General features: G+C 47.3%; 2 pseudogenes; one reads left to right on the top strand and one right to left on the bottom strand.

Moving 5' to 3' along the window:
* Positions 1–27,818: 27,818 nt before the first annotated feature.
* LOC134378055 (chloride intracellular channel protein 4-like) lies at positions 27,819–28,571 on the bottom strand (annotated as a pseudogene).
* A 15,899-nt stretch (positions 28,572–44,470) lies between these two features.
* LOC134378056 (GDNF family receptor alpha-2-like) lies at positions 44,471–60,362 on the top strand (annotated as a pseudogene).
* Positions 60,363–144,179: the final 83,817 nt, after the last annotated feature.

Below are 144,179 nucleotides of genomic sequence, written 5' to 3' on the forward strand. Positions count from 1 at the left end.
TAGTATGGGGTAAATTATTTGCAATATAATCACAGGCTAAAAGTTAAAATACTCATAAAATTTACTTATAGCATGATTGTGGGTTTGTCAAACAGATTAAAAGAAAGCAAAAAAGGGTATAAAATTTAAAATTAAAGGAGAAATGGAGGAGTCAAAGAGAGGTAAAATTATACTATGGTAAAAGTCTTATTTTCCAAATTTTCTATAATGAGCACATGATACTTTTATAATATGGAAAAAACTTCATTTAAATGCACACTTTTTTATCTACTCTTAGATTTTAAATATCTATTAACATAATTTGAGGCCTAGGCATAGAGTACAGTACATTCTCAATGAACAATGATAGAAACTCATTCTGGATGGTACATTTTTATCTTGACAGAGGCAGAGGTTTTCGAACCCTGAGTTTAAATAAAAAAAATTTCAGGCATCAGCAAGTTAGTTCAAGAAAGGTAAGAATGGAAGCGATGGGGCATATTATTGATGCTTTTTGGGTCCCTGGGACTTGTAGCCTGTCAGTCTCACTCACTTTTCTCTTGCTTAAGGCTCCTTACACGCCTTCATTGTGGATTCCTTTCCTATTCCTTTCCTAATGTACTCTGGGCTTGGCTTGAAATTATTCAACTGTGAAGACACAGAATTTCAAATCAGGCTGCCCAGTTCAGTATGCACAAATGCCTCCACAACAGGGACACTTCTCTGGGGAAATTTTTAAAGCGAGTAGAGATGCTGGAGGAGTTTGGAGAAGATTCTTTTCTGCATGGACAGTTCTGGCTGCAATTATGCTCTTCCCAAAATTGGATAGGCTAGAAAGTATTTGGGGGGAAATGTGGTTCCCCCGACACAAAAAACAGTGTTTAATTTCTGAATGGAGGAAAATTACCACCAAATTACAAAATCAATAGAGGCAGAAGGCACCTGAGATACTGACCACCATGTAGAAATATCCCCATGGCTGTGTTCACCTGTAGCCTTTGTCCATGTCAGCCCTTCGGGTGGTCCAGGATACGAACTAGACAGCCGTATTCAGGAATGCTGCTGAATCCAGTCGTTGTCACCACAGCCCTCCCCCACGTACAGAGGTACAATCCTCTTACAGGGGAGGAAAGCAAAGCCTAGAGAGGGGAAGGAAGTTGTCTAAAGCCACACAGCTAACCACAGAACCAGACTAAATTCCAAATTCTTGAATTTTAGAAAAAGAGTCTTTTTTTCTCTACAATGCTGACTGAAGGAAATGTTTTCACTCCAAAAAAAAAAAAAAAAAGGTGGGAGTTTGTTCTTAAAAGTGTTTGTTTCCAATCTACATGGCTGTAATCAAAACCAGGACTGTTTTCAGGGAACAAGTTCCAAATGGAGTGCAGACTCTAAGTGCAGTTTTCTCACATATGAAATGGATAATAACAGCATTTACCTCTTAGGGTTCTTGTGGGGATAAATGTATTTATATTTGTAGAACATTTAGAACAGTTCCTGTCATATAGAAAGTACAGTCGTCCCTTGTTATCCACGGGGGATTTGTTCCATGCTCCCACCCCAACCCCAGGATACCAAAATCAGTGGATAGCCAAATCCCTTATATAAAATATCGTCTGCATATAAACTGCACACATTCTCCCATATACTCTAAATCATCTCTAGATTACTTATAGCACCTAATACAATGTAAATGCTATGTAAGTAGTCATTATACTGCATTGTTTAGGGATTAATAACAAGAACACAGTCTGTACACATTCAATACAGACCCAGCCATCGTAGCCCTAACTATAATTTCGATCTGCAGTTGGTTGAATTTGTGGATGTGGAATGCACAGATATGAGGGCTGACTGTACTATATAAATATTGGGTATTTTTATTATTATTACCACTACTACTATTAGCATGTATTTCCCCATCATTAAAATGTGGGCCCTTCAGAGAACAAATACTTTTTATCTCTGTTTCCACAGGACCTGGTATAGTTTTGAAAAGTGCTCTGTTAATGTTTGATGATGGGTGGCTGGATGGATGGTTGGATGGATGGATGGATGGATGGATCGATGATTTAATTCAAACTCACATGATTAAGCAACCTGTTAACCCCAGAAGATGAATCTCTCTTGCTGGATACTTTTTTCATTGAGAATGAAGAGATGAGACATATATCACAGGCGATATGTTAGCACTTTGATATCACTGAATTCTAGAACTATCAGGGCCTTTGGCAACTCATCTTACCCAAATTTTGACCCACTGAAGGAGATCACAGTATTAGTAGCCTGACCACGCAGCTGTCATTTGAAAGCTGTGGAAAAGTGAGAGCTCATTCCCTGGGAGGCTGATAGTTCTGTGACTTACTGCAGTAATTATTAGCGAAATCTTCCTAGGTCCATTTTATTACTTCTACTTACCTGGGCCTCATGGTGGCAGTAAGGATGAGTCTAATTTTCCTCCCACCAGGTTTTTTTGTTCATTCACTTGATGAATATTTAGTGAGCTAAATGACTGAAAAATAGACGTGGTTCCTGCTCTCCTGGAGACTACTTTGCCAGGGAAGAGGAAGAGGAAGAAATTAGCTGAACATAGAAGGACGTGTTGTGGAAAGTGCTACAGGGGGAAAGCTCAGGGACAGCTGTTTTAATGGTGGCATCGCTGTCTGCCCCCAGATGCATGAGAGAGAAGTCTGTGGAAGAGGCTGCTGTTTTTCAGTGCCACAGAGTCCGCTAATATTGCAGACAGAGAAGTATCAGGACCACACATTAACTCTATGATTGTTTAAAGCTCCACTCAGTGAGATAAGAAAGACTGTGTCAGCCAGGTGTCGGCTTACAGATGCTGAGACATTCCTAGAGAAGCACCCCAAAATTAAATGGGCAGATGAACCATATCGTGGGTCATCCAAGCTGGAGCAGACCTTACAGACCCGTACTGCTTTTTCCCTAGCACATGGTCTGCATGCAAACAGCCACACACCCAAACTAAGGCTTAACGTGAGAAAAAGAATGCACTTCAGGAATTGTCTTAGTCTGTTTTTCATGCTACAAGAGAATACCACAGACTAGGTAATTTACAACTGTAATTTATAATGAACAGAAATTTATTTTTCACAGTTCTGGATGCTGGGAAGTCCAAAACCAAAGTACCAGCATCTGGTGAGGGCTTTCCTGTTGTGTCATCCCATGGCAGAAAGCCAGAGGGTGAGAGACAGAGAGAGAAAAGGGGGCCGAACTCATCCTTTTAAAAAAAAAAATTCACTCCCATGATGCTGGCATAATTCCACTCGTGAGAGCAGAGACCTCATGGCCTCATCACCTCTTAACACTGGTGCAGCACATGAACTGTGGGGAACACATTCAAACCATAGTGGGAGTGCTGACTCCAGCCATCTCCTCTGGCCATGGGCACGTGTTCCTCTCTTATGCTAACTTCTACTCAGTGTGGTCCTTAGCATTTCCTTAATGAGCTTGGGAATGTCCCCCTGTGCCATTTTACTAATTTATTCATTTATTCACTCACGTGGCAGAATGGAAGCAGCGGTGTTTTAAAAAGCACTGTCTGTTTCTGGGAAGAGCCCTGCCCTTTCCTTCCAAATCACCTGCCAAAGTCTTAAACCCAAATGTGTCTAAAGGACCAATCCCAAGAAAGATGCTATGTTAGAATCAATTACATGAGTACCCCTATCTCTAAGAGGCCAGTGTCATTAGGATCAATGTCACTGTGACTTAATTTTCTGTATACTTTGGCACTAGAAGAAGCCAAGATATCCATGTCAATGTCAGCAGCAGACTCGTCTCTTTATGTGATGCAGACCCCTATATTTTCTTAACCTCCCAAACACTCCCACTGTTTCCTCTGAAATTTATGGCATGCCATCAGCCAAAACTCCTTTCTATTCTGCTCTTTTCCCAATGCTCTCTTCAGCTCTTGCTCTCACTGACTTGGAACTGCCCCTTAATGGAAGCCCGTGCAACCCTATCAAACAACAATGCTAACTTCCTGCCCAGCTTCCTTCCTATTCATTATCACTGCTTCCAGGCTTGTCCTTCTACCCTCTCCCCAGCTCCTCTGCACAAGACCATCCCACCCTCTCCTCTTCTTTCTTGCAACCATCTGCAGGGCTGCAGGCTTCTCTTCTTCTTTCGTGGAAGATTTTTGCTCCTGGTTCAACACCTTTTTCTCCACCAATATTCTCATGATACTTTTGGTCATTTCTGCAACTATGCAAATGATCTTTCTAATAATTTGACCTGACTGTTCCTTGGTCTTCTTATCTCTAATGGTTGTCCTTGACCCACCTCAGCTACTCATAGCCTCAGCCATGTCCGAGACATTGTCATTGTCCCTAACTGTAGTTCTCCAACATCTTGGTTTCAAACTTCTTGCCGTCTGACCACATTTCATCTTTCTGCTCCATCCCCTCTAATACCATCTTCCCAAGAGAGTCTTTTTACCCCACCCAGACATCCGACCCCTAATCCTCATACCCGTACCACCCTCCTTGTGTCCTCTGGCCCATCAATAGAGGCACTCCTTTGCAGGAGCCCTCGACTCCCAGCCCCACATTCTCCACCTTCTTGCTCCCTTTCCTTCATCAGACTTGTCTAGCAAAACACCAAGCCCGATGAAAATCCATCTCTGCATGCTCCACTCTTGCCCTGAGCAGCTTAATGTGGAAAGAAAAAAAAAAAAAACACTGTCTTACTAGTTGGTCTCACTTTAAATTAAGGACCACCAAAGTGGGTCCTCAGCACTGCTTACCAGTTCCACAACAATCCACTCATTGGTTCCCTGCTCCGCACTTTAATTCCTCCAAACTCTGACACCCCTTTCTCCCTCTTCACATCAACCCAGGGGTCCTCTGACTTGAGCACGCATCAGCACCACCTGGAAGGATCGTGCAACACTGACTGCTAGGCTCCAACCCCACGTTCTGCCTTAGTAGGCCTGCGGTTGGGCCCAAGAATTTGCATTTCTAACAAATTCCCAGACGATGCTGGCGCTGCTGGTCTGAGGACCACCACACTAACCTCACCTCATATTTCACTGAGGAATTAGCAGCAAACCAAAAAGAACCACTTCATCTTGCTACTTCCCAGTCTGCTAATTCTTTGCATGTGGGCTCACCTTCCCTCCTGTTACAATCAATGACCTGTCTCTGCTCCAATCCAAGGCCAGCCTTCCAGGGCTCTGGTCTCACCTCTTCCTGCCTACAAGATAAAAACTTTGCCCTTGCACTTGAGTTTTTGTTTTCTTCCAAACATGCAAATATGCTGGAATAGTTCCCATTTGGGGAAGCCCCTCGCTTGATCTCACATATTCTTTAAGCAACCAGCTCATTTCTCTGCTTTTCCTTTGCAGCAAAATCCTCAATAACTTTCTAGACTTTCAATTCCTCTCCTTAGAGTCTCTCTTGGGCCCCTGCACTCAGACTTTCTTCCCGACAAGTGAACTGAAACTCCCATTGTCGAGGCCAATAATGGCCTCCGTGTTGCTAAATGTGACATGATTCTCAGTTCTCATCTCACTCAATCTATTAGCAATATTTGAGACAGTGGATCCCACTCTCCTTCTTGGAAGACTTTCTTCCCTTGGATTCTATGATACTACTCCCTCTTGGTTCTCCTCCTGCCTAACTCAGGGACTCCTCCTTTGCAGATCCTTCTGGTTTTCCTGATTTTTGAACATTGTAGTGCCTGGGGCTCAGTCCTCACCTGTCTCTCTCCTCTGCCCTCACTTCCTCTTAGGAGACCTCAATTATCCTAAGGCTTTAAATGCCATACATACATTGATGTATATGTCAGGATTCTCAATGCCTGACTTCAACCTAGCCTCTCCCCTACACTCCAGCAGTTTAGTCACCATTACCATTTAAATTAATAGGGGTCTCATGTCAAAAGTAAATTCTCAATTTTTCTTCCCAAACTTACCTCCTGCCCCAGTCTACCCCATCTCAGGCAATAGTACCTCCAGTTCAGGTCAATAACCCCAGAAATGTCCTTGATTTCTTTCTCTCACTCTGTGTAACTAATGCATTAGCAAAATCCTGCCTACTCTACATGCAAAATATATCTAGAGTCCAACAACTTCTCCCTGGTCTACCGCAGCCATGCTAGACCAAGCTGTCAGCATCTCTCTTACTTCACCTTCCTGCTTTTTCTCCTGTCTTTCTATAGTCCATCTCCTTACGGCACGATCTGGTCACAGCTACCCCCTAATCTCATCCCTCACCACTGTCCTTCCTTCTCACTCTGGTCCAGAAGCTTCCATCTCTCCCATCAGCCTTTGCACTTGCTGATCTCTCTACCTGAAATGTCCCAGTTTCAGATGATCACTCTGCTTTTGTGGTTTCCCTCAGCAGGTATAACTGAGATAAGGAAGTCAATGAGAGGACGCTGTTGGGGCTCTCTTTCCTCCAGAGATCAGGAGGGTGCTATAGACTGGATGTTTGCATCCCCTCAAAATTCATTTGTTAAAAGCTAATTTCCAAGGTGATGGTATATGGAGGTGGGGCCTTTGGGAGGTGATCAGGTAATGAGGGTAGAACCCTCGTGAATGAGATTAGTGCCCTTATAAAAGAGGCCCTAGACTCAAAAAATGATTACATTGTGTATTGGTGAATATACTAATTATCGTGACTTGAGTGTGACATTTTACACATACGGGTATTGATATTCAATGCTGTACCACACAGATATGTACAATCAATTACGTTCCAATAGAAAATCAACAACTAAGTTACTTAAAAACAGCAGAGATCACTTACTAAAAGTCATGAAGAAACATGACACCGAATTGAAAAATGCTGAAGACATCTCCACTGAAGAAACCAGTAAGACAGGTGCCAGGATCACCATTACTTGGCACCGTATTGACAGCTTTCACTACTGCAGTAAAATAAAAAGATGAAATAAATAGAAAAATAAAATAAAATAAATTTTTTTAAAAAGAGAGGCCCCAGGGTGCTTTGTCACCCCTTCTGCACAGCAAAAAGACGGCTGTCTGTGAACCAGGAGATGGCACTCAGCAGACATCAGATCTGCCTTCACCTTGGTCTTGGACTTTCAGTCTCCAGCACTATGAACAATCGCTGCCTGTTGTTTATGAGCCACCCAGTCTCCGGTCCTTTGTTGTAACAGCCCAGATGAAATAGATGAGGGTGATGGTGAAAGGCAGCCCCGTTTGGGAATGTTCCAGCATGAGATGAGGACCGCGTCACTATTAGTTCAGGTGTCCAGGCCTAGAGGTCACGGAAGACTGTTTTGTTATGAAGAATTCTGAGATATCATCTCTCAGTGGTGCAAAAACTTACCAAACTTCTTATCTCCCACATGCTAGTTGCTTCTGTCTTTTGAGCTCTGAATCCCAAGCTGGTGAGTCAATTCTCATTTATTTATTATTTTTATAGTTATTTGCAGACAAACTTTATTTTAGGTTTTGGACTGTAAGCATCTCAAAGCTGGGATTTTATGGCTTATAATCTCTCCTATTTCTACTACAGAACAGGATCCAGAATGGGTGCATGCTCATACATTTCATTCATGGAGCACTTCACATGTGCTAACGAGCAGGTTGTTTGCAAAAATGGCTGCGATCTACTCCCTACCTGTGTGCACCTCCCTCTGCAGTGTGAACCTGCAACTCTTCCTTCATGGGACGGAGTTAGTTTCCCTAACCATTGAATTGGGGCTGGCCTCGTGGCTTACTTTGACCAATGGAATGTGGCAAAGCAATGGTTAGGGGCTCACGTCAGTGGACCAGATATCTGCGACAGCAGCTTGATTAACCCCTGTGCCCCCAGCTTGCTGCTGGAGGATGAGAGACCACATGGAGCAGAGTCATGCCATCCCAGGTGATGCCATCCTAGATCAGATAGTCCCAGCTGACCTGGCGGCTGACTTCAGACCCATGAGTAAGCCTAGCCAAGGCAGGAAAACCATACAACTGATCAGCCACAAAACTGTAGGCAAATAAGTAGTTGGTATTTTAAATCAGGAGTTGGCAAACTATGGCCTTTGGACCAAATCTGGCTCAGGTCCTATTTTTGGAAATATAATTTTATTGGAACACAGCCTCACTCATTTCTTTATTCCAATAGACAGCTGTTTTGTCTATAGCTGCTTTCACATTTCAACAGCAGAGTGGAGTAGTTACAACAGACGCTGTATGGCCTACAAAGCTTAAAATATTTACTTTCTGTCTTTTTATGGAAAAAGTTTGCAAGCCCTGTTTTAATTCAATAAGTTTGGGAGTGGTTTTTTATCTCCAAGAACTAAGCCAAGCCCTTAAAATTGTTACATGTTTTAATTTTCATTTTAACCAGTGAGGGCTTATCATGCCCATTTTACAGATGAGGAAATTGAGGCATGGTAAGGAAGAGTAATTTGTACATGGTAGAGTAGGGAGAAAACCCAAATAATCTGGCCTTACAGCCTTATGACATTGATGTACTGCCTCAACAAATAATATTAAATAGATGGATGCCTGCCTGAGAGAAAAAATAGTTCAGGTCAGTTCTGAAAAGGGAGGAATGTAGACAAAAACAATCTTCGGGTCAGTGGTGTTTTCCTCTGGACACAAATGAATTCCTCACGGAAAGGATTAGAAATGTCTGCATGTAGACTTTGAGGGTTCCTGACAAGTCTTACACATGTGTCCCTAGTGGTGGCTCAGAAGAATCACTAAATTTATCATGTGTGGGAGGGAGGAGGAAGGGAAATGAGTAAGGTGCAGGGGGTGGGGGAGAGGGAAGGGCAGAGGTGAGGGAAGGAGGAAGAGAAGGTTAGCACAGGAAGGAAAGTGATCCAAATTCTACTGGGGCCAGTTTTCCAGTTGTCTCTGGTAACCACTGAAGCAGAAATTAACCTGTCATTGGGGAGGTTTGGAGGCTCATCGGGGTCAGCACTGAACAGGGTAAGGAGATGCTGGCCTGCCTTGTATCTAAGCTCTGGTCTGTACTGGCCTGGCAACCTCTGGGGTGGGTGTGGGGACTTGGAGGTAGGACCCTCACAGGACAGTGGAGAAGCACCATCATCTGAAACATTTCTCAAGAAGAGGAGCATGTAGACAGCACCTCACCACATCCCAGAAAGAAGAGAAATCCCCCCCAGCTTTCTCAGCACCTGCCTGCCACCCCAATGACGCGGATACTATTCAACAACCCACAGTGATGTTGAGAGAGGAGGAAAAAATGTAATTGTTAAAGTGTAAATCCCTTTAAATGCTAAGATCAAAAGGAAAGTTTCCATCCAATGACACGTAATTAAACATGCAGACGTGCCCAACTTTGATTCATGAACACTTATGCACGTCTAAATTATTGCCAGGGAGATCAGGGCCTGAGAAAATTAAAACCATTAAGCCTCAAAGGATACGTGACTTTTGCAGCCTTCTAACATGATTTCCTGTGGTGCAGAACTTTGTCATCCCATTCTCCCCTCCCGCCTTTGTCACCATGTTCAGGGCTGAAGGCAAGCTGCTTTGCAAACATCCTCCAGTTGAAAATTCCCACAGGCCCAGCGTGATGTGAGCACAGAACCAGACAGCAAGGCCCGTGTTTTCCTGTTGCTTTATGTTGCACCAGAGTGCAAATCCTTGCTCAGGCAAGTGCCCAGAGGGTGGGCTCAGGTGCTTGGTCTAATGGGATGGCGTCATAAGTAAAGCCTGCAAACTTATGGGTGTCTCCATTTACATCACGGGGATCTGAACAATTCACTTACTTGTCTGTGCCTGAATGTCTTATGCTAGGTTCCCCGAGACGTAGACATGGAGACAAGTATTTGAGCTCAGATAAATACAGAAAACCAGTAGAGCACTGGGGAATTGGAACTGGACCCTGCCAGGGGAGGCTTGGAATCAGTGGGAGACATGGGCTTCAAAGCTTTCCCTCCCAAGAAGCAAGGAAGCTGGGATATTTATCCAACTCCCATCAGACACTGGCTGAGGCTACTCGCAGGGGATGGTAAGACTTCCCTTCGCCTTGACACCAGATTGAGAAGAGCTAGCAGGCTTCAGAAAGGGCCTCCAGGAAAAGAGATGCAATTGAAAGCCAGCCCTTCAAAGTGGTGAGATCTGAGGGATGTGTCTGCCACTGTGGTCTGTGCCACACCTAGTGTCTTAATCTGTAAAATGGGAGTATAGCTGTCCCCACCTCATGAGGCTGCTGCAGGCACTCATGAAGTTACTAACACTCAAAAGCAAGCTGGGGACATGAGCAGTGCTGTGCTGCATTAGTGTCATGATCGTCATTGTTTCTATTGGTGCTGTGCTTTGTGACCTCTCTGAAATGAAAGTCTGCCATCAGGGAGAAGTGAGGGGAAAAGGCATCAGGCCCGGCGTGGGTCTTCAGTTCACTGGTCCCAGGTTCTTCCTCTGCAGTGTCCAGTTTGCAGGACCCAGCTGGTTGGAGCGCTTCAGACATTGAATAAATGCCATGAAGTGCCTGGTGCTGACTGAGCAATCTTCAAAGGGCCATTGACCCTCAGAGCCAGAAGGTCATCCACTGGGTGTTCCACCATGCCGGGATCTGCCACGTCATATCTACATGAAAGTTTGTCCTCTTAGGGAACTGAAATCTTCTTCCTGGGAACTTCCGCTCAGTTGATTCTATTCTACTCCCTGTGCTATGTGGAATGAGTCTAATTCACATACATATACACACACATATATGAGTCTAACTATATATAGAGAGACATATATGTGTATACACACACACATACATCTTAGTATCTCTGTTTCTCTGGAGAACACCGACTAACACACTACATACATCTGTGTACACGGTCAAAGCTCTGTGAAGATATACACAAACTGGGAAGTGGTGAGCTCTGGAGAGGTGAGGCTGGGACTGCAATTGGGTGGGGAAAGCAGGAGAGTAGGTCCAGGGACATTTTAGACTTATCTGTAATATTTTCATTTTTTAACAAAGAAAACTTATTCAAGTATCAATTCTGTAGTTAAAATGAATCAGAAAATGCTGCTGCAGGCTCTGGCTGACACCCCGGTGAAACGCTACTGTCTGCTGCCTGCACTGCTGCTGCCGTTGCTTCTCCAGTCTCCCGTCCCACCGTTTGCAGTCTGCAGTGGTTCGGCTCTCATCCAGCCCTTTGAGTTGGTCGTTTTGTTTGCTGTGCATCCAGGTCCTGGCCATCCAGTCTGATCTACTGCAAAAAGGCTGCTTCCTCTTTGCATGGCAGGCCAGCCCTGGGCCTTCTGTCGTCTTTCACTGGCATAAGGAAGGAGAGATGCTTCTGGGCCTTTCAAGCATGAAGAGCTGAGTGGAGTGTGTGGAACCCTTGTCTTGGCATAAGCAGGTAAAGAAATGGAAGACTCTGTGTCTGAAGATGTGACTCAAAGGGACAGAATGGCAGTCTTTGGAAATTTTAAGAGCCTCCATCAGGAAGAAGAAATAGGCTCACTCCATATGGCACAGGGAGTACAACAGAAGCAATGGGCAAAAGTTCCCAGGAAGATTTCAGCTCCTTGAGAGGAAAAACTTTCTGGTATGTGGAATAATGCGACAATGGAACTTTCTGACAGGTGTAGTAGCTTCACAGTGGCTGATAGGAGGTGTTCAAACCAGATTAGAAGTGCCATGCTGAGGTTTCTACTCTGAGTGTGAACTGAAATTAGATAGCCTCTAAGGACATGCTAATGCTATGATTCTCAGAAAACACTAGTCCCATAGTGTGGATCATAGCAAGAGAACAAACTTTTATCTTGTGTTTGCCTGCCATTAGGCAAGGGACCAAGACATCCAGTTTCCAGAGTGAAACTAAAGGCTTGAAGCCCCATGTGGGCTGTGTCTACACCACACTGAATTGGATTAGTCATTGGGGCATTGCTATAGCTTGAAGGTCCCCTCCAAGGCTCATGTTGAAACTTGGTTCCTATTGTGGCAATATTAAGTGGTGGTTAATTTGACATGGTATTTGGAAGGTGGGGCCTTTAAGAGGTGATTAATAGATTAACTCCATTAATTCATTCATGGAGTAATAGGTTAATGGATGAGTGGGTTATCATAGGAGGGGCCCTGGTGGCTTTATAAGGAGAGCTTTGTTTTTACATAAGTTTATTTATTTATTTTGTGTGTGCAAATGTATATAATTAAAATAGTATCTAAAATACATCAGAATGAGCCAATAGGAAATTCATTTACATGTACATGTCTATAAATTAAAATTTTATTACTATAATATATTCAGTCTCACTAGTAATCAATGAAAGGGAAATAAATACAAAGAGTTGGCATTTCTCCAAAAAAAAAAAGGCAAGCAAGTGAGCACATTAACACACTCTTGCTTTCTCACCATATGATGTTCTGTTCCACCTCAGCACTCTGCAGAGTCCCCACCAAGAAGAAGGCCTTTACCACATGTGCCCCACAGCCTAGGACTTCCCAGACTCCAAAACCGTAAGAAATAAATTTATTTTATCAATCACCCAGTTTCAGGTATTCTGTAATAAGCAACAGAAAACCGAGTAACACAGGCACTATGCAAATTGTTTTCTCTTGATAGAAATAGCTTAGATCCAAAGTCATCCACAGTGAAAGGAATCACCTGGTAGAATTAGCAAAACTTCCAACTGCCTTGCTGGTTTTCCGAGAAGCGCCTTGAACATGTAGCTCTTTGGAGTGTCCGTGGAATCCACTCCTCTGCTTTGACAGACACTCCTGTTGAATTTGGAGAGCTCTGGCTGAGACTGAAGGTGAGAGGAGGGGCAATGACTGTAGCTGGCTGAAATCAAGAGAGAAGGCTGGAGTGCCTGAGTGCCCTCAGCATTATCCACCGGTTTACGGCTTTTTCATGGACACTGTGCTGTGAATGTGGGGACCTTGGCAGCCTCATCACAGCACCCCTCCCAGGTAGCCTGGTATAGAGTAAGTGTGATTACTGCTCCTATTTGAATAAACTAGAGAAATGGAGCCCGAGGAACATGAGATAGGCAGGGGTTTGCAAGAGCATCTCCCAGCCCATCACTTCCTGCTGCTCATTATGAGAGCGATCCAAATGGAAACTCCCTGGTAATGGCCAACTGCATTCCAGCCCTTTCCCTGCCCAGAATAAAGTGGGAACATCCCCGTATTCCACATGGGTAGGAACCAACTAGTCTTGCCCTTCAGGTAAAGCCCCAAACTGGAGCCAGCGGTCTTGTGCAACACCACAGACTCTGCCATCACGCCAGCCCACCTGGATACTGTGGTTACGCATCTTTTTCTGGGAACAAGTAAAATGGTGGGAAGGTGCCCAGATTGAAAGAGCCCCCCGGGAGAAAGTAGCAGGCAGCGTCAGAGTGTTCTCTGCTCACTTCGTGACTTTCAAAGGTACTTCAAGCAGGCAGTCACGCTATAGTGGCATTGCGGGGTGAAGGCACATGGAGGACTCAGGAGCTCTTACAGTGAGCATTCTGGAACCCTGCGGCTCAGCTGCTGCACTGGGAGGAAGGCAGGACTCAGCAGCTGGTACATGGAGATCACAGGTTCAACAAGCTCAGGTGTGGTTCAGGTGGGTGTCCCCAACCAGGAGAGAGATGACACTCAAAATCATGATTGCCACATGTAGGCTGGGGGCAGAGTCCAGGTACCTGGGCAAGAGGTCAGACTGTGTAGAACAGACCTCACCAAGCAGGTTGCCATCCAGGCTGAGCATATACACCTGTAGGGTGGAGCAGGAAAGCTGAGCTGGAGGCCAGGTACCCTGTCTGCTCAGGTGAGATCCACTGAGCATGGGGATAATAGGGGCTCACATCAGCAGACCAGACACTGGTGACAATAGCTTGGCTAATACTGGTGACAATAGCTTGGCTAACCCCTCTGCCCCCAGCTGCAGGGCTCAGGCAGTAGATACCTTCCTGCCTTGTTCAGAATCATCTTAGGGCCCCACCAAGGCCGAGACTCTAGGGAGGGACCAAGGACTCTGGTGGGAGGGGCTCAGGATTATGAGATTGTAGTGAAGTCTGGGAAAATTGGGTTATCCTCTAACAGGGCACATCTTTGCCAAAAATGTGCAGCAAAGCCAATGACATTGACACAAAATGTTATCTTAGAAGCGTGACTGTGCCTACTTTCCATCCTGGGCCTGTGGGATGAACTATTAAATGAACACGTTGCCAAATAATGATTTCGTTGTAGCATTTTATCAATAACTAGGAAAGACCAGCTCCTGGATTCTCTATGCTGATCCGGCAGACAGCCCAGCCCCCACTTCCCACAGGTACTTACCTGCTCCTAGTTGGGTCTGAAAGCAGTGCGTTTGTATTTAAAGGTAAGAGTACAGGACACTTTGTATTTTTCCAGAGATCGCATGGAGGGGAGTTTAGCCCTCTGTGTTACTGTGGCTTCAACAGCCCGATGACTTCTCCATGAAACCCAAGTCCTTCATTTAAAGCTCTGTGTCCTTGGGCAAAACATATCACTTCTCAGAGCCTATATTTCTTAATTTATAAATAGTAAAAGAATGATGTGATGTTTAAATGAGGGGTACAACAGCAACTGTCCCACACAGGTTGCTCAGGGATCGCTAATTGACCCTGGACAGAAATGATTCTTAAACTACCCCTTGTAACTCTGGTGTGTGTTGTAAAAATTCTCATTGTTATTGCTACCTCTACACAACACTTCAGAGTTTATTATTTTGTATATTATCTCACTAGATTTTCAATACAGCTGTCAGTTCATCAGGACAGGCAAAATTATTCTCAGTTTACAGGTGGGAAGGTTGAGGTTGGCAGAGAGGAAGTGGCCTGTCAAAAGTCAGGACCCTCTGCTAGATGATAATGTCAGGGTTTGTCACCACAGGGACTAAGAGGAATATGGAGCCGCAGGGAAGGGGAGTTGGAGAGAAGCTGACATGGGTGCTACGAAGAAGGAAAGCGACAGCCAGGAAGGAGCCAGCCAGGGGTGCAGTCCTCAGCCATCCCTGGAAGAGGTTAAGGAGCAGCAGGAGCAAACTCCAGCTCCCAGGAAGCGGGATGCCACAGCAAAGAGAACCTAGGCTGGATGGGTGCAGCACAGGGCTCCCCTCCCAAGAGACTGTTGCTCTGGGGGAAACCCCAAAACTCAAAGGCCCAACTAGAAGTGGGGGCAGGTACAGAGAAGCCAGTGACTGGCATTAACTTCAGACCCCTGATCTACGGATGAGCTTCAGGGAAGGGGGCAGACTCCACCCGCTTATTGCTGCAGGCTCTTCCTAACAGCAGAGTTGGGACTACGATGGGGCAAAGGCTCTGGCTGAGCCTGTGCCGTGTGCGTCCCTTTCATTCACCTGCCACATCCCTGAAAGTTTGCTCATGCATGACCTAAGAGGCTCCTGGGGGTGCCTGCCCTGACCCAGGGACTTCTTCCTGGCTGCCTCCCATCCACTGCCCCAGCTTCTCTGGTCTCCTGCCCTACTTTGCTGCTTGATCGTAACTCCCCGTTTCTAGGAAGTTCTTACATAATGCTGGGATAGTTTTAGAATAAGCACTGCTTCTGTCCCAACCTCAAAATGGAGATATGTTTTTTACATACCTCACTTCCCTGCTGGAGTTTTAGTACCCCCAGGGCTGGGCCTTTCTCTCCTTTGAATCCCTGGGACCTGCTGCTGTACCTGAACCACAGCAGATGATTGTCGAATGAATAGATGAGTGAATGAATGAGTGAACGTATGAGGCTGACATCTCCCAAATCACTAGAATTTAAGCTTTACAAGGACAAGAAGTGTTGTCTGTTTTGTTCATTGCTGAATTCCATTCCTGGTACATGATGGGCCTTCGCTGAATATTGCTGATTGAATGAAAGATTACTCTCTATCTTAGCAGCATCAACCTTCACATTTCCCACTGATTTCTACAGTGTTGGAGCTGGGAGAGGCTTTCCCACGGCCCAGAGAAGGGAAAGGACGTGCTCAGGCACACACTGCTGGGTGGGGCCTGGAGTGCAGTGGTTCTGGCTCTTAGTCCTCACCACCTGCCCTGTCTTCATGAAGCTCACAGTCTATTGACAGTGGATCAGACATCCAGCCTCACATTGGCTCACAGCCCTGCCCATGCCAGGACAGTGAACGTGAGTATTCAGAGAATGTCTGACTACTACCTGGGGCTGATCTGTTTCACAACCAGTGGGACACTCAGGCCACGCCGCATGTGGGAGCAGGCCATAGCATGAGCAGGAACTGGAGATCAGAAAGCCTTTCTCTCTGAGCAGTCCTACTGCAATGACAGTCGGCTCATACTGCCGGGGGTCCCTGGAGCCTCTGGCTCGCTTGTTCTGCCCTCAGGGTCTGCCTCTTCTTGAGCTCCCGAGGCACACGCTCTTCACACCCCACACAAGCTGCTGCTGAAGAAGCAGGAAACATGTGTACCATTTCTCTGCCTCCCTGAACAAGAGAGCTTGGCACAGCAGCACCAGGTCATGCCTGGACTGGAAGGTTGGTGCTGCCCTTCCTAGCAATGAAATTGTGGGCAAGTTACTGATCTCCAGGCCTCAGTTTCCTCATCTGTCATGACACCTACAGTAAAAAGCTTTGGGGGAATAAAGAAAATCAAACACTGGAACGTGCCAAGCACAGGGCCTGGTGTGTGGTAAGCATCTGAGTAGGTGACACTCAGAAGGAGGGATGGCTCAGCATGGTGCTTAGAGCCTCTGTATCAGACTGCCTGGGTACAAATCCCAGCTCTGCTACTTAGCAGCTGTGTGCCCTCGAGCAGGTTTTTCAGCCTCTCTGTGCCTTTATATCCTTATCCATAAGATGAGGATAATAGTCGGGGCCATTTCATTGGGTTTATGTCAGACTTAAATGAGGCAATTCACAGAAAGCACTTAAGATCGTTTTAGGAATGTGAGAAGTACTAAATAAAAACATCAGCAATTCCCCTCTTCTTATTATCTGTTTTCAAAATGAATTTAGGAGAGCCAGATTCTCTCTACTGAAAGCCTATGCATTGAAGAGATTAATACAGGCACCAAGACAGTGGTGCCCAAACCGAGATTATTGGCTGGTAATCTCATTTGCTTTTCCTTGCTGTTTTCAAGCATAACCCACAGCAAGCACAGCAATATGCTTGCATGATGCTCACGGGCTGGGCTTGCTGGGCAGTGACTTCTCCACTGCATGCTATAAATGGCTGCCAGCCACGAAATTACATTTGTATTGATCTAAAGAACATTTTATTGATTAAACACAGGAAAAGAAACCTTTGAAACATAAACCCATTATCTTAACAATCTGTTGCTGGGACTAGGCAAAGGCTGCTTTTATATTCCTTTTTGGTGAGTTGGCTTTCCCAGGACAGCTTCTGGGACATGTAGAGGGTCTGGAGGCCCAGCCCCCAGGAGTGGTTTATCAATGACCACCCCTATATCTCTCACCCCCTCTGCCCCCTCCATGTTTCTGTCCCTGGAGGTCTATCTGCAGGCAGGCCTTCTGCCACTAAAAATCTTTTCTCCCTTTGCCTTGCCTGGATCCCCCTTGCACAGCCTTTAAAAGTCCTCTCCTTCTTGACCTCACCTGCTGGGTTAGAGGACCTATCCCTCTGTGTATTCCTGGATCATGCTAGGAATTGGAGGTGATTGTGAAGGCACCAGCTTGCCAGGACCTCCCCATGAAGCACTCACAGGCTGTCACAGCAGGTCTTGAATGTAAAGGCATCTGAAGCCATTATTCCTCTGGCTCCTGAATCTGGTTTCATTAAACTTCATTAAGCTAAATTAACATTGGTGCACACTATACAAGAAACTTAAGCTCTCTAGGTGAAAAATACTCACAAGGGGGTAGTAGCTCTGTAGCAACTTACAGAATGATTTAATTAATCTGTACCTTCAGAGTCTTTGAATGACCCTGTGCCCAGCCTCTTTGGAGGAGCCAAAGATTGATCTTGGTCTCTGCCCCCAGTGGGCTGGCAATCTAGCTTGAGAGAGGAGAAACACATACAAAGGAGTGAATCATGGGAGAAAGCTTTTTACTAGGAGTTGTAAGAGCCGCACAACAATTCATTGGGGAAAGAACAGTCTCTTCAACCAATGGTGCTGAGACAACTGAATATCCACATGCAAAAGAATGAAGTTGGCTCCCTTCCTCACACCACATACAACAATCAGCTCAGAACAGATTGAATACCTGAATGTAACAGCTAAAACTATAAAAGAAAAAAGATAAGGAAAGTCTTTACGACTTTGGATTAGGCAAAGTTTCTTAGATATGACACCTAAAGCTTAAGTAACCAAAGGAAAAAAAAATAGATAAATTGGACTTGATCAAGATTAAAACCTTTTCTGCTTCAAAAGATAGCTACAGAATAGGAGAAAATATGTGCAAATCATATACCTGATGAAAGTCTAGAATCCATAATATGTAAAGAACTCTTATGGTTCAATAATGAAAAGAAAAATAACTCAATTAAAAAATGGGAAAAGGATTAGAGTAGACATTTCTCCCCAAAAATATATTCAAATGGCAAATAAACACATGAAAAAATACTCAAAATCATTAGTCATTACGGAAGTGCAAATCAAAACCACAATAAGATACCAGTTCATATCTGTTAGAATGGCTATAATCAAAAAGGCAGAAATAACAATGTTGGTGAAGATGTGGAAAAACTTGATTCCATATTGCTTATGGGAATGTAAAATGGTGCAGCCATGTTGGAAATAGCAATCCCAAGAGAACTGAAATATGTTCACGCATAAGCTTGTACACAAATTTTTATATAAACATTATTTATATAGCCAAAGGGTTAAAACAACTCGAATGTTCATCAACTGGTGAAGAGATAAATAAAACATAGTATATCCATGCAATAGAATATTATGGAGTCATAAAAAATGAAGTACTTACACTTTCTGTAATGTAGGTGAACCTTGAAATGTTATGCGCAGTGAAAGAAGCCAGACATAAAGGCCATGCATTCTATGGTTCCATTTATACGAGACATGCAGAACAAGCAAATCCATAAAGACAGAAAGTAGATAAGTGCTGCCCAAGGGGTGGGAGAAGCAGAGAATGCAGAATGGCCACCAACAGGCATGGGGTTTGGAGGAGATGAAAACGTTCCAGAATTAGATAGTGATGATAGTTGTGCAATCGTGAAAGTACACTAAAAATAAATTGTACACCTTAAAAGGGTGAATTTTATGGTATATGAATTATATTTCAATTAAAAAAGATTAGTCGTACAGACCCAGAGTGCTTTGGATGGTCACTTGAAGGAGACATGGTTAGTCCAGGACACGGCTGGAGCTGGGCTGGAGACAGGGGTCCATTCCTGTTTCCTGCAACCTCACCCTGGGGACCGCAGTCCCCGAGAAGGACTTTGTGACAAACAGCACAATGAAACCATCACTTTGGGCAAATAGGAGTCCCACAGACCAGGATGCTGATTTCTCCATGCAGTTTAAAGGGAATTTACCTTTTGTTTTTGAGTTTCCATTTCTTCTCTGAGAAGAGAGACAGAAACTGTTGACAAGTCTGGAAACTGAAAATGTAAATGGAAAAGGGAGTCCCCAGGCGAGAGCCTGGATATGCAGCCTTCCCAACTCAGTCACCTTGCACCACAGAGGCTCCGGGCTCAGGCACTTGGCAGCTGAACCAGTGGCCACAGCTTGCCATCCATCTCCCAGACAAGGCAGGCAACCTGGGCTGCTAGGCCAGAAGGAAGCAGAACAGGCTGTCTCATTGTGTGCAGCACCAGGCATACTAGCAGCAGAGTCCTAGCCTCTATTACCTCTGCATACAGCACAGCAGCATTCTGGGCTGTGTTTCTGAACCTGACCGGGAGGTCATTACGGTATTGTGTGGACACCACTCAGGAATCAATGGGATGGGCTGGCTGTATTACTGGAGGAGTTGGACAAATCCTTTGTGTATCCTCCGGTCAGCGGCACACAGGCTGGACATGTTCCTGGACAGCATGTAGCAGGCACTTTTACAATATGAGTGTTCAGAGAGGCTGAGTGACTTGGCTAAGATGACAGAGCTTATTTCTAGCAGACCAAGGGCTATGAGAATTACCTATTTCCAGATTTATCATTTACCCCCTTGCTTCACCTTTCCTCTCAAACAACAGATACAATGACCTCAAACTCAACCTCTGGCAAACAATTTCCAGAAAATGAAATTCTGTAGACAAACATGACGACGACCATCACTGGGACTTACTGAACACTCGCTAAGTGTCAGGTGCGCTAACCCCACAGTCAGGAGGACTTTCTAATCCCAAGTCGTCGCACTGCACGTTCAACTCCTGGACAGTAAGAAACAAACCCCATGGCTTCTCACTGCTTAGAGCAGGACTGGCGGGTGACAGAGGCTGGAGATATTGAGGAATAGAAATGATGTCATTGTCACCTGCTGGCCTGCTCAGCCACAGTTCTGGGAGCTTTTATAAAGATTTTTGCTTACTTGTTTCCAAAGTTTCCGTAGAAACCCAGAATCCTGGACCTCCATGTCTGGATAGGACTCTAGACATTGTGTCATCTTCCATCTCTCTGTAACCTCCACTTTTCTCCTGGTCTCGTGCTACAGTCCAGCCTTCCGGCCCCTTTCTGAAACCCTGGAGGGAGACGGGATCACCCCTCTTCTGGGTCCCCACTGCAGAGCTCTTTTGTGGCATGTGCCGAGGACAAAGCGAGCGAGCCCCACATCTTACAGGGTTCTCAGAGACGTAGCGCAGTCCTCTTCCTTGAGAGCACGGAAAACGAGGCCCAGCAGGCACATGAGGATGGAAGTTAAGACAAGAGGAGCAGGCGGCACTCCGGGAAGTTTTCAGTGCAGCAAGTTTTGTTTTCAGGGCAGCTGAGGTCTCTTTGGGAGGTCAGTGGGTAGTGAGACCACCCTGCCGAAGGGAGCACATGAGGCAGGGGGACATGGGAGTGGCTGTCTGAGGGTCAGGAAGGGCTGGAGAAGGGGAGGGGTGGCAGCAGCCACTGCACCAGTCCATCCGCTGTTCCCAACGGTGACATCTTGTTTCAAGACCCAGACTATTAGCAAGTCCCAGGTGGAGATAGGGCCTGGAGCAAGTGAGTTAGATATGCCCTGCTGTGACAAGCCAGTTTTCTGCAACTGTGCTTAGGAGGCCCAAAACACTCGTGTAGGAACCCGGATCCCATCAGACCTGGGAAAACCAAGTCTTGGTCTGTACTGGGCCAGGGCTTGTTGCAAGCTTTTTCTCCAGCCCCTTTTCCAGAAATCCAGGAGTCATTCTAGACTCCTCCTCTCCTTTTGGTTTATACACAATCAACCATGACAACAGAATACAAACCACTCATATTATGTAGCAGGGCCTCACAAAAGAGTCCTGTGTCTCACCTCTGTCTACCCATTTATATTAGGGTGTTTTCTGTTGCTTATAACAGAATACCCAACACTAGGCAATTTATAAGAAAATGAAATTTATTTCCTATGGTTTTGGAGGTTGGGAAGTCCAGGTTTGAGGGGTACATCTGCTGAGGGCCTTCTTCTTGGCTGGGACTCTTCAGAGTCCTGTGGTGAGCCAGGGTCTCACACAGTGAGAGGTGATCAAAAGCTCATTTCCGTGTTTTCTACCTCTCCTTATAGAGCACTCCTCCCTGATAACCCGCAAAACCATTAACCCATTTGATAGAGTTCGGATGTGTTGTTCCCACCAAAAGTCATGTGGAAATTTGATCCCCAGTGTGGCAGTGCTGGGAGCTGTTTGAGTCATGGGGGCGGATCCCTCATGAATGGATTAATGCTCTCCCTGGGGGAGGGGGATTAATAGGTGAGTTCTCGCTCTATTAGTTCCCATGACAGTTGGTTGTTTAAAAGACCCTGGCACCTCCTCTCTCTCTCTCTCTCTCTCTCTGTCTCTTGCTTCCTCTCACCATGTGATCTGCTTGTACCCACCGGCTGCCTGCTGTTTTCTGCCATGAGTAGAAGCAGCCTGAGGCCCATGCCAGATGCAGCTGTCCCAGAATCATAAGCCAAATAAACCTCAGTTGATTCTAAATTACCCAGTCTCAAGTATTTCTGTTATAGTAACACAAAATGGACTAGTACACCTTACTAATTTCTTTTGAAGTTCAAGGTCATAATATCAGTGAAAGCTGTAAATGCTACCGTAATGTAAAAAGATTTTATTGGTTTTAGAAAGGAAGGACTTAAAAAATCAAAATTAAATGTTACTCAAAATTGCTCATTTATCCTTCAAACAATACGATCGTGGATGTGCTATAAAGGGAAATAACCACATACTTTAATTTACCAAAACTTCATTTAAGGTATGTATTTGGGTCTTGTTCACTGTTTGTTTTTTAGAGTTGGTTTGGTTTTAGTTGAAAATTGTTTTAGTCCTTCAGTATGCCAGACACTAAGTGCACTATAACATTGACTCCAGACCACTGCTCTGTTGGTGGTAACATCATAAGATCAATGTCAAAGGGCTTCTTGGGATGACTGTTTCATAGTGGAGATAACAGAGGCACAGGGAGGTCAGGTAACTGCTGTCACACTGCTAAGCAGGTTTGGGAACCAGAATTCAAATCAGATTGTAAGGCTCGCACTCAACCACCATTCAAACATGTCTGGGCCTTCAGAATTAATTTTTTATATTTAAATATCCAAGAAGAACCTTTCTATGACAGCATTTCAAAAGATTTTATTAGAAATTAAAATGAATTTTATTTCCTTTGTCCAAAGAAAAAGCAACATCTAGTGACAAATAAGTAAAAATCAGATATTCTTCAAACTAAGAGACTAGTAACTGCACACTCAGTGTGAGTCTGTTATCTGGAAGCCTGTGTTGTCACATTCTGTTCTCTGAGGTCCCTATTCCTGCAGCTTCTTTGCTATGGAGTGTGCTTTTCCGTATCATTCATATTATGGCATATGTTTAAACTTGCCATAATTTAGTGTAAGCAAAATCACTTTTTGCTTTTAAAATAGTATTCATAAAATTTCATCATTTACACACTGATGCATGATCCAAAAGCACATGTACTTATCAAATAAAATGGGGTTAAGAACCATCAAAATCAAGTGATTTTCTTTTTCCTTTGGCTCACACAGACACTCAATCTAAGATATGGTTTTATTTTCTTTTTGGTATGGGGTAATGTGAAAAATGAAATATGTAAACCTAAATGGAAGGAAACCATGGTCTTAATGGAATCATTAAAGAAATTGTTCCAGAATGCTACATCCTTCCAGAAATAATAACCCTATAATGTCAGCAAATTTGGAGTCAGCATGGGTTACCTGCTCCATATGGAGGGGCCTGGTCATGTTCATTAGGTCTGCCTGAAGCTTACCCTTTAAGAATTTTTAAAAATTCATTAATCAATGTTCTTTGCCTGAATTTTGCTGCTTTTGCTTCTTTAACCTATTATTTGTATCCTTTTTCTAAGTTGGCCAATCTCTGTACCCAATGAAATGAGAATTGCAAGCATAACAGTTCTAGCTAATAATTAACAGAAAGTGCTTTCAGCTCAGATACCATTGCCAAAGTTCAGTAATGATATTTTAAAATGTCACCCCAAAAGATGGCAATGCGAGATAATCAGCAACAGGAAAATCGTCATCACAATTTTTAATTTGTATCTAGCTTTACATGCTTTGAAATTACTTTAAAACATTTTCTCTTTCAATCTTCTATACAGCCCTAAAATTTCTGGATTTATTTACTCACATTAATTTATTAGAAATCAAGCACTAATGAAGAAATAGTGAAATCTCTCACCAAACTTCTAAAGGATCTGTACAATTTTCCTATAATAATATTTTTGTAACTTAGTGTTTTCTTTTACTAATGTTTTCTATCACTTTTCATCTTGCTAATTATCAACAAGATGGATTTGCACTTGCACACATATATGAATGGTTTAAGCCAGTGGTTCCCAAAGTGTGGTATGTATGTCTTATGAAAAGTAAAGATGCCCTAGCCCCAACCCTTGACTTTGAGTTAATTAGTTGAGTTTTTATGAAGCTAATTAGTTGGAGATATAATCATTTAATTATAAAAATTATATGATCATTTGTTCTTTCTTTGGCTATTCAAATGTTCTTAATTGCCTAATATTTTCTTAAAATTGGATAAAAAGACATATTGTGTATTTAATATTCTTTTGTAAAATTATAAAACAATTCAAAAATGGAATTTATAAAAAATACAGATGTCATAGTTATTGCATTCTTCCTTGATCTTAAAAGATATTCGCTATTAATTCCCTTAGCAAGGTTCTGCTAAGGGTGTATTTGTTGTGGGTTGAATTGTGTCCCCCAATAGAATATATGATGAAATCCTAACCCCCAGTACCTCAGAATGTGACCTTACTGGGAAATAGGCTTTGTTTTTTAAGATTATTGTTTTGGATTGTGAAAATATACTTTATTTTTTTAATACAATAGCTGCCAGCAATATACTGGTACTGATGTTCCAGAGAGAGAAAAGAAAATACAAGTACTCTAAGCTTTCATTTGCCTGCTGAAGAAAATTCTAGAGAAAATATTCCAATTCTGTTCAACATTATGGCTGGAGGAGTTGAAAATTTTTTTTCCTGATAAAAATATAATTTTGGTGGCCCCAACCGCAATAAATCGTAAAGGAAGGAGTTTAAAAAGCCATGTATATCATAATGAATGCTTCCCTCTCTTTGAATTAAATATTGATTATAACCAGTGTAAGAAATTGATAAATCAATAAACTTCATGAAATGTGTATCAAAATGTTCTTGAAAAAAATACATTTCTATTTCCTCTCATTTTTACTTTGTAGATATTTTCTAAATGGGGTTTGTAAATGCACAGAAATAAAAGCTGTCTCCATGCAACTCTGGAGAGAATCGAAACACAATAGAAGTAAAGTGAAAATGCCTAAATTCTAGAGTTTATCCACTTAGTATAAGAATAAATGTCAGAAATCTCTTAATTGTACACATGTTGCTCAAGCGTTTAAAGATAAGTTGTGAAAGCCAGTTACCAAGAAATAAAATCTTATTTGAATTCTATCACAAAAGTTAATAATCCTAGCACAAGAAGAGAACAGAACCGTATAGAAAACCTGCATCTGTATCAAAAAAGGGAAGTTACATTAAGTGGAATAGCAGAGAGCTTTCCAAAGGTTGAATACAATGATTTTTCAAAATCCCTTGGAAAATAATGAGACTTTCCATCCAGATCTCCTCGCTGAAGTGAAACACGAAAGGGGAAATGATTCCTTAGTTGCAGAAAGTAAAACCAGATGATTTCCATGTTAATACATATGCTACACCAACTGCCAAGAAAACTTTAATGTCCCAAATATCTCAAGATTTTAAGCCATGATCTTTCCACAAATATACAATGGGGTAAAAGCATGTTGTAGGATCATCCTTCTTACTAGCTTTCGTCCATTTGCCAAACTCAATTTCACATGAATAACTTCCCTCGTAAAGTAATAAAATCTGTCTTTCTACAGAGAAAAATAATTCTGCCTTCATCAAAATCATAATAGACCTGACTTCCTTGGACATCCAGAGGGACAGCCAACTGTAATCAGTGGATAAATAAAAAACAATAGAATAAATACCCAAAGTGAAAACACTTCACAACTGAGGCTCAGAATGTACTGTTTGTCACTCTGTTTTGAGAACTGGAGCTCCTTCCTCTGTCAGCCCTCTGTCCTGCACCACTCAGCCCACCATTCATTAGGAAAAAGACACCCTCCGCTTGAGTCTTTCTTGTACTTTAAGCTATGAGGCAAGGTTCAATATCACCTGAAGGCCAAGTTGCCACGATTTAAAAGTAGGTGAAGAGTGAGAAGCTTGTCCGCGCACCAGTGCAGACAGGACACTTGCACCCCCTGAAGCTACTGCAACACAATCTGTCAGTAGATAACTAGCGGGTGCTTCTTCCTGGAACCAGACACATCACCACCCAACATTTAATTACAAAAACATGGGTGCTCAAACTCTAGATCAGCAATAAGGAGTTCTAGAAAAGGTAAGGGAAAGGAATCTCCCTGAGCCAAATGGATACAACATAGAGTTTTTCTTATGTTTCTATCCTAAGCTAGTTACTGATAGGTAAAAAATGCAGTATGCTGATAAAAGTCAGGCTGCTTCCACAAAGCCAGTGCTTACTAAATGCTACCATATCAAAGGGGGGAAAATACTGCCATTTTAAAGCAATATACTTAAACTTTCAAAAAACAGCCTAATCAGCCTATGAGAAACAACACTTCTTAAACGAGTTACGTATAAAAAATTACCCAAAATGTATTAGAGTCACAACCACAGTTCTTTTAGTACTTAGAAAGTCCATTTTTTCGTCTTTTAAAAATGAATTACATACATAGAAAACTTTTATTTTATTATTTTTTATTTTATTTTATTTTATTTTATTTTTATTTTTTTGCTTTCCTGACAGCTGCAGATAATCTCCAGCTGGAATCACTGTTTTTTTTGTTTGTTTTGTTTGTTTGTTTGTTTGTTTTTTTAATTTTATTTTATTTTATTTATTTTATTTTTTCTTAAATTTTATTTTGTCGATATACATTGTAGCTGATTATTGCTCCCCATCTCAAAACTTTTATTTTTTAATCACCAAGTTCATTCTCCCCTGTTAGAGCACAAATAATTCCTGGTTTGGGACTTTGATTTCAAAAACAAAACAAAACAAAAAAAACATGCAGGGTTATATTCTCCAATGTGGCTGTAGAAAATTTAACTTGACGAAGCGCAGTAATTGAGATCAGGCAAAACTGTTAATATGCACTCACCATAACACAACTATAATTTACTCTACAAGGAGTGAACAATCCTCTACACAAAGTCTTAACAGTAAATGGTGATGGAATGGGAAAGTTGGCCACCTGGACAATGTATTCTTTGGGTCATCTACATTAAACATGCTTTAGAAACAAAATTTTACTTGATATTTTGAGAAACCCACCCTACATTCCATAGGTTAATTTCTGTATGTGTTAACTTCTACATTACTAAACACTGTACTGCTAGAGCTAAATCAAGTAAATATCAGTTTATGTAGTGTTGCTCCAAAGATGTATAAACAGCAAGGTGTATGCTTACCTAAAAAGGAGCTTTTTAAAATGAGGAAAGAAAGCAATAATGTTCCAAATGAATGGCACTGGGCAAAATACACGTAACACGCAATACATTTAGACAGAGTATCAGGTACCTATCAGTTTCTCTTGTAAGGATAAAATGCTTGAGGAAGAACTTGAGAATACACCCCTCCCTCTAAACTTTTAGCTTCTACATAGTGTCAGGTGTTACAATTGGTGTGGATAAATGCTTTTAGGCAAAAGTAAAAATCTATCTACAAAGCAAAATAGCGAAATCTGTAGTGACTTTTTGTAGAAGGCTCTTCTCTGGTGGTAATATCCCTTAGTATACACCCAGGATAGACTATTTCTGATACAGTAGCAATCCTTTCATATACTCTTACTAAATATTACAAAATTTCAAAAAAAAAAACCATAAGTATTCCTTGTACCATGCATTATGCACCAGTTTGGGGGTGACTGATGAAGTCATGGCTACTATTTTAACAGTTAAACATTGCACCTCAAAAGTTCTGCCTTCTATACACAGTGAATGCACACAAGGGCGAGGTCTCCAGAGAGATGGCAAACTACCTCTGCAGTGAAGTTTGTGTTGGAGGGTCTCCAAATGAGAGGGGGGAGGATATGGGAGGTAGGCAGGGTAAAAGGATTTTACAATAATACTGCTTAGGAGTGTACATTTTAAGTTAACTGCTATACCTTGCCTATCCTTGGCCCGAATCTTGAATAACTGCATGTTCATGCAAAATACAATTTCTCCTTTATAGGAATAAGAGCAGTCTGTTAGGAAAAGCATATTCTTAGGGGAAGACAGAAAGATAGCTCTCTCGTAAGTGCTATTTTACTTGGTAAGTCTTTTGGCTACATCACTATATGCTATTTCAACCTCCTGACCACTGGGACAGGTATTGGTGAACTCATCCCTACTATAAGCCTTAGTTAAGTATCTCCAGATGCCAGTCATTCCTTTTGGGATATCAAAGTTGCGATATTTTTTGGCCACCACCTTGACAATGTGCAGTTTGGGCAGCAGGTTGCCATCAGCTAATGTCATTTCATTGCCGTCCAGAAATTTACGTGTAGAAAACTTAATGTCCTCCATACTAGTCTCATCAAGTTCATCAGGTGGGGAGAATTCAGATATTCATCCAGTTTCCGCAGTGTTTTCAAGAGACCCCTCTCCAGTGCTTCGTTAGCCTCTGGCCTTGAATTCCTGATAGATGCAGAGAATTTGGCAAAGATGTCCATTCCAGCAGTGTTTGATGCGGGCTGTTCTGGTGAAAGCGTTAAGTACTTGGGAGGGCATGAGACATCTTCAAGAAATTCCTCGATCTTATTGACATCCGTTTTGACTTCATTGTTAAAAGTTATAAATGGCGGGTGGGTCCCAGGAGCCGAGTTCTGCAGGTCTGCAGGCTTCCTTTTCAGGTCAAAGGTTGCCGCACTAAATACAACTCCTTTGAGCCAAAGAATCATGAAGAGCCTCTGGGAAAAGGGGCGTTTTCCTACGCTTTCCCCATCACTGCCAGCCTTGACGAAGAGCTCGAGGAGGGGCTCTTTGTCCTCCTCCTTCTGTCCGTTCAGCGGCATCGACAACGCCTTGGCCGGCTCGGCTGTGCTCCGCGGGCGGCGGCGGCGGCGGCGGCTGCTTCTGCTCCGGGGTCGCTGCTGCTGCTGCTGCTTCTGCTCCTGGGTCGCTGCGGCGGCGGCTGCTGCTCCGGGGTCGCTGTGGCGGCTGCTGCTGCTCCGGGGTCGCTGTGGCGGCTGCTGCTGCTCCGGGGTCGCTGCGGCGGCTGCTTCTGCTCCGGGGTCGCTGGGACGGCTGCTGCTGCTCCGGGGTCGCTGTGGCTGCTGCTGCTGCTCCGGGGTCGCTGTGGCTGCTGCTGCTGCTGCTTCTGCTCCGGGGTCGCTGTGGCTGCTGCTGCTGCTGTTGCTCCGGGGTCGTGTGGCGGCTGCTGCTGCTCCGTGGTCGCTGTGGCTGCTACTGCTTCTGCTCCGGGGTCGTTGTGGCTGCTGCTGCTACTCCGGGGTCCCTGTGGCTGCTGCTGCTGCTCCGGGGTCGCTGGGACTGCTGGCTGCCGCCGCGCTGCACTCGTTGCACAGTCGCGGCATCGAGCTGGCCGCGGCCTCGGCTGCACAGCACCGCCCCAAGCCCCGCGCGCGACCTTTGTTTTTTTTTTTTTTTTTTTTTTTTTTTAGATTTAACTAAATTAAGATGAGGTTATCAGTATGGGCCCTAATCCAGTATGACCAGTGTTTGGAAATTTGGAGACAGAGACAGACACACACAGAGGGAAGGTGACATGAAGACACACAAGAAGAACACCACGTGGAGATGAGGATTGGAGGGACGCGTGTACAGGACAAGGAACCCCTGGCGCTACCGGAAGCCGGGAGAAAGGCACAGACCCCCGCACCGTCAGAGGGAGCCTGGTGCCCCAACACCTCGATTTGGACCTTCCCGCCCCTAGAACTGAGACCACAAATTTCTGTTGTTTTAAGCCACTATGTTTGTGGTACTTTCTTATGGAAGTCCTAGGAAACTAATAACAATATTCTTAGTCAAATAATGTTTCTATTCAATTGCAACACCCCAGCCCCAACTCTTGAATGATAGATTGGTTGAGTAATATGTTTTATTAATTTTCTCTCAGAATTTTGAATGTGTTGTTCAATTGTCTTCAGTCCTCTGCTGACTCTGTCTGCAGTAGCATTATACTGTGTCCACGTGCATTAGTCTAACTTTGTTCTGCTCAGAATTTCTGTTCCCTTAATCTGAGCGTTCACATCTTCCAATGCGTCTGAGAGATTCATAGCTGTTATCTCTTCACGTAATGTCTTTCTCTCCTTCCCTCTATTCTGCACTTCTGGAAATTGTATAAGAGGTGTGTTAGAACTCCTCTTCTATGTCTGTTCAAGTCACTTCACTTTTTCCATCTTTTTATCTATTAGTGCTGCAGTCTAAGAAGTTTCCTCAGATCTGGCTTCTAGTTCATTAGTTTTCTACTCAGAGGGTCTAATCTTTGTGTAATATGCCTTTTGAATTTTTAATTTCAACTACTATACATTTTTTTCCATCATAGGAATTCTATTGAAGATTTTTAGGAGAATTACAATTTTGAACAGAATTTGGAGGAAGATAAATTTCTTATTAGTTCTCTAATAGAGATTTTTATCTCCATCTTTTATCTTTATCTAATGGACAGATTTTTTTGTGTGTAGTCTATGCCTTTTAGACACACTTTGAGTATCCTACATTTATGCAGGAGACTGTCTTTCAACACTCTATACCTGCTGGTCCCAAGGCCTCATTCATATCCTGAATGGCCACTAAAAATCCAAACCTTTAGATCAATGAGATTGAGAGTCTGTTCTCCCCTCTCCTTGGTAGCCACAGCCTCAGGTTACCCACTTCCCTCTCTGGTTTCTAATCTTGTCTTTATTTCTGGTACTCAAGAAGATGCCTTTTGTTCTTGAGTGTTTATGCATGGAAACACCTTTTGCTCATATCTTACCTAGATTCCCAGGTGTCTATAGAACAAATTCTAAAAATAAAATATGCCTTTGACTCCTGGTTCTGGCAGGATGGTGGAGTGAGATAACACGAACTCTTAACTTAGTTCATCACCTGCCAGAACCATGAGTCAAAAGGCATATTTTTTGGCACATTTTTTACAAAGAATTAAGCCTATTGGCTATTGCTGAATACTATCAACAAAGGAGGCAATGTTTTCCATCTGAAATATTTCCAGGATAAATGTCAGAAATCAATATGTTCCAAATGCCTTTACCAAGGAATTACTCAAAATCTTTTAAAAAGATGCTCAAAAGTTATGAGCCTAAGTCTTGAGTCCATAATTGAATTTGCCTTAACAAGATTCTCACAGTGACCCAAACAAGGGAATTATTACTACCTTATTTTCCATGAGGGGACTGAGCCTTAGACTTGTCAGTTAACTCATTGTGTCTGACCCCCTTCACCTTACAGTTGAGAAAAACCGATGTCAAGATGGGGAATTCTTTGGAGCAAGATCTAAGGGATAGTATCTGGAAATGGTACTGCGACATCTGGAGTGATACACCTTTGGCCCTACTCCCTCAGGAGACTTCTCAAACACCTATAAGCAACTCTTTCACCTTAACCTTCAGGAGTTTGTCTCCTGGCCCAGCCTGATGTCAAAGGTAAGCCACCCTTGATGCTATAACATTGTGCCCTCATTCAGAAATCTGTTAGCAGCGTAGGCTTACAGATGTGTAAAGTGGGCATTTCCTCTGCAGACTTGGGGCTTCTCAATGAATGGGGCCTTGTATGACTTTCAGTTCTTTTTGTACAGGAGTAGATGACTGTCTTAGTCTGTTTCTGTTGCTTATAACATAAATACTTGAAACTGGGTGATTTATAAAGAAAACAGAATTTATTGCTTATTCTTCAGAGGCTGGGACGTCTGAAGTCCAAGGAATACAAGTGGTGACAGTGACCCAGGGGTCTCACATTGCAAGATGGTGGAGGCAGAGAAACAGAGGGAGACTAACCTCCTCATTCACTCTCCTTTTAAAGCCCTCCGAGACATGCCCATGACCACCATTTTTAATCCATTCACTATGGCATGGTCCTGCAATCTAGTCACGTCTTCAAGGCCCCACCTTTCAATGACCATAATAGGATTTCCTAACTTCTTCAACACTGTCACAGTGGTGGTCAAGTTTTGGGGAGACACCCAGTCCAAGGCAATGATCATCTCTCTCTTTTTTATGGAAGCCAACTTCTCCCACTCACAGTGTAAGTATAGAGATGCACCTATGTTAGACTTGTATTGTAAATGGAATGAAATAAATATCTTAAATGTCCCCATATCAATTACATACACAATGCACATTTATGTGAGTTTTTGTGAGTGTATTTTTTTATTACAGAATTGCATTGCTTGAAAATTTGCTTTTTTACCTGTCAGTCTCCCGCTAACTGCCAGGAGAGTGACCGGCAGCAGAATTGTGTGCTTAGTGGGAAAGCTTGATGCTACTGGGTAGCGCCCAGTGGAATGAGCAGACTTTGAGCAACAGCATTTTTATTCTGAAAGCAAAACACCTCAGATGACTTCTCTTTCCTGTCAAGTTTTCTATATTTTGGTGCTTTTCTTGTTTTTGTTTTCATCCTAAATTTTGTACTTTTCTTATATTCACTGAATACGAAATAGCCTAGCATATTCCTTTGGGGAGCCAGAATTTTGCTAGGTGAAAGCAAGGGACGGATGTAATTCAGTGACATTTTGTCAAGCTGCGAAAGAGTAAATTTTCCTTGACTGTGGCAGGAGGTAATTATTTTTTGTTCATTTGTTTCTGACACAGGGGAAGAAAATTTGGGGTTGCTATATCAACTAGTCCAAGATACTTTTGGTTCTGTTTGGCAGGAACAAAAACACATTTTATCATTGGAGCTATCGCCAGCCTTTGCCTTTCCCGACAGACTTGATGCAGTTTTTAACACTATGTATATTTTTGTGACCTCATCTCTTAGTGGTTCTCTTCCCTCTCCCTGAAAATGTCCTTGATGTACTTCTTCATCCTCTGACATTTTGTATTTTAGATTCATCTCTTGTAGTAATTTTGGAAATGTCATACACACAAAGATTTTGTCATTTACCAATGGAATTACTATGCTTGGCCGCTTAGCCATCTCTTCGCTGGCTCTTGTGGTTGTTTCAGCAAGCCATAAAAAATCTTTCTCTCTCTGAAACACAGCAATTTGGAAGATAATCGAATGGTGACTAGGGGCAGAAATGCCAGTCTGAGGAAGTATACCACAGTCTCTCTTGCATTTACAACCTTCCTCAAAGCGAGTGTCAGACAAGTAGGAAAAGAAGATAGATTCATCCCATCTCAAGCCTGGTCTCATTTGCACGGTGCAGGCTGCCTCATTGTCTGCTGGGGACTGAGACTGGTCCTGCTGACACTCTGTTTTGAGAAATTCCAGCAGCTTTGCATTGAGAGTCTTTAACCATACTATTTTGGCATTGGATTCTCGACAGAATTATTTATTAAGACCCGCTAAAACTGTTTCTCTCAAGAGTCCCACAGGAGAAAAAGCCCACCTGACAAGTGGGTCAATACAATTGATGTCATCATTTAACATTTTACATCAGAGGAGACGCCAGATGCAAGAGCCTTACCTTGCAGCAAGATCCTGCTGCTCCCTTCAAGTCCTTAGTTACTTCTGTGGGTACCAGGCTTGGCTCTGTTGTCCTTTTTACAGACATTTAGGTCTGCAATGAAGTGCTGACTTAGAGCTCTACAGCACTCACGAGAATGAGGGAAGATAAAAGAGAAATTGACAACAAGGTATAATGAAAAGGTTTGCCTTTGGAACCACAACACAATTTGATGTTTTCCTTAAACATTTTGTCAGATTAACTAGGAGTTAGATGGACACCATATTACAGATGCTCTGGCTGTTTAAATTCACAGAGGTGAGTGGCTTTTGAAGTGTGGCCCCATAAAATACAACTCACTATATGAGCTACTGATCTCCCAACAATTAAAATGTCACTTGTTTCAGAAATGACCAGATCAAACATGTGATAAGACTTTTTGCCACTTCATTTTCTATCACCACCCCAGCTTCTATATTATAAATTGGTAGAGAAACTTTGAGAAAAAAAAAATTCATTTAAATAGATGGATAGCTGATATGGCATAAACGTTCTTATTTTTTAATGCAATGACCAGAGATCAAGATCTATTTCTACCCTCAAAATGCTCCCCAGACTCTTTTCTTCCTTTTAACTTGCTGACTTCATTGGAGGTTCCTTTTTATTGTTGACTCTTTTTTTTTTTCCAACTTCTCAAATCTTGACAGCATTCGCCTGCTTTTCCATATTCATTTAAGTTAAGAAGAATCTTGAATCTCACTTGTCCTGACTTAATTCCATCAGCCAGGTCATCTGTGACAATGACTGTATCCCCACCAGAGGAAGTGCCTTTTGGGGTCTCACTGCTGATTTAGTTTCCTGTGATACAAATGATGTCTCTTAATTTGGTTAGAGCTTATGTTGACACAAGTGTTCATTAGGACACCCGTTTGCTGGCAATTCAATTTTAAATTAAATACACTTTGTTTTAAATTTTATTACTTTTAAACGACTGTATCTATTGTCTTTAATGACCCTATTATACAGTTATGAAGGTAAACAGATTTCTTTAGTAAATATCAAACATTTTATGTTAACCACAGTGGCAGAAACCAGACCGGTCAGTCGTATTCCATGCTACCTTCCACACCATCATGGATTTTTATCTCTAGTTTTGTTCGTTACCTACATGTGACACCGGTCATAGGTTTCAGGGATGTTTGCTCACACATCCCTGATGACATCCTTAGGAAGGAGATGCTAGAATGATCACGACTGTGCCGAAGGGGAGACTGGGGAGGTCCTGAGAATCACCGTGGCTTGTCCAGGGTCACATAAGTGATAAGAAGGAGGTGCTGGGGCTGAACCTACATGTATCTCCTCCAAGCTGTGATGCTGGCTGCACCCAGGCCTTGCACAGGGGTGCGATCAGGCAGTGTTGGTGGAAATGTGGGCAATAGAGAGAGGTCATGGGGAAGGAGGGTCAGCAGTCAGGTACCCAGAGGGGCACTTGCCGTCTTGTGCACAGAGGAGGGGTTCAGGAAATGAGGTACCAGGAAGTGACCTCACTTCCTTGATGACAGACCCCAACAGAACTCGGAACTCGGTAACCTGGCACCCACATTCTATACAAAGCCCCTTCCCCAGCTCACTTGGCCACAGGCAGAGTGAGATGTTCTGCTGTATCCCGAGGTCCCGGGGCGGTAGCCCCAGGCAGCCCTGTGCTGAGAGGCTTGTCCGCTGCTTCCGGCGCTGGGTCAGCCCTTGCCCTGGACTCCGGTGGCCGTTTGGCAGGAGGTCCCCGAAGGTAATTTCAGGTGTCCCAGGGGAGGGCGGGCCAGGCTAGGCCAGCACTGTGAGCCTCCCTGGGTGACCGCACACCCTCCTCCTGAGTGTGGGGGAATGGGGACATGGGACAACCTCCCTGGGCAGAGGCAGAGGGTGGGGTGTTTATAAACCTGCTGGTCCTGGTGCGTTCACACCTCATGTCCTGGCTAGAGGGTGAAAGGGGACCGCCGGAGTGGCAACCACCACCCTGTACATTAACCCTGGGCCCTCAGGCTCACTTCTCATGTCCTCCCTGGGGTTAAGACTGGCCTCCGGCCCCTTCCGTCCAGGGTGTTCACGGTGCCGTCACTGTGCATCTCTTCCCTGTCCTGACATAGAGTGAAGAGAAGTCTTCCCGGAGCCCAGATGCCACCCACATGTTATGGCCTGTCCCAGCAGGCACCCTGCAAAAGTGGGTGGAGTACCTGGTGCCCACTGTCATGCGTGGCAATGACTCCTATGTGCACACGTTTCTGCTAAACTACAGAAACTTCGCCACTCCCCAGCAGGCGCTGGATCTGCTTTTCCTCAGGTGAGCACTCTGTCCCTCGATCACACAGTGTCACTCAGCCGCCTCCCAGCTGTGAGTCTTGGGACTGTCACCACACCCCTCTGAGCCTCAGTTTCCACCTGTGTTCAGTGAGTGGTAACAGGAACAAACTTCAGTGGGTCCCCCATGGAAAGTGCTGCTCCTGAGTCCAGCCCTGTGGAAAGGTCTGCTGGAGGGGCCACGGTCGTCCTCATTCAGGATTCCTGCCCCCTCACGAGGAAGTCTCTGTCACACCCTCACTGACCTCGTTGACTTGGGCTTCACAGTTTTCACATTTGAAATCCTATCTGTAGGCTTCTGGGTGTATTCAAAGCAGGGAGACCGGGGGCTGGCAGAGGGGCTTCAGGTGCACCCAGATATCTTGGGAGGAGTCGGATGGGGTTCATTCCTTCAACAAACATATTTGAAGTCACACTATGTGCAGTGACTTTCTGGGCACTGACTATATTCCAAAGAACCGAGGACACTATATTCCCTGCCCTCCTGGGTTTCCATTCTAGTCAGAGGTCAGACAACCACAATATACGTGAGGAGCAGGTAGTGCCACCATATGGTAGATGTGACACTGCCCTGGTCTCCTCTAGATACAAAAGCATCATTTCGGCTTATCACGGGGATGGCGGACCCCTGGAGCAGCTAAAATGGTAAGTGGGGTTTGGGTGCTGATGGAAGGGCTCCCATCTCCACAGAACTGTGTGTGGTGTATGGGAGCCTGTAGATGGGGGAGCTGGCAGATCTCTGGCTCCCACACATCTTATGATTCCTGCTACAGGGCTGAGGGTTCAGGATTTCCCTGCAAGGAAATTGAAGGCTCCCCCCACGGAGGCTTTTGCCAGCCCCTCCTTGGTTGCCAGGCCCATCTCTGCCAGGGCTGTCATACTGGACATTGGAGGGGCTGGTCTATGGACAGGCAGGGGCAGAGGGTACAAGACGGCAGCTCACTCAGGGGAGCCCTGGGAGGGCAGCATAGAGGGATAGGCCAGGCCTCTGATTCTGCAGCCCGCCTGTCTCCCCCCAGCGCCATGTCTTCCATCCTAACGATCTGGCTGGAATTTTATTCCATTGACTTCTACGAGGCTCCTGATTTTCCTTCTTTGAAGTTTCTGTTGGCATATGTAAACATCAATCTGCCAGGCTCAGAGGTGGAGCGCAAGGCTGATCTTCTTCTGGCCCAGCTGGAGAAGCTGGAGCACCTGGAGCCCAGTGAGGCGGAGACTGAGGGTGAGGAGGAAGAGGGTGGGTGCCTGTGAGGGTTTGGGGAGGGGGCTGGGCCAGGCCACACAGAGGAGAGTTTCTAGAAGCAGGCTGGGGACAGGGGCACTGAGTAATCAGAACAATCATTCAGTGTTCTGCAGTATGGGAAGACTTCCTGAGGCTGGGTCTCTGGACTTGGGCTTCTCAGAAAGACAGTGTCATTGGAAGAGACATAGAAACTCATGTTGATATTTTCAATTGATGTCCCTCCAGTCCCAGCTTCTGCCCAGGCTGAACAACTGTCCCAAGGGCTAAAGACATCTTCAGCTCCAGCTCCAGCTCCACCTCCACTACCAGAGCCAGAGCCTGAGCAAGATCCAGAGCCCAAGCCAGAGCCAGAGCAAAAGCTAAATCTAGATACAGAGCAAGAGCCAGAATCTAACTCAAAGCAAGAGCCAGAGCCCAAGCCAGAGAAAGAGCAAGAGCTAGATCCAGATACAGAGCAAGAGCCAGAGTCTAACTCAGAGCAAGAGCCAGAGCCCAAGCCAGAGAAAGAGCAGGAGAAAGATCCAGAGGACAATCCAGAGCTAGAACTGGAGCACGAGCAAGATCCTGAGCTAGAGCCAGAGCCCAAGGAAGAGCCAGAGCCTGAGCAAGATCCAGAGCCCAAGCCAGAGTAGAAGAAACACCAGCATCCAGGCGAGCCCTGGCTCCAGAGCTCCCACAAACACCCTCACCAGTCCCCACTCCAGAGCTGTCCTTCCCCTTCCCTGCCACTGTGCTTGTCCTCATTTTTGTCTTTGTCCTGCCTCTCCTCAAATTTTATCATCTTTCCTCTTCACTTATATCCCTTGTATAAAATAAAGTGTTTTAATATTTTTAAAATTACCATTCAGTGGCATGAAGTACATTTCTCATGTGGTGCAACCCTCACCTCTGTCTAGTGACAGGACAGCTTCATCAACTCTGCAGCCATTAAGCTGTCACTCCCCATCCTGCCTCTCCTAGTCCCTGACAACCACTCCATTTTCTCTGTGTGTGAATTTACCTATCGTGGATTGTCCCTATCAGTACAGTTATATGTTATGTGGCCTTTTCTGTCTGGCCACATAATATGAGAAGGAACTGATAAATTTTTATTTTATGTTTTTAGTAAGAGGAAAATTACAGAAAAAATCAAAGACTATATATAGAAAACAGAGCCCTGATAGATATTATTCTCATAATCTTGAAATAGGAACTACTTTTGAATGACTGGAGAGCCAGACACCACAGAGGAAAAGACTGACATTTCCTGGTCAAAACAAAACAAGAATAATATCAAAAGCTTAAAAGACAAATCCCAGATTGGAAAATTCTTCATGGGCAGAGAAAGGGTAATATGCATCCTAGTGGTACAAAGAGTTTTCATTTATCCATGTTTTTAAGGGGACAAAGGATATATTCCTGCAGTTCCAAAGGGAAGCAATTCATATGGCCAGTAAATGTCAGACATCCACGACATCGCTTATGATGACACACAACAATTTACACATTATCGAGATGTCATTGCCCCATCAGATGGGCAGGTCTTTATGTCTGGTGATGACCAGCTCTGGTGAGAATGTGGGAGAAGAGGTCCCAGCGGATGTCCTGGGAGACATGTGCGCAGATACCCCATCTCAGGAACCACTCAGCAACTTCTATCAAAGTGAACACACGTGTCCATCTGCCAAGTTGCTGTAATCTGGGGAGGTTATTCCACAACCACAACGGCCCAGGTTTTCAAGATTTCTGTTGAAGTGTCTTCATCACAGCACTGGTGGAGGTAGGAAGGGGCTGGCCACATCTCTAACATCTTGTAGAGGGGCTCGGTGTTAAATTGAGCAGCTGCTGAGCTGCACACAGAAATTGTCATGTAAACATGTCATGAAGGTCAGTCTGTATTGAGGGTCTCATGTTGAAAAACATCTATGTGTTGTCAATATGCATACACACCTGTATGTAAATGACTGTTTAGGTGAGACAGTGAGACAGACAGACACAGGACAGAGGAAGTCAAATGGGAGAGACAGGCTGGGAGATGTGACCAAGCCATGAATGAGGAGCAGCTCTGCTGGGTGGGACTTTCAAAACCTTTTATTCTCCTTTACGTGATATGTGAATATTTTTAATATGCACATTAGTTTGTTTATATAAACATTAACATCACATTAAATACTATCCACTAAACACTCACCTACTAAGTAAAGTACATTGCCCAGTTTCAATTTTTGTAGGCACATATTACAAAGACAATAATGATTATAAGTAAATCAGTAGTTCAATATGAATGAAGAATAACATTAAAAACACAGTCCTTCCACCCAGATGCCCAGTGGGTGTCCACTGTGGTGTTCCTCTTTCCTGTTCTTTCCCTGTGTGCAGGCACGTGTGTGTGTGTGTGCACATGTGTGTGTGCAGGCGTGTGCCTGCAGGTGTGAGTGTGTGGAGGCATGTGGAGGTTTGTGTCTTTAGGTGTCTGTGTGTGTGCAGGGTTGTGTGTTTGTAGGTGTTAACTTCAGTGGTGTGGGTATGCACATAGGTGTGGGTGTGCAGAGATGTGTGTGTATGTATGTATGTGTGTGTGTGTGTGTGTGTGTGTGCACCTGTCTGGGGAGAAGGTGCTGTAGGCCTGCAGAGGACCTGCTGCCCCAGTGTCAGGTGAACTCAGGCATGCTGAGCGCACATGCCTGTGCCATCAGCAGTTTCACCACCATGGTGTCCTGTATCCAAGGCCAGGACCCTTTGCACCACTTGCCAGGCCAACTTCTTCAGTCAATGTACTGCTTCCTCTGCACAGTCCTTGGTAGCTCCCAGCCTGCTCTGCACCATGTGATCACACTCAGACCAGCCTGGGAGGAGGTGGCCATCACTGGGTGTCCCCAGCATTATAAACAAGGAGACCTAAGATCACACTGAGGAAGGACTTCTCCACAGTGACAGGGCTGCAGTGACACAGCATCGTTCCAGTACAGCTCCTGCTGCCTCCAGGTGTGGCTGCCCCATGCTGCCACCTGCATTGAAGTAAAAAATGCCCAGCACAGTGGGGGGCTGCCACTTGTGCTGCCCTGGACGCTTGTCCCCATGTGAAACACAGGGGAGGGTCGAGTAGGGCCTGAGGGCTGCAGCTCCAGGGAGCTGGAAGGTAAAGAGGAGTAGCCACATCCAGATGTTCAGTCCGGGAAGAGAGAAGTCTGTCAAAATGCAGAGCTCTGGCCAGTAATTACCTCGTGTCTTTGTGAAGTGTATTGCTGCACATCCCTGCTCAGCAAGAACTGCTTCTCCCCAGCCTGGACATCTGGGAAGGGAAGGGCTTGGAGCCCTGGAGAGAGGGGCCTGTTGGGCCGGAGCTGGACTCGTGCAGAAGACAACATTCTACCTCCTGAGCACAAGGGGCCGGGGTGGGTGTCTAAGAACAATGCTTCCCTGAGATCCTCTCTGTTCTATCATTTATCTTTCTCTTCCTGAAGAATATACTTTCCATTTTAAGATAAGACAGGGTTTGCCAAGATTGCAAACCACACTGAGGAGTCGATTCTGCCTTTGGCAACCCAAGTATCTAGGACCTACTTGTCTAAGCTCTTTGTTCTGTTGTCTGGCAGCTGTGGTAAGACTGGAATAAGAAACATCTGCAGTGAGCAAATAGCCTGTGGAGAGGAGGGATGGGGGCCTTTCGCCTTGGTTGACACTTGAAAATTGCAGATGAGGGTTCTTGGAAGACATAATCTTTTTAATTTAAAAAGATTAAAATTCAGTGCCTGCCCCCTAATGATGGGCATCCTATCCTAGCACTGAACTGCTGTTCACTCCACTATGAGCCAGTTCACCACTTTCCAGTGGTCCGTGACCACAGCCTGTCGTAGCAGGTCCTACATGGTCCATGGTGTCCGTCTGGCTATGGAAGCAAAGTACTTGCCATGAGGCCAAACACATGAAGCCCTGGAGTACGGGATGCCCTCAACCTGAGAGAGCCTCAAGGACACCCTCCGAGCACACACCAGGGAGACAGCCATTTTCTACTCAGAATCATTCCAGAACCTTCCCCAATATTGTTGACATTTTCCTTGATGCCTAAAACAGGAAGCAAAGAACTCTCTGGATGCGTCCAGAAGACACTGCACTTCCAAACGAGCCCCAGACTTGACTCACGGCAATAAAAGAGGCTTCAGTCTCCTCGTCCACACCAACTCTTAAAGGCACCAGAACCATCTCTAGGAGCCACAATCAATGTTCTCAACTTTCACAAGACGGACAGCGTGATTCTTGTGTCGATGACTGTTCTCAGGAGAGGGCTGGAAAATCTCAGTAACTGTCAGGATTTTCTCAGTAAAACCAGCGAACGTCCGTGGATCTAGTGACAACCAGCAAAGAGGAGGAGGTGATGAGCTTCCTCACGCTGGATGAGGAGTGACAGGAGGTCAGCACGTTTACCAGCCGTGGTCAGCTCTGATGACTTTCCAGGGAGATGTCTTGAGTGGCTGTGTCATTACACTCTTTAATGAATTGGAAATGGAGCCTAACTTTAAACAAGAATGGAACCAAGAAGGGAAAGTCAAGCCCAATAACGAGCTCACCTTCAGCAGAGGAAAGTGGGGTACAGCTGTGCAGAAGGACTGAGGGTTCTCAACCCAGCCCGGGACAGGACAACCCACCTCTTACTCCTAGTCAGGTGCTGGGGAGGGTGCGATGTTGGACTTGTGTTGACAGATGTTCCATGAGGCCTACTCAACACTTGGGAAAATCACAGCAGAATTCCAAACTAACTGGGAAACAGACTCAGCTGATAAAATAAATAGAGCCCAATGTGAACATTCAGAGACAACCCCTTCATACCAGACCTCCACCCTTGAAGTCCTCTGATTGCTAAGAGATCTTCTCTACAACACCTGGACTCTGCTTCCACTTGAGGCCACACCCCCCAGCCCCTATCTGTCCCCCACCCCTTTCATCCAGCTCCTGACTCTACCAAAGTTGGGCTTCTCCTTCTGAAAATAGGTTGGAGACTCGATTTGTCCACAGTAGTCACTCTATACACTTCAGGAACAACCTACTTATCGGCTGCACCTCTGGTCTGAGCAGCTCTCACCTAACATCACAAAAAGAAAACCAACCCCTGCATCAGGGGAATCGATGTTTGAAATGTAACAGACATAGGCAGGAAAGAAGCAGAGCTAAGTGGTTCCATTTAATCTGCCCCAGTCTTTGGTGCTAGGTGTCACAATCCAGCCACACCCAGATCTTAACAAAAGGGACTATGAGCTTCAACCACAGCAGTCCCACATTCTTTCCACCTGGAGCCTGTACAGCTTTACAGATACTAACTTTACATGTACACCCCTGATGAGTTTAGTCCACCGCTTTATAGCTTTCAGCATATAAAGTGGGACACTAGATGCAAAGACTTGGAGGATGAGGGGTAGACATGGAGGGAACAGGAGGCTGTTGGTAGCAGAAGAAATGAAGTCATAACAATGGACAGAGGAAAAGAAACCTAGAAACTCAACATTCTATTGTCACAAAGTACCATGATGGCTGTGTGTAAAATTTTTATGTCAAAAAATAGTTAATTTGCTTCTGTACACTCTAATTAAGAAAGTACCAAGCTATGAAAATAAATGCTTCACTGCCTTTCTGGATAAAGAGGGTGAGGTATGAAGAAGAAAAGAGTAAGTGTCAGGATGTCAGCAAAGGGGCTTAGTACTAGGACGTTTAAACAACTTTCCCTTCATTTGCCAAATCCATTTCAGTTTTAGGGGCTTCCTGGAGCACTGTGTTGCTAAGGAGTGTGGAGCTGTAGCCAGCAGGAGAGAGGGCCGAGGCTGACAAGTGTCTCCCATGGCTTTGGAGGTGGGCTTGGGGGTAGGTGCAGAATGGAGGGTTTGGAGGAGAGCTTGGTTCTGTGTTTTCCATCCTAGACAAGAAAAGTGGTGCTGCAGGTAAAGGTAGTGGAGAGACGCTATTGGCATTTACAAAACGTATTCAGATCACTTCTAACATTTTGTGGATATTACTGAATAAGGACATGCCCACTGTTGTTATAGACTGAGCTTCTTAGGACTTTAGTTATAGTCATAAAAATTAGACAACATCATATGATAAGAGAGTCAATTAACAGGCATCCAGTCAGAATATTTTGATGGTGGTATGACATATTGTTTAAGCAAGGCAGACATTTACATCTATATTTTATTCCTGATGCTAATGGTGAATTTACAAAAGCAAAGAAACTTTCTGTTCTGTCAGACATGTTGGCCTTTAGAGGAACACTTGGTCAGGAATCAAGACTCCTGGGAACATGTCTTGCTGCAGGCCATTAATTAGCTGTGTGACCCAGCACAAATCACACGTTCTTCAGTTCAATTTCAGTAAATGACATGTTCTCTACCAACTGAGAAACTATAAAATCATTGCAAGCCTAGGGAAATTTATATTTTACAAACAAATGCACAATTCTCACAGGTGTAGTGGCATCGATATGAGGTTATATCTATAATGTTTTCTAACCTTACTTCACTAGCCATATGCTCTGCTTATAATCTTTTTGGGGGAGAACAAAACCCAGGTTCTTAGTAGGTGAAAGAGAGGTATGATCTTTTCTGGCCAGCAAAAACAAAACTACAAACAAACATTTCTTAGCCATTTATTTTCATTAGCAAGACTGTCAGGACATTTAACATTTCTGAATTGAGTTAATAAAAAAAAATCTGATTTTAACAAAAAGTCATCAAATGGAACCATTTTTTAGGGCAATTCTTTTGGGGTAATTTACTAGCAAATGTCTGGATCCTGTCTCAGAGCAGGTGAACTTTCAGCATCATCCTGGTCAGGAAGAAATCCAGACAACCTATGATGAAATCTGTTGCTTCGAAGTCCTGTTCTTCACCACATGGTCAAAGCCAAAGCAAAAAAGAAGAGGGACGATCATGTGATCTGCTCAGTGTATTTACCACCAGACCCACAAGGCACTTTAGGCATGGTAAATTCACCTGATTGTTTCTGGCACCTTCTTACCTCTGATTTTCTGTTCCAACTTCCTAGATAACAAACAACCCCTGTCACCCCCAGCATGTTACTGGGGGCAGCTTCCTCTCCCATTCCTTTCCCAAGCAATATGTTCTTTTTCAGAATTGCTTCCATTGCTTTCTACCTCTCAGATCCTCAGTGCTTGTCCTCGGTTAGGGGTTAAAATGAGAATAATTTGGATAAAGGAAAAAATAATGCTATTAGACCATTACATTTGTGTTAAATAATTTTCATGAGGGGAGCTCCAAGTAGCCTCCTCCCTTAAACGTCCGTGTTCTAATGTCTCACACTTTTCTTACTTTTACTGTTTTCTGTTCTTTTTCACAGCATCTTACCAGCTATGGGCTCTGCAGAGTGACTTCCTTCAAAAGAGGACAGTGTGGAAAGTAGGCAGTGGGGGGAGGACCTTTAAGTGGAGAAAGTGGACAAACACTGCCAGGTTGATACAGGAGGTGCTCGGTTTCCCGGGGCTCAGGTTTCAGGACAGGCCTCTGCGTTTCCAGCCACTCCCTGAGGTCTCAGGCCCCCTCCTCTGAGCTCTCCCCTGCAGGAAAGTAACTGTTGCCAGTTAGACCTATTTTTAGCACCAACGGGAAAATGAGACCACAGGGGCCTGGCTTGTGCAATCCGGTGGCTGGGCGTGCTCAAGAGAGAGCACAGAACATTCTGATTATCACTGCTTGGCTGTTTCTACTATTGTTGTTATTTTTTTTACCCAAGGGAGAAAGACAAAAAATCTGTGGGATTTATTTAACATGATCTTGGCAAAGGCCTTCTGCCTCCTTTTTAGGTGAGTACCTGCGGGCGTAGAGAAGCGGGGTCGGTGCGGGGCGACGGCGGGGGACCGGCGGGGACCGCGCGCCGCGGAGCGAGCGGGGCCGGGCGGCGAGGACGCGGGCGGAGCGACGGGAGTCGCGTCTGGCTGGCTGCGCGGGGGCCTGGGAAGGAGACTTCAACGTCCAACCATCCCCGCGCACAGACAGCCTGGCTCGCTCACACGCCGCGATCGCACATATTTCCCCCGAATTAATGGGTTCACATTGCGGCAACTTAAGAAAAAAAATCCAACTCTTGATCTGGAACAGGGGAAGGAGAGGAGGGGCTCAGAGACTGGCAGGGAAAAGTCGTGCCAGGCCCACCGGTCGCGGTCGGCTCCCGGTCGCGGTCGGTCGCGGTGCAGGGCATGGGTTTGTCCAGGAGCTCCTGGTTGGACATCAGCGGGGGAGCGCGGGCAGTCACCTGCCAATCAACCTCTGGAAAATGCACCCCGTTTCCTCCCTCCCGGAGCCCCTTCCCAGCGGCTCCACCCCCTTGAACACTTTTCAAGTGTCTCCCCGCCGTTTCCCTCCCTCCCACCCACCGCGACCGGAGCCAGATGGGTGGGCGGGAGTGGAGCGCTGCGAGCAGCGGTACCGGCCTTCCCTCGCCCACCTCTGGGGACCGGCGACCCGTAGTTCGTGGGAAGAAGAGGCAGGGAGGCCAAAGTTTGCTTCCTAGAGTGAAGAAGGTGGGGGGGAAACGGATCCGAGCAAAGACCGCTGCCCCTTCTGTAAAGCCCCCTTCCTCCAGGGCAGGGAGGAGGGGCTGCCCGGTGCCCCCGATCCCCACAGCAGCTTCTTTCCCACACGGAACTCTCAGGCCCTCGCCCCCTATTATCCTGTGTGCAATAGCTGCTTAGGAAGAGGGGTCTAGAGAAAGCAGTCGCCCAGCTGAGTGCGGAAGAGTGTGTGCCAGGCTGTGTGCTGACAGGAGTCCCAGGCACGCTGCTGCCACCGGGTAGGTGCCCCATAAGGGGAGCCCGGGCACTACTCGGTGTGTGTCAAAGAGGCACATGTGCTTCAGTGCCGGTGCTGCCCCAGCCGCCCTGCCTGGCTGTGTGGCCCGCTGTGAGCCCGCTGTGAGCCCGGCACCATTTCTTTCCTGCAGGAGGGGCCCTGGGAAGGCAGGGGTGGGCGGCGGTAGGTGCTGGTTACAGGAAGAGGTATGCCGTCTAAGAAGAACTCTCCAGACTGGACAGGGGATTCGGAGTCAGCGAGGGTGGACTTTGGTCAGGCCCCAGGCCCTTGGCATGAGTTCCCAGGGGGCATGGCCGGGCTCTGGGGTGTGGCCTTTCCCACCTCCCAGGCGGCAGGCAGCTTCTCTCTGGGGTGGGAGGGTGAGTAGGGAAGCTGGAAGATGCTCTGGGCCCACTGTGATCCCCCAGCCCTTCCAAGCAGCCCTGGGGAAGTGGCCTCGCATTCTGAAGGGGCTATTATAAAACCTGACCTTTTCTCCCACTGCTGATTTGAAAACCCAGCTTTCTGGGTCTGAGAATGATCAGGGCCAATAAGAAAAGAAAATCTTATTTCAGGAAAAGCGGCCAGATTGCCCGATGCTGAGCTGCACACCCCCCCACCCCCTTGCCTGCAGGGCTCCCTGGTGTGGCGCCTTCTGAGGGCTGGGGCTGGAGGAGAGCAGTGTGGGCCCCTTAGCCCCCTCCAGACCAGACCCCCATGCTGTAGTCAGGCTTTCCCCAGCTGAGGAGTCGACTCTCCTGTCTTTCCCAGAAGTGGCATTGGGGATCCTGCTCACGGTGGGTGTGTATGTTTGTGTGTGGAAGTGTGTGCATGGGGGGTTGGTCGGAGGCTCCCACCTGGTGTCTGTGACTTGAGTGCTGAGTAGTGGTGGTGGCGGGAGCAGGAGAGGCGCAGGGGCAGCATCCCCTCGGGGCACAGCCCTTTAGTTCTCTTTCCTTTGAGAAGTCCTTTTCCAAAGCCGGGCTGAGGGCTTAGCTGAGTGGCTGCAGGATCTTGAGAGGCTCTGGGTCAGGCCAGCCAAAAGAAAGGGATAGGTTGGTGGCAACTTTAGCCTTAAGGCCTTTTTCCTGGCAAGGAGCCCATAGTTGGGAGTTGGTTGGAAATTCCACGTGCGGGAGAGGTTTTCCTGGAGTTTTGCTAGGCAGTCTTGGCTGGGGGAATGGTGAAGTGTCTTTCCAGGAGCAAGGGCCTTTGATGTGGCCTTCCCAAGGCTCTGAGTGAGGTCTGTGGGTGGAGGACCGTTGGTGGAGAGAAGGGCCTTCCTTGCCCAGCCCGCTGACCTGCAGCGTTGGCATACCCAAAGAGAGAATGAGCTGGGAAGGTGGCTTGGAGCAGCGGAGCTGGTCAGAGGGCCCACTTCCGACTGGCATTCTAGCTGTTGTGGGGACCTCAGGAGGGCAGGTGTAGTTCTGTGTCGTCTCAGTTGACCCATGTCTCTGGAAGCTGCTCCACGTGACTGTTCCTGGTGGATCTGAGTTTCCTCCTGACCTAGGATTAGGAAACATCACCAGGATACCCTCTGCCCTTCACTCTCGTAGGATTCTGCTGAGGCCTGCGGGTTGCCGCGATTCCTTTCTCTGGCTGGGCATGATTGGTTCTGGGGTCACAGTGTGGTGAAAGGATGCCTGGACCTTTGCAGAGCGTGTCCCTGCCCTGGGCACACGTGCCAATTGGCAGGATGGGGAAGCCTTCTTTTGGTTCGGGAGCCTACCTAAGCTTGTGTGAGGATCATCCCTTGGGGTCCTAGGCCCCACCAGCAGGGCAAGCAGAGTAAGTAAGCATCCTTATTGTCCAACCCCCCCTAGGCTAATACCCTGACCTTTAAGGGTGCTTTGAATTCTGAGCCTACAGAAGGCCGAGGATGAGAGGATGTCCCATTCCCAGACCTCCTCTGGCTGTGCAGGCTTTGACTCAGTCAAGGCGGGAGGGGAGAAGCCTGCAGGGACACTGGGCCGGGGTAGCAGGTGCCAGTGGCCGTGTCGGCTCAGCTGCTCCTGAGTGGCCCAGATGCACCCAGGTCCTGCTCAGGGATGTTGGAATCTGCTGAAGCCAAGAAAGAAAGATGCTGCCTCAGCTTGTTGCAGGACACCTCTCCAGCCCGCGCTTGGGCAGATGCCCCGCTGCCCTGCCTGGGCCTCACACTCCACTCTCTGCGATTTTTTCTCTGGTCCAGTTCAGTATGGCCACTGCCTTTAGCTCTTCTTGTTCTGGGGCAGAGGTATGGTCACTGAGAGGAGGAAAGGTCTTTTGCTGTGGCGCTGAGGTCTTCTCCACCCCAGGCCCACCCCAGCACTCTCTCCATGTGGTCTCCTTGTGGCGTGGGTTCCTTTTCCCTCGGGGCTGTGTACAAAGCTGCCTCCTTCAGGCCATCTCAGCCTCCCTCCATCTCCTGCATTTTCCCTCCTCTACCTGTTCATTTCTCAAATGGGACAAAGTTCTGGTGGAGAACTGGGGGAGCTAAATTTGGGGTGACCTTGGCGATGGCTTTGTGAGGTACCTCACTGAGGTTCTGGGTTGACCTGTGTTCGGGTCCTTCCTGTAGCTAGCTCATTGAGCTGCCGTAGAATTCTAACTGAGCACATGGTTACTGAGGTCTTACTATCTGCCCATCTTGGGGACAATGCCAGTGAGCTTGGAGCTGCCATGAGATGCAGATGATGCGAGACCTGCGGGTCTGTGGCAAAGGGCACTCACCTGTGAGAGCTGCCTATGTCTGTTAGACACGGTGGGGAGGAAAGCATCCTCCCCCGGCCCAGGCTGATGGTGACAATCCATGGCCAGGTCACCATGGCAGGAGGAAAAAGGCATGGGGATTGTCATGCACGTTGGACTTGGGGGCTCTGCACTCCACATAACCCACTACATCCATGCCTGGTGCTGGGGACGTGGGGCAGACCCAGGTCAGACAGTGGCTGTCTTCATGTGTCTGATGGCCAAGTGTGGAGCACAGAGTGTGCACAAGCAGTTATGATGCAGTGTCCTAGGTGGCGACAGAGCAGAACAGGTGACGGGATGCTACGGTCACCAGGGGGCTGATCTGCCTGGTGGGATTGCGGAAGGGCATGGAGGGATGGCAGGGGAGCCTTTGCTCTGACTTGATGTAAAAGAGACCAGCTGGTAATGCCCATGGGATATCTCCCCCTAAAGAGGCCTCCAGGGGCTGGCTCCTTTGACTCTCTGATGGATCTGATGAGGTAGCTGGGGCAGAGATTATTGTACCCATTTTGCAGGTGGGAAGAGTGACATGTTGAAGGACTGGGGCAAGATCATCCAGGAGTGTGGCTGAGCCGAGAGCAGAGCCCTGCTTTCCTGCCTCTGTCCCAGGCATTCTTCACAAACCCACCCCGGGTCCTGTCTGTGTTCCTCTACCCAAAAGCCGTGCAGAGCAGGCTGTGTCTGTACCTTTTGAAGTCAGTCCTTTTCATCAGTCGGCCACTGAGTTTTCAAGCTGCATCATGTGCCTAGCTCTCCAGGAAGTTTTTGTCCTCAAGGAGCTCACAGTTTGGGGTACCCCAAGACTTGGTTCTCCCCACTTTCCTCCCCTCCCTCTTCCTGGTCTCCTCCAGCCCTGGGAGCTGCAGGGAGGAGGTGCTCTGCCACAGGCTGGGCAGAGGAGACTAGAAGGCAGCTGGACTGAACTCCTGTTTTCTCTGTTGGGTCTTCTCCCCGCCACCAGGTCCCGGCTGGCAGACTTCCACGCCAGTTGTCGAGCTTCCTACCAGATGCTTACCAGCTGCCCTGCGGACAATTACTAGGCGTGCCTGGGCTCCTATGCCGGCATGATTGGTAACCTCTCCCTGTGTGTCTGGGCTCACAGTGGATCCTTGCTGCCACTGGGCTGGGCCACAGCCCTGACTTGCTGTGGTTGGGGACAGACTGAGGCTCAGCCTTCTCTGCAGCAGATTCAGATGGAGCTGCACTAGGAAACCAGAGGGAGGCCAGTTGTTTGTCAAGGAGGAGGGTCCCAGCTCCTAAATCACAGGGGAGGAGGGTGGGGGAGAGCTCTAGGAGCCTTGTAAGGCTTTTGAAATAGGAGGAAAAGGTGACATTATTGCATGGTTCTGACGTTCCAGGTGCTGCGCTGAGCAGTTGACACAGCTGTCTTATTGAATCTTCCCAACAGCTCTTACAAAGAAGGGGTTGATGTCTGCATTTTGCACATGAGGAAACTGAGGTATAGAGCAGTTGAGTAACTTGTGCAGGCTCCCCTAGCTGGTCCTTGTTGGCACTGGCATCCAGCACAGTGTGAGCCTTAGTCTCCCTGATTGTAGAACACGCACGCTGTTTGTTGGTGAAGGAGAAAGCAATGCCCCCATTTGGGGCAGGGGCTTCTGGGCATCTGCTCAGCCTTCCTGGTGATGAGGAGCCCAGGATCCTCCGTGCCTATGGCCCCCACGCCCTGCCGACCTCCACGGTCATTGGGATAGTAATGCTCAGAGTTAGCACTGTGAGTTGGGGTGTATGTGTGTTTGGGGCAGGTGGGTAACACAGCTCTGCCCTGCTGTGCCTGGGGTCTGCAAGCCCAAAGGGAAGGCCCTACTGCACCTGTCTCCTTTCCCTCCTCTTTCTCCCTGCCCAGGGTTTGATATGACACCCAACTGCGTGGACTCCAGCCCCATTGGCATTGTGGTGTCCCCCTGGTGTAGCTGTCGTGGCAGTGGGAACATGGAGGAAGAGTGTGAGAAGTTCCTCAGGGACTTCACTGAGAACCCGTGCCTCTGTAAGTTCTGGAATGTTCTCCCCATCCCCAGAAACTCTTCCACCCCTGGGGCTCTGGAGTCTGCCCTGGCCATTCCCTTCTTCCTCAGTTGGGATAGCCAGTAATATATATGGGAGTTTTTCACCATGGGTGTTGCCTGCGGGGTCCGTGATTTTTGTGCTCTCAGAGATTCACACCAGAACTGTCAGCAGACCAGCCTCAGTTTACCACCGGAGGCCCCGAACTTATTGCAAGTCAAGGTCAAAGCTTTCTGGTCTGTTATTCTGACAGTTTCAGTCAGGCTCCTTTGGAGACTGAGCTGTCTCATGAGGAGCTCAGGCATCTCTCCATTATGCCTTTAATGAGTCTATTTCCCCTTGGAATCAGTGCTTTCTTTTCAAGTCATCAAACTCCTAATCATATCTTTACAGCCTGAAATCCACTGCTACCCACATCCACCCAAAAATCTCTCCCCTCTGTCCTTCTCTCCTTTCTTCTTTCTGTCAGTCTGTCCATCCATCCCTCTTTCCTTCCTTTTTGCACGGCACAAGGGATTCAGAGAGACGAGTTATGGTGCCTGTCACTGAGGAGTATGCAGCCTGGTGGAGATAAACTGAGAGGTCACCTGTGATCTCAGTAGGAGGCAAATGATCCTTAGGTGGAAGTCTACACAGGGTTCTTCAGGAGCCCAGGGTGGGGATGCCCACGTTGGCCAGGAGGAGGGAGGCTCTGATGGCTAGCTGGGCATCGGTCAGTTGGAAGAGGCAGGGAGGAGGGCCTGCCTGTCCACTCTGGGCAGAGGGCCAGGGCTCCACAGAGACCGTGGTGGGTTGAGGGAACTGTACACCACTTAGTCTTGCTCCATGGCATTGAAGATGACTGGAGTGACAGTTATCTGAACAGGTTGAGCTCATCCTCCTCAAAAAGGCCTTGCACACCTGAAGGCATTTGGATTTTATTGTCCTGTAGGTGGCGGTGATGGTGGTGAGGGGTCTCTGAAAGCATATCAGCAGGTGGAGTCATGATATCGGTGGTTCAGAAAGCACAACTGCTTGTGTTGTGCAGGCGGTGGGGTTAGGGATCTGATTCTCACGGGTGGCCCACACGGAGGGTCCCATCAGAAGGCTGTAGTTGCTGCTCATGAGAGAGGACAGTGACAACAGGAAGGGCTCCAGCAGGTCCTGAGCCTAGGGAGCTGGGGGTTTGCACAGGAGTGGTCTGCAGCCCTGACACTGCCCTTGGCATGGCCATTCCTGCCCTAGACTCCCCATGCCTCCCACTTCATCTCTTCCTCCTTTCCTCTTCTACATTCCTCATCAGGAGTATTCTTTCTGTTCTGGTTTCTCTGTCTTTCAGCCTCTCTCTTGCTATTCTCTTATCTAAATGTGAGATCTTTGTAGCTATCTGAAAAGGAGCTTCAGCACTGTCCCAAGTCCCTGGGCTGTTCCAGGGAAGGTGGTGGTCAAGGTGGGGCAGGGGTGGAAGTGATGGAGGTAGGTCCTGATTTCTCTGCATTTACCTGTCCCTCTCCCCCAGGGAATGCCATCCAGGCCTTTGGCAATGGCACAGATGTGAACGTGTCCCCTAAAGGCCCCTCGTTCCAGGCCACCCAGACTCCACAGGTGGAGAAGAATCCTTCTTTGCCAGATGACCTCAGTGATAGCACCAGACTGGGGACCAGTGTCATGGCCACCTGCACGTCTGTACAGGTGAGGGGTTGGGGCTGAGGGTCTGGGGAAGCACCACGATACTGGAGGTGGGGTGGGACATGGGTAAACTGGGGCCAGGGAGGGAGCACTGAAGGTCATCTCTTCATATCAGGGGCCCAAGAGGCAAGGAGGAGCTGGTGGAAGTAGTTTTTCACCTATTCATGTATTTAGGCATGCATCTTGCAAGTATTAAACATATGTTACATCACAGTATTGTATTAAATACCATTTCTCCATCCATGCACTCATCTGTCTGTCCACCCAGCATCAATTCATCCATCCATCCATCTGTCCATCCATCCACCCATCTTCCCATCTGTCCATCCATCCGTCTATCCATCACTTCATCTGTCCATCTAAAGTGTACTGCATATGTAAGCTGCCAGGGATACATTGGTGAATGAGGCTGACACAGTCCCAGGTTTTGTGGCCTTTCTGGTCCTGTTGAGGGTTAAACAATTAAGTAAGCATTAGATGTGGACTGCAGTCAGTGCCATGACAGGGGACACAGGTGGCACTGTGTAGTCACAGTCTAGGGCTCCCCTTGGCCTCTCTCTCTGCTGAGCTACCTGCATACCATCTCACCATTCACTACAATAGGATCTCTGCTTCTAGGCAGGGAACACACACACACACACACACACACACACACACAAGGAATTCAGAAGAGAGCCAAATGCAGAATTCCAGGGAGAGCAGAGGAGGGAGGGAGCAGTGAGGTCATGGTCAGCGGGCACAGGGAGTGTTTCAGGAAGGAGTTGGGACTTGAATTGCCATGCGGGTTGGTGGAGTCTGAGGAGCAGTTGGTGGGGCCCCGCCTATGCAAAGGTGTGGGGGAACAAGACTGGTTGTGTTTGAGGCAGGCTTGTGCGATCAACAGCAGGCAGTCATGGTGCCAGGGGAGGATGTGTGCAGGGACTGGGCCTGGAGGAGGTGCTCTGGTCCCTCCTGGCACCCAGTGCACCAATAGCTTGTGTCCTGATGCCTGTGCCAGTTAGGAGGCCCTCTTCTCACCTCCCCTTCACCTCCTGGTTGGGGTCCCATGCTCGGTGACAGCTGACCTCCACATGTCCTCCTGTTGGGCTCAGCATGGACCCTTCCATGTCCCAGTCCCTCCATTATGCCACCCCTCCCGATTGGGCTGAGGTGCCCGTGTCACCCTTGGGCAGCTCCTAATTACACTGGGCATGCTTGAGTGGCTGCTGGCGGGGGGCTCAGGGTCCTGCTGCACAGACAACTGCCAGCTCAATTTCATGCTAGAGAGGTGGGCAGCTTGGTTGGTCAGGGCTGTGCCACCTGTCAGGTGACCATGTGCTGGCATGGTCCACATGTCCCTCTGGACCTGATCAGCCTCCCATATGGCACCCACTCTCCGTCCATGAGGTCACCTGGGTCCACTCACCTGGAGAGATACTGACTACTTAGCACATGGCTGCTGACCTTTCCCAAGGCTCTCAATGTGGTTCGTCGTGGGCGTAGAGAAGTTCAAAGCCGTGGCTTCACGCACCGCACCCCAGCCCCCTTCAGGGCCTGATGATTCTGACTCCTATTTTTTTCCCCCTGTTTTCTCTCAGCAATTTGCTAAGTCATCTGTCACTTGGTTTCTTTTAGCCCCAGCCTGGTTTTCTGCAGAATCACTGTCTGGGGGCTTGTCTTAATCTTGGCTTGATTCCAGTGGAGACAGTGGACGATCCATATGTATGTGGAAGTGCTTTGTAAGCTGAGGAAGGAGTGCTACACAAATGTTAGGTGCCATCAGTCCCAGGCTGGGGGAGCTGCCTTGCCCCAGTGACTGTCCACTCGGGACCTATTGACTACGTCACTCTGGGCAGGACAGCAAGGGACAGCCATCCCAGGCAGAAAGGAAGAGAATCAGATCCTCCTGAGGTGCCCACCCACCATCACTCCCCAGATTCCCTTCCAGAGAAATGGGAGGGGCAGGCTGCTGATTCTGTTTTAATTATATTCTTTTTGATGAGCATGCCAGGCACTGGCAGTGCGGAGCAAAGAAGTCCTTGTCCCTGACCTCGGCTCTCCTGGAGGCTGGTGCAGGTGTGGTTCCTTCTCCCCAGATGCACCCTCTCCTGTCCCTCAGCTCCATGAGCCCCCTCCTTCCTGTTGGTCTCTGATTGATTGGCTCTGTGGTGGCCCTTGTGAGCTCAGATGATGGTGAGGGACAGGATGTGAGCTCAGGTGACGGTGAGGGACAGGATGCGCGCTCGGATGATTGTGAGGACTGATGAAGCGTGATGCAATCAGAGGAGAGCAGGACTGCTTTGACTGGGAGAGGAAGCCGAGGACTCACAGGCAAGGTGGAGCCTGCTGCCAGGCCTGGAAGAACAGGGAGAATTGGATACATGGGATGCAGAGCTGGGGTCAGAGCAGGCAGGGCGTCCCTGGTGGGGGATTAAGGAGGAGCTGAGGTGTGGGGTCAGGACAGCATAGAGGGTGTCGAGTAGGGGTCTGTTCTGGCTGTTTGTGTGAAGTATGTTTTATTGGGACAGGATCACACCCTTCTGTGTGTGTATTGTCTGTGCTACAGTCAGAGTTGAGTCATTGTGACAGACTGTGTGTCCCGCAAAGACTAACATAGTTGCCCTTTGGCCCTTCACAGCCCCTGATCTGGAGGAAACGTGGGAAGGGGGGTGGGTGTAATGTGAAGAACAGTTGAAGTGGTGAGTGGTGAGGGGTCCCTTGGAAGGCTTTGGAACAGGGGAGCACTGAGTTGCGATCGGGACGGTGATTGAGGGAGATTAATCTGACAGCAGGTGGAGATTGGTTGGCAGGAGAGAGGCTGGAGAGACAGGAGGGCCTGTTAGGAGATCTTTGTGGTGATAGTCGGGTAAGAAAGGAGGGGCTGAGCTAGGGTGGGCAGGGATGGAGGGGGAGGAGGGCTGTGAGTTGCTGGGGTGGGCGTGTGCAGGAGCAGGAGCGAGGGCCAGGTACTGGCCAGCGGGGCAGAGGGAGGGAGGGGGACAAGGGCACTGAAGTTTGGGGACAGAGCCAGGAACAGGAGCAGGGAACAGCAGAGGGCCGCCAGCTCCGGCCAGCAGGACAGTGCTGGACCTAGTTAATAGCATCTGGGCCAGACCAGTCCCAGTGAGGCTGTGGGACGGCCAGGCTGGGCTTGGCTGGTGGGTACGGACAGAGGTGGCCAAGGAAGAGGAGGAGGAAGACAATAATTTCCTTCCAACTCTTTGGGCAAAGGGGCCTCTCTGGGAGAAAGTCCTAGAAGGACGAAGCTTGCCTTTGCTGCCATCCTCCCTGCCTGTTTGCGTCCCTCCCCCTGTGCCACCTGCAGGGGCCAGTTCTTTCGTGCATCAGCGCTTCCCACGAAGTTCCTCTGCTCGCCTCCATGTCAGAAGGATTTGCTGTTAGAAGCTCCGAGTCAGGCCATCCTAGCAGCCCAGGCCTGTGTCCTTTGGGACACTGTGCACACAGGCCCTGAACTTGCCTCCAGGGGATGAGAAGCTCAGAGTAGGGATGGGGCAGGGACTGCTCTGTGATTCTTTCCACTAGAGTCCAGCACATTCAGGGAGAGCTGGGCACGAGGTGGGCATGGCCTCAGGGAAACAGCCACAGCTGGAGGCGTCTGGGTGAGGGGGCAGCCTGCTCTCCTCATCCCACTCATTTGACTGGTGTGGACGTTTATTTCTCTGTCAGGGTGTGAGCCTTGGAGGGTGGAGCTGTGACTAATTTGGGGGAGGGGGAGAGGCACATTCGTGGCGGGGGGGCAGTGAGTTTGGGCCACTTTCTCTCTGTCACCACCACCCCCACCCCCCGTATGCTGCATTTAGGAAAGATCAGCTTTTAGGAAAGGTCAACTGTCTGTGTGCCCAGGACTGGGCGAGGGGACTCACATTGGCCATCTGGGAGGCTCCTGTGGCCTGAGCTGTCTGCTCTGTGTCTGTTTTCTGGAAATCGGCCGGGCGGAGGCGGGAGGCGTGCCTCCTGCACTTTGCATCCAGACCTGTCATCACAGGACGTGGCCGGGGGAGCAGGAGGCTGCCTCAGTGCCCCCCCCTCGGCCCAGGCCACCAGCTTGCCCCGGGGGTCTCCTCACAGCCCCCTGGCCATCCCTTCACTGTCTCGCTCCTGCGCCCTGCTCAGCGTCGTGCCCGGGGGAACTGACTGAGCCTTTAGTCGGGGAGTGCTTCTGTGCCATGTGGTGTCTCAGCTAATCATTGCGGTAGCTCCACCAGGTGAGCTTGTCTGTTCCTGCTTTATAGACGAGGACACCCAGGCTCCAGCAGACTTGCCCTGGGTCACTGGGGGGACCGGGACTTGAGTCCAGGCTGTGGTCTCTCAGGCCTTGAACACGGCTTCTTGTTCTATTTTGGGGATTAAGGGGCTGTGCAGACAGACAACAAGGAAATTAGGACTCTTCAGTCTAAAAAATGAAGGACTAGGATGTGTCTGTGTGGACAGAAATCTAGAAACTAAATCTCGCAGCGCTTGCAGGGAGTAGTTCAGGGCGGCGAGGGGAAGCTGATTAGCTGGCCGCACTGGGCAGGCGTGGCCAGCCAGACCCGGAGGCCTGCCCCACCGAGGTGTCCATCGCTTCCCGCCAACTCAGATGTGCACACGATGGGTCCGTTATCCCTTATCTTCGTGGAGGCCAGTCCTGATCTCCCACCAAAGGCCCTGTGGCCCCTGTCAAAGATCACACACTGGGTTGGATGTCCCTTGGGGCTGGCCCAGGGAGGTGCTTGCACTGTCTCCTGATACTGGGGGTCAGATCGAGGATGAAATGGTCCTCTGCTGCCCCTTGCCTCCGCCTCGTTCCCTCCCCCTCCCCTTCCTCCCCTCCCCTCCCATCTCTTTCTCCCTCCCCCTCCATTTCCCCCCTCCCCCTCTGCTCCCTCCCCTCCCCTCCCCCCTTCCTTCCCCCTCTGCTCCCCCTGCCAGCTGTTGCCTTTTTCTTTCTCTGCTTTCCCCTTGTTTCCTCTTACTTTTCTCCCTCTCTCCTCGTTCTCTCTTCCCTCTCATTTTTCCTGAGTAATATTTACCAACACCCTTCTGCGCTCTCCCTTCATGAAGAGGAACCTGACAAGTCTTGCTCACTCTGAAGAGCAAAAGCCAGTCCCAGGCCAGGTGTGCTCCAGAGAGGCTCCACCTGCAGATTTAGGCCCCTCATACCTGCTGAGCCACAGGAGAAAGGGACTCTGGTCCTGGTGCTTTGCCAGCTGCTCTGCACAGGCTGACCTTGGCATGGAACCAGGTCTGGCCAGGACACTGGGCTTCCCTGAGAGCTGCTATCCCAGTCACAGAATGTCACATGGCCTCTCCTTAGAGGCCATCTAGTTTAGATGAAACTATTATTGAAACCTTATTGTTTTTTAAGCAGTGGAGTATTTAAAAAAAAAATTATGCATAACTCGAATATATAAAACAAATAAAAATGGAGCTTTTTTTGTTGAAAAGGGGTGAGAACCTTGAGTCCCATTGGGCTGTCTGTTGCTGTGGTTCTGCGTGGGCTGTGGGGGTGGGACACAAATAAGACAGGGACCTCCAAAGGGGGATGAGACAGGTCTACCATACCTAAAACTATCAGAGCAGTAACTAATGTGGGGTATAAATAGTTGCTATTTATAAATAGGTGCTATTTATACCCTGCAGACCCGACAGGCCACAGGAAGTCACAGGTGGGGACTGAGGTGACTGGGTGAGGATTAGCAAAGGGGCGAGGGAGGGCAAGTGGAAGGTGGGGATGACAGCAAACCTCTGAACTAGGGGGCCGTGTTCTGTCTCCACAGTGGCCTCACACAGCTCTGGCTGGAGTGGCGCCAAGTCCTGGGGTATAGAGTCCAATCCTTGGGGTTGGAAGGGTCTCAGAGCACACGGCCTTTGCAGAGGGCAGCGGTTGGTGGGTGGCTGGACCATGTCTGGGCACCTGAAGTCACTGATGCTATGGTCTTGAATAGGACCCACCTGGGTCAGGTCCCTGGCTCTGTGCCTGATGTACTAATCATCACTGTGGTCCTGTCTCCACCACTGGCAGTGACTCCACTCTTGGCTGGGGTGTCTGTGTGACAGCTGGGTCCTCGTGGGACTGACTGGTAGCCCTGGGTGGTAGATTGCCTGTGATGTCTGAGGGATTATCGATACTTCTGGCCAAGAGCAATGATTTAGGCATAACTTCCTGGGCTTTCCAGTTACTTCTGGTGGTCAGTGCTTCCCTGCCGTTGCCCGGGGAACAAGCCATTCAAAGCCAGGATCGAAAAATACCATGTCCCCAGCTGGTTCGCATGGATCACGATTAGGAGGACCATAACAGAGGACTGTTCTTCGTGTGTGCCCTCAGGTCTTGCATCCAGGTGGTGAGGCCAGGGTGGAGAATCTTGGAGTCATCAGCACACCAGCTTTCCCATTCCTCACCTGTCCTAGAGCTCCCAGTTGCTGCATGTCTGTTTCTGGTGGAAATGGCCTGGCACAGTGGCCAGCTGTCTGCCCCACATGTGCCAGTGGCAGACATCACTAATCAATTATAGCTCTCATCCCTCTGAGCCCAGAAGAGAGCTCATGATCTCTCTCTATGGAGCCCTCCAGCAGCCTTCACAAATTACCAGGAGCTGGTACGCGGATGCCATTTCTGATCTGTGTCATTCATTCATTCATTCCTTCATGCATGCATGCATCTAGTAAATTATTGAGCTGCTGTTATGAGCCAAACACTGCTCAACGTGAGGAAAAGAAGACGTGGTCCCTGCTGTTGAGGAGCTCGGAGCATGTAGACAGACATGTAAATGACTAATTACTACCTATACCATAGTTGCAGAACAGAGTTTAGATCTCTTCTCTAGGAGCCTGGAGGAGCCAGGACTAAATTGCAGAGGGTATCAGAACGGGGCAGGGACTTTTGTGCTGTGTGGATTGGGCACTCTTCACTGTGTACTCTGAGCTTGACGCCAGTGGTGGATGGCAGGGCATTGTGTAGCTTACCGGACAAAGCCCAGGCAGAAAAAGCCTGGTGACCTGTCCTTACTAATGCCTTCTCTCCCGCAGGAGCAGGGGCTGAAGGCCAGCAACTCCATAGAGTTAAGCTTGTGCTTCACAGAGGTGAGTGAGGGGCAGAGTGGGGGTGGGTGCAGGAGGCTGGGCCAGAGGGGTGTGCTGCCCAGGTAAGCCTCAGACTCAGAGCCCCCATATCCCACTGCAGGGGCTGGGCCAGCAGAGCTTCTTCCTGGACCTGGGTGGGAACTCATGCTGCTGGGGAGGTGGCAGAGGAGTGCAAAGGCTGCAGCCACGGCCCGTGGTGATCTGTGGGGGCAGGAAGAGTGGCTGCTCTGAGCAGAGGCCTTCTTACACCTTCCTTACTCTTTACGACAAATGTGTTGGTCAGCTGCTCAGTGCTGGTTCTGTGATTTTTAGGAGGTACAGAGATGGAAAGACACGGTCCCTTCCTTGAAGGAGCCACCAGCATTGCAGTGTGTGTGTGTGTGTGTGTGTGTGTGTGTGTGTGTGACTTACAGACCCAAGATGGTCACTTAAATGAGAAGAAAATGCAGTGTGAGATGCTGCGGAAGAAGGAGCGAGAAGCTCAGAGACGTGCAGGGAAGGCTTCATGCAGGAGGAGGAAATCAGACACAGTTAGGAACAGGGCGAGTGTGGGCTCCTTGTCCTCTCCTCTTGTGGACTGTGGGAGTCTCTTCTCCTTGAGCTCTCTTTATACTGTCTCCCTTCTCGCTGGGATGCAGATCCTCAGCCCCAGTGCAGGGAAGGGCAGCCTGTTTTCCTAGAGATCACTGCCCTGCTTCCTCACACCTGAGGGCACAGAGCCAGAGGAACAGTGTTCCCTTCTGTTCCTGCCCGTCCCTGCCCCACAGAAGCCTGGCTGGGCTTTCAGAGTGCAAAGAGAGACCCTCTGGGTGGACAGAGAGAGCAGGGGCTTGAGGAATCTAGTTCCTGGATCCTTTGCTTGGCCGGGTCCCCGCCCTGCTGATTTTTTTTTTTAATCATTTTCTTTGTTTCTGTCTCCCTTCTGTTGTGGACTCAGCTCACAACAAATATCATCCCAGAGAGTAACAAGGTGATCAAACTAACTCAGGCCCCAGCAGAGCCAGACCCTCGGCTGCTTTGGCTGCTCTGGCTGCTCTGTCCCTGCTGATGCTGAAACTGGCCTCATAGGCTCTGGGAACCACGTTGGAAGATTTCTGAAAGCGCTGCAGACGAGGACACCTGCCTGACGAAATGGAAACACAGACACCCACACACCCCTTGCAAAAAAAAGTTTTCTTTCCCGCCTTGTCTCTGAACCTGTCTGCTCCCAGGTTTCTTCTCTGGAGAAGTTTTTCTAAACCAAACAGACAAGCGGGCGGACAGCCTGAGAGCTGGCCCCGAGGTCCCCTGGTGAGGGAAGCCCAGTGCTGAGGAGGGTGCGAGGTTCTGGAAATGCTCTTTACCTTCTCCTGGTGTTTTCTGCTCTGTACCCTTCCAAAGCAAGAGACCAAGACAAGGCCCATGCAGCTGAAGGGACTGTGACTGTGGCCGATGCAGGCTGAGGGCGGGACACCTGCAGCTGCGTTCTCAGGCTGCCCACCTGGGGACCTGCCAGGGGTGGGCTGTGGGGGTCTGGCTGACCACCGTCAGCCCCTCCTTTTGGCTTCAAGGATGGAGATGGTTTCACCTTCTCCCCTCTCCCCCTACCTACCCTCAGGTGGGCCAGGTGGGTCTGCATCTGGTGTGGGGACCCCCACTGATGCTGGTGGGGGGGTGGTGCTGCACCGGCTCCCCCTGACTGTAGCAGGGAGGGGACAGGGGCCAGCTCTGGGAGGTCTGGGGAGCTCAGCCCTCGGGGAGATCCCCTGTGGGGAGGAGGCGAAACTTGGGCACCAGCTCTGGGGCGCGTCTTCCTCCTTGATGGCAGGAATTTTGAAGTCAAAGAGAAATGACACGTGTTGGCTTGTTTGGTTTCTTGTGGTCCATATGGCGGGTTTCCCTCTGAGGAGAGGGGCTGCTGGGAGGGGCGGAAGAGACCGCAGCTGGACGTGTGTCCGCACACCCTCTGGTCTCCCAAGGCCTCTCCTCTTCTCCTTCCTGTTTCCGTGTTGACTTTCCTCATTTCTAAGACGTATGACAACTGTATGTACATACCAAAGCTCCTTTCTCAATATATATGTATATACACATCCACGTACATACATCGTGTGGTTTCCCTTCGTTTCCTTTTTTTAAGAAACAAAATTGTTGAAATAATACCCCAACAGATGAGCAAAATTGTATTATTGTAAAGTTTATTTTTTTTTAATCATGTTGTCTATAATGGGAAAAAAGGAAATCAACCCCTGTGCCCTGCTGCTGTCACACTGACTGGGCTGTGCTGGGGGCTTCTGATCCACGTTCATGCTTAACCAAGGCTCCAATAAACGCACTAGGAAGCAAGCTGCCTCTGTCTCACTCCGGGCTGCCTGCGCCCTATTTTCTTCTTGGCTCAGGGCCCACTCTTGGCTGCTTCCCTGAGGCTCCCAGTGCCCTGGGCAAATGTGTGTGCGCGTGTGCACACGGTGTCGTGGATGGGGTTCTCTTAGGAGACATTTGGCACTCGGGGCCTGAAAGTCCCGCTGTACTGAGCCTTGGTCTCTCCCTGTCCCCTTTCCTGTCAGCACAGATGTCCGCTTCTCCCAGACTGGAGAATGAACACAGGCATGGGGAGGGTGGGGGGAGAGAGGACCTGGTGTCACGCCTCATGCGTGTTTTTGTTTTCAGGCTGCCTGGGTGGCCCAGCCAGTTATGTGGAATAGTGTGTGATTGTGAAGGCAAGGACCTGGTCTCGTGGGACAACAAGAAAAGGGAGACAATTGTGAGTGTTCTGGGATCGAGGTCCAAAGAGCAAGGGATTTTTCTGTCTCTCTCCCCTCCTTCCTGTCCTCTTCCTCCGTGTGCCACCTGGCCCTGCCCGGACACTGGGCCTGCCATATTTCTCCAACAACATTCTCCCACAGAGGACTAGAAGGATGCCTGTTGGCTGAGTGCATGCGTGTCCGTGTACATGAGCATGTGCACTTGTGTGGGCTTGTGTGTGTTCATGTGCACGCATGAGTGCATGCACGTGGCAGGAGGGAGGAGGGAAGACTAGCAGGTGAGAGCATGTTCCCCCTTTAAGCTTGGCCTTCAGGGCTGCATGTGATCCCATCCTGTCACCATCAGATGCCAGGATGTCATTTTCCAGCTTTCCCATCCTGGGTCCCTTCCAGTGACTCTTGTTTCTGGTTGCACATGTGTTAGTAACATCTATTCACGGTAGTGATCACTGTGGTGTGTTGAGTTCTGGCCTCTGCATGGAGGGAGGACAGTGGGCCTGCCAGCCCCCTTTCCCAGCCACCATTGGCCCAACTGTGGGTAGAGGTGGTGGTGGTGTCTGGGGATCCATGTTCTTTGCAAACAGCAAAGGCCGGTTAGCTTAAAAAGTACCTCACTGAAAGGCTATCGGGAGAGGTGGCTCACAGAATGAGTGGAAAGTGGGAGGACCCGGGGAGACTAGGGCAGGAACCAAAGGCCACCCGAAGGGCTAGAAGGCAGGGTCTCCTGGTTCAGCATGTGGCTGGCTCTGTGATGAAATGACCACCAAACGTCCAGCTGACTGAACTGAGCCTTATGCTTACCCTTTGCCACACTTAGGTGGGAGAGGGAGGTTATGTCACGCCTGGTGTCCCTAATAGGAGGTGAGCCCTTGGGCTACATAATGCTGGAGCAAACATTTCCCAAAAGGAAATTGAGGTGCCATTACGAAGGAGGAATGGATACCAGGCAGCTTTACTCTGCCTTAAAACATCTCCCGATCCAAGTATCACATGGCTGAAATTTTACCATTAAGTATTCATTCTTTTGGAGAAGATTCTCCATGATCCTCTCAAAATATGTAAATAAAACTGGGAATAGTAAAATATTACTATCTTAATGTTAACTAATGGTGTGAATGAATCTCAATAACATTAAGATTTTGGGCCTAGACATTGAAATTGGGATTGGGGGATAGATAAAGGGAGAGAAACAGGAAGAGAAACAGGAATGGAATCAGGAGAAGATTGGTAGAGACCACCAGAGATAGATTTTAAATTATTTTAGAGTTATTTTGGGGAGAGTGCAGCTACAGGCTGTATAGGCCCACTGTGCCTTTACCTTAGAGTCAGAAAAGTAGATATAATTAGCTTTCTTTGCCCTGGGGATTCCTGATCTGGGGCATGCATCTATCTGCAAGACTGTCTTACCTATGTTTTCTAGGCTCTGGCACCTTGTCAAGTCAGAAACCAGACACAAGGTTGTCATCTTAGTTCCCACCACCCCAGGCCCTGCCTTCGTAACCTGCTTGCCAGCACAGGTTTCTGAGGACCGGGCCTGACCCTGCTCTCGCTGGTCCTTCCAGGAATCAAACCCTGACTGGGATCCCCTGCTGTCTCCACCAGACCTCCCAGCCCCAGGCCCCTGACCGTGGCTCATGTGCTCACTGAGATGCCCACTCAGGAGCCCTGGCTGGGTCTCCTTCCACTGGTTGCCTGTGGGACCCTGGGAGCCTGAGGTCTGATGGTACCCCTGCTATGGCTTAACCATGCTAAAATGTTCTTCTGTGTGCGTGTGTGTGTGTGTGTGTGTGTGTGTGTGTGTGTGTATGTGCGTGCCATGGACTTCCAAATGCCCATATAAGACAGACTTTCCTTTATTCACAGAAGGGGAAAGCTCCAGTGTTGACTGTGGCTAGAGAAAACCTTTGCCAGCATTTTCTAATTTGTGAAGTGAGTTTAAGTGGGCTGTCCTTCTCAAAAGGGCTAGGATGCCAGGGTTAGATAAAACCACCCACACATTCCATGTTAATACAAGTAGATGTGTTCATATTCTGCTGTCCATTCTTTTAAAGAGTATCTGTGGGGGTAGATATTCATCCTCTAAAAATGGATCATGAAGGGAGTGACATTGAAATGGAAGAATAGATGATTCCCAGCCTTGCTCTTCCCCATAAATAACCAGTTTGCAACTATTAAAAAGCAGACTGGGAGCCCGGAACCACTGGAGCTGGGGGAAGAGGAGAGAGCAGTGGAGTTTGTGAAGGCGTGAGAGGCCACAGCAAGAGGGTGCAGGGACAGTGCTGATCATTCTGAGCCCTGGCTGTTTCTGAGCCAGTGTAATACTGGGTGGGGAGTAGCTGCAGCACATGGATCAAAGCCAGAAAAACCTGCAGTGGCAGCCTTTGCGTGAGCTTGCTTGAAGTCTGCAGGAAACAGATGGGTTTCAGAGAGCACCAGACCAGGCCACAGGCTATAAAGACCACTGGCAGGATTCCCCTGGGCCTGCATAGGAGCAAGTGACCAGAGCTGACTAGAGAAATGAGCTTTCCAGAGGCCAGCAAATTATCATGAGGGATGTGTACATGTCCTGCCCCATGAGAAGTAGCTGGAGTGCAGGAGAAAGGCTCGTCTTCTGGGGGAACATGGGGCACAACATGAGCAGCTGGCCTCAGGGGAAATCAGTCAGGGTGACAGACCTGCAGGAGGCACAATCTGTAGGAAAGACTCAGTCACAGGCTGGAACTTCCACACATCCGAGACCTGGAAGTGATTAATGTCAACGGTTAAAATCTTATTTGCACAAAAAGCCTTCTCCAGAGAATCAGTAGCAAAACAGGAACTTATACCAAACACAGAGATTACGTTCTGGTCCCCATAGGAAGTTCCCCCAATTCAAGAATTAGCCACAGGACAGCACATTAGTTCCAGTGCAGAATCTAAGTGGTGGTGGTAGCTGTTAATCCACCACAAAATGGAAAACAAACCAACAAAAAATCAAACAAAAAACCCATACCAGAGACAAAGCTCTGATATTAACTAGTAAAGATCTAACACAACTAAAGAATACCGTAGCAGTTTCTCAAATGCTCATGCATTAGTATAAAGACACAAAGATTGAGAACTGAGAAATATGTCACTACCAAAGGAAACAAACAAAGCACTGGCAATGGACCCAGAGGAACAGCAGATCTATGAAATGTCTGGCAGAGAATTCAATATAACCCTCTTAAGGATGTCCAGAGAGTCACAACAAAATACAGCAGAAAACTAAATGATATCTGGAAGACAATTCAGGAGCAGAACAAGAAATGACAAAATAATAGGATTAATTAAAAAAAAAATAGAAATTCTAGAAATAAATAATACATTATCTGAACTAAAAAACTCAATAGAAAGCTCCAATAGCAGACTTAATCAGAGGCAAGAATCAATGAGCTTAAAAACAAAACAAAATTATCCAATCAGAGGAACAAAAAGAAAAAAGAATAAGAAAAAATGAAACAAATACAGCAAATATGGGATTCCTTCAAGCAAAACAACTTCTGCATAATTGGCATACCTGAAGGAGAAGAAGGAAGAGACTTAGAAAGCGTATTCAAGGGAAAAATGTTTGAAAATTTCTCAAGTATGGAGAAAGATGACAGCACCCAGATACAGGAAGCTCAGAGATAGGTTGCCAGTCAAATTCAATCCAAGAGGAATACCCCAAGGCACATCATAATCAAATTATCAAAAACCAAAGACAAAGAATACTGAAAGCAGCAAGAGAAAAGAAACACATAACATTCAACAGAGCACCAATATGTCTCTCATCAGAGTTCTCAGTAGAAACCCTGCAGGCCAGAAGAAAATGGGATGATATATTCAAAGTGCTGAGGGAAAAAGACTGTCAATAAAGAATTGTCTATCCAGCAAAACTAACCTTCAAATATAAAGGAGATTTAATGTCTTTCTTACACAGACAAAAACTAGGGGATTCATCAACACTAGACCTGCCTTACATGGAAGGCTAAAGGGAGCTCTTCAATTTGGAAGAAGATGACATTGAAGAGTAGCAAGAAAACATCTGAAGATACATAATTCATTAGTAAAGTAAGGTCACAGATAACCTCAGAATACTCTGGTGTTGTAAGGGTGGTGAACAAACTGCTTATATCCTTAGTATAAAGACAAAAGGACAAACTTAAAAAACAGTAACATATACAACACCATAAAAGAGATAGGCAACATTGAAACATGAAACTCAGAACAACCAAATATCAAAAAGTCAGGGGGGAATGATGCCAAAGCGTAGAGTTGGCTTTGGTTTTTTTCTTAGATATCAAAATTAAGTTGTTATTCATTTAAAATAATTTGTTATAACTATAGCATGATTTTTTGTAAGCCTCATGGTAACCATAACACAAAAACTTATGAGACATACTAAAAACAAATAGCAAGAAATAAAAATATACAGCTAGAAAAAAACCACACAGTCACAAAGGAAGAAAGTAACACCAGAAAAAAGGACAAAAGTATCAAATAGCAAAATGACAGTAACAAGTTCCTAAATATTAATAATAATCCTAAACGTAAACATTAAATGCCCCAATTAAAAGACATGAGTGGCTGAATGGATTATAAAATATGAACCAACAAAAAATGAAAACTATAGACTGATATCTCTAATGAATAACACATAAATCTACAAACATGTTATATCACATCAATAGAATGAAGGAAAACAAACCCATATGATTATTTCAATAGACAGAGAAAAAGCATTTGATAAAATCCTATACCCTTTCCTGATAAAACACTCAACAAATTAGGTATAGGAGGAATGTACCTCAACACAATGAAGGCCATATATGACAAACCCACAGCTAATATGCTGAATGGACAAAAAATTGGAGGCTTTTCCTCTAAGATCTGGAAGAAGACAAGGATGCCCACTTTCCCCACTCTTATTCAGTGTAGTGCTACAAGTTCTAGCCAGCACAATAAGGCAAGAGAAAGAAATAAAGGGCATCCAAATTAGAAAGGAGGAAGTCAAACTATCCCTATTTGCAGGTGATGTGATCCTATACATAGAAAACCCTAAATACTCCACTAGAATATTACTAGAACTAGTAAGTGAATTCAGTATAGTAGCAGGATACAAAATCAACACACACACAAAAAACAGCAGCCCTCCTATATACTAATAACAAACAGCTGAAGAAGAAATCAAGGAAGTGATCCCACTCACAATAACTACCCCCAAAATGAAATACCTAGGAGTAAATTTACCCACGGAGGCAAAAGACCTTACAATGAAACTGTAAAACACTGGTGAAAAAAATTTAAGAGGACCCATAAATGAAAAGATATCCCATGTTCAGGGTCAGAAGAATTAACATCATCAAAATGCCCATATTACCCAAAGCAATCTACACATTCAACGCAATCTCTATCAAAATACCAATGGCATTCTTCACAGAAATAGCAAAAATTATCTTAAAATTTGTATGAAACCACAAAAGACCCTGTAGAGCTAAAGCAATCTTGAACAAAAAGAACAAAGTTGAAGGCATCATACTTCCTGACTTCAAAATACACTGTAAAGCTATAGTAACCAAAACAGCATGGTACCGGCTATTTTGAAGGTAATGCTGGCTTCATAGAATGAGTTTGAAAATATTCCCTCTTTTTCAACTTTTTGGAAGAGTTTGAGAAGAATTGGTATTAGTTCTTTGAATGTTTGGTAGAATTTGGAAGTTAAGGATAAAACAGACAAATTGGCAAATGGAATAGGATAGAGAATCCCAAACCCATGCACTTATAGCTGACTGATTTTCTACATAGGTGCCAAATATATACAATGGAGAAAGGACATCCTCTTCAACAAATGGTCCTGGGAAAACTGGACATTCACATGCAGAAGACTGTAACTAGACCCCTATCTCTCACCATACACAGAAATCAACTCAAAATGGATCAAAGACCTAAATTTAGAACCTGAAACTATGAAACTACTGGAGGAAAACAGGAAACACTACATGAAATGGGAGTGGGCAGCACTTTTTTGAATGAGACTTCAAGGGCACAGGCAACTAAAGCAAAAATATGCAAATGGGACTGGATCAAACTAAAATGCTCCTGCACAGCAGAGGACACAGTCAACAAAGTGAAAAGACAACCTACAGAATGGGAGAAAGTGTTTGCCAACTATACATCAGACAAAGGGGCTAATATCCAGAATACGTAAGGAACTTAAATGACTCAACAGCAAAAGTACAAATAACCCAGTTAAAAAATGGGCAAAGGACCTGAACAGACATTTCTCAAAAGGAGACATACAAATGGCCAACAGGCACATGAAAAAATGTTCAACATCACTAGTCAGGGAAATGCAAGTTAAAACCAAACTAAAATATCATCTTACCCCAGTTAGAACAGCTATTATGAACACGACAGATAGTAACAAACACTGGCAAGGATGCAGAGAAAAGGGAACCCTCCTGTGTTGTTGGTGGGAGTGTAAATTGGTGCAGCCACTATGGAAAACAATATGGAGATTCCTCAGAGAACTAAAAATACATCTATCCTATGACCCAGTTGTCTCACTACTGGGTATATATCCAAAGGAAATGAAATCAACATATCAAAAAGACACCTGCACTCCCATGTTCATCACAGCTGTATTCACAATAGCCAAGAGATAGAATCAACCTAAATGTTCATCAGTGGATAAATGGATTAAAAAACTGTGGTATATATACACCATGGAATACTGCTCAGCTATTTAAAAAATGATATAATTTGCAGCAACATGGGTGGAACTGGAGACCATCATGCTAAGTGAAGTAAGCCAGGCACAAAAAGACAAATACTGCATGATTCAGTCATAGGTGGAATCTAAAAAAAAAGTGGTTCTGACAGAAGTAGAGAGTAGAGAGTAGAGGCCAGGAGGGGAGTGGGGGGAGAAGTGTTGGACTAATGGGTACAAAACTGTGCTGTCCACGCTAAGTGAATCATTGTGCAGTACATGCATGTAGTGGAACAACACACTGTACCCCGCAAATATGTACAAGTAAATGCTGAAATATTTTGAGTAAAAAAAAAAAAGATTACCTTTTTTAGGGAAAGCCAAAGTCATTTGGAACCAAAACTGGTAAATAAGGCCAATGACATTCTTTGTGGTGGGAAAGCTGGTTTCTAGTCCCTTATAGGGTGGCTTTAGGAAAATCTTGTCACTTTGTTAACCATGGTTACCCTACCTACAAGGTTACGTTAGATGATAATTAAAGTCCTTCTCAACTCTAACCAAGCTCCGGAAGAGAAGAGAGAGACACAGAGAGACACAGATGGATGGAGGCTGACCCTGAAGCTGGCTTGGAGCAGTCGGCTTGGTTTTCTGCCCAGCACGTCCCCTTCCCTGAGCAAGCCCAGTTGCTGAGGGGACCACTTTGAATTTTTAAGTTCTGATGTGTTTTCGAAAAACCCAGCCACACCACTTCATCATTATACTTCCTACATTAAAACATGGGCATGCAGTGAGGACTTTGAAATCTTCACAAATATGTTGTTTACAAAATCAGGGCTGTGCAGAGCATCAGTGAACTGGGACACTGCTGGCCACACTCCACTTTCAGCATGAAGCAGAGGTTTTGTGCTGTACCCTCCAGAGCAGGAAAGTGGGATCAAATATTTTTGAAGGATTTTAGTAGCATTGCTGAAGACAGACAAATGTAGATATTTAAAAATATATGTATTTAAGATTTAACCAGTGCTTATATGGCCCTCATCATGTGCCAGGTGCTGTTCCAGAACTGTATGCCTGTTAACTCATTTAATCCCCACTGGGGTTCGGGGGGCTGGGGCTGTACCCCCCATTCTACAGACGAGCAGGCTGATGCGTAGAGAAGTTACTGCCTTGCCCAGGATATTACAGAGGACGTGTGGCCATGCTCAGATACAAACCCGGGCAGGCTGGCTCTGGGGGTTCAGCTTTAGCTGCCGTGCCAGGCTGCTGCCCCCTCCACGTGTGTTCCCTCCTAGGGGAAGAAGCCACTCCTCTGGAGGGGGGTGGTCCAGTTAATCTGGGCTTCACTGCTGTGCCCTCCCCTCCCTCTCCAGCACCTCAGCACTAGTGAGGGTCAAGGCTGTCAGACCACCGACAGATACAGCGCTCAGCATACCGTGTGGCCTTCACAGGGGAGCCTAAAGACGAGAGTGCACATATTTGGAATCAGGCAGACCTAGGTTTGAATTCCAGATCTGCCACTGACCAGCTGGGTGACCACGTCCAGTCTGAGCTTCAGCTTTCTCATCTGGAAAATGGAGATGGACTGTGCCTCATGGAATGGCTCCAGGCTTAAATGGGATGCCCTGCCAAGTGGCTGGCACATAGTGGGCACTCAGCCATGCCACACCCTTCACCCAGCGAGCAAGCTATCCTGGGCCTCCGTGATTGCTCAGCATCTGCCCGGCCCACCAGGCCCTGCCTCTTGGCAGTGGGTGGAGCTGCGTTGGGTTCCATCCTTTCTGTGTCCTAAGAATCTTCTGTGGATTCCCTGCAGCAGACAGGAGAACTAGACTGTATCAGGCACCGGCGCTGTGCTCTTGGAAGCATTGCCAAGTAGAGTTCAGAGGGCAGGAAGAGTAAAGAGAAAAAAGAAAAAAGAGGAGATGTCCCCGTATTTGTAAATCAGAGATGATTTGCTCTGCAAGTACCCAGGATGGCAGCTACAGGACATCCAGATATCACAGTCTCTAAGTCCCTTTGATTGGCTGCCCCTCCTCATGCATGAAGGCCACACCACTTGAGCACCAGAAAATCAAGGCCAGGAAGCACTGACTGGACGTGGGGCCTGAGCTGAGGGGCATGTCAGCACCCATGGAGGGCAGGCTGGTGCAGGGTCCCTGATGGGGCCCCAGGCAGGAGCAGAGCAGGCTTTGCCACCTTGGACTCTCAGGGACTCCCTGCAGGGAGGGAGCCCCAGGCTCCCAGCGGCAGCTGTTGGGTATGGGGTCTGAGTCACCCTGATGCTTCCTGATCAGAAGTGTCTCTACTTTGTGTGCTTTTTTCCTATAGAAAAAAGGTTGACAATGAGGTGAGAGTCTGATGACATATTAAAGTCATTTTCTTTCCTCAAGGAGTCTGGGATATACTGGAAAGAGGGTCAGGGGACCCAGGCTCAAACCCTGGCTTTGCCAGTCATCAGCTGGTGATGTTGGCCGAGTCACTGAACTTCTCAGAGCCTTGGAAAGGTTGCTGTAGGTCAGGGATCAGCAAACTTTCTCTGTAAAGGGCCTGGAGTAAATACGAAAGGCTTTGTGGGCTGTACCATCTTGGTTGCAGTGACCAGCTCTGCCATTGTAGCTCCAAAGCAGTTACAAGTGATATGTCAGTGACTGGTCCTGGCTGTGTTCTAATGAAACTTCATTTACAAATGTGCCGCTGTGGGGCTGTACTGTGCACAGGGCATCGGGCCAGCAGGAACATGGGGCTGAAATCCAGCCACACTCAACTGCCCATCCATGTGCCTGCCCTGCGCCTCAGCCCTAGAGAGGATATCGTTCCCTGTTTCCTAATTTGCACAAAGATTCCTGTGTGTGTGCTGGTGGAGGACCTGTGGCCAAGAGAAAGTGGAGCTTCTGCTCCAGGAGTGGGAGAGGAGCAGGCCCGTGCCCCTGAGAGCGCTGCACGGCTGGTGCAGGCCACTCAGCCCTGCTGCACTGCACGCTCCTCATCCACAAAGGAAGAGGTCAGAGGGGCTGCTCCAAGGTGCCCCCTGCAGGGGGATTCTATGACTCTAGGATTGCCAGCTATTTCTGACCTCACCAGTCTGGCACAAAGTGGCTTGGAAGCCGACAGAATTCATCTCTCCTTCAGTAAACACATCCAGCCCGCTTGGTGGCTCTGACATTTCACCTGTGTCTAGGGCAGAGCTGAGGAGTGCTGCCAGTGGCTCACGTGGGCCTGGCATCTCATGCTCTGGCCTGAGCCCTCTCCCTCAAGATGGCATTTCTTGGGAAGCCAACCTCTGGTGCCAAAGGGAGCAAGAGGCACCCCCGGCCCAGCCTCCCTCCCTGGGGGAGGGCACCCTGGACTCATCACCTTGACCTGGGTACTGCTCAGTAGTCAGTGGCCACTTCGTCTCCCTACTGTGGACCATCCAGGCAGAAAGTGACCTTTTCTCATCAAACATCTCTGCAGGAGGGGAGTCTGCACCACCGCCACAGTGTGCACCACTTGGTGTTGAAGCTCCTGCAGCCACACGACAGGTGACCAGGACAGCTCTTCTTGATTCTTCCCGGGACCGCACAGCAGACCGCGCCTGCCACCTCCTCCCTGCCCACTCACACACAGGAAGTTAACAGTTTCAGATCAAGGCTGCTGCTTTCACCTACTCCATTTAAAAACCAGAGTCCAGCCTGGTTGGATAAGCGAATCCTTGTGGGATGACACCTGCTGGCCCAGTCCATCGTCCTTCACTTTTATCTTCAATGGAAGATGAAAAGCCTTTTTTTAGGGGCCCCAGCAACCTGAAAGTGCTCTGAATTCTTGCGTTGTTAGAAAGCTGGCTGAGTGTATTAGAACGCCTCCCTCTTGGGAGTGAGTGCATAGCATTTCTCCCTGGAGTGCCTGGTGGTGGGAGGGGCTGCTAAAACACCTTCTCTTCCAAATAGAGGAGACTTGACCTCACTGACAATTGGAAATGGTCCAGGAGTACTATGGTCCCAGGTGATGACAGTGATGGCCCCACCCTAGCCCTGGAATTTACCCTCTTGCACCTCACCGTGCCGCCCCAGGACAGCCTGGGAAAGCACAGGTCTACAGAGAACCTGGGCAGTCTGAGAAGTGTCTGTGCATGCAGTCACAACTGCTGGTCCCTGCTGCAGGTGGGAAGGTAGGGCTGAGCCAGCCCCATGAGCCTCCTTCCTCTTGTGCATCAGCTGGCAGGACTAGGAAGTGCCCGTCACCCAGGACCTGCCTTGCTGGGTCTGCGCCTCTTGAAGGACCCCAATAGGAGACCTCTAGGTGGTCCAGGGACTCTTCCCCATACCTCCAGGGGAGAACTCAGCCTAGGGCCAGGTCCTGGGCATCTCCATGCGGACTCAGGTATCTGTGACTTCAGAATGAAATTTGACGTGGAATGAAAGTAGGAGGGCTCAAGAGGGGTGCCACCTCCTCCAGCAATCAACATGGTTGATGGAGAGACTGATTTCTGGCAGCACGCTGGATGCTCCCAGGGACCCCCTGAGCAGGAGTCTCTCCCAGGGGTATCCCTCAGGATTCTGTTTGTCCTCTGCAAGACCTCTGACTTCCACCCCATGGGGCTGCTGTCCCAGAGACCTCTCCCCTTCTCCTCTCCTCACCCCACCCACTGTTGTCAGGCCAAGATACCAAATACTTAAGCACGCAGGTGTGGGATTTAGAAGACAGGTTTGGGACTCAGGGTATGATGTGTGCATACTGATTAGATTTCTCCTAGTTGCTGTGTCCTGTTAGAAATTCAGCCTGGCACAGACTTGGGATCCAATCATTCTCTTCCAGGAATTCCCTCTTCCGTCCTTGTCCTTCAGAACCTTCTTCCTCCTGGCTGTCTGTCTGTCTTTCACCTTTAGGTGTGGGCCCTTTGTTCAGCATTGCAGGCCCTGGAGAAGGAAGGGCTTTTCCCCTCTGAGTCCTCTGCCTTGGGTCAGGCTTTCTCGGCTATTTGGGGGATCTGTCCACGCAAAGTTCCTGAACCATCCACCCTCTGGTTCCATCTCAACTGTCCCTCCTTGCATCTAGTTCAGCCCCTTCATGGGGCCCTGTCCCCTCCATGTGGAATGGAGTGGAGAGAAGAAACCCACTAGGTACATGTCAGCATGTCGGTCAGCCGTACTCCACCCACGTGGCATGCCCAAGTACGGTTATATATTTTCCCAGGTTCTAGCTTCTCCAAATTTCACTGTGCATTTTCTTGCATCTCTTTACCAATCTGGGGCAAAACTCCCTCACTGGAGTCAACTGGGAGATTTTAAAGGAGACTTGTCTAAATGAATAAAGAACTGTGAATTATAGAATTTTGCTTAAACAAAGAAATGTAGTATAATCTCTTTAAAGTGGGCCCCAGCCCTTATAATGGCCTGTGAAGCCCTCCGTGGTCTGGCTCCTCTACCTTTCTGACCTCTTGTTCAGCTGCCCACCCCCTGCCACTCTGCTCCGGCCACAGTGGCCTCCTTGCTTCTCTTTGCACACCCCCAGCTGACTTTCATCTCTGGGTCTTTGCAGTGGCTGTTCCACCTGTCTAGGACACTCTTTTCCTACTCATTGTTATAGCAAACCCCTCACTTCCTTCAGGTCCCTGCTCAAATATCAGCTAATTAAAGAGACCTTTCCTCTCTTGTCCCCTCCTTCAGGGCTAACACTTTATTTTTATTTTTATTCTCTAACACTTTACTTTTCCAAAGCACTTACAACCTTTTGACAGACTATATATGCATACGTATTTGTATACTTGTATATGTGTGTGTGTGTATTTGTTTATGATCTACCTCCTTGCACTAGAGTGTAAGCTCCAAGAGAGCAGAATCTTCATCTGTTTTTGTATTTCTTTCTTTCTTTCTGCACAGCTCTGTCCTTCGCACTTAGAGCAGTGCCTAGCAGAGAGAGAGGGACTTCAGGAAATGTCTGTTGATTGACAGAAAGAAAGTAGGCATAGAGTTCCCATGGGTTCTGGGAGGGTGTTCAGGTAGGATGTCGAGGGTAAATAGGGTGGGGAGAGGAACGGAGAGGGTTTTGAATTAGTGTCTCAAAGCGGAAGCCTGGAGAGTGGTGGCCTCAGACACTTTCCTTACTGCTGAAGCAAGTTCAGAGCCTACACCTTAGCCCAGGCCACACAGCGTATCGTTGACAGCAGGGCTGAGACAGGATCCTGGCCTCTATTTCCTAGCCCAGTCCCCTTCTCCCATCTTTGAAAATGGTTTCTTCTCTTAGGTGGTGACATACATACCCTGCAATCTCATTTAAAATGATTAATTTGCTTTGCAAACTCTTTTCTTGTGGGTAGAATGAAGGGAGCTTTCATTCGAGCCAGCCAAGCACCATCGATTTAGATCCGGTGGGATTGGAACGAGGGTGTTTGATGAGAGCCTCTGGGTGGGGGAGTGTCTTGGAGGCTGCTGGAGACTTAGACATCTGTTGAAGCAAGCTCGGTGCGTTCCTGTGCAGCAGCTCATCTTATAATCAAGCTCATGGTCATCGGATTTCTCCATCTCGTGCCTCCAAATAACCGCTTGTCCTGGTTTACCCAGCCTCAGCTTCCGACTTTAAAAAATGACATTCTAGCACAAAAATACCACGCGTCAACAGGCCTCTTTCTGAATTTGCACCCAGAGTGCGTGCTGGCTCTGCACTGGGAACTTAGCCCCAGAGAATCTACTCATTGCTGAGCTTGGGCCTGGAGGGGTTAAGAGAGCCGGGGAGGGAGGGGGAGGAAGGGGAGCAGGTGGGTTTTATTTACTAGGAGGCGGCTAATGATAACAGAAAGAGGGAATATCGAGTCTTGCTTGTTCAGGTATGTGATTGAGAAAGGCCATCAGCAGAGGGACCAGGAGCTTGTTAGAAATCACCAGGCCATTATCACTGAGATCAACAGCTGCCTCTCGAAACGGGAAGGAAATAGAAACAATCTCAAGAGAACGAGCAAATGGAAAGATTCCAACATGCCGGGCAAACAAACATAACTTCATAAAAAGTCTACTCGGGGGTAAAGCCTCTTATGATAATTATATTTTCCCAGCCATTGGTCATGAGGCTTCTGGGGCATTGGCCTGGGGCCAAGGGTCCGGGGTCAGAGGCAAAGGAAGAAGGACAGACTAGCTGAGTGAAATTTCAGGCTCCTTCCTTCGCTTCTGGTCAGGGACTATGCAGTTGCTGACTTTAAAAGGTAAGGGGAGATGGGGTAACCAGGAACCCTAGGTCTTAAGTTTTCTAAATTTACTAACAACTGTGTACTTAAAAAATGCTTAGTGCATGCATGACGCCATGTTGTCCTTTCCGGGGAGGGGAAGACTAAAAGGCCTGCAAGAGTGCTGCCTCCTGGAGCTTTGCATGTCCTGTTTCCCATCCAGCAAGGGGACAGCGGTGGGTATGTGTGCACCAGTGGGTATACATATGCACACATGGAGAAGTTTCTTGTTGGCAAAACATGCAGGGTGGGTGGAATTATTTATTCTTTTACAATTCTCTGAACCAAACCTTGAGTTTCTTTAGGAGAAGTTGATTGCTAACAAATCAAAGGGAACATGGAAAATGGCCATGTCAGAGATGAGACCTCCTGGGCCTGGCCCTGCATCGGCCCAGCTACTTGTGGTCTGAGGTCACCACAGGGGCCATGACTGGGCCTGGCAGAGGTGAGGGGGAAACACAGACAGCCGGTCCTGCTGCCTGTCTGCCTGCCCTCCTGCCTCAGGGTCTGTCTGAGAACCTGTCAGTCCTGGGCCATCTCTCTCTGCAGCCCTATGATAGCATTCTTTCTGTGATAATTTTCAGCTGGTGACGAATTTAGCTAAGTCTCTCATTTGGGCTTTAAAAAGCGTCATGAACTACTTGCACATGAATTCAAGGGTAAATCACAGGAAGGGTGGATGGAAGGAAAGACACATCTGCGGAGGTCGCTGGTGGAAGAATATCTTCTTTTCCTTATCTTGGTTCCCCTGTACATGGCGGAGATTGCCTCTTAATGAAACATGGACAGGATTTTGGACACCCATCTCCCATGGGTCCAGGATGTGTTCACCCTTTGGGGAATCCTGTGTGTGGCCCCCAGAGCTGTCCTAACATGGCTGTGTCGCTGAGGTGGAGCATAGGCAGAGGGCCAATCGGTCCCAATGAGCTCCTCCCCACTGAGAAGTCATCACTAGTGGGGGTCCCAGAAGCTTAAGCTTTTGACTGACTGCTCCAGTAGGGTGAGCAATCCCTCTGCTGGACCTTGGAGGAGAGGTGGGAGGGAGAAGCTGTCTGCCAGGGAGTCAGGAAAGCAAGGCTGGGGTTCCTCTCCTGGTCTAGGGCACTTGTCTTCCATCAGCTTCAGCTACCTCTTCTGTCAGATATGTAGTTGGTAGCAGGTGATTGGGACAGGTAAGATCTGTGGGCAGTCAACTTACAAGGATGGGTTGTAAGCTGTCAATCTGGACCAGCTCATTTTTCAGGTCCTTCAGTGAGCCCTAGCTGTGTGACTTTGGGAAGCCACTTAACCTCCACAACTCTCAGTTGTCACCTTAAAGGAGGTTAAGTGACATTTACTTTGAAGAGTTGGAAGTATTGAATGAGTTAATGTACATGAAGTGTCTAGCTCAGGGCCTGGTACATAGCAGCCTCTTTTTTTTTTAAAAGATGACCGGTAAGGGGATCTTAACCCTTGACTTGGTGTTGTCAGCACCACGCTCTCCCAAGTGAGTGAACCGGCCATCCCTATATAGGGATCCGAACCCGCGGCCTTGGTGTTATCAACACCGCACCCTCCTGAGTGAGCCATGGGGCGGCCCAATAGCAGGCTCTTAAAAAGGAGCTTCCCTCCTAATTTCCTTTTCCCTGATTTCCTCACTGCCCATTCTACATTCTTCTCGCTCATTTGGCAAACCAAGTTTGAGAATTGGAAAGCCACGTAAGGGGACTGCATTAGTTGGATTCCCTACATGAGCATTGTATTAGTCTGCTTCTGTTGCTTATAAGAAAATACTTGGAACTGGGTAATTTATAAAAAACAAAAACAAAAACAAAAACAAAATCTATTGCTTACAGTTTCTTAGGCTGGGAAGTCCAAAGTCCAGGGGACACATCTGGTGAGAGCCTTGGTGGTGGCGACAGTGACAGCAGAGTATCACAGTACGAAAATGGTGGAGTGGAGAGAGCAGAAAGAGACACTTCCTCATGTGCTCTCCTTTAAAAGTCCTCAGAACCACACCCCTGACAACCATTATTAATCCATTCACTAGGCTGGTTCTGCGATCTAATCACCTCTTCAAGGCTCCGCCTTTCAATTACCATGATAGGATTTCCCACCCTCTTAACAGTCGCAGTGGGGATTAAGCCTCACTGAGTTTGGGGGGCATCCAATCTACAGCAAATGTGTTCACTGAAGGACATCCTAGAATTCTACTCTTGGCCCTCTTGGGGTATGCTACAAGTCACCATCACTTTGTGAAGGTTAGCATTTTCTGCAAACCCATTGTGGAAGACACTGTCCTTTGTAGACCATGTTCCTTGAGTACAGCTGTGTGTGATCTTAGATGTTAGTACAGACAAATAAAGTCCTCCTTGATGTTAGGCCACTATGGAATAGAACATATTTTCCCTTTTTTCTTTGCTCGCCATACAATTCAGGTAGGTTTGTGCTCAAAAGCTATCACTTCTGAGCTACTTGCATTACATACCTCCTTTTACATGTCCTTCAAGGAAACCTTCTCTGACTCCCCAAGTCTGGGAAAGAGGCTACTTCAGTGCTCCTGGCCGACCCACGATGATCTCCCTCAGAACACTCAAGTAGATAGCCTCCCTTTTTTTGAGCACATGCACACACGCACACATATACATGCACACGCACACTCACTCACGCACACACACACACAACCCTTTAAGTTTCTTGAGGCCAGGGAGTGTGTCTCAGCTCAGTACACCCAGCACAGAACACTTGGTATCTGGAACTTACCCTATACTCGATAAATGCTCATTGAACGAATGGCCGAAGAAAGAATTTTAGTTCAGGTTTCAGGTACGATTATCCTTCCTGCTGTAGTCTATGGGTTTTTACCTTTTATAATGAGTACACACCTGTTCTTATAAGCACAACTTTAAAGCTTCTCAAAATTATGTGGGGTGGGTTGTCAGTAAATGAATAAATACATAACTACATATCTCTTCTGCAAAGTCTTCTTTGCCAACTCCAGCCAGGAAGCCCCCAGAGCTCAAGAACTTTGGAGTAAAGCAGGACATACAGTTTCATCCTGCTCTGTCACTGGACTGCTGCATGAACTTGGGCAGGTCTTTCACCTCTCTGACCTTCACTGCCATACTTACAGAATGGAGGAAATGACATTACCCTCACAGGGGAGTGGAAACTAAGCAAGCGCACATCAGTGAAGTGGGTAACAGGATTCTTGGCCCACAGGAAGTGCTCAGCGAATTTTCACGATGAGTGAAATTTCGTTTCTGGCACAGTGATGCGATGTGCCCTATGAGCCCTGCTGTTCTAACTTAAACGTGAGCTCCTTGAGGTCAGAAGCCTTGCCTGATGCTCCTCTTATGCAGCCTTGACCACCTGTCTCAGTGCTGGCCACATCGGCTCTGCAAATCCCTGGGTTAACTTTGGAACGCCCCTGGAGAGAATGCACAGGCGTTCAGTCTTGCTCGTAGACTTGTAGCACGGACCTGGGAGGGGCCTTTCAGATCAGGTCGTCTAACTCCTCATTCTATGCAGAAATTGGGGTCCAGGTGGGCGCTTCAGCCTAGGCTCCTGGCATCAGGCAAGAATGCCTTCCCCCCATGTGGGTGCACCACCTGGCTATCAGTAGCAATGCTTGCTCACTGGGGACACATCGGGCCTCAGCCCTCCCAGCAGGGGTCTGGGTTCAAAGTCAAAAGCAGCAACAGGCAGCGTTGCCAAAGAGTATTAATAATGCGGGGGAAAGGGAGAGGCCACGTGTAGACAGCGAAGGCTCTGGAGTCTGCCACTGAAGCTGCATCATGTGCACACACATGCCTCCGTTCGGAGTGGGAACTGGGCACACGAACGGACTGGCAATTAGCAACTTTCCAAATGTGAATGGCAATATAAAATTAAATCCACATTTATAGGTTTTTAAAGCACAGCCTATTTATTCAGCAGTTCTTTATGAAGCCATCACCGATTTATAATCTACACGGTAATTCACCCCACATTGCTGAGAGCTAGGTGTTAACCCTTAGCTAGAAGAAACACACACCTCCCTGCCCAGGGGGGGGCAAGCCGAGATCCTGGGCCTGTAAGACAAAGGAGGCTGGGAATATGCTCCTGAGTCACCCTCCTCCACCCTGGTGACCTACTTTCCCTCCTGGTCCTCTAGAAATCCCTGCCGGCCAGGAGCCCAAGATGCAGGGAAACAGATTTATTCATTCAGCAACTTCTATCCAGAGCCTGCTATGTGTTGACCATGGGGAATCCAAAAGAGACGCTCTCTTCAAAAATCCCTGCTGAGGACAAAGCCGGTGGCCTGGCCTTTCCCTTCGGTGTGTGGGGGACAGTCGTCCATCCACTCTTGCGTGCCAGCCCCTCCCCATACCTTCCTAAGGAGTGAAGACACACTCAGCAGCCCCACGGTGGGCAGACCCCCAAGCCCTGGCCAATCCTCCTTTCCTCTGGGTAGGCAAGCTGTTCTGTGCTGTGTCCTTCTAGAGAATAACTCAGGCCTTGGGGGGGTGTTTCTTCTGCTTCTGTTGGGGAGTGTTTGTCCTAATTATTTGCCACCTCGGTCATCTAACCAGGCCTTTGTGAGAGGTTTTCCGGTGCAGCTGTCTGTGAAGTTGGGGTTTGCTGTTCAGTAAGCATTTCTGATGAATGCTCTGGAAGTCCATGGTGCTATGACTGTGCTTCTGTCCTGCTGGGCTCTGTGTGCCAGTGAGGTGCTAACCCAGACTGCGGAACCTGTGTGGTGTGCTCAGGCACTCTCTGTTGTGGAGGCAGCTGCTTATAGGGACAGTACAACCAGGAAACTCTGTGAACCCACCTGCAGAGGCAGGTCCTTGCCTGCCTGGCTCTGGCCATAGCTGGGGTGGGGACAATTTATTGGAATGGGGCAGAGAATAGGAGAAAGTGCTTTCCTTATAGGAAATGCCCCTGTTACCTGAGCCCAGCTTGAGACCCTTTTGTCGAATGTAAAGCTCAATCTTGAAACCCCATTAACTAAAATCTCATTAATGGCAATGATAATAGCTAACATTAATTGAGTACTTTTTTTTTTTTTTAAGAGATGACCGATAAGGGGATCTTAACCCTTGACTTGGTGTTGTCAGCACCACGCTCAGCCAGTGAGCTAACTGACCATCCCTATATGGGGCCTTGGTGTTCTCAACACCGCACTCTCCCGAGTGAGCCATGGGCCGGCCCCTAATTGAGTAACTTTTAAGCACCAGATACTGCACCAGGCATTTAACATGTGTTATCTTATTTAATCCTATGAATGACCCACCGAGGAGCTGTTATTGTTTTCTCCATTCTACAGGCATGGAAACTGAGACTGAGAGAGGTTTAATACCCTGTCTGAGGTCACTTAGTTGTGGTATGTGATCAGAGAGGACAGGGATTTGCACCCAGGGCCTCTTGCTTATTGCTTTGTTTGCTGGTTTTTATAAACACACAGTGGCTGTCTTCTGTGTGTTCAGCACTGAGATACAAATGAGGTCCTTGCCCTGGAGAAGCTCAGAGTCTAATTGGGGAGATTTTCTTTGATGCATACAATGTGGGTATAGCATAAGGGCATGTACATAGCACACAGCACCAGGGTGCATCAAGGAGGTGGCTGTACTAGTGTTCTCTAGAGAAGCAACCAATAGAATATATATGTAAAATAAGATTAATTATAAAGAATTGGCTTATGTGATTATGGAGGCTGAGAAGTCCCATGATCTTCCATCTGCGAGCTGGGGACCCAGGAAAGCCAAGTCTGAGAGCTTGAGAACCAGAAGCACTGATGGTGTGAGTCCCAGTCCAAGAGCAGGAAAGACTGATGTCCCAGCTCAAGCAGTCAGGCGGAGAGAATTCAACCTCCCTCTGTCTTTTTATTCAACTTGGGCTCTGAATGTTTTAGATGACGCCCACCAACACTGGGGAGGGCAGATCTGCTTTACTCAGTCTACTGACTCAAACGCTAGACTCTTCTGGAAACACCCTCTCAGACACACCCAGAAATAATGTTTAACCAGATATCTGGGCACCCAGTGGCCCAGTCAAGTTGATACATAAAATTAGCTGTCACAGTGGCTGCATGTCAGTGACTTTTGGTGTACAGGAAAGGGTCAGATGGCTTCCTGGAGTTAGGAGGGGGAGTGCTAGAGCTGAGTCTGGAAGAATGAGCAAGAGATGCCAGGCAGAGAAGGAGAAAAGGGCATCCCAGCACCGCAAGTGCAAATGCACAGTGAGGTGAGAGTGACTGCTGGCTCTGGGCACCTGGAGTTGTTTGGTGTGGCTGGAATATGGTGAACCCTAAAGCCAGAGGGAGCCTCATATGTCTTTGAGGAATGCTCAGATACATGTGTTTATAAAAACCAGCAAACAAAGCAAAGACCAGGGGAAATTTATTTCATTGACCTCAATGTTGTGTTGAGGTTCATCTCTGCTATCCACAAATGCCTCTCTCTCTAACACTTAAAGCCCATTTTGCATGTCCTCTTTGATGTCAGTGTCACAGAATTCTACGATCTGTTCTATGGTCTGAATGTTTCGTATGTTGACACCTAACCCCAAAGGTGATGGCATTAAGAGGTGGGACCTCTGGGAGGTGATTAGGAGGGGACTCGGATTAGTGCCCATATAAAAGAGGCCTGAGGGAGCCTGTTTGCCCCTTCTGCCATGTGAGGACACAGAGACGATGCTGTCTATGAGGAACTCTCCCTTGCCAGACACTGAATCTACTGGCACCTTGATCTTGAACTTCCCAGCTTCTAGAACTGTGAGAAATAAATTTCTGTTGCTTATAAATTACTCAGTCCAAGGCATTTTGTTATAGGAGCCAAACAGACCAAGACACTCTGTATTAAATTGTCACAAGCTGCTGAAACCAGCTACATTCTCTGGGGTGTCTGAGAATCTGTACCTCCTTGCAACCCCCCCTCTCTGGTCTTAGCACATAAGAAGCGTCCACCAAATGTGTCTTCCTCTGTTCTGCCTGCGCAGCCTCCCCCACCACCCACAGTAACACCGAGCAGTCCTAATCCTAAACTGGATGTTCAGGAGATTATGAAATTAGATCACATGTTCAGTGTATCCTGTGAAACTTCTTCAACATCCCTTATGTCCTCTCATAAAATCTCAAATAAATAATAGGAGAGAACTGGAAAAACCAGGGTGAACTTTGGCCACAAACGCCATTATAGCAGGATGGCTGGGGTAACATGGTGAATTCAAATTTTATACTCACCCCATTGTTTCCCCGTCACACCAGCCCCAGCCTCAAGACCCTGCAGCTAAAATGGATTCTCTCTTCCCACCTCTTCCCCTCTAAGGACTCAGTATCACAAAGAGGTCAGTGCTCCCTAGCTTAATTGATACATTTCACACAATCCTGATAATATACCAACAGATTTCTTCCCCTCCCCTGAACTAGACAAGGTATTTAAAAGTTTACATGGAAATATAAACAAACAAGAAATCTGAGAAATATCTTTAAAAAAAAAAAAAAAAAAACCCAAAACAGAAAAAGAACAAACTTGCCCTACCAGACAATTTGAAAACACTGTACAGTCTCAGTAGTGAAGGCAGTGTGGTACTGACCGACAGACACACCGGTGGAGCAGAATGGCAGTGTCAGAATGGGCCAGAATATATACGACAAATTAGTAGGTGATACACAGTGCATCCCAAATTGATGTAGTAAACATGAGTTTTTAATAAAGGGTGTTGAGACAGGAGGGTAGCCATTTTTGGAAAAAGATAAATTTGACTCCATACTTCATACCCTGCACTGGTAAAATCTCCAAATGCAACAAAGATTTAAAGTTTAAAAACAAACAGTCATAAAACATGGGGATCACCTGGGAGGAGTATGGGTTTTCTATGCTGCAAAATCTTGAGGCCATAAAAAAATGAATGAATGTGACTATATAAAAATAAAAACAAATTCTCCGTGTACACAAAACACCATATGCAGAGTCAAAAAGCAAATGACAAACTGAGAAAACAGTATTTGCAGCTCATATCACAAAGAGCTAATCCCTCTAATATAAAAAGAATTAGAAATTGAGAAGAAGATCCATATTCCAACAGAAAATGGGCAAAAGCCACGAACATTGAGTTCACGAAAAGGAAACACAAACGGTCCTTTGTCCTTTGAATAGACGTGCTGCCATTCACAGTGAGAGAAAGGCAAATCAGAACCACACTGAGAGATATCATTTCTTGCCTCTCAGATTGAGCAAAAATCCAATTTTGACAAGCCAAAGTGTTGCGAAGTTGGGTGAAAGTGTAAAGTCTCCACCCTTGCTGGGGTGTGACATGGAAGAACTGCACAGAAGGAACGCTGGTGTTGTCTGCCAACACTACAGATGCATTTGTCATTAGACCCAGCGATCCCATTCTGGGAATCTATCCTGCAGATACACCTGCACAAGTATGAAATCACACAGGTGCAAAGTCATTCATTACAGCATTGTGTATAATAGCAAAAGACTGGAAACAGCCCGGTGTCTGTTAATGGGGGACGGTATGAATATGTTCTGGTACATTCACCCTAGTAGAAAACTGTGAGGTGGTAAGAAAGACGAAGGAAAATCTCCATGTGTGAATATGTAGAGATCTCCAGGATATTTTTTTGTTAAGTGAAAAAAGCAAGGGACAGAGCATATAAATAATTTCATATCTTTTGTAAAAGAAAGGGAAGAAATAAGAATATATATTCATGAGTGCCATGAGTGTCTCTCTATTTGCATAGAGAAACACTGGGAAGATAAACCAGGAATGGATAAAAGGCATTCTGTGGTGTGGGAGGTGGGGGGTTGTGGGTACAGGAAGGAGCAAGTCTTCTCTGGTTATGTCTTTGTATTGAGTCTGGACTTTTGATGAATACAGATGTATTGTCCTGGAAGTCTGTGTCTTAATCCAGCCTGATCAGAGAAGTCACTTGGGTTACTTACTAAAATTAATCCAGAGTCCCAGGCCCCTGTTTGTGGTGGGACCCAGGAATGCACATTTCCCCACGAGTACCAGGTTACCCTGCAGTGGAGAAGTTTGGGAAATTGTGGAAGCTCATCCTTTCGAGGCCACTGAGGCCACAAGGAGCCGATCAGGAGAGACTGCCCTCATGAAGGTCCTAACACAGTGTCGTGGTCCTCACACTTGAAGTCCCATGTCCAAGTCTGACGGGCATGAACATCCCACTCCTTCACCTGGAGGTCCTGTGATGCTCCCTGCGAGGCCGGACTCTGTCCTGCAGAGGAGCACCGTGCTGTTGTTGGGTGCCCATGTTCAGCAAGCCAGAGGCTTGTGTCGCATTTTACTTCCACAATTGGCAGTGTGAAATAATGTAAATTTATTTTTGTGTTTAGACATGGAATTGTATTATAACCTTGGATATACTTTTTCAAACCCCTCTCCACCTCCGCAGGGAATCCTGATAACTCTAATGGGTATCCCTCTCCACCCACCCAGAGGTGTCCCTCTCCACCCACCCAGAGGTGTTCTGGTGGGAGTTGCTGCCAGACATCTGTCCCTTAAATCACTGGGCAGATGAGAAAGCTGCCAGGAGGACCTGGGGGCCTCTGGCTGAGGTGCTTCCCACCCAGGCTCCTGCCACCTGCAGTCAAAGGGGTACATGATTAGAGGGCTATGCCCTGGGCCACAGGGGCTGCCACCTCACTCTGGGCAGGACAGGTCCTCTATGCCTGGCGCTCTGCCACACCCTCAAATGCCTCCATTTTCCAAGTTGTTTTTTGTTTGTATGGGGGGAAATGTCTGTCTTCTTCCTGCTTTTCCCTGAAGTCCCCAGGGACTAATGAGAGTCTGCCTTGGAAAACGTGGGGTTTGGACATGCTGTGAACAACTGGGAATTGAGAGACAGAGGTCCAATTGCCAAAACCCTGCCTGCGGTAGGCATTGGGTGGGCGGTGTTGGCAAAGGCAGCTCCCTGTCTCCCACCATCCTGCCCTGCCTGGATTCTTCTCATGAACCCCCACGCCCTGCTTGGCTGCTGCCCCTGGGGACACATCATCGTGTAGGAGGGGAAAGAAGAAGCTGTGAGATCTAGGGCAGCCCCTTCTCCTCTGTGGGCCTCAGTTTCCCCCCCAGAAAAATGAGGGGCTGCTGTAAGTCATCTCTAGAGGCACTGCCTGGCCACCGCCCAGCACCGGGGCCTCTGTTCAGTGGAAGCCCCTGGGAAACAAGGCATGTCCTGGCCCCTCGCCCAAGGGGACAGAGCATCTTTGCCTGACTTGCACAGTAGTGCCAGACAGTTTAACTCGCACGGCCAGAGCAAAGACTGCAGCAAGCAAGGTGGGGAGGCCGGACAGGAAGCTCCCACAGACAAGGGGCCAGCGTCCCCAGCCACTCACACTCCCTCCCTGCTCTGTTCTGTGCAGCCTTTGCTTCCTCAGCCCCCAGGGAGAATAAACAACACGTCCCACCTCCAACGCCATCTGGAAACAGACGTTTTCCCTCCCTCCCTTCATTTTGGGAAGATTTGCAGGAGTGCAGGCCCCATTTCCTGCTACCCACCCTCTCCTGGCTGTCCCGTGGGGTCCTGGACCAGCGCCTTCACCCTGCTCAGCCTCTGTGCATCCCCTTCCTATTCTTCCTCCCCTTCCTTCCACGCACCAGCTCTGGGGAGTCTTGAGGACTTCCGCAGAGACCCCAGCTGGTGGGAAAGTTCTCACCTGGACTGGGGCCCATAGAGCTCTCAGGAAGAGCAGCTGGAGGAGCGTGTGTGAAATGCAGCTGCAGGGAGCTGCGGCTCCGTGACAATCTCATGGGCAGCCGAGGATGTCTTTGGGACCTCCTACTTTCCTTTCTGTGTCCTCTCCCTGCCCTTAGGGTCTCCTCTATCTTTGACCCCTGTCCTCACCCCCTCACATGTGCTGGCATAAGCCCCCTGATTCCCGAGGTCCCCACTGCAGAGCCCTACTCCAAGTGACAGGTGCTCCTTCTCTGTCCAGCCAGCACGGGTGGAGCGGCTGCTACGTGCAGTGCAGTGGGGAGCAGCCAGCTCTGCCTTCGAGGAAAAGGTAATTAACACAGTGATGACGACAGTGTAGTAAATGCTGCAGGTCTCAACACAGACTGTGGAGGTCCGCAGAGCCTTCTAGAAGGAAGAGACATCAACACCCCATCCCTTCCCCCCACCTCGCCTTCCCACAGTATCCTGATGTTTGGAGGAAAACTCATGAAGGTCTCAAGGACAGATTAGTTCTCTCTGGATTATTTCTACCATGTTTACATGTAGGAGCTTGTTAACCACACTGGACCGTTGCACGTTATGGTGGGAAGGACCTTCCTTGTGGCCCTGGACTGCTCAGTGTCCACTCTAATGTCCACCACACATCATATTGGAAAAGCTGCCAAGTGCTCATATAAATGATCACCATATGGTGTGTCCTCGTGCATGTGCTTAAGTACTATTTTTGGAAGGAGGCCGGTTCTGGGAGTCCAAAAACCTGGATTTAGATTTCTATTAATTAGTTTGGTGACTTGGGGTGAGTCACCCCACGTCTCTGGACGTCCCTGTCTTTGTGGAAGGTAATGCTGTCTGCCTGTCTTCATGCCAAAGCTGCTGAGAGAGGATTAGAGCGTGTCTGGGTAAGTGTGTACCAACGCTTGGAAAGGTCTCTTCCACGTGCTTAGATCGCCCTGATTTTCCTCGCCTGCTGAGGATGGCACTGGTTATGAGCTGGGGTTCCCTCTGTCCACATCGCCAAGGGCTCCCCTTCCTGGCTGTTGTGAGCTTTTGCTTCCAACACGTGTACCTGAGGACAATAGTCCAGGGTTACCAGAGCCACTTCTCAAAGTGCCCCCCAGCTCTTTGTCAATACCGGGGTGTAGAGGATCATAAGCACCCTGCTCCCTGGCCTCACAATCAGGACGTCCCCAATGTGTAATTGACACTAGAGAGCTCCCCAGGGCATTGGGCTGAGGTCACGTACATGGGACTCTGCCTGAAATTCCACTTGTGCTGGCTTCTTCCCCATCCTGGTCATGTGTCCCCCTCTTCCTTAGAGGTTTCCCTTGGGAACACTTCCTTACTAAGTTGCTGGCATATGAATCCTGGCCTCAGAATATCTAGGGAGCTTGACCTTGGGGGAAAACGTTTTAGAGATAATGGGCTGTTATGTTTTAACAAGGAAAAAAAAGTGAAGGAGAGGTGGCTGAACAACTCACCTGCTGAGTTCCAGGCACTGTGCAAAATGTCTCACCTTCCCCCTGATCCTCAAAAAAAACCCTGTGCGATGGCTGTACTTCCCTTTTTATAGCTGAGGAAACTGAGGCTCAGAGAGTTTAGAGAGCTCAACTCGGTAGTGAAGACTTACTGACTACGACAGGTGACATTTGGTTCCAGGTCCCAAACTCTTCCTGCTTCATTCTTTGCCTCTCTGGTGAGCCATGGGTTTGGGGTGCCCGGGGCTGGCCTGGGCCTGTGTGCAGCCCCCCAGAGTCGTGCCCTTGAACATGGGACAGCATTGGATGCCTTTTGTTTTCTGTCTGGAGGGCAACGTATGTGAGTGGGGGGTGTGGTGGGGGTGGGGAAGAGGTGCCCTCTCACCCTAGTAAAGAGGGTTAATAACCAGGTGTCTTTCAGGGGCTGGGAAGGCCATACACTGGGGAGGGACACTGGTTTTTAATCTCGTCTGTCATCACGCAGTCTAACTTTCATCTGAGGTCTTTTGTCTCCCCGTCTTCACGGCTAATGGGAAGTTCTCCCGACCAGCGGCTGACACACTGCCACCTCACTTGCCAGCTGGAGGGAGTGGGGAGAGGACAGTCTGTACCTTCTTTTCTCCTGCTCTATCCACAGAAGGGAGACACAGATGCCCTCCTGGGGCTGGGAGCACACGGTACACAGAAAGCTATGTGGCCTGAGACCCTTCCTTTGTGCTGGGTCTCTGTTTCCCCATCTGTCAAGGGGAGATGGCCCCATACCTGTGTGGCCTTTGTCATGGTGATGGTAGAGGACAGAGTGAGAGGGCAGGCAGGGAAGCTCAGCAGGGAGGGTGGCCGCACAGCCCACGGCAAGGCCAGCTGCTCCACTTCTGGGGACTTACTGCTTTGTTCCTCCGCCTTCCTGCAGCGCCCCGGAGTTGCCCGTGGGGGTTAGAGTCCACACCGCGAGTGGCTGATCCTCTACAGGACGCCCCCCCCCAGCTCCTGTGCCCTCTGGCTGGCAGCTTAAGTGTCCCCTTCCCGCCCCTCCCCACAAAGCCCTGTAACTTGCCTGCACTGAATGCTGCACACACCTCAGTGGAAGGAAAGTTATTTGCCAGATACAGTGTCTGGGAGACGGGCCTCTTATGAGTCAGTGTTCAAATACGTTACCGGCTCAATAAACAGAGGTTTGCTGTAAATTAAGGGAAGCAGGCGAGGAGCCTGCCGCAGCTCTCGTTCATCTACTGTTTTCTATCTGTAACGTTTTCCCCATAAGTAGTGCATAATTCCCTGGGAAGTGCTGGGCGGGCAGCTCTGAAGGGGGATGTAATGACATCTAAGCTGTTAGTTAGTTAGAGCTATAGGAGAAGGTCAAGAGATAGGCAGGGGCGGCCCCTGGGGGGTGCGGCTGGGCCCCTGGGATGGGGCGGGTGGCCTGGTGAGGGGCAGTGGGGGTGGTGCGGTGATGGGAGGAGCAGCCTGGGCGAGAGTGGGGGGGTGGGGCAGCCAGGCAGATCTGCGAAGTGTGCCTCTGCCTTCATCCCCTGGACCAACGGGGTTGCCAGGGTCGGGCATGAGTAGACCCCTGCTTGGGCTGGTTGGCAGCTGTGCATGAGGTGTGGCTGTGCTTTGTCAGAGATAGGGGGTGGGTACTGGGGCTGCCAGGACACAGGGTTCAGCTAGGAAGAAGGAGGCCGTGGTGGGAGTGGGGAGGTGAACAGGAGCATGGAACCCAGGGAAAAACTGCCCCAGAGGCTGGCTGGTGGATCTCACCCCTGGGAGGCACTTTCTGGCACTTGCCACTCCGCAGCTCTTTCCAGCCAGGTCCCGTGAGGCCCCATCCCACCCACGGCCCCCCATTCTGAGCCAGTCCTGCCAGAGACAGAACAGACACAGAGGGCCCAGCTGCCCTCTCCCCACCCTGCCTCTCAGCCCCTGGGCTACTGTAGCTTGTGCTCACGCTGGGCATTCCAGGCTCCTGAAATGTTGAGTTGAACTGTGGGGTTTGGGGCGAGGGGTCAGGGGGCCCACCTGGCCCTTGACATCCTTGCTGGTGTCCACTGAGATGTCACTGTCTCCATCTGTCCTTGGGCACCCATCCAAGAGGTTGCTACAGGGGAGTCCCTATGGCCACCATCTGGCATTTCAGATATCTCTCTTCTCTCCCCTCAGCCTGAGTGAATATGTTTTAGAAAGGAGGGAGGGCATCCTTGAACTCCTAGTCACTGAGGCAAAGCCCCAGAGTCTTCCCAGTTCCCTAAGGACACAAGCTTGGACACACTGGAGCCCGGAAGAGGCTCCAGGGCTGCTCGTTTCCCATCCTGCTGTGTCCTCGCCCTGAAGCAAGGTCAAGGAAAGGCCAGGCTGCTTGAATGGGAGTGGGGGAGGGGAGCAGAGCAGATGAAAGAGGGGTGTTGATATCCCATGAATCTTTTCCAGCCACACGGACAATGTCGGAGTTAACAGGAATCCCGGACAGCGTCTAGTTAGGTCCCCTTAGTTTATGGATGGGGATCTGAGGCCCACAATTAAATAGCTTCCTGGTGGTAGAGGGCACCCGTCCCCTGGCAGAAGAGCTTGCAGTGGATGTACTGGTGTGTGCCTGGCACATGGTGGGTGCCCTGTACATTTTAGCTGAATGAGTGAATGAATGAAGGAAGGAAGGAAGGAATGAACGGGGGCGGGACAGCTCTCGTGGTGGGTGAGGAAGATTCAGAGCTGCACAGCCTCCGCAGTTCCTCCCTCCCTCCTCCTTCCTTCCTTCTGCCATCACGGCAGGCATAGAAAATGATAACCTCAGTAGGGCACACTAGCATAAATTGGGGAGGCTGCTTGCAGATGAAGGCCAGGCACTGCCAAGGCACCATGAGGGCTTCGGGGATCAATACACTGTAAGCCATAGCCCTCTCTTGCCCACCACTGTGCTGTAGTGGGCTGGTGGGGAAGCCCTGGGTGCCACCTCCACACTAGGACTGTGGAGCTGACTGGCGGCACATGCAGGCCTGAGGGGTTGAGGTCCCCGGCCCAGATGAGCAGGAGGAGAGGCCAGCAGGATCTGCCCCAGTCTTCAGAGGAGAGAAGGGGACTTGTGTAGTTAGTGGCACAAGATGGCCAGGGGTTCTGGTATGTCCTACCTCTGCTCTTCTGCAATTGAGTGACTGGCCTGCCACTTATTGGAGTGCCTCTGCTGTATGCTGGAGGGGGCTCTTCAGTGTTGCTGCTCCCTCCTGACCCCCTGCCCGCTTCCCAGCAGTGGAGCATTCGTGGTGAGCCTTGGAGCTCCTGCTTCACTGCTCTGACTGCAAAAGTCCTCATTATGGGGGGCATGAGAGGCACTCCCAGGTTTCTGGGATTGGAAGAGAGCTCATCTCATTTCAGCTGGAGGGTGTGGGAGGGCATCTCTGGAGAACTTTTGATTCTAGAGTCTCTGTCCAATGTCTAGTCTTGTCTTCCCAGGCTGGATGAGAAGTCTGTGTTCCTTTGTGTCCCTTTTCTACCTCCACTCTTGTTAAGCTAAGCGTTCCCTACATTCCTGCAGCCTTAGGGATCTGTGCCCTGTGTAGCCCTCCGTGCTGCGCAACCCCAGGGAACATGTCAGCGCCTGCCCCAGAGCCAGGCAGCAGAGACCCAATCCCCAGGGCTGGTTCTCCAGGCCTGTGCTGGCTCTTGGCAAGAAGCCTGTACTAATCCTCCCCTAGACTTCCCCAGAAGTCACCAGCCTTCACTCCCCTCCCACTATCTGACAGCGGGACTCACTTCCCCATGGGAAGCGCACCGGCCCAGGATACAAACAGCTTTGAATCCTGGCTCTGTGGTAGGAATCTGAGCAGCTCAATTAACCCCCACTCCTGTGCATGTGGTGTGTGTGTGTCTTAATCAAATCTAAGATAGATGCAAATATAGTTCACAGGATTAAGGTAAGAGTCATATGACAATATGTTTGAAATGGTATTTTGCAACATTCTAAACCACTTTGCAAGTATCGGTTATGATTGTTCAGTTGGACCCTGCAAGCTCAACATTCTGGTTAGCATTTTGCTAACTATCTTGTCAGAAGAACCAGGCTGCGATGGACACACCTTCACTTTCCCTAGTACAAACCTGATAAAAGGAGTTTTGGAGTGGGATCTTGGGATGGCCTTTAAGATGAATCCCATTGGTTTGCACTCAGCCTTCCTTAGACATTCATTCCACAGATACGTATTGAACACCTATTTCAAGTCTAGGTACTTGGGATACATCGATAAACCAAACAAATACATTGGCTCATGTCCACTGAGAAGAAGATGACACCCTGGGGTTAGATTTCCCAGGGAGGGAGCAGGGAAAGGCAGGGAGAGCCTCAGACTGTGATGCTGCTGGTCTGACACCTGCAGAAGGAGACAGAGAAGGGAGGCCGCTTGGGATTCCACATGATTCCAGGAAGGGTCTGGCCAGGTTGATGGGGGTGTCCTTGAACCAAAGTCAGCTATAGGGGAGTCTTGCATTTTGCTGGAATGGACCTGCCTTAATCAGCTGCTGTGCTCAGCTCCTGGCTAGAAATAGTGTGCGGGAGATGTAGACTCATTGTGACTGTGGTGGAGGGTCCCAGAGGGCAGCACTGAGCCCAGCAGTCCACTGTGCTTCTCACAGCAGGGATCTGAGCAGTGCATTTCTGTGGCCACCGCAACAGACAACGGTTTTCATGGAGTGAGGAGAGATAGACAGTGCTCAGAAAGCACAAGAAATGAATGAATGAGTGAATAAATAAATAAAATGGTATGATTCAAGTTTGTAAGTACTATGCAAAAAATGGTGCAGCATGAAGGGGGCTTGCAAGGGCTGTCCGGGTGGGAAGGGCTGTGACTTAAGTAAGATGGGAATACTAGGTATCATGGAGAAGGATACATGTGAGCTTGGCCCTGAAGGGGGTGAGGAAGTTGTCTATGTGGATGTCTGGGGGAAGAGTGTTCTACAAAGAGGGAGCAGTGCAAAGGCCCTGTGGTAGCACCATGCCTGTTGTGTGAGAAGAACAGCAAAGAAGCAGGAGCAGAGTGAGCCAGGGGGACTAGGAGGAGAGGGTGTCTGGGGGTGGCAGCTACTACAGGCCATTATGCAGACTTAGATTTTACTCTGAGTGACACGAAGAGAGGACATGGAGAGTCTGAGCAGAAGAATGACATGCTCTTAATCTTTTAAGAGCATCGGTCTGGCTCTGTGTTGAGAAGACATTCCCGGCAACTGAGTTGGAAGACTGGAGACCAGTTGGGAAAACGATGACATTAATTCAGGTGAGAGATGATGGTGTCAGTGCCAATGGTGAGAAGTAAGGGGTCAGACTCAGGATGTATTGTGAAGGCAGAGTCAACAGGATATCCTGATGGATTGGTGAGAGAAAGGGAGGAGTCAAGGATGACAGTGACATTTGTGGCCTGAAAAACTAGAGGAAATTAGTGTCAGTACTGTAAAAATAGGATATAGAGCTTTCAAACCTGCAGAGGAAAATTTCATCTGGCCAGTGGAAAGAAGGAAAACAGACGATAGAAAATGGAAAATTTGAAATAAGATAGCAAACATAACTCTTAATATAACATCAATTTACAATGATACAGATGGATTAAACTCCACTCAAAATACAGCGACTCTGCAATCGGATTTAAAACACAAGATGTAGGAATATACTTTCTCCAAGAGACAAAACAAGAGGTTGGAAATAAGAAGATAGAAGAAGGAATAGCTAGGAGGAACATTATATTCCAAGAAGAGGAATAAGAGATCACAGAACTATAAGAATCATGAAAAATATATTCACATCTAGCAATATAGCCTCAAATATGTCTGTGTATGTTTACTTCTACACATGCATGCATATGTAAAAAGTAGTCGGAGAAACATAAGGAGAAATAAATAAACAAATCAACCATTGATTCGAATATTTTTAACATATTCCTCTCAAAAGTTTATAGAGCAAGCAGATAAAATTTATTAAGTATATAGGTGATTTGAACAACTTTGTTTAATAAGCTTAAATATGTGTGTATAGTTACATTCAAATATATACCTTTAAACGTAACAGAAAATACACACTTTTTTGATTATATGTAGAACATTCAAAAATGACCACAAATTAGGACACAAAGGCAGTCTCAATAAATTCCAAAGGATCGACATCACACACACAATGTTCTGTGACCCAAATACAATAAAACTTAAAACAGAAGAAAAAACAAACTCAAAAACACCCCAAAACCTGTACGTCTGGAAACTAAAAAATGACAAGACTAAACAGTCTTTCGATTAAAAAAAAATAATAAAGACAATTGCAAAGTAAGTGTAACTAAATGAATGAAGGAGCCATATGGCAGAATTTGTGGGGCATAGATAAAGCAGCATTTAAGAGAAAAGTTATTGCATTAAATACACTTATTAGAAAACACAGGATACAGAAAACAAATGAGCTAAGCACTTATCTCAAGAGGCTGGAAAAGTAGCAAAGCTACTGTAAGAGTAAGCTTAAAGAAAAGAAGGAAATAGCAGATATAGAGGCAGACATAAATGAACAGCAAATTACAACCACAAAATCACAGAAGCTTGGCAAAGCTGAATGTTGGTCTTTTGAAAAGATTAGTAAGATAGACGAACCACTGGCAAGATGGATTGAGGAAAAACAAAAGAGATGTAGTCAAGCAGAAGTGGATGAAAAAGGAAATGACGGATAAAAAACAGTAAAGTAATATTACAAACAAATATTCTGAGATGCCAATAAACTTGATAAATTGGATATCTTTCTAGCAAAATGAGAAATACCAAAATTGGCACAAAAAAAAAAAAAAGAAAAAAAAAAAAGAAAGAAAGAAAGAAAAGAAAATTCAGACTGTTAATGAGTGCAGAAACCAAAATCCTAGCCAGTCCCTCCGTTTAAAAGCCCAGACCCATACTTCTACAAGGTTGAGTTCTACAGAACGTTTATGGAGAAAATAATCCCCATGTTGTAGAAGCTGTTCCAGAAAGCAGAAAAAGGAGAAAAAGCTGTCTGATTTATTTGATGAAGCTAGTTTAATTGTTACTCTTAAGTTAGGTAAGGACAGGAGGGAAAAAAATTACAGGCCCATTTCACTTGCAAAAATAGATAAAAACAATGCTAAATAAAAAATTAGCTAACTGAATCCAGCGATGTGTTAAAAACAATTGCCACACTTGTGCTGGTGAGTTTCTGTGAAGAAGGCAGGGCTGGTTTAGCAGCAGAAAGTCTGGCAATTCACCACATTAATGGACCAAAGAAGAAAAAGAATCATATAATTATCCCAAGAGTTGCAGAAAAAACATTTGGTGAATGAAGTTCAAGATCTATTTATAATGATAATGCTAACAATAGAAAAGATCAAGTTCAACGCTCGGTTATAACAATCATCATTATAACACATTGCTCAGGAAACTAGGGATAGAAGAAGAATTCCCTGACTCTAGAAAGGCTGCTTACCCCAGACCGACAGCAAGTCACACTGAATGGAGAAATGTGAGCTTCACTGTTTTATCTTTAAGAGGAGACAGACCTGTCTGGCCCCCAGTCGCATGCTCCTTGCTGTTTCTGTCACATCAGGGCAAAGGCTGAGTCATGGGCAGGCTCTGGGGATTTTCTGTGGAGTAAAATCCTTTGGTTGATTATAACAGAAACTCAAATCGGCTCTTCAAAAAGTAGGGACTTGGTCATTGATGTGACAGGGACAGAAGTGTTAAATGATGTCTTCTTGGACTGTAAGATGTCTTGTCCATGCCTCCTCCCTGAGCCGGAGCCTGTCTGTCTTGCCACGCGCTCGAAATGGCACTCCCTCCACCCACGTGGGGTGAATGGATGAGTCACGTTGTTCTGCGCGTCAGGGTTTGGTGGTGAGGGGAGGACGTTGGTGGATGCTGGCGCTCCATGGCTGCCATCTGCTAGTGGTGGGTAGTGGGAGAAAGGAGAAGGGGCCAAGAGGTGTGGGCAGCAGTCCCGATGGTGGGACTCTGTGCAGAGAAACGTTTAAAGCATTTTTAGAAAGTTTGGCTGGTGTTACGTGCAGCTCCCTCTTCCCAATCTCCCCAAAGAGCTATTCTAATCTTTGAGTCTTTTGGTTCTAGAATGTGAGTTTTTGTTTTTGTTTTTTTCCGGTGTGTTCCCATAATAACACAGGAGCCCCCAAACCACCTTTCATTCAGGGAATGCAGGATCCCATAACTACAAACCAGAATCGGGGTTCACACCCTACTTCCTGTCCCTCTGTCTTTGGGCCCTCAAGCCCTCTCATCTGGCTCTCTCCTCAGGCTTGCGTGCTTGCATTCTCTTTCACGTCCTTCCTCCCTCTCCTCTTGTTCCAACCCCTCTGGATTTTCCCATGAAAATTTGAGAGGTGTGAAGTGATTATCCTGTGCAAAGTCATGAAGATTTCACATCCTTAGTTCAAAGGAACCCTCAGAGACTGGCTGGTACCTCTCTGACCTAAGTTCAGATTCTTGTAAGAAGAGTTCTGATTGCCTCATCCTAGGTCCAATGCCAACCCAGGTCCAATTAGATATGGCCAGAGATAGGGCAGTGAGGAGGGGTGGGAACAGGGTCACTGGTACAAACACGGTTGCAGGGACCATGCCTGAAGAGGCTGGCTCTCAGCAAAGGGAGGGTCGGTTGGCTGGACTCCCCATGTGCACTCTGCACCTGTCTTCACCAAAAGTGCAAAGTCTTCTTAAAAGCCAGTCTGGCAGGAAAGGTGACATGCAAGGTGGTCCCAGGACAGCTGCAGCAGGGACACTGACCGTATAGAAACAATGTCCGGTTGTCTGCCTGGTGATTGCTGAGGACATGGAGCTTATTCTAACCAAAAAGAGAAAAAGTAGAAAAGAATTCATAACAGCTTGACACCCTCCAGGCTGAACCCAGCAATTTTATTTTTACTTGTTCCAGAGGGGGAAAAAGTCATCACAAATTCCACAATTACTTTATTCCAGGGTACTTGTGAAAAATGACTTCAAGTGTAAAATATTGTCTACTAAAGAGTTAACTTAATAGATAATTTGGATTCAATTATTGGCTCAATGCTAAAATTTGCTGGGAAAAGCGCAGGCAATATTTTATGACTGTCACATGATGCAGCGGTTGTGAAATTAGTTATTAATGACTTATGAGAGAGACACACAAAAAATCAACTGGGGGAAGATAATACATCACTTACGCTTTTATAGGGCAGGCTAAGGTGGGGGTTCTGCCTCCTCCATTTCTCAAGTGATTCTGATTTTGCTGACAGAAACTTTTGCCTTGGCTTCCGTCCTTCCTCTCCCCACGTGTGTGATTTGGGGTTGGAGGCATATGTGGATTCTCTGGGAGCAATTAGAAGCTGAAGGTTGCCACCATCCATCACGGCCAGGGGTGCCAACCCCTCACCTTGGCTCTAGGCCAGTGGTGATCTCTGGCCAGCCTTGTGTGAACTTTTAAAACCAGCATGGATTGCAGGTGGTTTATGATCATTACCTCCCACCTGTCATCTGCTAGCTGGTAAAGGGAAAAAAATTTTTGAAGACCCCTGGGTTCTCTTTGGGAGTGCAGATGATATACCTTCATTAGCACCTTTAAAGTTACTGCTGAAGCTACCTTCTAAATTCAATTTAAATGACGTTTGTTCACCCCTCCCACACATACTTCTTGGCTCCTACTCCATCCCAGCACTGTGTTAGGGCCTGTGGGAGTGGGAGATGTATGAGAGGGGCTCCTGCTCATGTAGAGCCTTGAACCCCAGGGGTGACCCACGAATCAGTGCAGTGAGAGCACTTCGCAGAACAAGCAAAATGGGTGGGCTGCCAGGGACAGAGGAGCAGGGTGGGAGGGCTGGATTCTGACATTGACCCAAGGGCAGCATGAAGGGGCAGTGCATTCATTCAACAAATAGTGGGTTAGGTCTACCAGGTGCCAAGAGGGCTTCCTGAGGCTCTGGGTGCCAGAGAGACAGAGCCACCTAGCAGATCAGAGCTTTGCACAATTCATTCTAGTGTATGTGTGCATGCAGTGGGGTGGAGGGAGATGACAATCATCAATAAATGTCTCATGGGTAAGTCATATAATATACTAGGAGAAAATAAGTGCTGTAGAAAAGAGAGACACAGTAGGGTAAGGGGGACTGGAGACATGGACATCGGTGGGTGGAGAACAAATTTAAGTACAGGAGCCAGTAAGGCTCAGTGAGAAGGTGTTGTCTGAGTAGATTTCAAGGAAGAAAGTGAGGGCTTTTGTCTGTGAATCTCTGGGGAGACGTCTTTTCAAGCAAAGGAACAGCCAGGGCACAGGCTGTAAGAGAGGACTTAGTGAGTTCCAGGAATAGCAGTGAGGTCGTGTGTCTTGGAGAGAGGAAAGGGCTGGGTGCGGTGGGTGGAGAGTAGGAGATGAGGTTGTAGGCATGGTGGGGTCTTTTAGGCTGTTGTAAAGACTTGCTTCCTTCTCTGAATGAACTATGGAGCCACTGGAAGGCTTTGAGTAGAAGAGGGGCAGGATCTGAGTCATGTTTTAAAGGGATCCTTCTGCTGTTGGGTTGTGACTAGACTGTAGCGGGCAGGCTAGAGCCCGGGAGCTGAGTTAGAAGGCTAAGATGGTAAGCAGGCAAGAGAAGCCCTGCATAGCGGTGGAAGTGGTCAGATTCTGGATGTATTTTGAAGATCCTGTTGATAGGATTTGCTGGTGGAGTGTGTGGCATGAGAGAAAGAGAGAATTTCAGAGTGGTTCCAAGGCTCTCTTGCAGCTGGTAAACTTTGGGGTGGAAATATAACCCACAGAAGGAAAGGTGCCATCCCTGGGCAAGCCCACATCCTTGCTAGGCTCTCTTCCCTTGTCCTGCAGCCCCCCTCCTCCCCCATCTCCTGAGCACACCCCCTCAATAAACCACTTGCCCAGGAATACCCATCTCAGGCTTTACTTCTAAGGAACCTGAATGAAGATGATAAACTTTCATAAAGTTAACACATTCACATAGCCACCATCCACATGAAGAAATTGAACACTGGGTACAACCCAGAAGTCCTCTCGTCCTCCCCAAAGGTTGGCATTAATCTGAATGATAACACCATAGATTAGTTTCATCTTCTTTAAGGCTTAACGTAAGTGCAGTCATGCAGTGTGTGTTCTTTTTCACCTGGCTTGAAATTATAACATTCATACATAATGTTTCATGTATCGTAATTTACTCTCCTTTATTGTTGTGTGGAATAGAATTGTGCAAATATGCAACACTTTCTTATCCAATCTTATGTTGATGGGCATTTTGGATTGTTTCCAGCTTTTGCCTGTTATAAATAACAATCCAAAGAATATTCCAATGAATATTCTTGTATGTCCCTTTTGCTGTACATAGGTAGGCATTTTTGTTGGGTGTATGTTAAAGGGTGGAATTTCTAGGTCATAGGGTATACAAATTCATTGAGTTTTAATAGATACTGCTAAGCAGTTTCTCACAGTGTATCAATTACTCTCCTACCAACATGTATGAGTGTTCCAGTTGCTCCACATCATTGTTAACATTTGGTATTGTCTGTTTTTTTCATTTTAGCAATTCTGCTGGGTGTACTACAATGTCTCATTATGATTTTAATTAGCATTTCGCTGATTATAAAAAAGATTGAGCAGATTTTCTCTTATATTGATCATTTGGATATATTGACTTTTGTAGAAATGCTTGTTCATGTCATTTGCCCATTAAAAAAAAGTTGGGTTGCCTGTCTTTTTCTTACTGATTTCTAGGATTTCTTTGTGTATTTTGGACAGGAGTCCTTTATTGATTGTATACAATACAAATGTGATTTCCCATTTGGGATTGCCTTTCACTTTTTAAATGGTGTTTTTTGATGAACAGAAACTCTTATTTGTAATTTTGTCATTTATTTCCTTTAGGGTTAGTACATTTTGTACCCTGTTTGTTTTGATGGCTGGCCGGTATGGGGATCCGAACTCGACTTTGGTGTTGTAACATCATGCTGTAACCAACTGAGCTAACTTGCTAGCCTAAGATCTTCAAATTGTTCTGCTATATTTTATTCTAGAAGCTTTATAGCTCTAAGGTTTTTAACCAGAGCAACTGGAAGGATGAGTTACTATTAACTGAGATGAAAGGACTGGGGGTAATGGGTTTCTGAGAGGCATTGGGGGGTTATGGGGGTTCAGTTTGGGATATATTAAGTTTGAGAGAAGTATTAGACATTTAAGCGAAATTTTGCACAGATGGCTGGACATATGAGTTAAGAGTTGAGGAGTCAAGCAGTCATGAAGACAATATTAAAGCAGTATTAGAGAAGAAGCCAAACGCTGAGCCCTAAGGCACGACTGTGTGAAATGTTCTGGATGAAGAGGAACCAGAAAAGAAGATTGAGCAAGAGAAACCAGAAAGATGCAAGGAAAACCAGGGGACTCTGGAGGGCCAGTGAAGAAAGCGAACCATGGAGAAGAGTCAGCTTTGTGTTGGTTGCTCATGTAATGAAGACATTGGAGGTCATGGGTGACATTGAAGAGAATTGTTCTGGAGGAGGGTGGGGCTGGAAGCCTGAGTGCAGAAGGTTCAGAAGAGGAATACCTGGACCCAGTAGCCATAACACGAGGGTGGCCGGGACACTGTGAGAACTCAGGCCAGGCATCAGGAATCTAGAAGCAGGGAGGGACCTGGAAGTCGCAAGTCAGGGCAACAGTCACAGGGGAGAACCAGTTAATCCTGCCAGACCCAGAGTTATTTTTAATGAGCCAGCTGAGCTAGGTGGGCACTTGCTGAGGAAGTGCTCTTGCGCAGACCCAAGCGGGCTGCAAAGGGAAGGAGAGCTTTGTAGAGGTCCTGCGCCATACCGAGCTCTTAGGACCAGCACACAGCGCTCTTGTATGACTTAGTTTCCCCCAGCTCATTTCCCTCTTCTGTTCCCTCTCCCCCACTTCTTGTTCTTTTAATGCTGAACTTTTGGCTTGGGGTTCCCTGTTGCACTAGGTGCTTCACGCCTCTGGGCCTTCATTTAGTCTATTTCCTCTCCTGGAATCTCTCCCACTACTTTTGCCTGACCGAATTCTACAGATCTTTGCAGACTCAGATCAGGTAACACCTCCTCCAGGAAGTCCTCTGTGACCATTTAGCATACAGGGTCTATCTCCTTCCTAGTGTGCCTCTCATTGGGCTCAAATGCTCTTTATCTGTGTGGCTGCTGCAGTGTATGGTGAGCCCTGTGGGACGTGGCTCCTGCCTTACCCTTCTGTCCCTGGTGCCGTGCACAATGCCTGCACAGAGTAGTCCCTCCCATTGTTTTAGCAGGGGACTGTGGAGGTGCTGGCACTAATGGCAGGACAGGGACGGTATTCCAGGCAGGAGAACAGTGTGAGCTGACATTTGCAGCCCAGCACTGCAGCAGTGGGTAAGTGTGGGAGCCTGAGAGCCCGGCCTGGCTGAGGGCTAGAGTTGGGGATAGCCGGGGATAGTGATAGCTCGGTGGGTGCCGGCCACATCCAAGGAAGCAGCAGGTGTGTGTGCACATGTGCAGCAGTTCAGAAGAGAAATTATGGGTATCAAATCAAGCTAATTTACATGGATAAGTGCAGCCAGCAAGGAGGCTTGGCTTGCGGAATCTGATTTATTCGGGGCAGGAGGAGATCTGGCAGGAAGCTCCCCTCAGGTGAGTGAGTGGCAGTGTGGCCACTGGTATAAATAATCCTGCTGTCAGCCCGAGTTAAAGCTTCTATTGCTCTGTTTAGTGCTGGAGGAGCAAGCACCAGGGCTGTATCAGAAGTGATTTTTAGAGATGAACCTCCTCCTTTTTCTCTTCCTGAAACACTGGAGGACTAAGCTTGATTGCTTTTAATTCTAATGATAAAAGCAAAATATGTTCAGTATAGAACATTTGGAAACTATAGAATGCTATAAAGACAAAAATCAAAGTAACCCCAATTCTACCATCCAGAGAAAACCACTTTTAGCAATTTAAATAATTCCTTCTTGTCTTCTTTTCTGTAAATGCATTTTTTTACAGAATTTCTTACATATTTCCAGTCTGTGTTCTGGTTTTTTAATATTTAAGATTTTGAGCCTTTTCCTATGCCATTTATATTAAGTGGCTGGACTACTCTACCCTGTGGATGCACAGTAGTTTATTTAATCAGTCACCAAGAAGTAGATATTAGGGTTATTTTCCATTTTTTTGTTCTTATAAACAATTTGCAATAAAAAACATTGTTCATAAGTCTTTGCCTATATCTTGGATCATTTGGAATAGATTCCTAGAATTTAGATTCTTGTTACATGTTATCAAATTACTTTCCTGAACATTTGAGTGGGTGTGGATGTTTTTTGTTTTTGCTTTGTTTTGTTTTAATCAATGTATACTCCTATCAACAATTATTGGGAATGAGCATTTATGGCACTGGATATTATTATTAAAAATGTTTAATGGCCATCTGTATTTTTATGTAGTAATCTATATTCTTGCCTGCTTTTAATTGGTGCATTTTTCTTTTTGTTAAGTATGAGTTCTATCTATAATGTAAAGAGAATGTTTAATTATATCCTTATATTTCAGTGTATCATTTGAATGTATCATTTGTCTATTTGTTTATAATGAGACTTTTGATAGGCACAGAATTTAATTTTGCATGTAAAAGATGTTCTCAATCTTTTTCTTTATACTTTCTTGCTCTTATGCTTAGATAGTTTTTTCTACCATAAGGTAAATTAACTATTCACCTATATTTTCCCATATTCTTATGAGTTATAAAATTCACCCATCTGGAATTATTTTGATGAAAAAATTTTTTTCAATTATTAACCAAATAATTAACCAAATGACCCAAATAATCTTTTTCTGACTGTTTAGTGATGACATCTACTTTTAAAATGAATTCATATATATGTGTGCATTTATTTACATACTTGAATTTGGGAACTATATATTAATTGTTCATCAGTTTCATGCCATTTGATTTCTGTAGTTTCAGTCAGTTTTAACACTTGTCACAGCAAATTCTTCTTAGTATTCGTATTTTTTATGTTTTAGGGAAGTTATTGCATCTATATTTTTACAGATGACCATTATTGTATTAGTCCATTTCTGTTGCTTGTAACAAAATTCTTGGAACTGGGTAATTTATAAGAAAATAAAATTTATTGCTTACAGTTTCAGAGGCTGGGCAGTCCAAAGTCCAGGGAATACATCTGGAGATGGTCTTCTTTGCTGGTGGCTTTACGGCAATGCAGGGGTCTCACATGGCAGAAAATGGCAGAGCAGAGAGAGAAAAACTCTCATGTGCTCTCCTTTCAAAGCCCTCAGAACCACGCCCCTGACCTCCATTATTAATCCATTCACTACAGCACGGTCCCGCAATCTAATCGCCTGTTCACTTGTCAACTACCACCATAATAGGATTTCCCACCCTCAACAGTTACAGTGAGGATTAAGCTTTAATGTATGGATTTGGGGGGACACAATTCAATCAATTCACAGCAATTATAATCACTTTGTTAAGCTTTAATAAAAAAATTCTCTTGGAATTTTGATTGGTATTATACCAAGTTTTAAATTAAAATGTGAAGAACTGATTTTAACAATATTCAGCATCCACATTCACAGATATAGTACCTTTATTTAAGTTTTCTTTCAATAGGGTGTTGTTGTTTCATTCATACAGGATTAGGGTGGCCCACCTGGCTCACCTGGAAGATGGGAACAGGAGACAGGTGATGGGGAGGCAGAGAGTGGCTGGATAGCAGCTTGTCACCATCCACCCTCCCGTTTGACCCATGTTCCTCTCCAGGGAGCCTCACATGGGGCCTACTAGAGGGAGGCTCTGGCTTCTGCCCAGAGGCCCAGGGCTGCCAGCACCTGAGTTGCAAGCCTACAGCAGGCACTGCCTCTATTTCTCGATCTTTTTTTTTTTTTTGCTGCTCATGTCTTATTTCCACTCTCTTCACTTCTGATTACCTGGTTTTGGATGTATCGTTTTGCATAGCTGTGGGCAGATGGGTGGTGAGCAGTACTGTTTTGGTGTAGAAGGGCATTACTGTACGTGTGAGGCTTGGCTGGGTACATATCCCAGCTAAACTGGTAAGTACAGGGTCTGATTACCCAATAGGATGGCCAGCTAGGATCTCTTGGCTCTCAGTGCACCTGGTAAGTCACATAAATCAAGAATCCAGCTTATCCCCTGACCATTGCCTGTTGTCTATATTTTTGGGCTATCTTTATGGTTTCTCTGTCTTGAAATCAAGCCAGAGTTGTACATGTCAGCATTGCATGTGTGTGTATGTTTAGGTTTGGAAAATCCTGTCTAGGCAGCCTGAATCTCTGAGCATAGATATCCTCTGGTTCCTATTCTTCATCACCAGCACCACTTAGTTCTCTAGCTACCTTCTCTTTGAGTCCTCTTGGAGCAAAGAAGTCAGTCTCATTGCAGCCCAGGGCTTGCATTGGAGTGGAGAGCAGTACATTGGACATGTTGGGTGTGGAGATTCTTCTGGTCCTGGAGGTTGTTCTGAGGCAAGAGGATGGTACCAGGGCCATCCAGGGGCTGAAAGCTGTGCTGGGATTCCAGATTGAGAAGCATTTAACTTGTGCATTAGATTAGACCCAAATAACCCTAAGCTCTCTAGCTGCTCTTATGCTCTAGTATCATCCTTATCCTGATCTGGGGTTAGGAGAGATTTCCAGGGACTTGTCCTGGGGCAGAAAGGTGTTCCCTTACTTCACTGCCAGCTCCACCCTTCCCGCCTGCCTCTACGTGGGTCACAGCTCCTCACCCTTGACACGGGTCCCTTGGAACCCGGCTGGCCTTTGGGATGGTGGTGAAGATGCCTCCTCCTGCTGCACAGTTACTCAGGGTTTCTACCTGAAGTGACTAGTCTTCAGGGTCTTGGCAAGAAGGAAGAGTTGCACGAGGAGGACCAGAGCTTGTCTGAGAGTTCTTATCACTTCAGAGGAAGTTTCTCAGAAGGGTTTGCCCCTTTGAGAAGCAGAAGGAGAGAACTTCTATCCAAGGGGAGGATAAGAGAGAGTAGAGAGGAGTTCAGTGCTCTTTCTTTCCTGTCTTGTGTAGAATGTCACTTTCTGGTGGCCTGGCCAGCTTCCTCGGGTCCTCAGACCTTCCTCTTCATCTCTTGCTCTGTTCCTGACGTTCACTCCACACACCTGAGGGACACCTTACCTCTCTGTTTCCCTCCCAAGAGTTGGGCTCCATGTCAAAGTCATAGAGAATTGTCTAATTATAACAGATTAATCCATTAGGATTTATGCCTTTCTGTTTATTGGCTGGAACTATCCATTTCACAGCTGTGGTTCCCACATCTAACCAGCTAGCAGGCAATTTAAATATAGAAAGCAACTTAACCTAGTTGGATACCGAGGCATCTCGCTTAATATATTACATAAATTTCGGAGCTCTTTGCTCTCAGCCCTCAAAAGGGCAGCCAACAGTTTTACGTCCTGAAAAGATTTGGCTTTTCAGGGAATTTACACCCCAAGAAGGGATCCTGGGTAGCGGGTAAAAGAAAGGAGTCTTTTCAAATGAGGTCAGGGGTTGTTTTCAGGTCAATTCAGCTTTACTTTTTCTTCCTCTTTTGGGGAGAATAATCTTTTCCTTAACTTTCTGGGCTTTTTAACTTTTCTGAGCTTTCTGGGAGTCTGACATCAATTGGAGGGTGTCTGCATGTCTCTCTCTCTTTTTAATTTTCATTTACTGCCTGTTTGGGTAAAGCGTTTTCCCACTTGGTGTCAATAGGCAGGGCCACCTGGCCTGAGAAGAGCTTGCAGTCTAAATTGTCTTGGCGCTCCCAGCCATATAATTAGCAGACTCCCACCAAATATGTGTCATGGCTGGAAAAGAAGTTGGGGCAGAAGGCTGCGCAACCCAACAAACCCAACTGTAACCCCCAAACTGGAAGAAACAGTGATCAAGACAGGGACTATGCAAAACCCTTTCATTATGTGGGAACACATGGCCACCTTTTTTTCAAGGAGGAGGAGGGCAGAGGTGGAGATGTTGCTGAGACAAGAGAAGATGAGGAAGGACAGGGTAAAAGTCTTCAAATGCCTGAAGAGCTGCCAAGAAGACGCAGAACTGGATTTGTCCTTTCTTTTTGTCAGGGCCCAGGAGGGCAGAGATATTAGGCTAAGGGATGAAAGTTACAGGAAAAAAAGAATTGGATTACACTTACTTGTAGGATAAACTTTGCATTGATTAAAGTTAATGTTTTTTAAATGGAAGCCTCAACTCCAAGAGTAAACTTCCTACCACTCTTTATACTTAAGCAGAAGCTGAACAGCTGTGGGCAGGAGGCCACGGTGGGCTTTGGAGCCAGACTGGCACGAGCAGACCTTGAAGATATTGTCAACTGAGCTTCTATGACCGTGGCCATCCCTACATCTGTCTTCAGGAATGTGTGGACCTGAGATGCAGGCTATTTTATCCACTCCCTCCAGCAGATGGGCAGGGAAGACCACAGGCCTTGGCAGGGCTCACAGTGCCTTAGCTGAGAGAATGAGTGTAGGTTTCCTGGGGCTCCCACTGGCTCGGGTTAAGTTTTCTCCAGGGTAGGATGGCAGTCAGCAGTGGGGATGGGGTGTCGATTAGTTCTTAGGGCTGCTGTAACAAAGAACCAAGTGGCTGAAACAACAGAAATGTGTTGTCTCATGGCTATGGAGGCTCGAAGTCCAAGATCAAGGTGTCGGCAGGGTCGTGTTCCTTCCGAAGGCACTAGAGAAGGATCTGTTCCAGGCCCCTCTCCAGCTTCTAGTAGTTCCTTGGCTTGCAGCAGCAGAACTTCAGTCATCACATGGCATTCTCCCTGTGTGCCTGTGTGTCCAAATTTCCCTTTTTTTAAAGGACACCAATCATATTGGATCAGGGGACTATCCTACTCTAGTATGACCTCATCTTAACTAATTATATCTGCAATGGCCTTATTTCCAATAGGGTTACATTCTAAGGAACTGGGGGTTAGAAATTCAACACAGAAATTTTGGGGGAACACAATTCAGCCCATAACAAGGTGAGAAAGGATGGGCTATGAAATGGCTGGTTTGACTGCAGGACACAGTAGAGGCTTCAGATGGTTTTTTGATGGGTATGAAATAACTCTGAAGTGTGCCAGGCTGAACAACTCCCTAAACACATCATCCTGCTCTATATTAAGCCCCAAGCAGGTGTTTTCTCTTTTTTGAACTCTAACCATATTCAGAGTGGGCATCACAGCCTAGCCCTTAATTATGTCCTTACGTTATTCTTGGTTCCTGTAAAGAAACTATTATTGAGCATCTAAAATATATACGAAGCATGTGATACATACAACTTCCAGTTAACCATGACTGTGAAATAGATAGTATTAATCTCATTTTGCAGGTGAAGAAATAGATGCTTAGAGGACATTCTGTAACTTGCTCATAGCCACACAACTAGCAGGTAGCAGCAGTGGGATTTGAAATCCTGCCTACTTGGCTCTAAAGTTCAATTTCTTTCTGTTATGCTGTGTAACTCCCAGACTTGTTCACAGGCTTTTCAAGTGAACAGACTTCGCTAACCTTCCACTCACTACGAGATCGATTAGAACTCACTGTCAAAATTCCTTTCAGCTCCTCTGGTGAAATGCCAGGTTTTGCAAGATGCATCCCTAAGCCCTCTTTTATCTTTCATGCTTCACGGTGAATGATCTCCTTTTTTGACTAATGGACTGTTTTGCTGTGAACCAGGAGTTCAGTGATGATTCCCAGAGTTGGTATGTAAGGCAGGGTAGTGGTGACATGGACATGGCTGATGCTGGGTCACCTGCCTTGTGGGTTACTGTGGTGTCAGGCTGGACCCTCTGCTTTGAGGTTGGAAGCTCTGTGTCTTCCTCATTTGTCCAGGGGGGCTTGGGGTCCTGGCGGGTTGATTCACACCCTCTCAACAAAAGTCTTATTGATAAGCCAGCACACTTATTTATTAACGTGTAATGAGATACAGTTGTCAAGAAGATGGAATGTTTGTGGCAGCACAGGGTCTTCTCAGTCCTTGAAAAGGAATTCTGATCCCAAAGTTAGTCAACATGGAAAGAGGCAGCGGGATTGAGGTGATTGTGAGGGTTTATTCTCAAGCTGTGGTTATCCAACCCAATCCTTCTCTCTCTCTCTCTTTTTTTTTTTTTTGAAGTTTTTTCAGCTTTATTGAAGTATAATAGACAAATAAAAATGTGTATATTTAAGGTATACAACTTGATATTTTGAGATACAGATAGATTGTGATATGATAACCTCAGTTAAGCTAATTAACATATCCATCATCTCACATATTACCTTTTTGCTGTGGTGATAACACTTAAGATCTACTCTCTTAGCAAATTTCAAGTCTACAATACATTGTTATTATCTACTGTCACCATGCTGTACATTAATTCTTTAGAATTTATTCATCTTGCATAACTGGAACTTCGTATCCTTTGACATTTCCCCATTTCCCCCTCCCCCCATCCCCTAGACAACCTTTTTACTCTGTACTTCTAAGTTTGACTATTTTATATTTTACATATAAGTGAGATCATGTAGTATTTGTCTTTCTGTGTCTGGCTTATTTCACCAAGCAAAATGTCTTCTAGGTTTATTCATGTTGTCACAAGTGGCAAGATTTATTTCTTTTTTAAGGCTGAGTAATATTCTATTGTGTACACACACACACACCAATCTTCTTTATCCATTCATCCATCTGTGGACACTTACTTTGTTTCCATATCTAGCTGTTGTGAATAGTGCTGCAACAAACATGGGGTATACTGATTTCATTTTGTTTGGATATCTACCCAGAAATGGAATTGCTGGATCATATGGTAGTTCTGTTTTTAACTTTCCTTTACTTTTTGATGAACTTCCATACTATTTTCCATAACAGCTGTGCTGATTTACATTCCCACCAACAGTGTGCCAGGGTTCCCCTTTTCTTCACATCCTCCTCACCCCTGACACTGGAGTGCTCCTCACCCTGACCATGGAGTGCTCCTCACCCTGACCTGACACTGGAGTGCTCCTCACTCTGACTGACAGTGGAGTGCTCTTCTCTGACTGTGCTGGTGCTGGTTGTGGATTCTCTTCCCGAGCCTCTCTTTCCATCAGGATAGCTTGGACTTCTTTACATGATGACTCAGGGTTCTAAGAAGGTAAAATAGAAGCTGCAAGACTTTTTAAGGCCTGAGCCCTGATGTTCCAAAATGTCACTTCCACCATATTCCCTTTACAAGACCCCCAAAGCCTCACTCAATCACAGCATCAGGGCCAATGTCCTTGATTTTGTGTTCTGCGTCAGGTCCACAGATCAACAAGATCTCTTGTGTGTAGCTGCTCCCATGGGGCTACGGCTGATGAAAAGACCCGTGAATTAAAAAGACAAATTATCTGCCACCCACACCTCCAATATACAATGTACCAATAGACAAGAGAGTCAGAGAAAGAATCATCACACTAGATAGACATTCCCAGAAAAAAAGGAGGGGAAACGGGAGACACACACTGGTCTGTAAAAACTCTGAAATTCAGCCAAGCACATGTTGACACTTCCCCCAACTCCAGAGGCCTGGCTGTTCCTTAATCAGAGCCAGTTATGCTCCCTTGGAATGGGTTCCTCATCCACTGGTCTCCTTAGCTCTTGTTTTTGTCCTCAGCACTCTTGACTCTGTTCTTTGAACTCTTGGCTTTGTGCTCTGAGATGTCTTTCCTTTTCTACAAGAAGTGGCCCGTGTTTTTAGCTGAGAAGCTTTTATAATCTTCCTACCTGTAGAAAGTTGGGATGGAGGCAGAGGCCTCTTTGCATTCTGAACTGTCACTGTCTCCTTTTAGTAAAAACTGATACACCTCCTTCAAAAATGTTGTGTGTTTTCTACGTATTAGATCAGTGTCCATTCCATTAGGTAAATGTCACAACCAACATTTCTTCCAAGGCAGGCCTCAGTCTATCTTGGGCTGTGAGTCACGATACTGTGGGCTTCTTAGAAAGCCATTGGTCATGCTAAAAGGGTTTATGATATGTTGTCTTAAATCTTCTTGACTTCCTAACACAGGGTGTGGTGTGATGGCCACACTCTTGATGTGATCTTTACTCTGAGGCTATTTCTTACTTAAAGAATCTTTTGCTGGCTGGAGAGACTGTCTTGGGCCCTCTATATGTTCTCTAAGTTCTAAACTGAAAACAATTCCTTACTTAGTTCATCTTTCTCTTTGTGTACTTCATGCAGCTCAAAGAAGTCCACTGGCACTTTCTACATCTCTTTAGCCAGATCCGTGAGTTCACTGGGTACCATTTCTACCTTGCAAAGTGCCACGGTCCATGGTGTTGCCAAACATTCCACTTCTGTATAATCTAAATCACCCTTTCTCCAGCCTCCAGAAATAGGTAGCTGAAAGTGGACTACCATAGCAAAAGTCAAAACATGTGGCTGGCACAGGCTGCAAGGACAGCAAGGAGACTTAGTGGAGGCTGGAGGACAGTAAGGATCGTGGTATTGGAGGCTACTATCCCTGCTCACCTTGTCTGTTTGCTGTGCAGGAGACAGAAAATTGGTCTTTTTAGTTCACACGTTTTTGAGTCAGTTGCACCTGGGGAATTGCAGCCGAGGATCCTTGTCCACACCTGGATCTGACTTAGATGATGAGATTCTTAACTTCAAATGGATGCTAGTCTTTTGGGGGCAGAGATGTGTATGCGTTTTGCATGTTCCAGGGATGTGGATCGTTGTGGTCAGAGGGCAGGCAGTGATAGATTTTTTTCCAAAGGTGGCCGTGAAATCCTTGTATTGTGCATTCTGTTTTGCAATGTGACTTTGCCTTTTCTTCCCTCTCTAGGTGGGCTCTGTTTCCCCTCTCCTTGAACCTAAGCTCAGCCTGCGTCTTGCTTTGGCCAGTAGAGTGAGGTAGAGGAGGCCTTGATTGAACCTGCCTAGATGAACCTCCACTAGATGAAACCAAGAGACCACGCTGCATAAACTGCTGCTCGCCAGCACTGCCGGTTAACAGCCCGGTTCCCCCTGGCCTGGGGCCTGCTCAATTCTGGTTGGCAGGAGTGGACCACGGGGATGGGAAAGTCATAGCGAGGGTTCTGGGGAAGAAACATCTGGAAGAAGCTCCTTGAAGGTCAGGTAGACGCTAGGGCGGAACCAGGAGGGTTTAAAAGGATGCAGTTATGAAGCTGGGTTGTCTGCATGAGAGGGAGCCCAGAGAGTTTTCGTTTTATCTGGGAAGAAAGAAAAAAAAAATGGGGGTAAATCTGGCACAAATCCACATAAGTTTTGAGAAAGGAACCCAAATATGTAACTGAGGAAAATGTTGAAAACGCATTAAAGTTTTTGGAATGTCCTTGGCCCTGACATCTAACCACTAAAGACAAGGCAGAGCTGGGCAGTCCAGAGACCCTCTCTTTCCTAAAATAGTTTGGTCATGGTGGATGCTGCAGTACCAGCAAGAGAAGTCTGCTGCCAGGAGCAGCCTTGGCTGGCAGGCAGGTCCCAGGTGAGGGGCTGTGGCAACTGCTAGCCTCCCCAGTCTCTCAGAGGGGCAGCAAGCCTGCAGAGGAGGAACCCCGGGCAGGGGTCAGGAAAGCAACATAGCTGGAGACTGGGCAGATCACTGAACTCTCTGTGCCTCTGTTTTCCCACCAGTGAGATGGGAACTGTAGTGATTCTGTTTTTATCTCCTCATGTTTCTGCAAAGACCACATGAAACAATTGTCTTCCTTCCTTCCTTCCTCGACTGTACAGACCTTTCTTGAAAACTCATTTGCCCCAGGTACCCTGCTCAGTGCTAGGTTACAAGGTGACTAAGACAGAGTCCTTGTTCTCAAGAATCTCAGACTCACTTATAAGGTTCAAAAAGTTCATGGGAAATGGAATTGAAAGATAGTAGGAATCTTTCCATGAACTTTTTGAAGTACCCTAGTACATGGACAAATCCTAAAATTCAGGGAGATAAGTGCTAAAGCAGCAACATGCATAAGGACTTGCTGTTGCCTGTGCTGGGATAAAGGGCAGTCTGCTCTGCACTCTGTGAACTGGATCTAACATCAGTATCTTCCCCAAGAACCTCATTCTCTGCACAGTCCTGCGGCATCAAACTTCCTGTGCTTCTCTGTGGACAGGTGGGCTGACACCGCCGCACCTGCTATAAACATTGCTTTCTGAGCTCGATAGCCAGTCTTCCTCCTTACCTATTGTCCTAACCTCCACTTCCAAACTTGGCTTTTTCATCTCCTTGTTCAAGGAGACCCCCGAACCCCGCTTCTTACTTTCTACCCAGGAATAGGTTAGGTACTTTTCATATTGTTCAGAAATTATCTTTTTTCATGACTCATTCCCCCACTACTATAGATGCAGAAGGAACCGGGGTCCCATCTTATTTGCACTGGAAGTGTTTAATGAAAGCCTGTTCGACTGCATTGAGCTGCTCTGACATCATAGGGAAAAGACAGACTGTGGAGTCAAAGAAGCCATCCAAGAACTGAGACTTGATGTGCAAATGGGAGTTTAAGGAGGAGAAAAGAGAGGGAAGAGTGTCCTGGTAGGGAACCACGTACATAAAGGCCAGAAGTGAGAGACCAGGTCACTTGAGCAGGCATGTGAGTTATGGAGGCTGTAAGAGGGCAGCTATAAAGTTGAAGGGCATAGTGGTTAATTTTATGTGTCACCTTGACTTGGCCACAGGGTGCCCAGATATTTGGTCAAACGTTATTCTGTGTCTGTAAGGGTGTTTCTGGACAATTAACGTTTGAACTGGTGGATGGAATAAAGCAGATTGGCTTCCCTAACATGGGAAGATCCCATCCAGTCAGAGGAAGGCCAGAACAGAATATAAAGACCGAGTAAGAGGGAACTACTTGTGTGTGACTGCTTGGGCTGGGAAGTTAGTCTTTTCTTTCCTTGGGACTTGAACTGAAACGTCAGGTCTTCTTGGGTCATGAGCTTGCTGCTGGCTACTGGACTAGAATTTATACCATCAGCTCTCCTGGTTCCCATGTCCTGGGACTGGGAATGGAACTGCACCATCAGCTGTTCTTGGTCTCCAGCTTACTGACTGCAGATCTTGGGACTTGTCAGCCTCCATAATCATGTAAGCCAATTACTTATAATATATCTAGATCCTGCTGGTTCTGTTTCTGGAGAACCCTGACCAATACAAAGGGGAGCTTCCTAGAAGGCTTGTGAGTGCATTAAGGTGATGGGCAAGTGCAGGAGGATTAAGCCAGGGAGCTGTGATGGGACCTGTGTTTTCACATCCCTGCACCAGTGGGAGGAGATCTAGAGCGCCCTCATCAGCTGCCTGACCCCCAGGGCTTTCTCTCTGGTCCAGCAACTGTTGTCCTGTGCCTGCCTCGTGGGGAGGCTTGAGATCTTTGTGCTGCCTCCCATGGGTCTGGGTGCTCCAGACCATCCCCCTCTTCTTTGGGGCACCCTCACCTGCACTTGACTGTGGAGATTGGCCCTAGATGGAGCCTGGAGATCCCGCACAGCACTGGAACCTGCCAGCCAGGATGCAGACCTTCTGGCAGGACTAGAATAGAATTGGATGTTTCTGTGCTTTCTCTCTCCTCCTTGGCTGTTTTCCTTTAATATTTGATAAAGTCTTCTTGGATATTCCATCTGCCTCAGCTGTTCTGAAAGGAGCCAAGAGCAGGACTTGCATATATGCTTGGACCAGTGCTTTAAAGGGGGACATCGGTCCTGCCAGACAGGGAGGTGGGAGCAGCAAGCCAGGGAGCACAGGAGCCCAGGGGGAAGGAGCAGCCATGAGATAGATGCCAGACCCCTTGCTTGGCTTGTGCTGCCAACCCAGAAGCCACTGTCTCTGAGATAAAACCTTGGGAAGTGCTATTTTAATCTTAATAAGGGGATCCCTTTACAGGCTGTCATTTGGCATAGCCACATCCTGGCAATAAAAAAACAATTTCTCTTAGACTTTGGAGTTAGTCCTAGGTTTGAATTTTGGCGCTGCTGCTGCTGCATAGCTGTGTGCCCGGGGTAATCTCCTGCGGGCCTCTGAGCCTCATTTTCCCCATCTGTGAAATGGAAAGCATTGTGCTTATCTCACATCCTGTGATCCTCCTGTGAGGATCATTTAGTCAGGTGCATATGTTGAAATGTATGGCACCTAAAACGCTCTCCTTAATATCACATTCCTTTTTTCCCTCTCCTAAGCCTGGAGAAAAGTTCTCTCTATAAAGTGATCCATCCTTCCCTAAGGACTCTCTTAGGAATATCTTTATTTCATTTATTCTGAAAATTTTGCTTCCTTCTTCCTAATGGAATCTGCACTAACAGCTACGATGTTCCAGGCCTGGGGGGTGAGGGTCCTCTGCTAAGCTGACAGTCACTTAAGACCAGTGGGAAGAGACTGAGCATTCAAACTCATTTGGAGGAAACGGGTAAGCACCTGTATGTCAAGGACCAGACACCTGCTGAGGCAGAACTGTGGCTTTTCAATCCTTCTCCTCCTTTCTGCCTGCAAATGGAAGGGCCCCAGAGAGACTAGACAATGGTGCTGGGGAGAGGAGAAATATTCAGATGCAGACCTTCTTGGTGGCCAGTTTTGCCTTTTCTCATAGGATACATGATGTGGAACCTCCTTGACTATTCAGCCCTGCTCATGTTGGTGCTTATCATTCATTCATTCATTCATTCACTCATTCATTCATTCATTGATTCATGCCTCCATCCATTAATCGCTGCATTTATTCTGAGGTGAGTACCATGCTCTAGGTACCCAATCCCGTACAGCGACGGGGAATAGATAAGCCCATCAATGCTTGTTCAGCTGTGTGACAAATAAATAGTGCAATAGAAACACGTGCCAGGCAGGGGTTATCAGAACACAGAGGAGGATTCCCAGACAAGTGGCCTGTGACTTGGATCTTTAAGAACAGGCAAAACTTTTCAATGCAATAAGGATTGTTCCTGAAACAGAGAGATGCTCTTGTGCAAAAACTTGGAGGCATCAGAAGTTGTGGAGTATTTAAGGAAGGTTCTGACTGTCTGGAGGGTAGGGGCAGAGAAGGGGTGTGGACGTGGGGTGTGTGTTTGAGTGGGAGCAGGGGGGACCTGGGGTGGCAGTTGGGAACAGAATACCTGAGAGGGTGGAATTTGAGGCTGGAGAGGTGGAGTCCAGATGATCACAGGGCAGTGCACCTTTGACCTGTGGGGAATGGGAAGCTTCTGGAGGATTTTGAGCACAGAAGTGATGAGGCCACATTTCTTTATTGATTATGTTTTGTGTCTAGGAATATAGGTATTCAAAGGATATAAGGGGATGGTTAGTGCTTTTGTGGAGCTTAAGGTTTGATTGGAACCGTGTGCACACCCAATGTCATCCTTCCTCCTGCTCTTGGGGTCTGTTTACTCACCTGTGACATGAATATCCTAGCAGGCTTCCTCCAGGCCTTGAACCCCAGCCCAGGGGCTGAGGCCAGGATGCCCTGCGGGACTTGTCCTATGCCTCTTCAGAGTATTGGACCTGGTCCTCCACCCCTTGTCAATGGTTGGAGTTCAGCTATAGATGGCCACACCCCTCCCCAAATGCCAACCAAAGGGCCCCTGACTCTTGCGTGTCTGCCCCTGCTGGGCCCTCCTGTGGCCAGTTAACCAGAAATGACGATGCCACACTCCCTCAAGCCAGGTCTCTGTTAGCCTCTGCTGCTCCTCCTCTGCCCCAGGATCAACCCTGGTTTCCTTCTCCCTCTGAGAAGCTGTCCAAAGCCTGCCAGGTTTCCTTCTGGAATCATCCTTTCTCCTCCCGCAGACAGACTGGACTAGGTGGCCTCCAGTGTTCCATTAAATCTCTGGGAAAAGTTAGATGAGAAAACTCAAAGATGTAAGGATTGCTTCAAAAGTCCAAGCAAAGACGAGCCAAAAGGTGAAGTGTTCAGAGGTGGGGAAGAGTGTTAGCTAGCTAAGGGGACAGCCTTTAAAACACTCAGCCCGGGCCTTCTTCCTGCAGCTTGTCCCCTGCCATGTGCGTTTCTCCTGCTGGGTCCCGGAGCACGCTCAGCTCCTGCCCTCGTCTGCCGGCCCCAGTGCTTTGCTGGGCTCGCTCCTGTCCTTGCTTCAGGCCCCCCCACCTTAGGCATTGCCTGGGTGGGGAGCAGGGGCTGGTTAGGGGCTTCCTACCAGCCACACAGTTGCAGGAGCTCTCCCACCCAGGACTGGCCTGTTCGGTGCCTGAATCTCCTACCACATGGGCTCTTTTAGAACTTGTTCTGTCTCTCGGTCATGGTTGCCCCCAGTGCTTGACAAATCGCCTGACACACGTAAGTTCTCTGTGGTTGCTGGATAAAGCAAGGGGAATTTTAATAGATAAAGTGGTTCATCTGAGAGCTGAGGAAATATCTGTTTCCTTGAGTTTCTTCCTCTGTGAACGGACAGAGAGACCCAAATCCACCTGAAGCAATATCGTAAGGTAAGTGAAGTTTGTCTTCAGCAATGGCCCCCAACCCTGATTTGGGGTTTGCCTCTGCTTCATCTGTCCCTGCTTGCATGTATGATTTCAGGTGCGATCCCCACTTGTTGAGTTATCCTTCCAGACGTATAATTTATGACACCGACATGTGAAAGGGCTTTGCTTAAGCCGATGAGGTGAATTAGATTTTGTGTATCACCTTGCAGCACCTCCCTCTGCCTGGGGAAGATGGGTCAGGGCAGGACTGAAGTTCTCTGATAGCGGGCACAACTGTACCTCAGCACCCGCCTCAGGGCCGTGCACAGTCCGGACAGGTAGCAGGTGCACCATGAAGATTTTTGAATGAATGAACGGAGAGTCCATTTTTGAATGAATGAATGGAGAGTTCCCCACTCCCTCCCATATTTTAACTTCAGCCAAAATGGAGTTCTTATTTTTCCCTGTCAAAGATGTAAATTCCTGAGATTCTTAGCATTTTTGAATGACATTTTCCTTCTCCTGGAATTGGAAAAAGGTGATCCATCCAGATGCCTTCAGTGGTACTCGGAAACATCACATGGGATGAATGATGCTAATTTCTGTATATTTACAGGCAACTAACTCCATATCCTAGTGAGCTGCATAGCCTTGTAAGTTCAAAGTTAACCTTCCAACTATAGGAACAGAATTTTAATTGAAAAAGGTAATGCAGGCATCTGGCAGATGTGATTTGTTTAGGAGGGCATCCTATTAAGGAGTCACTGAAATAACAATGTAGCTGCTGTAACAGATTCTTATTTAAATGAGATTTCACTTTTTTTTAGTAAAGAGAGAATCGCCTGTGTTTGCAGTGTTTTTCAATGAACTCTGATTTCTTTCTCTTTTTTAAAAAATCATAATTGATTTATTTTGTAATGCAATATTGCCTAACATTCACAGCCCCGTTTGAATAAATTATTCATCAGCGGTTTTTTTGGTTTTAGTCACACACCCTCCCGTGGCTCCCTTCTTGCCACCAAAGTGCAGGAACACGGTGTCAGCATGGTGAACACTGCCAGAGCAGGCTTCCAGTTGAACAGCAGCCACGGAAGATAGGTTATTAATAAGGACATTTGATGGATCCCCTCTCTAATGGGGGGCAAGAAGGGTGAGGACAGGAGGTGGCCCACTCATGTACAGTCACAGGTTGTCATCCTGACATAACCTTCCCTGTGGTCAGGTGCGGTACCAAGTCAGGCCTAGGAAGAGCAGACACAATGGACAGCATATTTATTGATTTCTCTGGGTGGTTGAAATCATTTCTCCAGGTCCTACTTTTCTGATTCAGAACACAGTGATTGTGGATGTTGGAGCTCTGTGAAAAAAGGGTGCTAGGATCTTACATGTATTAGTCCAAGAGTGAGGATGGACCTCAGTACAACCTCATCCATGTTGTGGGCAGAAAGGGATCCATGGGGCCTGTGGTCTGTCCCCTGCCTTTAGACCTCTCAGCAATGTCAGTAGGTAAGTGTGAAACAAAAGAAACCTGCCCAATGTGCACTAAGGATCTCCAGGAATGGTGTGCCCTGGCCTGTCGCCCTGGTCAGAGACGTCCACCATGGAGCCAGAGGACAGCCTGGGGTGGGGGCTGTCTGTGCCACAGGGGCAGAGAGATGCTGCAGCCGACTCTGGGTCTTGCCCTCACACCAACGGGCATTTCAAGGTGGCTGTGACTTCTGGTTTATTCTCAGGTGAACAGGACAGGCTACCATCTCTCCTCACCGCACAAAACATTCAGTCCTCAGGGGACTCTGACAGCATTCCCGCTCCAGGACAGCTGTCAATCGCTAGAACAACCCCAAGATCAGTATGTTCCCCGTGGGGCTCTTTTATTATTATTTTTAAATATTAATAGAAATAATTAGAGAGGTGCACAGCAGCCCTAATCTGTGGCTTCTCATCTCCCCGCCCCCACTCGTCTCCACTGTGCCTGAGTGTGTATTGTCAAAGTGTCAAGTGGGAGGGAAGGCGGAAACCAGGCCAGATAATGCAGAATTGGTATGAAGGGCCATGGCTGTGGACACGAGGGACTTCTTTTAATCCAGTCCATTAATCAATTTCTCCATGGAAATTGAATTAACGGTCTTTCATCAGCATCACATCCCAGGACTTGAAAACACCGTGCACACAGGAACGTGAATGCAGCGGGTGGGCCTCCCTCCTCCTGCAGGTGAGCCTAGGGGTCCCCGTTCTTTTGGCCCAGTGCATGGAGAGAGAAGGGCCTGAAAGCCACCCGGGGCTGCCCTTGCCCAGGGCTGCCTTTGCCCGGGGCTGCCGTGCACTCGGACTCCGGGGGAGCCACCGAAGCAATCTGCCATTTTCTTGTTGTTCATAGCCGGTTAGACAGACTTCCTACCCCATCCCTCCTTAACCTATGCACATTTGCCACTGGATATCAGTCTCACTGTAATATCTTTTGCCGGGGCTTGAGTTGCACAAGAAACAACCCGGTGTGCCCCACTGCACCCCCAGCGAGCCCCTCCTCCCTTTGACGGGACTCTCTCCCTGGGTCACCAGTCTCTAGCTGGCATGGGGACTCTATCAATGTAGGTACAAAGGGGTCTCTCTCAGCCTTTGAGAGAAAAATTTGGACATTTCTATTCATTTGACAAATGAAATTGTATACATTTATGGTATACAACGTGTTGTTTTAAAATATGTATATCTTATGGAAAGGCTAAGTCAAGCTAACTAACATATGCATACCTCCCATTCTTGTTTGCAGGGAGAACATTTAAAATCTCCTCATCAATTTTCAAGTGTACAGTATGTTGTCATTCACTACAGCCACTATGCTGTAAAATAGATCTCTTGAACATATGCCTCATAAGTGACATTTGGTACCTTCTGGCCATCCCCTCTCCAATCCTGCCCATTCCCCCCAGCCCCTGCTAACCACCATCTACTCTCTGCTCTGTGAGTTTGACTTTTTCAGAGTCCACATATGACTGAGATAGATCAGGTGGTATTTGTCCATCTGTGCCTGGCTCATTTCATGAACACTTCTACATCTGAAGGAAGATGCAGATCCAGAGAGAGGTCCACTGAGGAGGTGCTCCATAGAGATTTGCATGGAGTAGCTTTCCTGTGTGCTGGTCACCGATTTGTCTGAGTCGGGTGAGACAGAACACCCCTGCATACAAGAAGTTACATGAAGTGGCTTTATGACTTACAGATTGGCAGTAAGGGATGACAGAAGCCTGGGATTCATTGTGAGCCTGTCCACCAAGTCTCAAGAAAGCTGCCTAGGGTGGATGACGTCTCATCTGCAAGTGCCCCACTTGTGCCACAGCTGAGGGACCCCAAAAAGCAGCCTGCTCTGAGTTTTGTACCCTGGAGTAATGTGGGATGTTGGGCTAAAATGCTGAAGGACACTCTGTTCTGGGGGCACTGGAACAGTTCACCGGGCCAGTTCACCCTATCTCAGGATATAACATTCTCAGAATATTCTTATTCTGGAGAACTAGAAGCAATAAAGGGGGGAGAACTGGGTAGGTCCAGGCCCAACCAGATAACAGCCCTGCAATTTGGGTGTTTCATTCATTTAATCAGTTAACTAATAGATATTTATTGGCTATCTGTGTGGTGTCAGGATCTTTGCTGGGTCTCACAGAGGGCACAGAGATAACCTAGATAACCAGTGCGGTCATTGCCCTCGAGAAGCTGATAATCTACTAGGGGAGATGGTAGAGCAAGACTTCGCAACACGCCTAACACATATGGAAACAGAAGTTTGCAGCCTATGCGTGGGGAGGGGACTGAGGAGGAAGGAGTGACTATTTGGCCTGATGGGGCCAGAGAGGGCCGCATAACACAGAAAGACTCTGGAAAGGGAAACGAACCATCTTCTACAGGAAGAGAGGGATTGGGGTGGATTCCAGGAGAAAGAATTTTGTCCTCGCTCTCAGTCCATTCTCCATATGACAACCAGATTTAAAAAGATATGACTGTGTCATTTCCATGCTTACAACCCTAGCGGTATTTCATTGCCTCAGAATAACCCCAAATATCCTTTAGTGAGGAGACCTCTCCAGCCACATCCGGGACTTGCTCCCTAAAGGTCACCCCAGGGAAGGCTGGTGTGGCTTCCCTGAGTCGGATCCAGTCTCAAAGGCCACCCACCTGCTGTCCCTTCTGCCTGGAGTACTTCCCCTCCTCCTCCAGCCCCCTGTCCCTGCCACGGCGTGACTGAATCCCGAATCCTCCTCATCCTTCAGGCGTCTACAGGGAAGGTTTCCTCGCCTCCCACATGGGTTAGGGTCCCCAGTTTCATGTTCACACAACAGCCTGGGCTTCTCTCCCCAGCCATGATGACCACTGTAATTACAGTCTAATTGCCATGTCCCTGTCCAGACTTTAAGTGCCAAGAAAGGAGGGACTATATCTGTTTTGATCACTTTGGTAGTGTCAGGGCCTGGCCCGTAGTAGATGCCCAGTAAATGCTTCATAAATGTTTGCTGGATGAATAAGTATAGACTCATGTGTAAAGAGGCTTGTCTGGGGGAAACGGCGAGCTTGGATGAGCAGCCCTGCTGGGTGGGGCTGGGGGAGATCGCATGTCAAGCTAAGGGGGTTGGAGTTTATCCTGTAGGCAGAAGGAACCGTGAAAGGCTTATAAGCAAGAGAGTGACTTAATCTGATTTGTGTTTTAGAACTAGAACTCTGGCGCAATTGATTCCAGAGTTAACTACCCAGAGTTGGCTCTTATTTGATTTCCCAGGTTCTCACTTTTCCAGTGAAGCTAAGTGAGGAAAAACAAGTTTTGTGTTTCAGCAGTGGGCAGCTTCATCAACTGACAGAGCGTGTCATCCTCTGTCAGGCCCTGCAGTGGCTTCCATCACCTGCATTTTGATTCTGAAGCACTTCTGGAACCCTGCCCCTGACACCCCGTCTTGCAGGCCAGGCTCCCTCTGGCCTCCATGCCTTTAATTGCGCCCTCCCCTGTGCCTGGGGAGCCCTGCCTCCCACCCTTACCTTCCCCAGTCCTGCCTGTCCCTCCTGGCTCAGTTCAACACCCCTCTCCACTCCTTGCAGGCTACCTTGCTCTATGGGACTCAGCAATCACATATTCTCCACCCTGCAAAGACTCACAGAACCATGGAGGCAGGCTGTGGAGGTCGTTAGGACCGAGCTCCTCTTTCAACAGGAGGGGAAACTGAGGAGGAGTGAACTGTTCAGGTCATATAGCTGTGGAAGAAGCAAAACCAGGACCAGACTTCACGGCACGGGACACAAGTCCACTACCTGGAACTGCCTAACTGGGCCCTGAGCACATGGCCTCCTGTATTATTATTTAACTTTCCAGCATACGACTGATTTCTTCAACAAAATCGGGAACTCCTGGGAGATCTGAGATCATTTACCTGTGTATAAATGTCTGCCACATAGTAGCTCTTCAAGAAAGTACCATTGACGTGAGATACTTCAGATAAGACTATTTCTTTGCTCTCTGTTAGCTCCTGCCCTATTAGGGCAGTGATGACCTGGGAACAAGACTGTTAATTTAGAAGCACAAGATGAGGCACAGGGCAGAGGCCTAACCGCAGAGGCCTTTATGCCTCCCAGAAGGCAGGGCTGGAGTGTCACTTAGTTATGCCTTAAGGTTCTGAGAAGGAGGGGGTCTGTGTTGGTTAAACTCCACTTGCCAACCCTTCCTCTCTCTGTGTCCCTGTGTCCTGGAGACTGACTTCACCTGGGTAATATCACATGGATTCTCCTGTTGTTGGGCTGGACCAGCTCCGTGCATCCCTGCCTGCTTCCTGTCTGTGGCTGCACTCCTAAAGACAGCTGCTGCCGGTGGCTGCTCTATCAGGGCTTTAGCTCTCACCTGGCTCAGGTCGCACTGGCCTTCCCCTGTGCCCCCTTGTGCCCTGTGGCAGCACAGGCTTTCTGCCACACTGGTTCTAAGTGCCTTCTATCCCTTGCTGATTCCCCCATTATAGGCAAATTCTCCTTTGAGCGTGATCTCTGTTTTCTGCTGAGACTTGGCCTGATGCAAGGTCATAAGGAAATTCACAGACTGGTGGGGAAGAAGATATTGCAGGACCAAGTGCTGAGGACCACCTGTGTGTACACAGTTCATTGAGCCTGTCGCCAGGGTTGGATGTGGGGGAGGGTGGGGGTCAGAAGAGCACTGCCCTGTCTTCATTCCTAACTGCCCTATTGGCACCACCTGCCTTTTTTTGGTCTTTATTTCATTAAAGACACATTCACTCAAAAAATGAGTAAGATGTTCTTCCCTCCAAAGAGCTCACAGTCTAGCGAGAAAGAAAGACACATGAGCTGGTGAACTGGGGCGGGGGGTGGAGGGTAGGTAAAGGGGACAGGTGGGGTGTCGGATGTGGCTCAATGTGGAAGCGCCAGCCACATGCCCCCAGGTTGGCAGGGACACTGATGCGGAGTGGCCTGCGGCTTTGGAGGAGGAAGATGAACTTCAGTCTGGGTTCTTTAGTTATGGCTGAGCCTTGTTGTTGAACTGGGAAAGAGAACATCTTGCATGCAGGCTCATTTGGAGATCTAAGTGAGATGCCAGGAGTATGGTGCCTGCAAGGGGCTTCGAGCCAGTGGCTGCTGTTAGCACAGATGGGCTTCCTTTGAGTCTGGGGGTCAGGGGTAGGGGACCTGGTACAGTGGAGTGGACATGTGAGCATTTGATGAACACATGAACAAGTGGGTGAAGGGAGAGAAGAGAGTAGTGGTTGCTCCCGTGTCACCAGCTGTGGCCACGGGGATCTGCAGGCCGGGGAGGGCTGGGGCCAGCAGGTGGGGGATGGTCCCCCACTGTCTGCTCTGTGGGCACCAGAGACTGTGCACAGGGGACCCAGGGCAACAGGGGACGGGCCTGAAAGGAAGCAGCTTAACTTACCTGGTGTTTCTTGGACACTCAGCTTTGTACCTATAATATAAAAACTTCTTAGTTTATTTCATTTGTTTAGGAACCAAGACAACGAAGGATGGAAAATACCAATTTCACTAAAAATATAACTTTTTCTCCCTTTCCTTTTTTCTTTTTTAAAAACCCTGGGCAACTGACCTAGTTTTTTATTCCCTTTGAACTCAACTGAGGCAGATCTTCTTCAAAGAAGGGTTGTAACATTCACGTTCTTCCCTCTATGTGGGTCAGGATGACTCTTCCAGTTGCTAAAAAAAAAAAGGTGAGCTGTGAATGCCATCTTTTAAAGCTGCCTCAGTGCCCAGAGCCCTTTTGGAATTTTCTTTTAGTTTCCTCCCCAGCCCTAAGTGCTTAAGTCACGGCAGTTAGCGGGGAAAGTGTGGCAAGGAAGATATTTACTATTTGATTTTCTGCTAAAGGACTTTTCGAAGGGAGGAGCTGGGGGGAGATGCACAAAGCATTGTGCTGTGTCTTTACATTACTGGGGTCCCATGTTGGGTGGGTTGGGCGAGTTACCTCTCTTCCACTCATCATGGGAAAAACACCTAACCAAGAGTGAGGGAGCCAGTTGGTGAATGGTGTGGTCCTGGATAAGTCACAAACTTCTTTGTGAGTCTTCATCTGAAAAGGTCCCCTTCAGCCCTTTGGCTCTCTGATAGCTCTGCAATTTAGATGTGGTTGAGGGTGGAGGGGAATCTTTCAAGGAACTCTAAAAATAGAAACATCCTGCCAGTAGCACTAATAATTCCTTGCTGTGCCAGCCCTGCAGGAACCTGCGCTGGGGGAATACACAGGGGGATGAACAGTCTTCTCCCAGTGTGATTTGACCCACTCTTGAAGGCTAGTCTGCTCCCAAATCTCCCCTGACTGGTGTGCCTCTAGTTTGAAATTTCATCATTAGAAAGCCATTCCTTTGAGTGAAACATTACTGAATTCAAGAGTTTGGGGTAAAAAAAGGAATTTTGGAAATTTTGGTTATTTGAGGACTTTATCAGACCACTTTTCAAAAAGGCAGCTGGCTGAGGACATCGCAAACAAGGTGGATTTGAAGGAGCTGGGGGATGGAAAAGTCTGGAGTGCTTGGATGGGGGGCAGGCAGGCCTCAGTGATATTCTGACCAAGACCCCCATTCCTGCAGATGAGTAGCCAGGGTCAATATCCCAATTGTGCTGAGGCCCAGAAGGCCCTGTCTGCATTCCTCTGGTAGGAAGCTTACCTTGTGTTCAACTTCATGCCCCTCTGTGGCAGCCCCCACTTTCCACCCCCATTTCCAGGACCCTATACTCAGAACGTCAGTGAGCCCCAGAGCCCAGCCCCTCTGTCCAGCAGATCTGTCCTGCTCCCTCCCCTGAGCTCAGAGGTGCTTCAATTACTTCTGGCAGCCCAAGGCCCAGGTGTGTTCCCACTGTCTCCTAATGCAAGGTTCTTAGAGACCGCTATTACACATTTTAACAAATAATAGTAGCATCGAGGCAAGGACTTTTATCGCAACGTGAACACTGTAATTTCAACCTTTTAGGGCAACCAATCTATGGAATCAAATCCAATAGGGAGGATGCAGGGTTGAGTTTCAGCCGTGAGCTGCTGTTGTCTGGGAAGAGGAATGTTCTGTAAAAAGTCTTGGGCTGGAACTGAGGGTACTATTCTCCCAGGGCTCAGTGATGTTAGAATCACAAATGGTAATTCCTGGAGCTGAGCCTGGAAAGTGAGCTCTGTTTCACTCACTCAGTCATGTCTGGGTAATATTGATTGCTTTCAATATGCCTGAGCTTGGTGAAGTGTAGGGAGAGCCTCTGCTACCATCAACACTCACACCATCTCTGCGACTGCTAATGCTGGCTAATGCTTATTGTTTGATTACTAGGTGCTATGCTAAGTACTTTGAACAGATTGTTACAATTGATGCTCAGTCCAACTCTAAGATGTAGGTACTAGCATTAGTCCATTTCTACATATAAAGAAACCGAGGCTTAGAGAGGTCATCATGCCTGAGGGTACCAGCTTAAAAGTCAGAGAACAAGAGGCTCATCCTCAGAGAACCTGAGTCCAGAATCAGCCCTGGCCACCGTCCCTGTCCACTGTCTCCCTGCAAAGATGACAAGCACTTTCCTGCAGTGATTAGGTTCCCGGGGGCAGTGGGGGGCGGGCGGGTGAACATAAATAATTATAACACACGTGGTGGGTACCATAATAGAGGCTCTGCAAAGTCCTTTGGGGGATTCATTCATTTATTCAAGAGAGTTCTTGAGAGTAACAGGCTGCATGCTGAAGATATGGTGGCTATGGGAGTGAGCTCAAGGAATTTAAAGACTCGGTCTCTCATTTCATGGAGCAGTTCTGAGTAGTTCTGAGCAGTTCTGGTGTTCAAATGACAAAGGCACATGACAAAGTCTGGGGTTTCAGTTGTCTACAACCAAACATGGAATACTTCTTGGTTGTGGCACCACTGGAAATACCCATAGGACTTTCCCCGCTCTGTGTTGAGAGATGAACCTGAAGCACGGTCTTTCCTTTGTCAGTAGCTCAAAGGGATGGGAAAGGCAGGTTGTATGCCAGTGTGCTATGTGGCTGCTCTAATGGAGTGCATGGCCATGGGAAAGAGAGACAGAAGTGAAGCTCCATGGGTCTCAGGATGGATTCCAGGGCCATCAGTTGAGCTGGGTCTTGTAGGAGCAGTGATCTTCCAGATGGAGAATGGAGGAAGAACAAATAGGTAACAACGATTCTTTGCTTTGCCAAGCTTTAGTCGGGCTCCTGAACCTTCTCCTACACACACCCTGTACACTTCCTTGTCAGATCCAGTTTTGGCAAGAATCCTAAGTTGGTTTAGCAAGAACACCTGACCCTCCATATCTGCTTAGCTTCCTCCCCCTGCACCATCTCCCAGGTGATGTCTGACCACCCTGGCCTGTCTTCAGCAAGAATCCTGTTAGGCCAGTTAGCCAGAATCCCCCTCAGCCTCGATGTGTCCTCTCAGTAATTTTCCATCCACTGATCCCCACCTCACTGCTTGACTATAAATTCCCACTTGCCCCTGCTGTATTCGGAGTTGAGCTCAATATCTCACACACTGCACAACCCTGTTGCAATGGTCCCTGTGCCTATTGCGATGGTCCTGAATGAAGTCTTCCTTCCTGTGCTTTAGCAAGTGTCATTGAATAATTTTTCTTTAGCCCAGCCAGCGGGAGGGCATGGCATGATGGGACTCGAGGTGGGCAAAGGATGAGTGGTTCGAGGGCACAGGGCAGTGGTGGGCTGGGAGCTTGAGTAGGGCTGGATTGGTATGTCAGGGCCGGGCTGGGAAAGAGACCTTATGCCACTCTAAGGATTTGGCTTTGAACCCTCAAGCAATGGGAAACCAGTACAGGATTTTCACCAGAGGGCAGAATTGGCTTCTCTCTTTCTTCTTCCTCTTTCCCTTCCTCCCTCCTTCCCTCGCTTCCTGACTCTCAAATCAGCCCTCAGGATGGATGGGGCACGGAGAGGGTGCAGAAGGGAGCCAGGTAGAGGTTGGCCTCGGGAGCGCAGAGCACTGGTCATTTGGCCCCGGCCCAGTGGTGGTAACAGCGATGCCAGTGAGGCACAGAGCTAATCAGGAGCAGAAGTCCTAGGCTGTAATGACCAAGGGGATTTTGAGAAGGAGGACAAAGCAAATGTCAGAGTTCCAGATGAGTTTTAGTATTTACTCTAACTCAGTAACTGGGTATATGAGGATAAAATTAACTGAAAGAGGAAATATGGGGGAGGAGGGTCAGATTTCGGGGTCAATTAATCAGTTTGAGTCCAAAGGGGTTTAGAGAACTTGTGGAATACTTACGTGAAGATGTCCACAGGACAGGTAGAAGGAAAGATGAAGATAGGTGCATCGTGGAACCGTGGGAGGGACGCATTGGCCCAGCAGAGCTCCTGAGTCAAGATGGCATCAGTCTGTCTGGTGACAGAGCCGGAGCCATACCAACGAGCACTTTAAAAGACAGCTGAAGAGCACATGGCAGAGAGGACTGAGAAGACAGAGCAGATGCTGAGCAGGGGGACCGGGTCAGCAGGAGCAGCAGCTGGTGCTATGAGGAAGAGTAGTGTGAGACTTGAAAGTGCCACTTCTCACTCCCATGACACTAGTTCCCAGGACAGTAGGAGGCATGGACAGATACGTGTGGAGACAGCCGTCTTAGATCACTCTCTCAAGAAACTTCGATGTGGGGAATGAGAGAGAAAGAGCGTAACCAGAGCTGCAGACAGGCTGGATGGGGGATTGTGTTTTAAAGACACAACAGAGTTGAGCATGTCATTTGCCTTCTGCATGGTGACAATCAGAAATGGTGAGTAAAATAATAGAAAATCAAGAAATTGTCTGATTTTACAGCAAACCTAAACTGAAAAATGTTTTCTTGAGTACAATAGTGAGGCAAAGCAACACTACTTATTTCTACCTTGACAATTATTTCTTATTATTTTAGGTCATGTTTAATCCAATGGCTCAGATGACATTTGCACTTTCTGCCCAACACATTAACCTCGCAGCTGAAAGGTGCCCGCAGGGTGAGGGCCTGTGAGACCACAGGTGCTTTATCTACGTGAACAGCGGTGCCAGACACCTGGAGGATGGCACTCACGATCTAGGCTTCAGTTCTTTCTTTTCTTTTCAAATTACACTCTCATATTTAAAACTGAGTTAAATTAGGAGAATCTTGTTACTCTGGAGCTTTATAAAAACATCCCTGGTTATAAGAATTTAAGAAACAGCTAAATAACAGAATAGTTTCCTCTCTGTCTGTCTGTAACAAGAGACGTTCATTTCTTGTCTGGCCTGGAATCCCTCGGGTGATCCCTTTCAAAAGGCACAGGAAGAGCCAGCCGAGTAGGTGCCCCTTGTGCTGGAACCAGGCACAGCTGACTCTGGGCAGCCTCGCCCTGAGGTATCAGGTCATTGCTGAAGGGACTGAGTCAGCTTGCATGAGGAGCTCATGCAAATTGCTCCATCAAATGCCACATTACAGAGACCTAGTGTGTTCACCCAGAGAAGTCCTGACCAGGGCCCTGTGACAACAAAGCTCCTAAAACTAAAAAGCAAGCAAACGAACAAAAACTGTTGAGGACAGAACTCAGCGATTATGAGGCTAATTTGAGCCCGTGGGTGGCTGCATCCATGCTGCCACAAGCACCTCCAGACACTGCCATCCTGGCACAGGGGTTGCTCTGGCAGACTGGCTGAGATTGGGACTTGCATTGCATCACAGTGGCCTTGGAGATCAGAAGGATGCATCAAAATCAATGCTCTCCTTGAAGAATCCTCTTGAAGACCCCCTCAGATTTCACACAAAGCATTTAATTTCAAAATGCAGGCGTGGGTATTACAGAATGAAAGCCGAAAGGGCACAAGACGTGCCTTTTCATTATTCCTACTTGGTGCAGGGTGACCAGAACATTTGTGTTCTTTTTAAACAATGGTAGCCAGTTCGTTTTCTTGGTGCCCACCCCACCTTGATGTAGAGAACTCCAGCCCCTCATCAGGAAGGTGTCTGTTCCCTGAACCCCAAGGACAGAGCAGGTAGGGTTGTCTGAAGGGCTCCATTATTGGTCACCACTGTCCCCTTCATCCCCACCCTCCACGCCACCCCCCCCCAGTATACACACTCTCTGTCCGCTTTCCCAAGGCTATCCAAAGGCAATGTAAGATTTCCACAAGGACTGTGGGAAGTCCTTATCCTTTGAATCATCTAAGCAATCTGATGGGCAAAATCCTTTATACCATTTACAATATTATTTTTAGGATAATGTGACATTCACTCATCAGCTTTGATAACTCATTACTATATAAACAACCCTGCATGGATACCATGCTAACAGTGACTCACTGACTGGTGTGACCAGTGTTTCATTCATTCTGCTAACTTTTATTGAGCATCTACTATATGCCAGGAGCTACACTAGGGGCTGGTGATGAAGACAGAGACATGGTCCCTGGCTCATGACAGCAGACAGATGTGCAAACAAACAAAATATGATGTGACATCTGCTCTAATGGTGCTAAGTATACAGGGCAGGAAAAAGTAGATGTCACACGAACAAGTCTGACTGCGGGACTCAAGAAAGAGGTCACAGAACCCCTACCACTTGTGCTGAGAGCTAAAGAAAGAGGATGAGCTGAGCAGGTGATACACAGGAGGGGGGATTCCAACCTAGGAGATGGGAAACAGGTAGAATTATGTACGTTTGAGGAAACAAACAGCTTACTGTGACTCTGTCATGAAATATGGGGCAGTTCAGAGTGCACACCTGTAGAGGATGCATAAAGCATATGTACTTCACAGGGCCTGGTTTTCCAAAGCCTTGCAGTTTCAAATACTGACCTTACAAAAAACAGGAAATTTTCCCCAGGCTATTGAGTCTCTGTTGTAAGATAAAGAGTTGTAACACAACAAGGTTGCTGGCTCAAAGACAGACAGGTTCATCAAGTCGAAAGTATACCTGTTCCCCAATGTTCATTGCAGCACTCTTTACAATAGCCAAGAGTTGGAACCAGCCCAAATGTCCATCATCAGATGAGTGGATACGGAAAATGTGGTACATCTACACAATGGAATACTACTCAGCTATAAAAACGAATGAAATACTGCCATTTGCAACAACATGGATGGACCTTGAGAGAATTATATTAAGTGAAACAAGTCAGGCACAGAAAGAGAAATACCACATGTTCTCACTGATTGGTGGGAGCTAAAAATTAATATATAAATTCACACACACATACACACACACACACACACAAAAACCAGGGGGGGGGGAGAAGATATAACAACCACAATCACTTGAAGTTGATACGACAAGCAAACAGAAAGGGCATTGTTGGGGGGAGTGGGGGAGGGAGAAGGGAGGGAGGTTTTGGTGATGGGGAGCAATAATCAGCCACAATGTATATCGACAAAATAAAAATTAAAAAAGAAAAAAGAAAAAAAAAAGGAAATTAATAATAAAAAAAATAATAAAGTACAATAGCATTAAAAAAAAAAAAAGACAGACAGGTTACTGATTGATATGTAAAGATCCTGGGAAATTGCTGTGAGAAGGAATGTTTGCTAAGGTCAAGCTTTTGTTGGATCACTTAATTGCCTTAATGGAATGTCATCTGACTTGTTTCACTGAAAGTTACCAGCCTATATTGTTAAACTATAACCCCACCTATGTTCTCTTCCTGTAACTTCCTGGTCTGGAGAATAAATGGGGAAGGAGAACCCCAATTCGTGGTTAACTTCCCAAATGGAAGGAATGCCTCTCTTGAGGGTTCTGGGAATCTAACCACTTTGGGGCTTCTCATTGCTCAAAAGAGATGGGCTTTGAGTCATCCTTTGAGGCTCCGTCACCCAGGGGAAAAGGGGTGACAGATCCGTGGGGGGGCAAAACAACACACAACTATGAAGGGCCTTATATTCATTCACTCCTATCACTAAGCTTTTATCGCATCTTTGAGGCAGTGCTGAGTGTTCACACCATCAGTTACGTGCAGGAAAGATGGCTCTGCAGTAGTGTGGACAAGGGGGATGGGAGTGAGACCCAAGGCAGGGACACCAGCACTGGCATCCTGAGGCAAAAGACACCAGAGGTGAAATAGGGCGGCAGCAGCGGGGGTGGAGAGCATGGGTGGAAGAGCGGTGGAGAGGAAGACAGATGGGGCGTGGGGACTGGTGATGAGTGGGTAGGGAGGGAGGACTCTAGCATGACTGTCAGATTCCTGCCTTGGACCAGCAAGTGAATAGCTGTGACAAGAAGCCAGACTGGGAAAACAGGAAGGCAAAGGGATGAGGAGAAAATCAGTGACAGGGTGAGGCTGTTTCCACATAAGGCTCGGGAGAGAGGTCCAGGCACCAGGGGTGAATGTGAGGGTCAAATGGAGATAGCTGAGGTCATGGGCATGTCCAGGTTTCCCAGACACAGCAGGGACCCCCAGGAAAGGCAGTGCATAGAGTGGATAGAGAAAAAAGGACCAGAAACAGACGGGGGGGTGAGGGTGTCGGGGACAAGGGAAAAATCAGGAAGAGCATGGTTAATAGGAGGGGACAGAGTTGCTGAGCAGTTTGGGTTGACGACAAGTCCATGGAGGGCAGGAGCAGTGGCCATGGCCGAGCAGCAATGGCCTTCGAACTGAGCAGGGTAGGAACTGATGGGTCAGGGGTTCGGTCGGTCCTCTCCCAGGACACTGAAGGCCGCAGAGGTGTGGACAGAGTTGGGGAGGACTGATGGCAGGCAAACAGAGGCCGATGCTGAAATCCTCCAGGCATAGGCCTGAAATGAGCAGGTTTGGGGAAATGGGGGCTGAAAGGAGGCTGGACGTTGGTGTTGCCGGGGGGCCTGGGAGGGGCCAAAGAGCAGGAAAGAGTTTCCCTGCCCCCGTTGGAGGGATCATGACATGCGACCTCGGTGGAGATGGTGCTGGGCTCCGGACAATGAGACGAAGCGACTGGGTGAGTCAGGGGCAGACAGCGGGTGTCACCGAGCGCCGGGCTCGGCTCCGGGAAGAGGCGACAGACAGGCCCGGGAAAGCGAGACCGAGAGATGACGCAGCTCAGGTCACCGAGAGCCACGGGTCCCACCGGCCTCCCCAGGGCCGGCCCCTGCGCCCAGGGGGGAATTCCAGGCCAACCCCAAGGTGGGCGGCCAGGCTGCACGGGAGGGGGGAAGGCGTGGGAGGAGGATCACGTGGGGTGAGTCACCTGGGCCCAGGCCGTGAGCGGGGGGAGGGGGCCAGTGAGGAAACAGAGGAAGGCTGGGCCTGTGAACCAAACTGACTCTGTGTTCCCTGCAGAAAATGTAACTTTGTTACTTTCCCTCTCCTCAGTCATGAGACCCCTCAGGGCAAATGATTACCCCATGGGCTGCCCTGACAAAATAGACTGAGAGAAGAGGAAACAGATATTTACTGAGTTGCAAAACCCCTCCCCAAGGCTTGTTTACTATAATTGTAAAAGCTACAGATTAATCTTAAGTCCCCTTTAGGAATTCCCACCTGTGCACAAAGCATCAAGGTGACTGCTACAATGACCCTCCTGGGGTGACAATGATGAACACCACTCACTGCCTACTTATGAGCATGAGCCCATGATGCAACCAGGAAGATCAGAACGGACCACCTCCAGTGACGCTGGCCTGCCACCCCTTAACTCCTTTCCTTATAAAAGACCCTGAACAGCTCCGGAGGGCTGGCCTTACTGTGGCTACCCCTCTTATGCATAAATTTATCTCCTTTTTTAATAAAGCGTTGCTTGCTTTGCTGTTGGGTACATCGGTCATTTCTATGACTGTGGAATCCAAGGGCCTAATTTAATCACTGGCAAAAATTGGAAAGCTTTAGGCGCCGGAGAGGACTCTAGCTGCGAGAGGCAAGTGGCCACTGGGACTGTTTTGCTCCCATGTCTCTGCTGCTGGTGGATCTCGCCTGGAGTCCCTGGCCTAAATTCTGACAAGGCAATGCTTTATTCTCTTCACATTTTTCTGATTTTCTGAGCCCTCTTCTGCTTGGTTAGATTGTATCCACTTCTGTATAGGTGCACCCTAGAGGGCTCCTGGCTATGCTTTGTTTTTCTGCTTTAAATCTAGTTGATACTTTTCTTCTTTATGCTGAAAACAGTGGGGAGAACTGCTTTTATCAATTACTGTTAATGGCATAGGTTGGCCCCACCGATTAGGACTAGGCTAAACTGGACCCCACTGCTCCTCTTTTCTCTGTTTGCTTGGTTAGGCATTTAGTTGAGTACCAGTAATCTGAATAAACCTTCCAATCCTTGCATCAACTTTTGGACTTTCAGGTCATTTGTTTAAGGGGAGAAGGCAAGCCGAGCCTGGCCTGCTGGTAACAGTGACACCAGGCACAGTGACAAGGCCCGTCTGCTGGTTCCCACCGCCTCGCAAGCCGCCTTCTGTGGTCAGACGTACTCACCAAGCCGGGTCTGTGCTGGGAGGTGGCGTCCGGAAGAGGGGCCTGGGCCCCGGGGCCCTGAGGCTCCCTGGAGCGGGGCAGCGCGCAGCGGCGCATCGCCAGGACAAGTGGGCAGAGTCAGGCCGCGATGCCCGAGCTCTGGAGGAGCAGGACCGGCACTTGGGCTGAGGAGCCTCTGCCAGAGCTCTGTGTCCATGTCCAGCAGGAAGAGGACACTCAACCTGTCACATCCGACGTGCAGCCGCCCGACGCCACTCAGACCGCTGCCAGGGCCCCCTGGCTTTGGCAAGGTGACGCCCATAGACCCGTCAGAGCCCCATCAGTCACGCTGGACTGGGCAGTGCTGGTACAGTCTGTGCTCAGGGAGGCCTGTAGCCCAGCTTTCTGTTGTCGCTCCAATTTTTCCTCAGATATTTTGAGATGTTACCTATACCTGGGGCCATTTTTACAGCACTTTCCAAAATAAGCACAAGATGTAAATAATCTGACTTCAACCAGGAGTTGTTTTCATGATCCTGTACAGGTCCTTACAACTCTCCACACAGTTTGCGAAGTTTCGTTGGTCAGTTACTGCAGTGTGCTATTCTCAAAGTTGGCCAAATACACATTGGAAGGTTTTCCTCTCCACTTTGGCGGGTGTGTTAATCCAATTCTGTTGCTTATAACAGAATACATGAAACTGGGTGATTTATAAAGAACACAAAACTTATTGCGTATAGTTTCTGAGGCTGAGAAGTTCAAAGTCAAGGGAACACATATGGTGAAGGCCTTCCTTAGTGGTGGCTTCAGTGACACAGGGGGTCACATTGAGAGATGGTGGAAGCAGAGAGAGACTCTCACTGCTCTCCTTTTAAAGCCCTCAGAACCAGGCCCACACACTAGGGCATGAGCCTTGCAATCTCACCACCCCTTCAAGCCCCAACTTTCAATTATCATAATAGGATTCCTCACCCTCAACAGTTAGACTGGGGATCAAGGTTCTCATACATAAATCTTGGGGGACACAATTCAATCCGTATCAGTGGGGAAGCAGAGCTCACATTCAAGAGCTGATCTTCCTGCCTGTTCCTGCCGGCCCCTAACTATCACCCTGTGCTGGGTAACCTGAGCGCCCTGCTGTATGCTGGTGCAGGCAGAGGGCTTTCCTGAGCGGTCTTCTCCAGCACTGTACCGAATGAAATGTTTTCATCAGTAACGTAGTTCTTCGAGCTGAACTCAGCTTTTCTTTTCTTTTCTTTCTTTCTTTATTTAACCATAAAGCTGATTTTTTAAGAGCAGTTTTGATCACAGCAAAATTGAGAGGAAGGTACAAGGAAGTCCCTTATACCTTTTATCCCCCACCCCCATGCACAGCCTCCCCATCATCAACATCCCCCTCCCCCACAGTGGTCCTTGCCATACAATGGATGAACCTGCATCGACACATTGTCACCCAAATCCATCACCACATTCCTATTTGCTAGTGCTTACTGAATGTATTTTCCTGGTCCACCAAACTTTCCTTCTTTTTTCCAGTTTGATTAAGGATTTCACTATGTTTTTTAAATGTTTTTCTGTTTCTTCATAGGAGGGCTTCACCTGAGCTGTGTGGCCATCTTGGGTCAGAGTGCTTCCCTGCTGTTTTTAATTCTGTAAATGTAATCTCTCCTCCCACTCCAAGCTCAGCCCAGAGGACTGTTCTGCTAACACTTTATTTTTAAAATGTCACAAATGCAATGTGTCCTTGTAATGAAATCAAGCACTCCAGAATTATAAAAGTAAAGGATGAATGAAATATGCCACTCCTTTCTCCCCCAGACACTTTTGTGTAGACTAAAATATGTATATGTGGAAACATCTACATTTATATAACATTTTTACAAAAATAAAACCATACTGTTTGTAAAGGAATATTCGCCAAAAAAAAAAAAAAAAAAAAAAAAAGAATCCCTTACAGGAACTGAGACTCCCTCTGACAACACCCTGAAATAGTTTTATTTTTCTCTGGCAACAAATGGGATTAACAGAGTGCGATTATCATCCACTGTGACCCTTTCAAAAACACAGGCTGTATGCATTTGCACTAAGGGAGGAGAATGTGTAACATCAGGAAAATCCTCTCACTCAAAGCCTCTGTATTGGAAAATGCTGGCGTATCTGTCTATAAACGCACATATGCATGTACATACACACACATGTGCGCACACAAGCACACGTCTACAACATGACTGCAATGTATTTTGCAATCATTCTTTATTCTAGCTCCCAATTTCAGTCCACATCCCCCACTAGTCTGTGAGCTCCATGACTACAGGAGACCAGGGGACCAGGGTCTGTCTGTGCTGGGAATGCCCCACGTGGTGACTGACAGAGGACATGCTCAGTAAGCACTTTTTACATGAACGACTGCCCGCATGAGTCTCGCTGACTGAGGCTTCTCGGGTCATCCTTTTTCTTGTATTGCCTGTGTGAGATTTACTATGTTTAAGATCTAATTGTCGGTCTCCACGATAGTTTTCTGCTGCTCTTGCTCTGTTCTGGCCTGATTTCTGGGACCCCAAATCACTTGTTCCCTGCTTCTCTCCTGAGTTCACAGTGATACACAACTTTTAATTTTCCAGAACGCAAATACAAGGAACTTTTTCATCAATACACAATGTGAGATATTATAATAGAGTCAAAATGTTGCTCAGAGATATGATAAAATACCTATCCCAATTTTCTATCTTTGTCATTAAGGCATGGAAGCATTCTTTAACCCTGTCATACAGGACCAAGATTTGACTCAGAAAAAAAGACTGTCTGGTACTGATTTACACACTGTTCAGGTCAGACCCAAACTTTCATTGTATTAGATCAATGTGGAAAAACAACCTAGAATAATGAAATCAGCCTCAAATTAGAATGGCTGATGAGACTGCCAATAAGCAGAGTGAATTAGGGTTTTTAAAAGAAATTAGAAAACTCCGTTTGGGGGGAGATGATAGTATTGCTAAGGAGATCTTATAACCAACAGCAAAATATTTATATAAACTTGCTCTGTTAGCTGATACTGTTTCTAAAAGCAGGGATTTTAGTGTAACTAAACTTTTACATAAAATAGTTATTTTTAATAGTTTGTATTTTGGAATAGTTTTAGATTCACAGAAAAGTTGGAAAGATAATACAGGCGGCTCCCACATACCCTAACACAGTTTCCCCAGTGGTAACATCTTACACTGCCATGACAGTGTAGTGAACTCTTAAAACTGTACATAGCTTCACATCCGTTTTGAATGTAAGTTGGATTTTCCCATGCCAGAAGCAGGGCTCATTCACACCTGACACAGTGTCCAGTTCTCCACCTTCTCCCAGTTCCTCTATGTGACTGATCCAGATGTCTGCCTTGTACAGCTGCCTGCCGGTGGTCACTTCCCTATGGCACAGCTACGTATGTCCCTAGGGGACAGCTACATAAAACTACCTGACTGGACCCACTGACCCTTAACCCCGCACGGACTGCGCACATATGCAACAGTGTCCACCTCTCAGTCACTGTGTAACCTCCTGGGATTCGTGCCTGCTTGCTTTAACCCCCCATCCAAACTTCCCAGGGAGAACTTGTATAGGCAATGCCCTGAAGCCTGCAAAGGCGCTGGCCCGCGGGTCCCTGTCTCTCTCACACGCTCCCGACCTCTGTGTGTGGCCTCTGAGCACGGCGTGTACTGCCATTGCCTGTAAGGAATAAAATCTTTTCTTCCATCGTGTGTCTCTACTACTCATTGAGGGGTGCTCTCCATCTTAAAGATCCTAAATTAAAACAGATGCAGTGTATTTATCAAAACTAAGAAGCCAACATTGGAACGTTTACTATTAACTAAACTCCACACTTCGTTTGGATTTCACTAGTTTTTCCATTAATGTCAGCCTAAATAGTTTAAAAGAACTCAGCAGAAAACAGGGATTTAATTTTACAGTACTTATGTATGAACGAAGAAATGATATTCTTCAGAAACTTATTTCTCAGTAATATGTCACTTTTACTTATACATTATATCAATATACCTGAGAAATCATGCCTCGGTAAAGATTCTCCCTCACTAAGTGATGCATGTGAAATATTATAAGTGACAATAAGAATGCTGTGACCAGGTACCTCAAGAATGACACAGCATTCAACCGAGCAACATAGTGTTTAAAAATACAAAAAGATAAATGTAAATATAAGTCACATTAAGTCAAAACTTCTTTAAGTGATAAAAGTAAAATTTGGCATTCTCTAGTTGTATAGATATGACAGGATCTCTAGAGTGCATTATTTAAGATGTTTTTACTAAGAAAACCAATAAAGTTGAGTTTTTAAAAAATAACACATTTGTTTCAAAGCACACGGTTTTGCCAGTTTGAGAATTTCTAGACCCACGGATTGGCTGTCCAATGACGTATTCCTAAATGATTTACATCAAGAATGTGACAATAGCTGCAGGTCGGGAACCTGTACTCCTGGCCAAGATGGTCATATACTACTAGACTCTGAGGCTTCCGTGTTTGCACTTGGTCTCATATTTACCACGCTTTCCAGTTTCACAAGTTCTGTGATACAAAATCTTTTCTGAACAACACTACGAAGGCCATCGGAACTTATAAGTATGAAGTGTCTAGCACATATGAAAAGTAGACACTGTGCAAAGAAAGACAGGCTATGTACCAAGTGAGAAACTAATGTTCAGTTGAGGCGTGTGAATTGTTCAGAAACATGGTCTATCTAACCAAAGTCATGTCAGGCTTAAGAGAAATCTGGCTGGTAAACAACTGACCTAATAATTGAAGGTTGGTGCTGTTACAGACTATTTCACCTAATGATTGTTAACGTAATAAAGCTATTGAAAAAGCGTGAGAAGATGGTTTAATGTTCAAATATATATATATAAATCTAGAGCAATGAAAGAGATTAAAAATTATCCCCATTTAGGTAGGTCCTACGAGAGAGATAATTAGACTCATGCAAAGATTTCTTCGATCAATCCCCACAGCTTTGGGACCAGCAAAGTGTATCTGTAACAGTTGTGCGTGTGATTGTACATGTGACTCCCCCATGCTAGAGGTGTCAATACATTACCTAAATTTTCTGAGGAATAATAGTATAATAATTGATAACAATATTGACCACAAAGATCACAAAGAAACAGGAACATAGGATCCATTGAAAAAAATGAAATAAATTGACAAAAATTGTCCCTGAGGAAGCCCAGACATCAGAATTATCAGACAAAGATTTCAAATATGTCTTAAATATGCTCAGGGTGATAAAAGAAAACATGGACAGAAAACTGCAGGCAATCTGGAAAATGATGTATGAACAAAATGAGAGAGATAGAAATTACAGAAAGAGACCAAATAAAAGTTATGTAGCTGAGAAGTACGGCAACTGCAATGAGACCTCATACGGAGGCCCACTGGTAGATTTGAGCAGGGAGAAGAAAGAATCGGACCAGATGGGACAATTAAATTAATAGAGTCTGATGTGCTGAAAGATAAAAGAATGAAGAAACGTGATTAGAGCCCAAAGAAACTGTAGGAAACCCTCAAGAGGACCAACATGCACATTATGAGAGTCCCAGAGGAAGAGAAGAGAGGAAAAAAAAAAGGTAAGAAAGAATATTGGAAGAAGTAATGCCTGAAAACCTCCCTAATTTGATAAAACACATGAATCTAAAAACCAAGAAGGAAAGTGCATTCCAAGTACGAACTCAAAGAAACCCACAGTGAGACACATTATAATCAAAATGGTATGGGACAAAGAGAGAATCTTAAAAGCAGCAAGAAAGATGAAACTCTTTCTGGGCAAAGAGTTCCTTAATAAACCCACACATCTATGGTCACTGATTTCTTTTATTTTTATTTTTATTCTTTTTAAAGATGACCAGTAAGGGGATCTTAACCCTTGACTTGGTGTTGTCAGCACCACGTTCTCCAAAGTGAGCCACGGGCCGACCCCTTGGTCAACTGATTTCTGACAAGGGTAACAAGTCAATTCAATGGGGGAAAGAATTGTCTTTCTAAATACATGATGCTCTGACACCTGGATTTCCACGTGAGAGAGTGAAGTTGGTCCCCTACTTTACACAAATAACTCAAAGTTAGTGACTTAAATATCAGAACTAAATCCATAAGACATGGAAGCAAATATTCATAACCTTGTATTTGACAATGGGCTCTTAGATATGACACCAAAACCCAGGCATATATACAAAAAATACATCAACTGGACTTTATCAAACTTTTAAATTTTTTGTGTCAAGAATGTAAATAAGGATTTACAGAAAATTTTTGCAGGTCACATATCTGATAATATCCACAAAATATAAAGAACTCTCACAACTCAACAACAGAGAGACAAACAACCCAATTAAATAATGGGCAAGGCTTGAAAAGACATTTCTCTAAAGCAGGTATACAAATGTCCAAGAAACACATGAAAAGATGTTCAATATTACTAGGCATTAGGGAAATGCAAAGCAAAAACATAACTCCATACTACTCTATTATAATGGGTATAATTTAGGGAAAAAAAGGAATGCAACAAATGTTGGTGACAATGGAGAGAAATTGGAACGCTTGTACCTGGCCGGTAGGATGGTGAAATGGTGCAGCCACTGTGGAAAACAGTTGGGCTGTTCCTCAGAAAGCTAAACGTCCAATCACCATATGACCCAACAATTCTACACGCAGGCATATACCCCAAAATATTGACCACAGAGACTCACACAGACACTTGTAAACCCATACTCCTTGCAGCATTCTTCACAATAGTTAAGCAGCCCTAGTGTCCATCGGCAGATGAATGGATAAAGTAATACAGTTTACGCACTTATATATTATGCAGCCTTAAAAAGGAATAACGTTCTGATATATGCCACAACACAGAAGCTTAGCAACAAGGTTTTCAAGGGAAATAAGCTAACTGGGAAAGGCCCATACTATATGATTCCACTTATGTGGAGTACATGGAATAGACAAAATCACGGAGAGAAATACATTAGAGATCCCCGGCAGGTGGGAGGAGGAGAGACTGGGGAGTGATCCTTACATGGGGATGGCGTTTCTCTTTCTTGTGTTGGAAAAGTTTTGGAAACAGCATTAATGGTTGCACAGTGTTGTGAAGGTGATTAGTGCCACTAAATTGTACCCTTTTACAAAGTGGTTAAAATGACAACTCTTATGTTATATATGTTTTATTACACACAACCAATCCCCCCCCCCAAACTTTGTGTTATTTTATTAGGAAGAGTCAGTTTCCCAAAGGAAAATGGGATGCTGTTAGCAGGAAAGAGATGTCATTAAAGAAAACCAAAAGCAACTAGCTGCTAAGGGAATAGATTAGCTAGTTTCACTAGCCTTAAGGTAGCTCCATGATGTTCCATTTTATTCTGAAATAAAAACATGGGAAGTTGGGAGAAGAGGAAATGTGTGACGGGCTTACCTGCCTCCTGTTCTTACATTTCTTCAAAGCTAGGAATGAAATGAAAGTGGCAATCTGGAAACTCCAGGAGGAGGCTTGACATCCCCCTCAAACTAAGGATACAAATATCATCGTATCTCAATTGTTTGCAGTAAATGCTCAGCCTCAATACCACATTAGCAGGAAGCTCTGCTATTTCCCTTTTGTGGATGGGCACCGGCTGAACTGTCCTAGACTCCACCATGATTCAACTTAACACCATTCAAAAGACCCAGGGAGGGGTTCCGGTCAAGATGGTGGAATAGACGGTCCCCAGCGTCACTCTCTCCCACAAATCAACCAATTTACAACTATAAAAATGCAACATCAGCCAAGCTGGGGCCGCTGGAACTCAGAGGAAGAGGAGGAGAGACCTATGGAGTTCATGAAGGCACGAGAAACTCTGATGAGAGAAAGAAAAAGCTGCTCTGAGCATTTCAGGCCGTGGCTGCTTTAAGGCTGGAGCTGCTGAGGGCATGGAGCAGGAGCCGGCAGAAGCCTCAGCTGTGTCCTTCAGATGGAGTTACTTGGAGGCGGCAGGGGAGAAGAGGGCCTTGGCGGCCCTCAGGACAGCAAGGCCACTGATAGGGTTACTGTGGACCCACGCAGGAACGAGGAGCCAGAACAGCTGAAAAAAGGGAGCCATTCAGAGGCCGGTGAGTCATCACAAGGGACTGGGGCAGGGCTGATCCCATGGGAAGTGTCTGGAGCATGGGTGGTGGGGTAGATGGGCCCACCGGGAGAACACTGGGGCACAGCAAGGACAGCCGACCTGACCCCCATCAGCACAGTGCCACTCACAGGAGAATGATCAGGAATGCAGAATTGCATTGGGTGCAGTTTGATTAAAAGACTCGGGCCCAGATCAGAGATTCTACAAAACACAGATCCACTGGGTCTCTGGAGAGCCGGATGTACCTATAAGGTCAACCATTAAACCCTGAGCTGCACAAAAAGCCTTCCCTAGGGAAACAGCAGCAAAGCAGCAATTTAAACAACCACACAGCTCAAGTATTGGTTCCCACAGGAAGTTCCCCCACGTTAGAAGCAAAGGACAAAAGTTAGTTCCAGCCCAGGCACACCACCAGGAACTTGGGGCCTGCCTGGGAACCGGAGGCTTGGATCCAGGGACGGGACCCCACTCCCACTTCCAGGCAAACTGCACCAGTCCCTCAAGGCCAGCCCAGGGACCCGAGTAATGGAGAAGGGGACCTGACCTCTCTCCCACGACCAGGCACACTGTGCCAGCATCTCGGGGCTGGCCTGGCGACCCAGGGCATGGAGAAGGGGACCGAGCCCCCTCCTTCAACCAGGCACACCAAGCCAGCTCCTTGGTTCTCATCCGGTGACCTGAGGCATGGAGAAGGGGACCGGCCACCACTCCCACTACAAGGCACATGGGGCCAGTGCCTTGGGACCTGCCCAGGGACCAGAGGTATGGAGAAGGGGACCAAACACACCCCACAACCAGGCATACTGCCAGTGCCAAGGAGCATACCAAAAACATCACCTCCGTGTGGGTGGCCCACCCCAGCCACCACAATAACCATGGCTGCTGCAAAAGCGGCGACGCCACAACTACCACACAGATGGTCTGCCAACCACTGGAGTGCATTCACACAAGAAGAGTCACCAGCAGAGCCAAAGAAAAGAAGAGGATGTCCCTTTCCACAAAGCTCATTTCAAAGTGACAGAAGAAGCAACTGCTCCATGACAATATTGGGGGACATGATCACATCTCTCAGCATTGGACAGATCATCTAGGCAACAAATTAACAGAGTAACCATTATTCTTTCAGAAGGAGAGAAGAAATCTAGGGCTATTAGACCGGGGAGGAGGAGCGAGAGGGGGATGGGGAGAGATTGGACAAGGGGCATAAAGAATAATTATGGTTTGTAACAATATATATGCTAGTAATATTGATTTAATTAACATATCTCAAGGTTCAACCCCCAAAATATGTATAATCGATTTTGATTCAATAAATAAAATTAAACAAACAAACAAACAAAAACACCAAAAGACCCAGGGAATGAGGGCGGTCCAGCTTCAGCCCCAAGCAGGGAGCAATTGTTCGGTCCACGTCTGTGATTTCTCGGAGCGGCCACAAGGGGGTAGTGTTGCACCGCAGTCCCGCCTGATCACAGTGCAGACGTCAATGCTCCTTCCACCCGATTTCCATCCCAAAACAAAAACTGCCCCCAGGATCCCGGCTCTAGAGACAAGGCGGGCCTGTTCCCTGCTGGGGAGCTCGGCGCGTGAGGGCATCTCGGAGAGAGGCCGTGTTCCTGCCTCTGAATACGAGGAAAATATCGGTAGACAGACCACCCCCAACACTGCACCTAAGATGGGAGGGGCCCCTGTGAGTAAAAGCCGCGCAAACACAAACAAACGTAACGGGAAAATCCCGACAACCGAGCGGGTACAACGACCAGCCCGCGTTATTGTCCTTAGCGACATTCTGAACGCAGGGGAAGCCCCTCTGCTCTTTTGCTCGAATAGGGCCACGCCAGGACACCAGAAATGAAGGCATGGAGTTTGGGGAGGAGGCTTGGGGAGGTCACCGTGGCAGGCGGGCTGCCAGATGAGGAGGCACCAGCCAGAAAACGCTTGGAAAGGTGACAATTAGCCCAAAGTGCTCCTCGGCGTCCCCACTCCCGACCACAGGCTGTGGTTCCAAGACTGTCTTCCCTCTAGGGGATGTCCTTGGCCTTGATCTGTTTGTGTGTTTTAACTCAATTTTTGCTATCGACTCATATACCTTTGATCCAGTGTCCCCCAAAGGTAACCTTTCACTCAACGACCCCACCACATATACCCCAGTCCGCACGTTGGCGGTGATGCGGTCACACACGGAGCGTTTCCAGCAGCACAGGGATCCCTCGTGGGGCCCTTTAGAGCCGCGGCCGCTTCCCTCCCGAACTCCCGGCCACCACGAGTCGACTCTTCATTTCCATGATCTGTCCTTCGCAGCCATGGAATGTGTGGCCCACACCATTTGGGGAGTGGCTTTGTTCACTCTGCCCAGCTCCCTGGAGGCTCGAGCAGTTTGTCGCGTGTGCGCACAGCTCGTTTCTTTTACTAGGAAGTGGCATGCCACGGACCCTCAGTCTTTACCCTGACGCCTGCCAGGGATACGAAAAAGGGGCGTAGGCGGCGGAAAGGCCCCAGCCCCCCGCGCTCCTGCCCAGCTTGCACCTCCTTGGAACCCACCGGGTTCACACCCCAGCGCCACCCGGGGCGGGACGAGGCCCGGGTGGGACAACGAAAGGGGACAGAGGGCGGGGCTCGCCGCACGTCGCGGCGGGGCCGAGGAACGTCGGGGGCGGGACGTGGGCGGGACGTGGGCGGGGCCCGGAGCTCGTCAGGGGCGGGGCGTGGAGCACGTGGACGGCGGGGCGCGGACGAGGCGTCGCGGGCGCGGCTCTGGGACGGAAAGGTGAGCGGCTGAGGCCCTGGGCTGGAGAGGGGCGAGGCGCGGCGACGAGAAGGTGGCGGGCAGTGGGCGGGGCGCGGGCCGCGGTCGGGGGCGTGGGGGGCGGCGGCCGGGCTGCAGGCCACGCAGGTCTCCGCGGATCCTAAGGTGCCCGCCGCTGCGCACACGTGCGCCCCGGGCTCCTGGCACCCCTTGCACCGCGCCTGTCAGTGAGCGCTGCCGCCTGCCAGCCGGGTGTCAGGCTCGTCTGCCCTGACCCCTGCCTGTGAAAGAGGCGCTGGTGGCATCGG

The sequence above is a fragment of the Cynocephalus volans genome, chromosome 5 (assembly GCF_027409185.1).
Source record: "Cynocephalus volans isolate mCynVol1 chromosome 5, mCynVol1.pri, whole genome shotgun sequence".
NCBI classification, from domain to species: domain Eukaryota; kingdom Metazoa; phylum Chordata; class Mammalia; order Dermoptera; family Cynocephalidae; genus Cynocephalus; species Cynocephalus volans.